General features: G+C 44.5%; 2 protein-coding genes across 3 annotated transcripts; one reads left to right on the forward strand and one right to left on the reverse strand.

The window, feature by feature from the left end:
* Nucleotides 1-2,768: 2,768 nt before the first annotated feature.
* Nucleotides 2,769-9,746, forward strand: NIPSNAP3A (nipsnap homolog 3A). Its single transcript, XM_067316205.1, has 6 exons — nucleotides 2,769-2,917; nucleotides 4,621-4,828; nucleotides 6,407-6,568; nucleotides 8,116-8,265; nucleotides 8,640-8,726; nucleotides 8,830-9,746. Exons 1-6 carry the CDS (start codon nucleotides 2,834-2,836, stop codon nucleotides 8,904-8,906), a joined length of 768 nt encoding a protein of 255 aa, XP_067172306.1. The 5' UTR covers nucleotides 2,769-2,833; the 3' UTR covers nucleotides 8,907-9,746.
* Nucleotides 9,747-11,003: 1,257 nt separating this feature from the next.
* ABCA1 (ATP binding cassette subfamily A member 1) lies at nucleotides 11,004-109,720 on the reverse strand. Of its 2 annotated transcripts, XM_067316549.1 has the most exons (50): nucleotides 109,649-109,720; nucleotides 93,364-93,510; nucleotides 87,922-88,015; nucleotides 84,233-84,374; nucleotides 83,154-83,272; nucleotides 63,016-63,137; nucleotides 59,146-59,337; nucleotides 51,701-51,787; nucleotides 46,907-47,147; nucleotides 46,171-46,310; nucleotides 45,322-45,438; nucleotides 41,706-41,894; nucleotides 40,588-40,793; nucleotides 40,318-40,494; nucleotides 39,467-39,689; nucleotides 38,871-39,092; nucleotides 37,880-38,084; nucleotides 37,214-37,327; nucleotides 36,543-36,714; nucleotides 35,835-35,966; nucleotides 35,175-35,314; nucleotides 34,511-34,648; nucleotides 33,714-33,934; nucleotides 33,182-33,254; nucleotides 32,453-32,655; nucleotides 31,345-31,393; nucleotides 30,290-30,403; nucleotides 29,790-29,941; nucleotides 29,169-29,293; nucleotides 28,663-28,761; nucleotides 27,462-27,651; nucleotides 27,213-27,307; nucleotides 26,772-26,804; nucleotides 25,963-26,068; nucleotides 25,226-25,300; nucleotides 24,598-24,767; nucleotides 23,132-23,309; nucleotides 22,022-22,137; nucleotides 21,793-21,937; nucleotides 20,338-20,461; nucleotides 19,561-19,690; nucleotides 19,322-19,442; nucleotides 19,077-19,139; nucleotides 18,448-18,554; nucleotides 17,899-18,040; nucleotides 16,457-16,591; nucleotides 15,581-15,684; nucleotides 15,361-15,453; nucleotides 14,934-15,177; nucleotides 11,004-14,275 (listed from the first exon to the last, which is right to left on the reverse strand). In XM_067316549.1, exons 2-50 carry the CDS (start codon nucleotides 93,427-93,429, stop codon nucleotides 14,135-14,137), a joined length of 6,786 nt encoding a protein of 2,261 aa, XP_067172650.1. In that variant the 5' UTR covers nucleotides 93,430-93,510; nucleotides 109,649-109,720; the 3' UTR covers nucleotides 11,004-14,134. The 2 variants fall into 2 exon arrangements, with proteins under 2 accessions (XP_067172650.1, XP_067172649.1); XM_067316548.1 differs by lacking the exons at nucleotides 46,907-47,147; nucleotides 51,701-51,787; nucleotides 59,146-59,337; ... (4 more) ...; nucleotides 93,364-93,510; nucleotides 109,649-109,720 and having other exon boundaries at nucleotides 29,790-29,938; nucleotides 46,171-46,307.
* Between the last annotated feature and the right edge of the window lie 34,459 nt (nucleotides 109,721-144,179).

Consider the following 144,179-nt stretch of genomic DNA (forward strand, 5'->3'; position numbering starts at 1 on the left):
TCACTCCTACTTAGAACTAGTGAGAGGAAGGGCAGCACCTAGTGTGAAAGATTTTCAAAAACATAACAATGGAAAACATGTGTATTACGCATAGGTTAAATAGGCACATTGCATACTCTTCTCAAGTACTAGCAAAGGCACTGCACAATGTAACCAGCAATACTTTTAAAGAAGCCCTATGCCCACTGAAAATGAGTGATGCCTCATGCCGCCCTGTGCTTTTGAAAATTTCCTGAGGAAAGAGCTTAAGCAGAATGCTTTGTGGAGAAACACAAGGAAAGCTCCTTACTTTACCTTTTATGCATGAGCAAAGTGAAAGCTGTTATTAACAGATAGGAACAAACCACATAGCAAAGGGGCAGGTATTGCGCTTTCTCAGTTCTCAGTCACTTTTTCTGTATTTAAGCAAACGTCACAGATGAAGTTTAAGCTGCCCCAGGAATCCTTAAGTCCTTTGGTACAGACTGTTGCCTTCCTTTCATATCCAGTGCTTTTCCACATTTACAGGTCATATAGGTACAGATCAGATCAAAAGCATCTCCCTGTTCTTTCCTTTATGGAGGAAAATGCTCCCCCACGGAGGACGTACAACATGTAAAAGCACTAGAGCACACAAATCGCCTTCTTTCATTTTGCTTTCAGGAAGCTTTGACTTCCATCAGTAACAAACATTTTAAATAAATCACTTCCCCTTCGGGACCACTGGTGGTCGCAGCTGCAAAAATATAAAATTTCATTTCATTCATTACTTCAGTACCAAAATTAAAATTTTCAATTGGAAAGTGTATGTAATAAGTATTATCCATTACTGTTTCTTTTACAAGATCAACATTGTCATTCCCAGATGTCAAATCACACCTGTGAGTTGTGAAATTTATGTCTATGCTTCTGCATGAATGGTGAACGGATCTGCAAGTGGCAGGAAAAGTGCAAACAGTAAAAATAAAAACTTTTAAAAAGATAAAGGAATTTCCCAGCACAAGAGGGCTATATTTTTCATAGCCATGAATAATATTACTTCATCCATGTAACAAAATAAACAAAGGAAGACCTTAAATATTTTGGAGAATGTCCAGTTTGCTGAAATACAGTTTGGTCTGAAGTGAAATAAAACCCTGAATGTTGAATTGCTAACAGCTGCACCAGTATCACTTCATATGTGTTTCTGGTATAGAAACTATGAGAACAATTTATGTGATTGTGCAAAAATGCTTTAGCATGTATTATGCTCAGTTCTTTTTGTATAAAAATATGTTACAGATAATACCACTCGCAAATGTACATACAATTTATGCATATAGTTGCATACTCTTAATTCTTTCTACACCAGCTTTTAATGCGTTTGTTAGAACAACTTCTTCTATCTTGTTTTAATTTAGACAATCTTTGTTGCTGGGGCTGGCTTTAACAAAGCTCAAAATTGTCCAGAATCATGGGAAAAAGTATGAATACTCCAGAAATAGCAGCAGAAACTAGACATGAATCCATCATTTCTCTCTTCACCTTAACTCCAAGCAAAGGCCATTAAACTCGATTACACAGAGTGGAGGAAGGAATGTGCTACCCTCTTTAAGAAGAATCATTGTTATCTTAATTTAGGTAGTCTTCTGTAAATCACCCTTCACTATGAGCTACTTTATCTTCCATGGGTAAAACACTGGATGTACTGACACCAATGGAAATTTTACTTTTACCTTTGGTGGACCAATATTTAATTCTGCAAAGGTATACAGTGTCATCATGAAATCCCACCCCTAAGTAATAATGCAACAACAAAAAACCCTATGAAATCAGGCATAATCCTATAATGAGATGAGAGTGCTTAGAACTGTATACCCCTTGCACAAAACTTGTACTTACCTAAAAGAAGATTTCAGACAAAAAGCATGGTACTTTATTCCAAATGAGGACTGAGGATGAATGATTTTTTTAACTGTAGAATTTGAAGTTTGATCCTGCAAAAGCTAGAGGGTGTGGAACTTATTATGTGATTAGCCTCATGGCAATCTGTGGGAGATGACAGTCTCAGGTACCCCTGAACAATCTGGATAATTTTATTGTTTATAGGTACTCAGACAGGGATGTAGGCACCAAGTTTCAGGCACCTATCCATCCATCCATCCCACTCCAACAGAATAAAGCAGGAATTAAAGTACGCTTGAGCTTACCAATGGAAATAGAGGTACACAGACGATCGTGGTAATCTGAACTTTGAAATTTCATCGTGATTGCAGCCAGTATCAGCACATCATAACCACTGCTCCCATGCTGTTTTTAAGCACCTGCTAGAAGTAACTCTTCCCCAAAAGACAACCGCACCAGCAGGGCAGGGCAGTGCCACCGTTGTTTATTCCACCTAACTCAGTCCTGGCGGGCGGCAGCGGCTCCTCCGCCACGCTTCTTCCACCGTCGGGCAGCCGCGGCCGGGCAACATGCCGCTAAACCCGGCAGCGAGGCGGGGGCGGAGGCGGAGGCGGGGTGGGGTGGGGTGGGGGCCGCCCCCAACACGGGGGGTTGGGCTGGGGCGGTGGCCCCACGGCCGCCCAACGGCCCTCCCCTACACGGGGGGTTGGGGCCGCCCGCCCAATGCCCGCCCCCCGCGCGGCGAGGGCGGGGCCGCCTGCCCAACGGCCGCCCAACGGCCGCCCCCTGCACGGGGGGCGGGGCAGCCCGCCCAACGGCCGCTTCCCAGAGGGCGGGGGTGGGGCCGCCCGCCCAACAGCCGCCTGCCGCGGAGGCGCGGCGAGGCGGGTCGGGCGCCTTGCCCTCGCGCGCCCTCCTGCGCAGCCGCCGCCGCCGCCGCCGGGTTTGCCTCCGCCTCGCCCCGCCAGCCATGCTGCTCTTGGGGGCGCTCCGCCGGCCCCTGGCCGCCTCCGCCGCCCGCCTGGCCCGCGAGCGGGCCCGCGCCCGCCCGCAGGTAACAGCCGAGGCGGCGGAGGCGGGGGGGGGGCGCGGCGGCGTCGGCGGCGGCAGGGAGCGGGGCGGGGCGGGGCGGGGGGGGTAGAAGGTGGGGGCGGGGCGGGGCATTGGAGGGGCGGGGCGATACCGCGGAGGGGGGCGTGGCCTGGTGGGGGCGGGGCGGTGGCTCCCTGAGGGGGCGGGGCCTGGGCAGGGAGGCGGGGCGGGCAGTCTGCATGGAGGCACGTGCCCCTGGCTCTTCGCAGGACATGCAAAAAATTCCAAATAGTATTTAATTAGGAAATAAAGCCTTTGGTGTTGGTTGCTTGGTATTTCAGGGAATGTGCTGTCTGGTAGGCACGGTGCTGATGCTTGTGAAATAAGGCAGGTCCAAAATCCATCCAACAGCCACCTCCGTGTAAATACGGGCTAAGGCCAAAGCTTTGGTTTGGCCACAGTTTTTCTAGTTTTCCTTGAGAAGCAAGTAATGCTTCCCAGTTTGTTAAGGGAGTTGTAAAAATAAGCATATTCTGGGACTTCTGGAGGGTTCTTATGTTGCATGAATGGAAATACTGTTCTGGAGCAGCCTTTAGGAAGGTGCCAGTAAGGGCAAAGATGCAGAATTCAGCAGTCTTTTGCTAGAAGAATTCAATCTTTTCTCAAGCAGCTGAAACTTTTCTTTTTATGCCAAAATATGTAAATTGGTAATACTGATTTAAGACTGTAGTTAGCAAACAGATTGCAATAGCTGGTTATAGGTCATGTTTTATAGCATTAGTAAAAATCTTATTTAGTCTGGTGAAGTATTAAATGCCAAAGGAAAGATATTTTTAATATAGAATTGTAAATTAGAAGTATCAAACTGATTATTTGTCACACTGTCTCTTGAGCAGAAATAATAACAGTTTCTGTTTTACTCTATATTAAACTATTAAAAGATATGAAGAAATAGCTTCTTTGTATGCTTTTAAATCAGAGAGTTTAAAAAATTATATATATTTAGTGGAGCAAACACCAGCAAGTTTTGTTTGCTTTTGCATCCAAAAGCAGCTGTGCAAGAGCTTGTTCTGCAGAAAGTAATGAGAATAAATAGATATTCTTGGCAGCCACTTGTCCTACTCCCATTTCTTAGGGTTTGGATTGAATCTTGGAATGTAGTGCTGTTGCACCTTTTCATCCCAGAGACAGATCTCAGAGGCATTCACTGGTGTGAATGGTTACTCCCTCACTGGGGTGGGCAGTTTGAGGGTGGTTCATTGTGGCTCTGTGCAGGATATTCCCAGCAGAGCAGGTGCTTTGGTGGCACCAGCAGTTCTGCCTTTGAATAATGTATTTACTGACTCTTTTATTAATATGACTTTTTGTATCGTATTCCTGGCTTCCAGAGGAAGGGGTATGAAAAAGAAAAATCCTGCTTTGTAATGGGTTAATAACTAAACAATTTAATATGACAAATAACAGGCCCATCAGGTGACTTGCTGTTGCACTGCCAAAAGTAGTTGCAGCACGCAATGCACATGGGGATTCTTTCCAAAGGGAAAAGTGACAAGATATACTCTTGCAATGGAGATCTCTTGGTACTCACCCCTCCCTGCCCCCTGTAAAAAAATCCACCATCAGCTTCTTCCTTTAACAAAAATACTGAAATCTAGCAGTAAGCCAGAAGATGGTTTTCTGGCTTGAAAATTATTTTTAGTTATTTTTCTTAACATTTTCTCTTAGGTATATGCATCCCTTGCTACAGGGCCCAGACAAGATAATGGCATTTTCTACGAAATTCGCACCTATGACATTAAGCCGTCGAAGATGAAGGAGTTTGTGGAGATGATCAATCAGCACATTCACCTTCGCACAGCCCATTCTGAGCTGGTGGGATTCTGGACTGCGGAGCTGGGGGCAATGAATAAGGCTGTCCATATCTGGAAGTATGGTAGGCTCTACGTCCCTTCGCACTGTTCTGCTCTCCTGTGCCCCCTCCACTTGCAGACAGGAGGAGAGTGCTTACCCCAGGCCTGCTTTGAGAAAAACTTGTTGTGCCTAAATGCCTCCCAAAGCTGCGATGTGCAGGGTCGGCAAGCTGCTCCACCGACTCTGATAGTCAGAGTGCACCAGACCTTTTGCTGCTGCTTCAGCCATAGTAGCAACAGGCTTCTTAAGGTATAATCGGCTTTTTATGTTGTTGGAGTCAGTGCCATCCTGGAAGGTGCTGCTAACCAAGAAAAGCTCCAGTTTTGTGACAAAGTAGATGTGCTGGCTTGTGCTCTTTTGGGAGCACTAGGGGACTCAACCCCGGGTTATGGAGAGATGGGAAACCATGCCCAGATCCTTTGTTTTTGTACCTAGTGTAATTTAGGGTATGTTTGTGTACCAAGACAGAAAGAGTTTTGTTCCTGATTTCCTCAATCTATTATTTGAAATTCAGCATTTTCACTGTTACTCACCTCTTTTTCCCTGAAGCAGTGAAGGAACCCACCATCTGTATACCAGAATGTTACGAGTTTCAATGCACCTATGAGTAACACATCCTCCAGCTTCTCAGAAGCTTTTTATCTTCATTCTACTGTTTCTTTCTTTATTTGGTTAATTCTTAAAACCATTTTTGTTAGTCTTTTAGATGGTTTTAAATTGGAAAACTGAGAAAAATCTTACGAATTTTATTTGTTGATTTCCTGATAATGTTTCTATGTTTAAGGTACAACATCCTTTCTCCTTATTTCATCAGAGTCCTGCTTATATCTTTTTAATAGTTTAAAATAACTGGTATTTTTTTTCTCAGTCCCAAAATACTGATACTTCTTAAGCTTCTTCCCATTCTCAGATGCTGGATTTTTTTCCCTAATCCTATTATTGAAAGCTATGTGCATAAACATATTGCACAAGCTCTTGTTACAGCCTAAGCAATTCAAATTCAGTGGCTCTTCATTGAAGGAATTCTATACATTTGTTGTTTTCAATCTAAAAAAATGCAAAAATGTAGTGTCCTGGCATGTAATAGCTTTTTATAGAGAACAAACATTACTTCTACATTTGTCATTTTAATGTCAGTTTACATAAGCAAAAACTAAGCATTTAAAAAAGTTATCTAGGTAGACTACCATACTTTCTTCATTGTAGTTTCCACTTCACTTCTTGCCCACTGCACTTCCTTCAGACCCCCTTATCCTTGGTAACTGTTGCCACATATCCAGTAGTCCCTGCAAATATCACATATAAATTTTTCTTAACAGTAACATCACTTAAAATATTTCAATGCTTTTATAAACTTTTCTTGTAAATTTGGTTTGGCTTGAAACCACTTAATTTGAGAGCTAAGATTTTTTCAGAGTTTAAAGGAAACTTAAAATATTTACTTCAAGCTAATCTGCTTAAAAACAGCAACTTCAAACTTGCTAATGCACAGCTTGCCTCCTTGTAATAAACATTTGGCTTGAGTCTGATGTGACATAACGCATTTTTCAGAACTCAGTGCAGGTATATGAACGTAATTTTTTTTTTTCCTTTCTTGCAGATAATTTTGCCCACAGAACAGCAGTCCGGACTGCAATAGCCAATGACAAAGATTGGCAGGGAAAGTTCATCTCTCCAGCTCTTGCCATTGTAGAAAAACAACATAATGAAATTGCTTATCTGGTACCCTGGTGTCAACTTGGGAAGCCTCCAAAAGAAGGGGGTGAGCTTATCTTCTGTTTTATTGATTTAAGTTACTGATGCTGACTGACTAACACAAAATGGCTTAATGCTTAAACTGAATATTACATCTTTTTATAACCCTTTATGTAACAAGAGCATATACATACTTCCATGTGAAAAAGGTGACATAATGGAGATGAGGTGCAAAGTTTCTAAGAAAGATTTTATACAGAAGCATATGTCAGTAACTGGCCAGAGCCCTGTTTGTTCGGGTTGTAAAGAAATGTGTGAATTGCTTAAGTGAACAGTTAAAAAAAGGCTGTTCTGTAGTAGTATTTTGACCTGTCATTCCTAACTTCCATCCATCAGTGAGAAGGCATTTCCTGGAGATATTAAAAAAAATATGTTCTATTTCACAGAGGTTTTTCTTTCATTAATTTAATTGGTTTGTTGTTATTCCTTCTTCTGTGTGATAGCTTTAAGAAAAACAAAAAAGCCCCAGTTAAACCTACTATTTAAAGATATGTGCAAGTGAAACATACATTGTAAATTGTAGATTAGGTTTAGGTGTGTATTTTCCTGTTCTTATGTATTTTAATTTCTCTGTAGCAGACATATTAACACTTTTGACTATTCACCCATTTATGAAAACACACAGAATCTGTGGTTGCTGTTAAATGGAATCATGTCAGAATTGTCCTGCTTTAGCACTCGGCATGTGCATACATACAATAATCTTTGTTCTTTGTTTCCCTGAGATTCTGATTTTTATCCTGTGTTACAACTGAATTCACTAGCAGTCCAATTTTCTGTTAAAACCGGATGGCTGACTACTCAAATATTTCATTCCTGTTTTTTTTTCTCTAGTCCATCACTGAAGAATGAAACCAGAAGAACTGCCCTATGTCAGTTGTCTTGTTTTTTCTTAAAGTGTCAGTGGTTGTGGTCTGTAGTAACTACCTGAACAGAAATGAGCCGGATAACATCTTGTATTGGGACTAGCATTTTTGGCAAATCATGCGATTTCTTTACAAACCAGGCAGATTGGCAGAGCAGCTATGATAAGCTAGTCCTGGTATACTGATTGTTGCTTCAGGTGTGACTGATACTGCCACTGTGTAAAGGGGTTTATAATGTCATAAATAACTTCAATTACAGAAGCTATCATGAGCCTTAGAAAAACGTCATCTTACCTAGTTCAGCCTTCAGCCATCCAAAACCCACAAAGGTGTATAAGTATTTGTGGTTTCGGCAAAGAAGTCTAATTCTCCCCAGATTTTCAGCAACTGTTTGCCTTTAAGTTGGGCTTCATGCGAAGCCTTTTATCCTCTTGGTAGCTGTATTTTCATTTAACAATGAAATAACTCCAATTAAACAGCAGCTTCCTTTTTTTCTTGTGACACCAGGACCTGTGAGATGCAGTAGACGCTGGGATCAAGCAGCAGTTTCTTGGTCTGCTTATCCCCAAATGGCATGGAATTGCTGTACCAGTTTCAAAATAAATTTCATGACTGTGAAAGACTGTTTGAGAATTGGCATGTTAATTTGTACTTCCTTACTTGAAGTCGTCTTTGCCTTTTTCTCCAGGAGTATATGAATGGGTTACTTTTCAGATGAAACCTGGTGGACCAGCTCTGTGGGGTGAAGCCTTTCGAGCTGCAATAAATGCTCACATCAACACAGGCTACACTAAGCTGATCGGTGTTTTCCACACAGAATATGGATTACTTAATACAGGTACAAGTACTGATCAATTTCTAACACAGACTTTGGCACAGAGGGGCAAACAGTCATCCTGGCTGAGGACTGGCTGGCTTGATAAAATGTTGATGTGGATCCCCAAAGTCCTGTAAACAGTCCTTGAACTCAGCTTTGTGTGGTGGATTATAGGCTTAGGCAGGGTGGTGCTGTGTTAAAAGATTCTCAGACGATATTAAAGAGTCGAACTTTAAAATCTCAGCAAAGGATTGGCTCACAAAATGCTTGCCTGATGAATTGTTTTTGTTAGATGCAAGGCAGCTAACACTTGAAGGCAGACAGACCTGCAATACATATTGTATTGTAACTTAACAGTAATAGCATTCAACTGACTACTATTCCTGTTTTCTCAGTCCATGTGGTCTGGTGGAATGAGAGTCCAGACAACCGGGCAGCAGGAAGGCACAAAGCCCATGAAGATGCCAGAGTGGTAGCAGCTGGTAAGAGAAGGAGACTCTAGAGAACCAAGTTTTGCACGTATGCTATGAAAAATATTATTCCTCTTACTACTTCTGTCTTAATTAAATGTGTATTTAATTTCAGTGCGGGAAAGTGTCAGATTCTTGGAGTCCCAGCAAAATATGCTGCTGGTTCCTCTGCCGTGTTCACCACTGAAGTAGCCTTCTACTAAATGATGTAACCAGTGGCAGAAAAGACAAGACAGAAGTGCCATCAGCAAGTCATACCCTTATGAACTTCATACCCTTATGAACTGAGCCAGTTGTTCTTCAGATTACAATATGTGAATGCAAAACACAGATCTCTGGCAATGCAAATTAGTAAAATGCCAAAGAGAAGAGTTTATTGTGATGACCCTAGATCCACCAATAGGAATTCAAGTCATATCAGTTATGGCATGAAACTCACTCTGCAAATCCTTTATTTTAGCCCCTGGCTTCTTAATTCTGTATAGCAAGATCACTAATCAGAGCTATAACATAGCATGCTCTTTTCCAAGGTTACAACTGTGCAATACTATTTCCTTAATGTATTTTGGTTACTTTTGTAATTGTTACATCTTGGTTGTTACATACTGGCTTAAGAAGGAATGCTCCCACTTGTCATTGTATCCATGGTATTATATGTTGACCATTTCAATGGGATGTTTTGTATCAATTCTTAATAGTTTAAAATTTGATGCAATTGGAGTTATGTCCAAGAAATCATGCAGTAAAACTGGTTAGGCGGTGTTCTGATGAACATTTATCTACTAGCTAATTTTAGGTCATTTCAATTCTTTCATTTTGTATTCAGCAAATGCTTTCTCAAAACTGTAGATTACAAACAATAATTTAGCTATTTTAAAACTTGTTTAATGTGCTAAAAATGATTGGTCCTTTATGTTTAAATATGTATCACAAGCTCAGCTGGTATACACATGCTTACATTTTCTGAAATACTTTTTGCCAGACTGTTAAAAGCCAAATAAATTTGAGTAAAGCACAAATTCTTAGTGTTTACATCTAAGACTCTTACTGTTCTTTAAAATGCAAAATGATAAACCTATTCTCAAAGTGTGGCATCCTGCAGGTTTTATATTTTGGTCACCAACAATCTTGACAATAGCTGCTTCAGAGACAGTAAGCTGTCCCTTGATATGCTAGAGAGAGCAGCAGCAGCAGGGCAGGGGGCACATGGGCTGAGAAGTCAAACTGGCATTTTGTGTGCAGTACTATAACCAGTTGTGTACCAGTTGGTTCAGGACGTGACCTTATGGCAGTCAACTAAAAGATTTTTTTAAACAAGCATGGACAAAATGGCACAGGGTACTAGTAAGATTTTTTTCTTGCACACTAATGCACCAAAGGAATTGCTTATATTAAATTTTTTTACTGAAACAAAGTTTACTAAAAGCATAGAATATAAAAGTTTTTAGTAAAACTAGTATTTTCTGTGTCACTGCTGTTTAAGATGAAGAATACTCAGGGTGTTTTATACCACAGTTGATATGCTTTTTAGCACAAGAGGCTGAAAAATCAAGCACAACCTGAATCATAAGCTGGACACTACACTAAAACTGAAAAATCAGGAAGTTTTAATTAGCTTCTTATCTCAAGATGAATTTTGCTGAAAACCATAACTTTAAGAACTGGTTGATCCTGGAAGCGTGACTGGTTAATAGTAGGACTATAGGCAGGAGGGGGTCAGAATATTAGAATAAGTTCTCCTTTGAGGAATCAGACGGTTGTTCTTTCACTTGTAACCTGCTATTCAAAGTCAGTATAGTAATAATTTGAGGGATTTTCCTTTAATTTGATACTACCTAAGGCTTAGGATATTTCAGTCTTTTTACTCAAACATACGTTTTCCTCTGTCACTGAAAACAGGTATAGAGTACTTTTAGTACATTTGCAGCTTGCTGTGCCTTTGTGATGGAAATATTCAGAGGCAGGTACCTAACTTTGGACTTAAACATCCAATCAGCTGTGTGGTGTTTAGAAACTCTGCAGCTGGATCTGACAGTTACACCAATCACTAGCTTCTTCAGGGTTTGTTGAAGGCCTTTTTATTTAATAACTTCAGAAGATAAAACTCAAGCTTCTGTTTCAAATCTTGCACCATCTCACCCGAAAATAGGATGTAGCCCATGCTAATTTATGAAGATAACGGAACTTGCTTGTATGTTAAGCATGAAAGTTCACATCAAAACAGAGCAAAGACAAAAGGCTTCTAACAGCACTCCTCAGTAGATTATATAAGTGACGCTTTAGAGACCATTGGTGCCATAACAGCTTTATTTTTTGACTTAATACAAGGCAATTAGAGTGCCTTTTAATACTTCACATAAACAGTTATTAGCAAATACAAATATATATTTTTCTGCTTTTAATGAAAATGTCCATTTAAGGATTTAACTCAGAAATTTCAGTTGTGAAATCTCTCTAGATTTGCAAAGTTAATAGATATTCCAGTGCAAAAATAGATCCCATTACAGATAGCATAAAGTGCTTGGAATGAAGGACCAACTATAATTCAAGGGGGGTGGATAAGCACAAAGTGATAGTTTAACCATGGGGAAAAATACAACTCCTTACTGAAATACAAATGTACTACAAAGAGGGATGCAATATTTCAACAGAGGGATGCAATATTTCAACAGGAACAATGTTTAAAATAAGTTAACACCTCAGTGCAGTTTCATTATCAAGAGTGGTTCATAATCATACTGCATGTGACTCAACTGATTTTTCCTGATGCACAACTATAAGGGTAGGGGAATGGTTGTCAGAAATTTTCAGTAACTAATCAGCACGTGAGAACTGGATTATGCTGTGTTCAGTATGGCTAAAAACAAAAGGGACCAGAGAGTCATGAAATAGTTCAGAGTTTGACAATCACAGGGCAACAGGAATTAAGAATCTCTTTTTGGCAGGTTAAAGAAAAAGGCTTATATTGCAATTGTTGGTTTCCTGCTAAATTAATCATTTACACGAGCAGTTACAAAGAGCCCACAGCCCTTTTAGGACCCAATCTGAATCCTCCGATAACTCACTCTCTTTCTACATATGCTAGTTCTGTGCTCTGCAAAACTTAAGCTCTTAATTTCAGTCTCTATGCAGAGATTGTGACTTCATTCTGATTCGTGATCACGATTTTAGCAGTGATAAATCTTCAATACATGCTATTTGTTTCACTGATACTGTAGCAGGCAGCCTATGAAAGAGAAGTCACAGCTGCAGGATTAGCCCAACCGTTTAGTAATGGTTGAAAGTCTGGCATATTCATGACTCATCATCGTGGGTTGAGGATGCCATAAAGGTAGTAACAGAGTATGCTTTAAACGAGGTATACCAATCCCCATTTCTCTCCTTTCTCTCTCCCTTAGCAATATATTCTACAGATAAAAAAAAATAAAAAAAGTATGAAAAAGGCACTTAGTAGAGCTGTAATAAGCTCATACTTTATCCCAAGATAGGATCAGGTGGGGACTGCGGACTTGTGCAAAAATATTTAACTATTTATGTATTAAAAATGCTGAATTGGTCAGTGTTACCAAGTATATCCAGAAATACGTAATTACTCTTCTTCAGGCTCATTCCAGCCCTTCACTGTTTGCTGGGCTGCTGCAGGCATTTAGAGAAGAAAATGGTCAGTGAATCATATTCGTGGTGGATAGTATTAAGAACTAGTGTGGAACTTGAAAAGGCAGAGACATAACGTACTGGGATAACCCAGGAACTGCTGTTGGGTTCAAACCACATTACTGAACGTATTTCTGAATGTAGAAGCAACACGGAGGGGCTCATAAGCAAAAAATGAAAGCATACTCCCCCATGACTGTTGTACAAGATAAACAAGAATTGGTTGTCCTCACCACAGTCTCCCCTCTGATATTCTTCTGGCTTTGTAAAACTTAAAAAAAAATCAACGTAATTATACTACTATTACTTGTAATTGCACTACTACTTTGAACTACCTTGTTCTTCAAAGGAAATTTTACTGAAACAGCTTCTCACATGAACAAGGGTATACTCTCCAGTGAGGGATCACCTGATGACTGAAACTACACTGCACTACAGAAGTAGAAACTTGCACATTAATCTAATGCTATACCAGTTTCCAAGTAGGAAAATTTTGGGTGAACAACTTACAGTAATTCCAGATAGTGGTTGATTGCTGGAGTCTGGAACTTGCACAGATCATGAACGTAGCTATCACTGAATGGAGAGAATGAGAGCATAGCATTGCAGGCATAATGTAAAGAAATACTGTGGCTACAAAGATCAACTGAAAGCACTTTAAATCCCTAATTAAGCTACCTACCTATTTAAAGTCATATAAATAATACTGTTAAAAAAAAAAATCTACATCTTGTTTCTAGTTTTATCTGGCAAAGCCAGAAATGGCAACATACTTGTGCTAAGCAATAACTTCAGATGATGGGTACCTTTCTGGTGCAAAGCAGGGGTTAAAGAGCACACATTACATATCTGAGTGATGTCTCATGGTTTAGCATTTGCTCTTGGCATTAGCAGCTTGTACAACCAGTGAGTTTGCTGCTGTGGTCCAAACCCTAGATCTGCTTGTCACCCACTTCCTTCCACTAGGTGTTCATGCAGCTGCTGCAGTACCTCAAAAGGAGCAGGAGAGTACTTAACTACACAAAAACCTAGTCAGAATAGGTTATTGGTTTTGATGCTGGTGGGACAATCCTGTGCATTTGCAGGGTTCACAGTTCTGCATATCACCACTCACTGAAGTAGATGATAAGAGACAGGCTATCATGTCCATACAACCCATCTGCACAGTACAGCTTTGTGGCCTCAGATTTATCCCCATATGACCTACACCAGTCCAGGAAAAGCAGCTGGTCAGGTCACTTTTCACAAAATAAGGCCACAACACTGTGTTGTTTGGTGACTTTTCTTGCCACTGACTGTTTTGGTGCATTCATTGCCAGCAATGGATATAGCACCAGGTAATCCCCATTCCTGACATGAATGTTTTAAAGAGTAAAACATGCATGTCATTAAAATATCAATAAATAACCACTGGCCATGATTCCTCAATGAACTATTTTTGCAAACCTAGGAAAAATATACTGTATAGGACAAGATACAGTATGGTTGAAAGCCCACAGCATCTGGTGGGTGCTTTACCACAGCTTCACAGAGTTATACTGTAATGAGCTAACTTCAAGTCTTTCACTTGAGAACAGTACAAGACAACGACTCCACGAGGCACGGCCTCTGTAATGGAATTTTGTTTTCATTGCATTGAATTGCGTTGCATTGAATGGTTATCAGTAGAGTGTCCAGTTTCTCTTCCGCTAGTTTCTTCCTTGGGAGTATCATGTCCAGGCAAAATAAGTCTGCATTCTGCTCATCATTTCTTTGCTGAAATTGGCTCACACACAACTTTCTTTCACCTTCTCATCTTGCAGGAAGGAATTAAGGATTGCAATATCTACCACGGTCTGGTTTTTGTGCAATGACAGGTCCTTGGTGTGGTCGTCGTCGCTTTGGTCCTTAGCAAAATTTACAAATACCTACAAGAGAAAAGGCCACGTCACAAATCACTCTGGATTTTGATTAATTCATGGCATTTTATACACTGGGCCTTTCTGGACTAGTACTGGGGTTCAGTACTGCCTCTGAAATTAATAGGGTTTTGGTCCCATAAACAAGTTGCAGTATTATCTAATACTCCAAAGCAACTGCCTACAAATCTTCTAATCATGTGATAAAGGAGGGGAAATTTCTTATCATCATAAAGAAAGTTTCTCAAGTTACCCTAAGTTTTCTGTGGGAAAAGAGCCAGCAGTTAGTGTAAATTAGTTCTCTGTGGTAACTTATCTGTGTTCATATTCTGACAAATTTGCATTGTCTTCACTGGCAGACAAAATGATCAACACAGGGATAAAGGGCGGGCTTGAAGAGCTATTCAATAATAGCCATTCTGGGGGAATAAAGAAACTTAAACAAAATCTAGCCCAGAGTACACAAAGAATTCCCAAAGATGTTGCAGCATACAAGTCTTTAAAAGATTTTGGCTTACCTGCTCATGCCTAAATCATCCCTTTGTTTAGGCATAAAGGTTAGATTCTGGTTTGCTGAAATGCTTTTATAAGATAGGGCCAGTAAGTTGATGGATTTATTCCTATTCTACTGGAAGGAGTTTTGGCACACAGGCTACTAGAAACTTACTTGGTCAAGTGTGGTCTGAGAAACGGAGTAGTCTTCTATGTGGAGTCTCTTTTTGTTCTGGGAGAGGATGCTAAATATTCTGGCCAGGGAAGATGGTGAAGAAGGAAGCTGGTACTGAAGCATATTCCGATGCTTTTCCTTCAGGACACTTCCAGGGAAGGCAAGCCCAAAGAATTCCTCAACTGGCTTCAGGTCTGGGTTTGCCCCTGCAATTCGCACCACTATGGTGTAACCATCTCCAAATCTGCAAACAAGAGGGGCAGCACAGTTTAGGTAAGTGGTTTTGAAAAAGAAGCACAACTTAAAATCCTGCAGCTTTTTCTTTAGCCAAAAAGCAATGGAAATCTGTGTATGAAAATAAGACTGATCTGTTTGTATTGCCCTAAAAATGGAGACAACTTGTGGTGTAAGTGGAAAGAAAAGTTACCTGTTCTTTAGGTGCTGGACACTGCCCAGGCACCTGAACCGCCCATTGACCATTATCGCCATTCGCGTGCACAGGGCTTCGCATTCTTCCATGCTGTAAGCAGAAGTAACCTCATTAGCACCGCAGGCAGCACCCAACAGCAGAGCAGCTGAACCAAATTCAGCATGCAGCCCCAGTAGATGGAACAGCAGGGGTACGACACAACCAGGTTGCTACATGCCTGTGGGATGTGAGCACCACTGATCTCCCCTCCTTGATGACGCTCAGAGCACAGTTCCATAGGAAACGGCGCGCTTTGGGATCCATCCCTGTTGTTGGCTCATCCTGCAAAACAGGCATGAAAAATCAGGTCATGCTGTTACACTCTACTGGTAAATACCCCCATCTCTGACTTGGCCATTCTCATTATGCATACTGGAGAACTTGAACATAAGAAACAAGTTTGAGTACTTCTCTTCTTGTTTTTCCAGAATGGAAAAATAATTTATGCTCCAAATTTTAAATTAGGTAACATCTATTTAAGAACTGAGAAGTACTGCTTATTCTGCAATTACAACATGTTGAAATATCCAGTTCTAAAACAAGTCAAATTCAATTAGCTGAAGTTTAAATAGATGATTAGACTATTTTTCCTATACTATGAACTTTAGTAATCCTTATGTTTTTCCAAAGAATCATAAAACCTCTATTTCCAACCTTCATGGAATTATTAGAAACACTGGGCTGATTCTTGTGGGCAGTAAGATTTGCTTGCATCATAAAAACTAAAAATTCTGGAAAGCTGTACCTTTTTGTAAGTACAGAAATCCTAACAGTGGTGCTCAGTTGCTGAAGATGCTAAAACAGTTGGTAGTTTGGCAATATGTTTGAGCCCCCCACTTCCCCAGCAAATTTGCAGGAATAGAAGCCTGGAGGCATGCTATAGTTTGACCCTACATTTAAACAGGAAATCTTTAGCTGCATATATTCTTTGCTTACATTTAAGTGACTAATGATGTATTTAAATGTTAACTGGCCATCAAGTATCCAGTCTTCACTCAAACCTGATTTCTGCTTTTCAGTGGAAAATGTTAACATGCAAATCTTGCAAACTCACCAGGAATACCACAGGTGGTCCCCCAATGAGGGCAATCGCTGTGGAGAGCTTGCGTCTGTTCCCCCCACTGTAGTTCCCTGCATATTTTTCTCCATATTTCACAAGGCCCAGTTTCCGAATTGCCCATTCGCCAACCTGCAAGAGACAGCACAACACCCCCTGGAACCGAGCACAGCAGCATCTCTGCAGCGTGGTTTTCCTTATAAGCTTTGGCTTTACAAGATTTTGGGGAAGGGCCACTCACCCCGGGTGCTAATTTGGCATGGATCTGGGTTTTGAAATACCTTGTTCACTTTTAGACCAGGATACACAAAATCCTGCCTCTGGGTGCCCAGATGGCTGCAGCTTGATGAGTTACTGCACATCAGCTGAACCATGGTAGCTACCAGCATAGTGCTCCTCGCAGCACATGCGTAACTACAGCTTCTCTCACGCTGGCTTCAGCTAGCTTTCCAGTTGCAGTGGGCTAGCAGGAGGCACACAGTCACTGCCGACACACGGCAGCTCCACTGTGCTCCTGAGCCCTGCGGGCAGGCGAGGAGGATCTGGTTCGTCACTCAGCCGTATTAGTAAATCTGCCAATAGTCAGGCACTGTTGCCCAAGACACTGAAAAGCATTGAACAGAGGCGATTCAGTTACTATCATCACACTTGGCACTAGGGCCCTTTTCACATGGGGCTTGCAGGAATGTAGCACAGAGGAAGATGCCCACGGCCCTCATGGAGCTTGCAGCTTACACCCATCACTAGTTTCATAGAGGGACTCTCACTACCTGGGCATACCACAGGCACCAGGTCTGGCCCCACCAAAGCACTGGGTGCAGATGTCACCTTCCTTTCTACAGCAGTTCATGTTCTGCAGTGCCCAGCATGGAGATGGTGAAAACTGCTGTCAGCTCAAGAAAGCAGCACTGAGCAGGGAGCTATATGATACTGGCAGTGATCATTACTAATGGCCTAAAGACTCTTCAGTGTAACCCCATGCTGGATGTTGAAACAGAAGTATTTTAATGATACAGTGGGATCACTTGGAAAGATACAACAGCCACTGTGAGGCTTCTGTTATGTTCTATTATGCATTTTTTCCCTATTACTTTGGGGAATTAACTCTTGATAGTGAATGAGGCTCAGCATGAATTGCAGCTCCCCAGCCCTTAAACTTCTACAGAAAACAAATTGTTCAGTGGGAAAGTGCATCCAGAGAGAGAATGCATGGCCCAAAATATCTGCCCTTCCATCTAGTACACTTTGCTAGGCAGCACTGAAAAAAAATCAGAGCCACAACTTCAGTTTGCCCTGTAAGAAAAGGGGGCCATATTTCACCAGTTGATACCTTCATCAGCTGCCCAGACCATCACTGCACTGTGTGTGTGCCCAGGGAGGGTGCATGTTAGCAGGAATGACGGGACACGGGGGTGGTCTGCACTCTCCATCTCCTTTACCTTGCAGACTTCTTTCTCTGGAACCCCTCTCAAGAGCGCAAAGAACTCCAGATGTTCTCGCCCAGTCAGCAGTTCATTAACAGCATCAAACTGTGGGCAGTAGCCCATGTTCTGGTGGACTTCTTGGATGTTGGACAAGATACTGTAAGAGAAAAACTACCTTTGTTAGGATTTTACAAAGTGCATGCTGCCATTTTAGGTAATAAAAGGAAGAAGATGAACTGGTGGTTTTGGAATCCCCGGACTAAAATATATACGGGATCCTAAAAGTCAGTATGGGCCAAATTAATTGTTTTAAAATGTGACCTTTAAACATGACGGGTGCAGGTATTCAAAAGTGACTATCAGATTAAATCCATTTTCCAAAGCAACTGAAGTACTTTACCAGACTCCGTAAAGAGCTGAAGCAGATGCCTAGAGTTCAAAAAGGCAAAAGTGTGGCAGAGTTTATACCTGCTGGAAGTGGAAGAAAGGCTGTGAAAGCTGGAGGAGAAAACAGCCGAGGATTTTATCTGACACAAAGCAGAGGAAAGATGCATGGTCTTTCACCTGTTTCCTTTGAGGAAAGCTTCTCCTCCTGTCACATCTGTATCACCAGTTAGCATCTTGAAAGTGGATGACTTGCCAGCACCATTTACTCCCAGGAGCCCGAAGCACTAGGGATGTAGAAGAACACAGTGTGTCTGAGAACAGGATTCAACTGCAGAGTTTCCATCACTGACTGGGATGCACAAGATAGGAGGGAACAAGCTCGACCTCCAGGACAGCTGGAGGGAGTCCAGAGAAGCCTGAATTCCCACAGCTTTCAAAGGTTCCTCTTCAGCACATTTTCAGAATAAACTTCTGACCTCTCATTTCAAGCATAAATGTTTAGACTGGGAGAAGAAACGAACTATGCTGCCACCTTTGTGAGCCCATGCACTGCTGTAGTGCCACCAGAGTGTATCTGTGCCAAACGCTGGAGGGTGCTATTATTTGGCCTCTGGTCCCAGACACTGAGGAATTCAGTATCCTCTTTAAAATAAGAGAGGGACTGACCCAGAAACTGCTTAAACTACCAGGCCATTCTCTTCATTGTAAGCTGATCATCAATTTCTGATCTCGCTCTACTCTGTTCTTTTTGTTTCTCTTAGATACTACAGTAACACCAAGGCAATGAGTCTGACAAATAAGCTTACCTCTCCAGGGGGGATTCCAACACAGATCCTATCAACTGCTGGCTTTCGCTTCATTCTGTAAATCTGAAAGCAGAAAAAAAAATGAGAACAACAGGGGAAAAGAGAACTATGGAACCATACATATTCAACACTCCAAACATGTTCCAGTTTTGATCCCACTAAACTCCTCTGAATGAGGCCCATGGCGAACTGCATGGGTCTGTGCCAGCAAGGCTTGGAGACAAATGCAGAACTTTTGCTGTCACCTTGGTCAGCTCCTTGATTTCCAAGATGTCACTCTGTCCTCCTCCACTAATTATCCTCTGTCTCTCTCTGGTTACATCCTCATCTTCGTCATTCACAGGAGGCAGCTTGGCATAGACAGGCCTGCAGAGGGCAACATGATGAAGCATTAACAGAAGAAGACAGAGCCTCCGTAGTTCATGGCAGACACTAAGGAAAACTTCCTCTGCCTGCAGTGGTAAAGTGGAGCAGAACAACCCACCTGGGTTTGATGAAGAACCTGTACTGGATGAGCACGGTGATGACAAAGAAGACTACGCCCTCCACTGCCATGGCAAAGAGGTTCCTCCCCACAAGGTCCCACGACAGAGGAGACACAAAACGATTCTCTCCTGCCAAGGTGAGACAAAGAGCACGGTCACCTTTTCAGAGCCATGGGCTCGCACTTCTTCCTGCAGAGATCACCACACTGGGCACTGAGAAAACTGCAGAGCGGCGCATGGGAGGAAAGTGTAATGGGCCACACATGGGCCCAGTTGTGGCTGGATGCATATTTCTTACTGTAGTGAAGTTGGGACTGGGACTGACTCTTAGGAAGAGGTGACTCAGGCCAAGAGAATTTGCAGTCTGCCAAAGAAAAGCTGGCCTACCTTCTGTAGAGGGTAGTGAAACACAGAAGACTGACTTATGCCTGGCACCAGCCATAAAGCCCAGAAAAAAATCCAGCTCTCCAGAATCTCAGTCACTTCTTCTGCTCGGCCTAATAATCTCATCCATGTAATTTACTTAATATATTTTTAATTAATGCCTCTAATAACTCAAAATTCTGGGGATCTAACTGCCAGACTCTCTTCAGTCCTCATAATAACCTCAATGGGACAGATGTGAAGACCTGCCAGTTTTGATCAAATCTCTGCTGCGAACTGAGCACCTTCAGTTACTTCTAATTCAGAGGAGCAAGTGGTGCTCGCCTGGGGCAGACTTGGCCTTTCTCTGTTCTGTTCAGTTCATTGTGTATGTCCTACACAACTTTGCTTACCAAACCTCTCCAGAGCATCAGCCATAGCCTGGTTTTTCACCATGTCAATGAGTCCCCGCCCCAGGCAGAAGTGGGGGAAGATGAGGAAGACCGACTTCAGGATGTCATTGATGTTGTTCAGCTTCTGTTAAGACAAAACCAAGTGTCAGTCAGTGAGCCATCTCAACAGGGAGCAGCCAGCATCTGCCTAGTGTGACCTAGGCTGTGAATGACCACTCCAACACTGCAATCCAGCAAAAACTCAAGGATTAAAAATGCTCTCCCAAGAGCCAGTGCAAGGGCTCCTCTGGACAGTCAGTGCTGTTCTTGCTCCGCTCAGGATGCTATGAATACAAACAAACCACACCAAAGGAGAGATCCCTCCAAATGCTCACAGTCTAAAAGGCACACTCTACAAATGAAGAACATGTGCAGAAAAGCCACAGGTTGAGGAGAAGGAAAAAAGCTGTGCTTGCACAGACTGGCCATCTCAGTGGCTGTGGGTAGTCCCTTTCCTAGCTAATGTCAAGTCAATATTTGATGCCCTAACCCTCCTCCTTCGTTTTCTTCCAATTTTTGTCTCCCATTTCCAAGCAAACGTGTGTTGGCTTTGTTAACTACTCATCCCACAGATCAGACCAAGAGCAGCCTGAAGAAGGGCTCCTGTTCTTATAGGCCACTTATCTTCAAGCATGCCGATGTTTTTACTGAGCTAAGACAAGCCTTGGCACAGAAGGGACCATTGCCAGGTACTACTTCCTCACCCTCACACCCAGTGGTGCAACAGACAGGTTAGTCCCACAGGGTCCCTCACCCCATCTCCACACAGAGCACTCCCCACCAATATGTGCCAAATGAGTCCTGATAAGCATGTTGCATACAGGGATGAGGGGAATTTGCACCATCCTCATTAGGCATCTGGCCTTGGAAAAAAATCAAGTGAGCTGCCTATGTTCCCAACACAGTCAACGGAGAGGTATCCACCTCTGAAGGCACAACTGAGGGCAGCTAAATCAAATGCTTGAAATGGCCTGCAGTAGACAGAGACTGTCCCTCATGAAGAACATACAGGAAATCCCTTTTAAACATAAGAAAAAAAAACTTTTTTACTCTAGGGGTGATTGAACCCTGGAACAGGCTGCCCAGAAAGTAGGCTGCAAAGTCTCTGTCTTTGGAGATACTCAAAACCTGACTGAACAAGGTCCTGGGCAACCATCTTTAGCTGACCCTGCTTTGAGCAGCGAGGCTGGACTAGACAATCTCTAGAGGTGTCTCCAACCTCAAACATTCTGTGAACATTGCTGAAGTGGACTTTAACCCATTTCCACCAGAACCTAGTTTAAACCCCTACGTTAATTTGTGTGTACAAGCTGGGGACTAGCTTTGCTGAGGAACTGGCTGCTAAGGGCAACATGGCACCAACATGGAACTAGCTGTTGGTGACACAGGCAGTGACAAGCTTATGGTGAAACATACGTTATTAGTGAAGAGCTCCAGGACAAAGGTGGCCACGCTACCGTTGATGCCAATGAAGAGATTCACACTGGTCAGTACAACATATGCTGTGCTGGGGATTTTGAACACGAAGGAGGCTGGGTACATGAGAGGGGTGATAGACCACCTGACAAAAGGAAAGGCAGCAACATCAGACAAGCACTTTCCAAGTCTAAGTGCCTCCCCATCAGGCTTGTGAGAAGTCCCTTACCCATAGAGAAGCAAAAGAAGAGCCAGCACAGGCAGGTTGGAGGAGGACACATAGGACTTCTGCTGGAAGCAGATGAAGATGATGATAACTAGTGTCGCTGGAACAATGTAGTTGCACTGGAAGGTGAAAGATAATAGCTTCACATTTGATTCCAGAAGACAAAATCAAAAGTATCTTTCTTCCCCGAATCAGTGGTTTTCAACATTCTTCAGTGTTTTCAGAACTGCTTCCAATGGGAGACTCTCTTAGGAGTGTCATGCATGTAAACTGCAGTGTACTATACTATACGTGCATTTGCATTTTTTGGTCCCTCTAGTGGTAGTCAGTAGATTCACAGAGGTTTTGGACACCAGATTGCAAAACCCTGCTTTGAATAGAACAGAACAAGTGGCTATAGAAGCAAATATTATTTGGGAGGATCATTATTTTAAAGCTTACAGTCACCCCATCCTCTGACTCACGTTCCTTGTCCCACTGAGGTGAACCACTGCCTTAAGAAAGTACATGCAGAAGGCATAAGCACAGCTGTTACCCTCTGCACTAATGTAGTGCCCACTAGCTCCAACTGCACTTTGCACCTTAGTGCAGTGGACATCCTGCAAACAGAGTGGAGGACAGTCCCTGTCCTGACAGCCTTACTGGAAATGAAAACACAAGTGCTTCAGGGAAAACTGACAGATGCAGAGAAGAAAAGCCTACCTTGAGATCTCCCAGCAGTTCGGGAGCGTAACTGGTACTCAGATTGACATCTCAGTTCCTTCACTAGCCTCCACCAATTGTACTGTCATACCATGCATTCCTCACCATGATATTTACATTGAAGGAGAAAATGCTTGCTTTTCAGTACCCCTATAAATAGTATGCATGCTTAAATGCCCACAGAACACTGGACACAGCTGTAGTAGCTGTCCTGGCTTACGCCAAAGCCGAGCAGTTGCACAGAGAAAGAAACGCTCCATCTCCTTAACCATCCTGAAGCGAACCACGTTCCTCCTCAGACCTAACTGTTCTCAGAGGAAGATACAGCGCCCTTCGTGAAACGGCCTCTCCTGTCCAGCCCTCAGATCAGTTATCCTCTCTCCTAGTCACACAGTGTAGTCCAGCCCTTACCATATCCCAGACAAAGTTGGCCAGCCAGTAGATCACTGGCTTCACACCGCTGATGAACTGCAGGTGTTTGGCCTTGCTGACACGTTCCTGGATGAGGAAGATCACAAAGCTGGCAGGAACAAAGGACATGGCAAAGATCACACAGATGGAGACGAGGACATCCACGGACGTGGTCATCCTGCACAAAAGAGAACAGAAGCAAAGTGCTCATATGCTGGTGCTGTCTTCCTTGAGATGAGGCAAGGCAGCTCATGCAGGGCAGGGCAGAAAGTGGATCCACTTCTGCTACCCCTATTTTTCAAGGTGAAGGATGATGGCACCAGACCATGTTAACTGCAGAGTTGTTCTCTGGTTGTATAACAACAGGAACATGCACAGCCTGTTGGCGTTTCAAGGACTATGCCACAACCTGGAGATCTTCAGTTGGTGACTTGAGCATGACACTCCACTTCCTGTCTTTCTTATCACCACCCTCTGTTACTTTATTTCCCCCAATGTGTATTTTTTTCAGTTTAAAGGTATCTCTGCCTCTCATCTGCCACTGCTCTGCTAGAAGATTTGAAGGATGTACCTACATACATACATAGCTTATGAGCCCTGAGCCAGGTTGTGACAGTAGTGGATTAGTCAATGCCTCAGTGGCATGGAGTAAGCCCTGTGCATTACTGCATGCCTCCTAGGGTAGGACAGTGGACAAAACTGAACAGGACCCATCAATGGCTTTTAGTCAAGTTGTGACACCTTGGGACAAGAGATGACCGTTTCCCTGGTGAGTCCAGGTTCCTCCAGCCTTTCTGGATATGGCTGAGAGAGAAAGGAGGGGTTACACAGCTGAAATTCCTCAAGGAGAACATCAGGGGTTTACGCTGGTTCTTAAAAATTACAGAGAGCTTAGAGGGGCTCAGCGGCAGCAGAAAGCTTGCACAGCGGTAAGAAACAGGGAGCCACGTTTACACAGCAAACAGGTTCCCTTTAGCTCTGTGACCACTGAGGAAGGAACTGGCTACAAACATCTCTGACTTGTCTACAAGCATCTCTGACTCCTTGGAGGAAAACTACTGAAGACCAGAGAATGCAGAGGTTGTAAAGCAATGGGACAGGCTGTTTGACAAAGCTGATTGTATTTGCACCAACTACCAGAAACCGTGAGTGATTTCTAGAGCCCTGGCAAAGCCAGTGGTGTCTCTGTGCTTTGGTTTGTCAGCTCCCTTGAGAGATCAGGGATAAACTAGAGTTCCCAGTGATGGGAATACCTAAATATTAGAGTTTAACAGCAGTGTTGTTCAATAGCAAAAGCTCAATAGCATGTGCTGCAGCCTGCCCAAACCACAGCAAATAAGGCCAGTATGGTAGAGCCTAAATAACACATGCCGCCAAATGTCCACCAATGGGTCTGTAATGGGACTATGGCATTCTCCATGTCACCTGATGAGCCCCAACCCACCCGTGCTCACATCAGGACTTACAGGGCCACTTCAGAGAGCTGCTGCTTGGTGAGGTTGAGGGGGTGGTTGAAGGCAGTGATCCCATAAGCACTGGGGTTCTTGCCCTGCTGTAGGTTGGCCCGAAGGATGGCGTTGTTTATCACATTCAGGAAGGAGGCGATGGCATGCCAGCCCTTGTTGTTGAACCACACCTGCAAACCATCATATCAGCATCAGAAAGGCACCAGGCAGAGCAGCTACCCAACAGGCTCCCAAACCCTGCAGAACATCCCTTCCTCTACTGAAGATATATCATTTTCTTCCACTTCCTTCTAGCTACAGTTTGCTTAGGGTCAGGACATACAGTCTGACCAATGACCAGAAGAGGTTGCTGGAGGAAAGAGGACGCCCCGGCGTCCTGATCGAGCACAGAAATCCCTTTGGCTGCTGGGACTTAAGGCTGGACTCCAAAGGAGAAATGGCTCCAGGGGGACTCCATGCAAGAACACAAGTTGCGTTTGCTCCTCTAGCAAGCAAACAACTTAAACGCAAACAGCTCTGGCCTGCACAGTTGCCCAAGACAAACTCCTGGGACACTGCTAACTAAAAATAACTCCAGGCTACCAGAGCTTCAAATAGCAGGCACAGCAGTGGGGGTAGAGTGGTTTACCTTTACATTGTTCTTTGTATCCAGCCCTTTCATGAAACTTGCCAAGCTGTTGAGAAACCGATCTCCAGAACTTCCCTGCAAACAACACCAAAAGAGACAGTTAATTCCTCTCTGAGAGCACCTTTGCTGCAGGTCCTGGAGTCTGGGGTCACGCGATGTTTTACATGACTCTGACACAGGTTTCTTTCCATTCTGCAGCCTGGATTCTCCAAGCCAGAGGGAGCAACATGGCTAAGAAGCCGCAGCTTCTCTCTGCAGTCCCAGTGGTAAGAGAGGTTTACTTCTTCTCCCCTGGCAGCAATTGTTAAGGAGGGCAACCTCCAGAGACATTACAGCCTGGAGGCAGATTCAGGAGAAAGAAGTGGCCCAAATTCTCTTCTGAGCCCAGATAAATTCAGCACAGAAGGGCCGAACTGAGGTTTCAGTGGAGCTGGCAATAGATCCCGAGACAGCAAGCTGCCCTGTCCTGGGGCTGTAATCTCCATTGACTTGCAACTGGTGTTGGGCAAAATCCACATCAGCAATGTGGGTTGTGCAAGTCTCAGCTGAGCAGGTCCCCAAGCCTTCTGCTGATCCCAAACACCAGCCTGGGAGCCCCAGCTCAAAAAGGCTGAAGGGAAGCCTTTGCACTGCTAACACACACACTCTTCTCATTTTTACAGTTTCCAAGCCATCTCCCAAGTAACAGGATTTTGCCACCTTAGTGCAATCTGGGCTTATGAGGGATAGCTGCTCACCTGTGCTAGCTCCAAGATTTTCTTCACTTGTTTAATGGCATCAGTGACTTCGTGGCTTGGAGGAAGCATGAGGGAACTGCTGGCTCCCAGGGAAAAGCCACCATACCTGATGGTAGAGACAGAGGGTGAAGCACAGATATGAATACACTCTGACCTCCAGAAAAGGCCACTTCTCCTCCCTCCTCAGATCTGTCATCTTCCTGCACTATATCCAAGGTCAGTGGCCCACTCTTACAAAAATGGCTAGCTTCCCTTTCCCACACTGCCTCTTAGCCCTGCTGTCTCCTACTCCTTATATTGCTGGGGTTAAGCACCCAGTTTAGGCAAGAGATTACATTGTGTGGTGCCTGTAACAGCACAGATCGCACTCAATGAATGTGGCTGTCCTGTGTTCCCTGTGTGGACAGAGCAGGAAATCTCCCTGCTTGCTCTTGCTTGGCGAAAAGCACCTCCCATGACAGCATACCTGCAAGCTGGTCCTGCAAGCCTGCTCTGCTCTCTGTGCAAGGCAGGCAGGCTCTGCAGTGATGGGCCCTGGGTTTGTCCCAGTTTATTCTCAGAAGTGCTCCCCAAACACTCAACAATTGGGAGCCATCAATTATTCTAGTGCTTATTTTCTCCAGACTTTGTGAGAAATTCATCGTGATTTTGAAATTTCTGTACAGGCTTCAGGTCTCATCAAAAGAAGCTATTTACAACCAGCTATGCTGGTGTGGGCGGGTGGGTGGTGTTTGACCTGAGCATCCTGCGGAATGCAATGCTCAAGGGCTAGCAGATACATATGGGCTGAAGAAAAGGAAGTAACTCACCTGAACTCATTCACCCAGATCTTATTCTTTAAGCTGTGGAGACAGAAAAGAAAGCAGATGTATTATATGTGGAGCAAGAGGACAGGCAGACCCACCAGCACTGCAGGGACACTCCCAGGAAAAAAAAAAATCAATAGCACCTCACACCAGGCATATATCCCACCACTCCTCTCTGATGTAATCCCTCGGCTTTGCTTCCAGACTTTCCCCTCACTCTGCCTACAAGCCCCAGGACATCCCTTAAGAGCTGCCACTGCATCAGCACAAAGCAGAAACATGCCTGAGCTGTGGATCAGCACAGTCCTAGGAGCCAAGAAGGTCTGAAGCATTGCTGAAGACTTTGGGTTGCCCAGGGTTTTTTTGCCTGAGCGGTGCAGCATCCCATTGATAGCAAGTAGCATTTGGTGGGCAGGGAAGGGAGAAGGTGTGTTCAACAGGTACCTTTTCCCAATGATCTGCGCATAGGTCTTCACTAGATAGTCTGATATATTGCGGCCTGTCAGATTCTGGAGGATGTCAGCAGTGTCTTGCTCTCGCTGGTGTCACCAGAGAAACATAGAAAAATGTCAATCAGAAAATGCAGACGCTGAGTCAGATGAACTGTGCTCAGTGCTACACACACAATCATCGCCAGCCTCTTGGCTCTGCAGGGATGACCCTCCCTGCAGGACCATCTGAGCTCTCTCCTACCTGTGGAGGAGGCAGCCCGCCTGCACCAGGGGGACATACAGGCAGCATCTTCTTGATCTTCTCATTGCTGCACTCGCATGATGGGGAAGGGTTCTCCATGCTCCAGTTGCCTTTCAGGAAGATGTCCAGGACGGACTCTGGGACCGACGTTGTGGTCCATTCCCTCTGCCCAACAGTGCAAGGAGTATCTCTGTGTCGGGACAGAGTCAAGGCAAATGCACGTTTTTAAAACAACTATGACAACCTTTGCTTGTAAGTAATTTAATCACAGAAACCATGTTCCCTGTGAGGAGAGGAAGGCTGCTATATGCAGTTGGCTTTCAAAGGAGCCTGAGCCCATGGAAACAAACAGCTCAGAATAACAGACTGAGCCCTGCAGCTTCTAACAGAAGTTTCCACTGGGTTCAGAGAGACCGACTTTGGCCAGCACCGGGTAGTGCTGGATGTCCCCTTCCTCTCATGCCTCCCAGGGCATGCCGAGTGCTTCATTTCAGCCAGTCCCAGCACACACAGCATCCAGACTTGGGAGAAACCCATAGCAGACAGCCATTTCTTGGATGACACCTCTGCAATACCAGGGTGCTGCATTTCCCTCAGGTAGCGTTAGCAGGCAGATAATCTGCAGCCTCCTACCAGTGCCCGTGGGTGGAAGGACCCAGCTCCTGTGCTCATTTGGCAGGACACAGCTTACTTCCCCTCCACAGGCCAGTGACAGGGCAGGGGGCTCCCACCCTCACCCCCTTTCCCATCTTTGCCCAAGACCGTGCAGCAAGCCAGCGGCAGAGCGAAGAAACGATATCCATGCCCCCAGGCTCCCCACCCCATCTGCTGGAGTTTGTGGGGGCTGCTAACCAGGGTTTCTAGTGCAGGTGGAAACAGAAGATTGTGGAGTGCAAATAGCTGCAGAGAAAAACACAGAGTAACATGACTAGCCCCTTCTTCCACGTTCTGGACTACACCAGTAACTCAAGGAAGAGACTTCTATCTCCTTTCCACCTCTCTCAGTCAAGGCTTGCACTCAGACCCTGCTTGGTGCTGGCAACTTTCTAGAAGGTCTCGAGCAGAAAAAAAAAAAAAATTGCAACCCTTTTGGCTTAAAGCCTTCCCTGGCTATGCATGAGTAGCATCCCCTGAAGCTGGTTATGTCTACAGGGTCATTAGAAGCTGGGGCTGGTCCTTCCCAGGCTGTAGTTTTACTTACGGGATGCCGCGTCCCTGCATACAGCGTGTCCCGAAGCCAGGCTTATTGAGAAGTGCATCCAAAAGCTTCTGAGTGCCTGCATCATCCGGAGCGTCATTGCTACGGGTACAGCAGAGAAATGCCATCAGGTCATTGAGTAATGGGCACACAGCAAAAACAGGAGGAGGGCAAGACTCAACATGGAGAAAAAATTCAGGAAAGGGGAAATGGGTGGAGATTTTCCTCTGCAGAACTCTTGGCCTGGGCACACAAACACACTCCTGGTCATCATTTATCTTTGTGCAAAGTATTACTAGAGTCCTAGCACCATTCAGAAATGGGTATGGCTAGTGGTCAGAGCTGGCATTTAAAGGTCTAAAAACATAATAAAAGGATTCTGTCAAACTGTGCTTTGGAGCTAGGCACAAAAACAAATTTAAATAATCTGCTAAAGATCTTAGTAAAGGTTAGCATAAAAGAACAGAATTGTAGGATTTAGCACCATATCCTGGCTACAAAAAATGTACCTGATAAAAGTGTACTGCTCATCATACATCCAGGGCTGCAATTCCAAGCTGGGATACTTCCCGAAGGGAGGAACAATCAGGCTGAACATGAGAGCGATACACACAAACACAGCTGGCAGCACGATCTGAAATTGCAAGGGGAGAGCAAACCCTCTTTAAAGTGAATATTCCCAGAAACATCAGCAGCTTCAGGTGAGTCATTTCATGGGTCAAGGCTTTTTCAATCACAATTTTCCCAGAAAGTCTTTTATGATTTACCAAGGCATCTCTAGACACCAAGACAGACTTATCCTGGCATGCAATCAGGAAATTCATTTGGATGCAGAGGATTTAGCCTCCAATTGCTGCTCTCAAAAGGCAGAGTTTGGATTTGATCCTTCCTGTGAGTGCTCTAACAACCTGGTTATCATCTAACTCCTTTCTCTCTCACTGCTTCACAACAACAACAAAAGCAAAGATAAAACAACTTGCACAGGCCTCCTTTTGCTGACATGGGTAATGAAGACCAGTTTTAGGGCCTTGGATTGTCTTGAGGTTTGCTGCCCACCTTCAACCCTGAACTCAACACAGGGCCCAACGCCATCCCAGCCATGGGGCCCTGCACACGCTGGACGCTCTCACCTGAGCAAAGAAGCCCTTCCGGCTTCGCTTGGCGATGAGCAGCCTCTTCCACAGGAGAGCCACGAACTGCTGCTGGGTGAGCTTCCAGCCCTTCATCTGGTAGGAGCCCTTCCCATCCATCCCACTGAGAAGGTCAGTCTCCCTGGACTCTGCTGGCAATGAGCAAAAAAACGACCCTCATTCATACGCTCACAAGGATGTTTCCTGGCCACTTTTTTGCTGGAGGCATGGGGCAATGGTGGGACCAGCTACTCTCACTTGTCCAAGAAGGAGATAGTGAGGGGAGAGAACAACAGAGACACTCTCACATGTATGTATTTCACCATTCTCTCTCCAAGCCTTGATGTGAGGAGGGAGCAGGCTGTAGATATCACACTGCCCACTATTTCTAAACGCAAAAAGGCCACCACCCCTTCGGCAGTCTCAGCCTTGCGATCAGCACTATTTATAATGTGAAAGAGTGTCCACAAGAAGAAAGCAGGCTTGAGTCCCAGCAATACCTGGATCTATGTCTGAATCATTAGGATCAAATGCATCATCCTCTGTAAATGGACGAAGGCAGCTCTGTCTGTCTCCAAACACACGCCTGTTCCTTCTGGCTGGCAGGGTCCCATCTGAAGATGGTAATGCAGTTATGGTTAGCTCAACTGCTTCAGTTAATCAGGATAATGAACCTCTTCAGGCTTCAATTAGCCCCAGAGAAAGCAAAGCAATATAATTTTCATTCTGTATGACTCCCATTTGCAAACTGAGGAGCTGGGCTGGAGTGATTCCAGTGCAAGAAAAATTAAAACCATCACTGCCATTCTGCAAAGGATCACGTGTCTTATGCACCATTTTTTTGCTGTTGTCCTAGAAGCTTCTTCCAGTACACTGGACATATTCTGTTTTTTCTATTTAGCCATGCAGGCAGGCTGCTCTCACAGTAAGAAAATGCTCACTTCAGATGCATGTGAAAACAAGCGCAAGTTGCTGGTATTAGTTTATTGGGAAATGTTGGTATGAGCACTCAGGACAACGAGCCACTCTCAGAGCAAAGAGAAAAAGTCAGTGGGTCCCTACTCTGGTCTGACCCTGTCAGAGTTTTTCTTTTCGTCAGAGCACACAATAGTGTCACGATACACTCAGAAACTAGAAACTCTCCACTCTTATAAAATAAACATGTTACCACTGAGTCAATAGAAGATAACAGTAATACCAGCACACTTTAAGTGTACTAATAACAAATATTTTGAGTTCTCAAAAATGTTACCACAGGAGTGCTCCAGTTCAAATTTAAATAGGACCTACCACATCTGGGCATGTGTCACTTTACAACTGGTCACACTACCATACACAGAGGTCACCCACCTGCACAAAGCTACCGACAGAAAACAGGAACACTCCTCATTTGATATAACCTTTTTCTCTCCAAGGAGCTATGCTCTGCGCTGAGATTTTACTTCTGAAACACCTAGGCCTTGTCAGCTATGTGCTTAAACAACACAAATCCCATGCCATGAGGCAACTGCTCCCTGACGTCCCCTTCAATGGTGTAGGAGACGACCATGCTCACCTGAGGTTTCTGCATCCACGCCGCTATCATCAGCCACTTTGAGGAAGATCTGAAAGGCAATGATAAGCGTCAGTGAAAATCAGAACTGGAGCAGTATTATGGGGACTGCTTCAGGCAATGCCATGACAGAGCCCAAGACTGACAGTTGCAGCATGAGAACAGAGGACATGGGATTTGTCCCCTAGGTGATGGGGTATGGATTTTGTGGCTCCTCTCCAACCTCTAGGAGTATAGCCGATAACCACATATCAGCCTTTTCCCCCTTTCCAATGTCAGTTCTCAGTAAATCTCAAACAAAAGCTATTTCCTATGCCTCAGAGAGAAACCTTGGTACTAAATTCATGGATCTCCACCTTCCTTCTAGTTAAAAAACACTGATGCGCCTACTCATGTTGGAGTACACATCTTTGTGGATCTTGTCGCCTGTGTGTCCTAAATCAGAAAGACCTGATTTTCAAACTGCAGATAACAGCAGTGAGGCCTGTGCAGCTACAGAAAGACTACACCCAGGGCCTTCTAAACAAGGGACAACAATAATCAGCTGAGCTTTCTTCATTACTGTTAAGAAATGCAATGCCATTTCAGATAATCTGGGATAAAGTGCTTGATACTTGTGTGATAAGTGAAAGCGACACTTATAAGGTGTAATAAAGTCACAAGGAACAATCCTAAAAATGTCCCTGATGAGGGGATATGGCTTAAGGGTTCCTACAAAAAGCAAGTCTCCAGTATTGAAACGGACCTTTTCAGTTAAGTGCAAAAAGAAGCATTCCTAAAAAAATACCTCAAAGACACACAGTCATCAGACTTGCACACAGTCATCAGGAGCCAGTTTGTGGCCTTTCATCACATGGCACCTCACTGAAGTCCAGCTGACTAGAGAGGACCTGTGCCTGCCTATACTACATCTCGGGTTTTAATGCTTTTCTGAGAGCACACATAGAAACAGGGTCAAAGAGAATCACCTGGAGAGGAACACAGAGCTGCCTGTCCCATGATGAATTGGCAGATGCTTACAGGAAGAAGAAACAGGACTGGTCTTGCTCTTATTTCTGCAATCGTTTATTTTACCTAGTCTAAGTCAAAAGAAAAGCTTCAGCTCGCTCACCTCCTCCAGAGTGGTTTCAGAAATGCCATAGCTGGAAATGCCAAGATCTGAGAGACGGTCATCAATTTCATGGAAGAGCTCCACAAAAGCCCCCTCTTTAGCAGCTTTGTATGGCAAGACATAGGTTAACTCATGGCCAATGTCCTCCACCAGCCTAGCCTCAGGAACGTGTTTTGTAATCAGATTTGAGATTGCAGAGACATCTAGAAAAATCAAAGGAAAAGATGACATTCACCTCACTCTGTGGAGAAAAGAGCTCAGGGTCTGAAAAACTTTGCAGAAGGAAAGGAGGGAAAATGGGACATCTCTGGAAACCAGCACATCTCCATGGAAAAACTGGCTTCTGTTCCATACCTAGGATAAGCTTGGACCTGAACTTAGCTCTTCTGTTTGTTTGCAGAATTTGGGAGAACTTTTAAATGCCAATGGCAGCCTTGCAAATCATGGATTTAAAGTTCAACAGCAAACTTCACATATTGCCAACAGGCTTAGCAAGCACATCATCTTTGATGGCTATTAAATTTCAGGTCAACATGAACCCAAAATGGCTCCTAAGAAAAATATATGAATATCTGTGGATTTAAAAATACTAGTTCTATGAATTTCACAATCCATCCAAGATTGTAGCTAAACAGGGCCACAACAAGGTTAAGGCAATTGTCCAAGGTCAAAGAAAGAGAAATGTTAGCATTGAGACTGAATCTCACACATTCTTTTTCCAGGCCTCACCTATTGTCAAGGTGTCACTTTCATGGTCACTGCCAAGGCCAGCATCAGAGCTGCTCTGGGAGACGCTATCATCCTGGTCATAAAAAAAAAAGGCAATCATTATTTTTGCTGTTTAATTAAAAACGGGACCCGCCTAGATGCTACACTCTCTTTGTAACTCCAATCAGATGGTGCAGCACGCTGGCTACTCCATAGAGGACTTAGAATGTAAAGGTGACATACCATTGCAAAGAGTTTAAATACAAGTAAGAAGTCACAGTAATAGAAATAAATGTTACAAAAGGGTGTATTTACTCTGTTCTATATCTTTCCAATCAACCTTGGAAGCAATGGCATTAAGAGAAACTATAATGGAAGTGTTCTTCCCATGCAAAGGTTTAATTAGATGTGATCTGAGGTAGTACATACAAAAGCAAATCACTGTTTTTAAAGAATAAGTGATTTCTCTTCAACACATTATACCCTGCTGCTTCCCATAAGCCTAAGATTTCAAGCAAGAAGGACAAACATGAGCAGAAGTGGATAGCTGTACCTTTTTCAGATAAGACACAGTGCTGCTGCTGTTTCGGCAGGAGCTCAGAGAGGAATCCACGTCCTTCTTCACCAGGGTCAAATAATAGCCTGTTCCCAGTTGGTTCTTCAGGAACAGAGAAGAGCCAACACAGCACAGCTTGCCATGAGAAATGATGGCAATCCGGTCCCCCAAAATGTCTGCCTCATCCATGTGGTGTGTGGAGAGAATGATTGTCCGTCCTGGAAACAGGCAAAAGAAGACACTGCCATTAAGTTAACCGCATCCATGTCTCTAAGCTAGGAAAGGCCACAGTCATCTGGCTCTTGCCATAAAGTTGGGTGGGAGATTTATCCCACAAGTCCAGGCTCCTTTGAATGAGGTCAGCAGTAAGGAAATGGCCCACAGGGATGTCACAATTGGATTCTCCCCACTCTCCACAGGCCCTTCTCATGCTCAGCTGAAGCAAGTTGGTCTCATGTCAGCAAGTAAGGCTGCACAGAGCAAGAGGGACTCTGCAGCACACTGAGGGAGGATTTCTGATCTTAGCTACTCTCATAGCCCAGTGAGGAACCTGGCTTGTTCATGAGCACTCTGACATGAACAGGATGAGAAAAAAGGGCGGGTGAGTGAGGGATCAGAGTACACGTGTCCTTCATGATCTTTGTTCCTACCTTCAACGCAGGCAACAACAGATTTGCAAAGACACATTGCTATCTTGAGAACCCACTAGCTCCCCAAACAGTCATAAATCATAGACTGATTTCCTTTTGCTTTCAGTACCACATTCACTGGGAGCAAGGAATAAGAACACCCACCTTGCCGATACTTCAGCAGCAATTCCCATATCCCTCTGCGAGAGTAAGGGTCCACCCCAGCTGTGGGTTCATCCAAAATGACAACCTTGGAGCCACCAACAAAGGCTAAGGCAACTGACAGCTTCCTCTGCATGCCACCTGACAGGCACAAGAAAGAGGTGTTCAGGCCTACACAGTGAGCAGGGGAGCAGCACCTGTTGCATCAAGGTGAAAATTGAGCTCTCCCAGAGAAAGCAGAATTGCACACTGATAAGATCAAGTGCTGCTGCTGTTTCAGGCCCGGCAGGGTCTCATCACCTGCAGGGCAGGGAATAAATCAGCTGGACAGTTTTTCCCCAGTGGAGTCCACTTCTTCTCGTACTGCAGCAAACCCTGTCATGCAAACCCTTCCATAAATGGATCACACGGCATCTTAAAACCAGCAGTAACAAGTCCCCAGCTCAGGGACCTAACCATTTTTGAGGATCTGGAGCACAGGTATCTACAGCTGGAGCTGCAGGAATAGGTCCTGAAGAGACTCCCCTCCAGTGGAAGCGAATCAGAGGCAGCAGTGATGAGCTATGTCAGGGTTTTCAATACGGAAGCCAACCTCTGTCAAGCCCTCCTGAGAGGGTTCTCTGGAGCCTGGGGAGCAGTTGAGAAATGTAGAAGCAGCTGAACCTACCAGAGAGTTTGCTTGTTCTAGCTTTGAGTTTGTGAGGCAAACCAACATCCATTGCCATCTGCTCCATTTCCTCTTTCACCTTCTTTTCCGGCAGCCCTTTGAGACGAGCATAGAACCAGATGTGCTCTTCCACAGTCAGCCTAGGGAACAAGGGCAGACTCAGAGCACAGCTGAAATAATCATGCTGGGATTCATCCCTTGCATTAAGGCAGGTATGTTTGTTTGCCTGGGAAAACATCTCTCAAGACTGAGGTTTCAGGAAGTAACTAGGGATCAGGTGTGCTCAGCTTGGGCCCGATTTCAGTGTGGCTGTTCAGCACCAATATAAATGGTGCTCCTTTCAAGGTTCTTGACAGGGTACCCAAAACGTCCCCAATCACTAGGCAGGTGAAAACATTCGGCCTAGCTAAGCTGAGTGGAGCATATTTCTTCAAAGAGAGGAGAAAGATGAAAGTGCAGGATCTTGTTGCTAATTCACAGGCACATTTGAACCCACTTATAAACAGAATGTCCCTGTACCATCTGACACCAACCTGCTGCCTCACACCAAATACACAGCTAAAAATAGCACTGTCCTAATTGAAAGTACACTAGCGTCTCCTAAAGAACTTAAATGTCTGCTGGGTATCACTGGCCCTGCATCGCATGGATGCTACTCACAAGTCAAACAGGACGTTGTGTTGTGGACAGACACCCAGATTCTGCCTGATGGTGCTGAGCTCAGAGCGGATATCTTTGCCCAGGATGAAGGCTGTACCCGAGGTTGGAGGAAACAAGCCAGTCAAGATGGACCTGAACGACAAAGACAACAGATAAGCAGGTTCTGCCACTAGGAAGTGGTTGTTGTACATATCAGCATGAATGAATGACAAATGGGTGGAAACCCTGAGGAACTCCCACATCAGGAAACCAGCCTGAGAAACATCTCACTAATGGATAGAATCCAGCTCCAATGGCTTTAACGCTGTGATCAAAGCACACCCACATGACTCTACTCAAAGGAAATGTCTTTTCCTCTCCTTAAAAGCTTCCCATGCTTTCAGGCCCTATTCATTTCCTTATGCTGATAAAGCAGAATCACAAATGGGATTACTGCAAAATGCTGCCAGCAGATGCATTCAGGCACAACCTCAATCTGAACCTGAGGTACCTCCAGTTCAGAGCATTTCAGTCCCTGGTATCTGTGTACCTTCCAAGACAGCCACGCAGGTAGATCAACTCAGCAGAACTCCACTGGAATCATCAGAGCACCCTAGTTTACACCAGCTCTGTGCACTGCATCTGTATGGCTACCTGCACCATACTGATGAGGATAGTAGGATTGAGAGCCACTTTCCCCATCACCTTAAAGCATTATGTTGCTCTTACATGGTAGTGGTTTTCCCTGCTCCATTATGTCCCAGAAAGGAGGTGATTTGCCCTTCATAGAAGTTCAGCGTGAGACCATCTACAGCAACTTTCTTGCCATCACGATAAACTTTGACCAGGTTCTGGATGGAAACCCCAAGGCTCAGATGCATGGGCTCTTCCTCCTTGCACACTGCAAACAAAACAGAGCAAACTGGAGTGTGAGATGGATTTTCCAGTGCCATGTAATTGTGTCACATTCCCCAGTCTGTTGAGATCCATGGAGTAATGAGCTATATGAAGAACTTCCCACATTTCTTCCTCTGGGACAGGAACCTCCCATAGATATTGCCCTTTAGCTCTTTTCATTTCACTGGCTTCATTTGGACATTTGCACTGTACGGGGATCAGATCTCAGGTGCCACCAAGGTCAGCAAAAATGGGAGGCCTACTGAACTCCACAAGGCTGGAATACCCACCTACCCTCCCTTCCTGCACTCAAGTTGGCCAGGTGCCCCCCCAGGTTTATCTGGTTACACCCACCTAGTTGGTGCGCCTAAAATGCGATAACAGACACAGGTACAACCAATTTCACCTTAGCCATGCTGGTCTTGCTGGTTCTCAGACTCTGCTTTCAAACAGAGAGACCCCACCACTTCACCGCAAAAAGGCTCTTTGCATCCAGAACTTACCTTCTGAAGGCCCCTTTTGGTCAGGATGAGGATGCTGCCTGTCCTGTGGTTCCTCACCAAACCAATAGGACTTTGTGAAAGGAAAGTACCAGGGTCTGGGAATCCCATACTGGCCTAAATAGGGAAGAGTATTACATGAGCTCAGTTACAGCAGTCCCTTTTCTCAGGTCAACTTTTAGGACAGGTAGGGAAATATTCCACCCCCAGCAGGCATTCAGGTTAGACAGGACTAAGGAAATCTGCCTTGATGAAGATACTACCAGTATTTCATATAAGTGCAATCTTTTCTCAAACTTCACTTTAGGTTTAGGGGACCTGTACTAGAAGGGTTGCTAAGCACCCATGTGTGGTGCTGATGCTCTCAACTCTTCTTCTTCAGCCCTGTTTGCAGAAGTATCAGTTCAGAGAAGGGACCAGCTGAAACAGAGCAAAGCTTCTGTGCTAGCCCAGCCATCACTACAATGGGACATGGTCCCTGTGCTGGGAAACAGTCACAGCAATTAGGAGCAATAGCCTTGCAGTGTTGCTGGTGTGGGATTTTCCTCCATGACCTTTCTGCAGCTCTGTCTAAAAATAGGCCCAATATAGCATCCTGAGAAAGGAGTAGAAACAGAGGATCTATGTAAAAATATGATGGCATAGCGCTCCCCCAGAAGCAAACCTCACCTGGGAAGACAGACTCAATGTACCAGGTCATGACCCCATATAGGAAGGTGTCAAACAACATCATGACAGCTGATGTGGTGATGCTAAAGCCATCTTCTTCCAATGGGCTCTCGAAGAAGTTGTCCCACTGTACACCAACTCCTTGCTCCTCAAACAGTGCAAAGTACTCACAACCGAAGCCAAAAGCTACTGGAGACAGCAGGCTCTGCAAATGGGAAGCATGAACATGCATTAAGCTTTCCACAGGTACTGAACTATCAAGTACTCTGGGCTATGGGACATGGCCCAGAGCCTCACAGGAAAAGTCAAAGGTCTCAGTAGTGTGACCAGGTTTGCAGAGAAGGAGTGGTTGACTAAGTTTTAGTTCCATGTTTTGCAAGCAGGGAGAGTCTGAAGCTGGACTAACACTCAGAATTCAGTTTGTTTCCATATTCCTTCTCTTGCTCCTTGGATTTTTATGTGAAGGAAGACATCATCAACAGCCACCTTCTCTAGACAGTTAAGAAATATTATGGAGAAGAAAGAAGCCAGCTTGTTCCTTCTGAAAAAAGGATAGCAAATCGTGCTGCATCAGAAATCAAGAAGTTTAACTACTATAAACTTCAGAAGGGCAAGATACAACTGCAGCACTCTGCCTCTAAAATCCTGTCACTGATTGCAGCCTCTGCTGGCCTCTGTTGACCATACCAAAAACTTCTTCTCCACAATGGCTTGCATGTCTAGTAGTTCAGCATCATCACGGTACACAGAGATTTAGGGAGCCTAACGTGGCTGAATTATTTCTCCTGATGAAGCCAACAAAACCCTCCCAGGTAGGTTCTATCAGCTCAATAGGTTCTATCAGCTTTTTCACCAGGCCCAGCCTTGGTAGGCTCTTATACAGAAAAATCATCTTCCTGTTGCCCCCTCAAATATCACTGTTGGACTAGAGAGCTGCTGGGTGCCATAGCAGCAGAGGACCAGTGCCCAGGACAGCATCCTCAAGACTCACCGCAAAGATCTTGAGCGAGAAGCTGACATAGTCCTGCCAGGCAACACACAGCACGTAGGGCAGGTACAGCGTGAAGTAGACAATGCCCCCACAGGCAGCTGCCAGGTTGGCCCTGGAGAACAAGGTGCTGATGAGGAAGCACTGGAGTATGGTCACAACGGCAAAGATGGAGAGGAAAACAAACACCACGCTAGGGTCGCTGTACGGCAGCAGATTCCCCATCTGGCAGGAGAACAAGATGTGCGTCAGGCTTTGAAAGGACTCTCCAATATAGGCAGTCTGTAGAGGTGCAGCTCAGGGGAAGCTGGGGTCACTACAATTTGCACAGTACAGCAGCCTTCCCAGAAGCGGGGCAGGAACAGAGGCACATTTTGAAGAGCATTGAGAGAATATGTTATAGAGCCTCTTGTCATTTTCAACAGCTCAGCCCTGGTCCCAAAAACCTGCTCCCAAAGGGTTGCTGGCCAATCCACACCCACTACCCCCTCCACAGTGCCAGTACAGATCTGTGGTTAGTGGGCTAGGGGCCAGTAAGGGTCTAAATGCTGTTTGCCAAGGAATGGAGGGCAAGAGAGAGACCGCCCCAGTGACCTCACCTTGAGGATCAGAACCAGCAGGCCAGCGCTCATCAGGAGAGGGATGAGGCTGCTAATGAACCAGCTTAGCCACAGGATGCCATTGTCTAGGCCCATAATCCTCATTGTCTCCTTCAGTCGGGCTTCCTTCTCGTACACGATACCCTTGATTATCACAGCCACTGAGTAGATCCAGGCCAGAGTCATGAAGAGGGGCATGGAGCGGCTCATGACACGCAGAAATCTGAGAGTGGGAAGGAAAGGGGCCAGGAGAGCAGGGAGTGAGAAGTGTCAATGCAGCTGCAGATACAATACAAGGTCTAGCAGGGCATGGAGACGGCTAAGGCTTCACTGTACAGAGCAGCCCTTGTGCAGAGCATGACATAGGATCAGTGCCTCACCATGAGGCCACACTGGTGGGTCTAGGGCACATTGCCAGCCCAGAGCAGGAGCTGGAGTTGCAATTCCATCTTAGGGAAACAGCAGGTGCAAAGAGCTGCCTTGCCTGGGGACTGCTCTCAACTGTCCTTTTTCCACTCTGTCTCTGCTTTTTCCCCAGTGTGCTACCCTTGACTGTATCAGGACTGGGGATATGGGAACATCTCTGGAACACATTGCTGTTGTTATCCTTCCACCCTGTACCTAAGTCCTGCACAGAGCTTTCTGGGGAAGGGCTCCACAAGTCATTACATATCCCTAAGTCCTCAGTGCTATGTGCAGAAGCACTAATTCGAGGCATTAGGGGGGCTAAGGAGATCTGCTCCCACACTGATTATGAGGGACATGCTAAGCCACCTCTGAGGAGCAACAGAAGCCCATGCCTCCAAAGCTGCCATGCTCCTGGGAGCTTTCAACAAAGCCTGCATACGTACATGTCATCCACGTAACACGGATAGGGCATCTGCTGCACATAAACTCCTGTCGTCTTCTCCGTGCCTGTCTGCACTCTGATGATGGCCTGTTCCACCACATCCTGCAGGTAGGCAAAGCCTCCCCAAACATAGCGCATGTCCTCAAAGGGGTCAGCCCGGGGACCAGGATCCCAGTACCTGAGCCGAGAGTACAAGACCCTTCAATTAGAAACCCTTAACCAGCTCAGCCCCCATGAGAGACTGCTCCTACAGCAGTCAATCAGGACTCACCCATCCTTTATCTTGTTGGTCCTTTCCACGTTGTCAATGTCCATGCGTATCTTGTATTTGACATGATGAGGGAGCTCTACGCTGTTAGGAGCTATTTCAGTGAAGACGATGCCAGCCCAGAACCTCCTTTCATCCAGCAGCTCCAAGGACTTATTTATAAGCCGGACTTCTGTTGCCACAGGCTCCAGTTTATCCAAGTTGACACACTACAGAGGGACAGATTTGGAAGCCCAGGGAGTTATGGTTACACTACAGACAGGGTGCATATTTATGGGATCAGGTTATCAAACCAGAATATGCTTTGTTTAAGTTTGGGAGGGAGAAAAAAGGAGAACTCTGCAATGCTAATGCCATGCCCAAGAAAAGGCTGCAATGCTGGATTATTTTGCAAGGGCTCATGGTAGCCCAATGCGTTGCTAGAGCCATCAATCCTTCCTGCTCGATGGTCATCTGCCAGTCAAACAGGTAGCACTGAGAAAGACCCCAGCAATGGTATTTTCTAGACAAGAGATTAGGTAGCATTGTAGCGTGCCTATAGGATCCCATCCAAGCATCAATTTCCATAGATGGGGGCTTATTTTCTCTGTTACCACTATACAAGGTTTGGTCCAAAGCATCTAAAAATCTGTGGAGAGACTCCCAAAGACTTTGGACCAGGCCCCTGACAGTCTGAGGCCTGTCCCTGTGCATTCAGCTGCTGAGATGACTGAGTAACAGTTAGAACAAATTCCACTACTTGCTGTGTCCTCCTCAATTTAAAGCAACTGCTAGCTTCACCTGCAGTCCCCAGCCAAAACGCCATACAGAAACGTGAGCTGCTGAGGTGAGTAGCTGCTTGCAGTCACCCGTTAACAACTGGGTGGGAAACCACATGCACTGGCCAAAGTGAGAGCTTCAAGAACAAGGCCTAAAGTTAGGTTCCCCACATCTATATTTAAACACTTAAATGAATGGTATTTTCTAAAATACTCAGCACTCATCCCTGCTAAAGCCTGGCCGTTTACTGAGCAGAGAAGGAGGAGCACAAACCTTCCCTTCCCTGGAGCCACCCCACTGCGTGTGCGGAGCCCAAGCTGCTGTCCCACCCCAGCTCCTCGTCCATGATAGCACGGCCTCACCTCCATGAAGCGGGAGATGGTCTGAACAGCCCTGTCGGTCTCATTGAAGGCATCCACCCAGGTGTACACCGAGCCATTTGCCGTCTCAAACTCTTCTGGGTGCTTTGACAGGAAGCGGGCAATGTCTTCCACGGTCCAGTTTGAAGCAGGCAACCGCAGGTCCCAGAGATCTTTGCCTTTCAGTAGTGTCTGCGGGTATTTTTCCAAAGGGGAGATAGTTCTGTTGAGAATTCATGTTGGACCTCCCCCTCCATCATGAAAATCAGCATTACCAGGAGAAAATGCCTTCTTAAAAAGGTGTAGGAATATTAAATCAAGACTCCCCTCAGGAGCTGCAACCATCTGCCCACAAGGCAACTGCAGAATGCCCCATTTCGGGTGAGACCAAGCAGGTGCTCTCTGTAAACGCTAACCTCCAGCACAGGCCATGCACCGGCACCAAGGGCCAGCCGCCTCCAAAGCCAGCTGGGAGTCACAGGCCAAATCTTGGCCTAGGAGTCAGGACATCTCATTTCCGCCACCGGCTACTGACAGCTGAGCAAATTACTTTGTCTCCCGTTTCCTGCACCGCCGGCCTACTCCATCTGATTGAGTTATACTTTCCCAAAGGACAGGCCCTCTTCCATATTGAGAACAGCATGCCGCGGTCCTGACAGCTCCTGGCGCCTCGCTTTACCGCTCCCCTCCTCTAGCTGGTCTGCAGGCTGGCTTGCTGCCTTCGCGTCCTGCCACATCTTTCCCAAGGAGAGGGCAGCAGAGAGCCACGCACAGCCCTGAGGCCTGGGAAAACACAGCAAGCAACTCCCGGCCCCAGCGCTGCGGCTGCCACAGCTGTGCCCAGGGCTCCTCTGCAGGCAGGGAGCTGCAGAAGGGAGCAACCCTATCTCTTCCGCAATCCAGGGACAGACCTTGTACCCGCACGCAGACACAGGGACAGACCTTCTACCTGCAAAGCACAAAAGGGAGCAAGAAATGCGTTCAGCCAGTCAGAGGTTGCTGAGTTCTACCGACCTCCTCCAGAAAAATCTCTGCTCCCAGCTGAGATGGAGGGGGGCTCAGGCACAGCTGGAGACTGAATTCCTGACGTGCTAAACACCAATACCAACACCAAGGTCCAGGGCTTTCTGATATCTTTTTCTACTGTAACATTCAGATATAGCCATGGCAAGTCCTGATGTCTTGCCTCTGTTCTCTCATCTGTGACAGTGCCTTTTTCATCTGCTCTAACTGCTAACTTTCTAATGAAGGGTTGTTTCCCCATTACATGTATGTGCAACACAGCTATGGTCCACATAGGAGCACCTGGCAGTACAGTAGACCCCAGGCCTGTAGGGCAGACGACATAAGGATTACAGGGAGGAAGGGAGCATTAATTGTAAAGGATACTGCTAAACCAAAGGAGGGGAGGGAAAAAAGTCAGTGGGAGAGAGGAAATGATAGCAATCCTAACCAATAAAAACAGGAAATGGGATCTCTGCTAGAACGAAGAACGAAACACTGGACAGAGGTGAGGAGCTTCCCCATGCGCAGCTGTTTCCAACAAACCAGAAAGCACAGGGTCACAAGGTTACAAAAATAATCTCACAAACTAGGAAAACAGAGCAGAACAGGCCAAGCTGACAAAGAAGAGCACATGAAAGGGAAATCAGGATGAAAGGGGATCGGTTGCGCTGTGCTCTCTTCACATTCGGTCCCCCAAGGTCAGCTCACCCTACCTTCCCTTGCGGGAAAGGCATCACACCGGCAGGGAAGGGACTCAGCCTCATCACATTCAGCAGAGACATTATCAGCTCAGAGGGACACTTCTCAACCTCCTTGAAGTCAGCAGGTGCATTAGCATCAAGGTGGAAATGTCAGAGATGAGTGAGGAAAGCATTTTCATCTCCTTCAGCAGGAAGCAATGTGCCAAACAGATACTACAACCCAGAAAGCTGGGAGATGATAACCTAGGACCTGATAGCATGTTAACTTCAGTGTCTTACCAACAGCAAAGGACTGATCTCCCCCTTGACAGAAGCCCCAAGCAGGCAGCTGTATGTTTTAGCTTATTTGTATATAAGTGACCTGTGCTCCATCTCTATGGAGAGCAGGATGCAGCCTGGGAGCTGCCCAGGCATTTGCAATGAAGTACTCCTGCCTGTGTGGACTGTGGCAGGTGACAAAGGGACTTGTGCTACTGTGCCAACACAGATGAAGAGCCTGAACCACTGGGAAGATCCAGAAGTACCTACCAGAGCCAGCAGAATTAACAAGAAGCATAAAATGCAAGCCCAGGAAAGCCTGGGGCTCGTTTAAAAATGCAGCAACATTCACTTTTCAGAGAACACATGATTGCAAACCAATATCCAAACCCTGACTTTCTGCCAGAGCTCTCTGTCACTAATGGTTCAATTTACAATTGCTGGGCCTGACTCTCATCTCTCTGATGCCTGCATCCGCACTAATAACTTCCATCAAGCCACAGGCACAGGAGTGATAACAAAGATGCCTCTGTCCTCTCTAACACGCTGTGTTCATGGAGAAGTGCCACATGACAAGTCATAAACTATTCTGCATGTCATTACATTGGGGGAAAAGAGGGAATGAACCTCAAGGCTTAACAGATCTGGGGAGATCTCCTCTGTACAGCAGCTGCATTAGGACATTCACCCAGCTGCCTTGTAGAGACGGCAGTATAAGCTACTCTGAACTGCCTCCCTGACTCTTGGTTTTGCTAATCCAGTTTTACATCATTGTGATTCCAAAAAAAAAAAAACAGTACAGAAGTGCAGAGACTCACTCATCAGAATTACACCTGGGGGAAGGAACAGCAAGCTAAGCCACTTGTCTTTTTAATCCGCAGATAATGCCCTAGTAATGCAGGTCTAACATCCGGCCCAGCGCTCCAGAGAACCTACAGGCTGGTGGGGAAGCGTGTCCGATCAGAACAAGACTGATCTTGTAGAAGGATCTAGCCCCTTCTTCATGGTCTAGCATGCACAGCACATTATGAAGGGATTGGCCACAGAGTGACGTATGCTCCTCCCCTTGCAAGCACCTAAGTTATTACTAATATTAGTGTACCGTGCAATTCCAAATGAGTTTTTTACAGCTTGTGCTCAGTTACTGCCAGGTGTCTAGGTTCAGCTCCAGCACAACACGCATTCAATTCCTGCTATACTCAATCGACCTGAGGGCACCTGGCACCTTCCAGGATCTGATTTCGGCATTTCATGGCTGACTTTGCTGCCTTCATGAAAGCAGCTGCTCGAGAGAGCAGGGCATGCACAGGCAGCTGAACATGTCACCAACCCTGCTGCTCTCTGTTTTACAAAAACGCTACAAGTCAGATATTTATACTGCATCAGGGCAGCAGGGTGGAAGAAACAGCCCATTTCCCTGCTGAGGCAGATGAAAAACAGCAAGTAAACATGCTCTGCTCCGGCTCACAGCAGGGTGTTACATGATCGAAGGAATGCCCAGCATCACACAAGAACATAAGGTCAGAATTGGTCTCAGAAAAGGGGTCACATCCATATCTTTTATCTACCCATCTCAGCACTGAAGTACTGCCTAAAATAAATATTTTGTCACTCTTTGCAGAAGGAGATGGTGATAGCAAGGACAGCATACTGACCCGAATCAGGTCCATTTCCTGGCTACTTTCCATGAATGTCCAAATCTTCGGGCTTATCTCCTCCCACATCCCCCCGAGGTCACGAAACACACCCAGCTCCTGGAATGTCCTGTTCACCTGTTGGCAGAGAGGAGGGGAAGGTTATTCCCAAAAGTTGGCACAGATCCACCACGGGCCAAGTGAGTGCATTGACCTGTAAAGTGAAGTACTGAGCATAGCTTGTGTTCAAATAGCACCTCAGCTTCTGCAAGAAAAGGAGCAGGGGAACTAATATGCATACAGAAGGAAAAATACAGCAGGGAGTGAAGGCCTGTGGCTGACCAGGGTCTACTCAGAGCATGGCCTTTCAAGGCTACTTTTTAAGAGCTGGGTGGAAAATGAGTCTGGCTTGGCAATGAAGGGCTCACAGTGGCAGCCCTTCCCCGCATGCTAGAAGACTCCTCTGAAGGAGCTGGGGGGACTAGAGAGTACATTAAGTGAACCACAATCAGAAATGATTAAGGATCAGCTGACCAGCCTGCAGTGGAGGAGAGGAAGGACCCCTGAAGGCTTATTAAAGTCCTTCCCAGTCCCATATCAGAGGTGCAAAGAATGCAGGTAATCAAAAACCACCCACCAGGAAAGCTTCCAGTGAGGTCTACAAAAAGGAGTTCAGCCTGGCCTTTTCTCCTTCAGCAACAAGTGTATGGGAAGTGGGAGTGTAGGGAGGCTCTGTGCTTTTTATGCAATCCTTTCTAGACCTGCATTCAGGCCCAACTCAACGCAGAGCGGCTGAGCTGTACGGCCAGAGCACATACCACAGAGCAGTACACCTCATGTTCTACATAAAGCAGGGAGGGCTAGAGTTACCTCAGACATGACCTTCTTTATAGCTGGTGTGTCTGGAGTATACAAGACCTTCCCAATCAGCAAAGGTTTCAAAGCCCTCCAAATGATTCTGGAGAGTGGGCTGGACTCCAGGCTCTTCATCAGGTCATTGCAGTAGGGTGCTGAGGAGGGAAGGGCAGGGGTGAGCAGCTGAATAGCACCGTGACAGCTGCTGAAGGCAAATGCCCCACTTGTGTGTGCTTTAAGAATGGTCACAGCTGAAAGCAGAGAGCTTATTACAAAAGAAAAGCCCTTTACTGCAAAGCTCCACATGAAGCCCTTTTCAAAACATACCTTATGTCAGCAGTCTGCTCAGCAAGCCTGGAGCAGCTGCCCAGGCTCTACCATTAAGAGCCACACTGCTAGCTCTGCACAGCTCACACAACCCAGCGAACGGCACAGGCAAAACCTGCACTGACCAGGCCAGATTTCCAAAGGCTGCAGGCCGCTGGGCTCCCTTTCCCCTTGAAGGAGGATCACAGCGCGGCCCACAGTGGACTCTACACAAGGTGCCTGGGAGCTCCTTGCATGTTGATGTCCCTGCTGGCCTTAAAGGCGGATGCAGGAGGCAGCCTTTGGCTGTTGAGACAGCATGCGTGTACCCTCCTGAAATAGCACAAGGTACGCTGCCTCTCAAGACCACTTGCTTTCATCAGGGAAAGTTTGATGACAACCATGAGGTAGATGGGACCTGAGACCATGGTGAGGTTACACTTACTTGTGGAGTTATCGTAGAAATTAGTTACATCATCTTCAGTGCTGTTCCCTCCAAACAGTGCTTTGTAATTATTGTCCTCATACCAGTTAAGGGATTTGATTTTGAGCCCTCCGCCTTCAGGATGGCCACATACAATGCGTGAAACAGCCTGGTAAATCTGCGTAGAGGAGCTGGAGGCGTTCACACTGGTCAGGAACATCACCTCTTGCCTCATGTCACTCCAGCTCTTCATGGTCTGCAACTGGAGAGGGAGATCGCAATGGAGACAGGGATAGGAACAGGGCTGGCGAAGGAAAAATATCTTGCCATTCTCCTTTGAATCACACATCTATTGTTGAATAGCTAAAGATCCCACTTGATGCAACACTAACTCAAGAGGCTAGGTAAAGCACATTTCCCCCACAACAGGGGGGAATTGTAGAAGAATGCATCTGTTGTGCATGCATAAAGACTATCCCCATCTCAAGCTCTTTATTCTGACTTTTCTCCTTCAACATCTTGGACGGTTCCTGCCCTCCCTGCCTCCTCTCCATTCCCTCTCACGTGGAAGGAAGCCACTTCTTGTTCTTGTTGCACAACAGTTCACATTCCAGCCTGCAGAATCCCCTTCATCCGGGGTGGAGCAAGGCAGAGGAGAGTAAGGAAATAATAAAGAATGAGAGAAGCTAATCAGATGCAGCTTTGCAGCTCTTAAAGGGGCAGCCTTTCAGAGCTGCAGGCCCCAGTGCACTGGTGGTGTAAACTGACACAACTCCACAAGGGTCAGCAAACCTCCACTGATTCACACCAGGCAGAAAATTCGACCATCTAGACCAGTATCACTGTCCCTGCCCCAGTATCAACAGCATTCCCAGAAAATCCTTGAAAACAAGCCCAGCTGCAGCTGAGGGCCTGATCACAGCATGAACCTTTCTACTCCACAGTAGGCACAAAGATGCAACACTGGAACCTGGCTGGGACGATCTGTACCTCCCTCCAGATTCATCATCTGACATAACCATCTACCTGCAACACGTCATGGACAAAAGCGCCAGGTGGCCAGCCTGAGACATTGCACCAACATCTCTACTCACAGACAGGGCCCAGCTCCCCACATGGGAAAAACAATACATTTTGGGTATTGGTTTACGCTGCCCATTATTCTCGGACTCCCTGGTTGGGTATAAGAACATCAGAAGGTCCATACTGGATCAGACCAAAAGTCTGTTTAGCTCAGTAACCTCTCTCTGATGGGGACAGTAAGTGGATGCTATGAAACAATAAGGCAAGGGCAAAAATGCAGGATACTTCCCCCAAGTAATCATCCAGCTTCCAAGTATTTTCAGCTCAGGAAACTTCTGTCTATCTACTAACACTCAAGAAACTTCTTACATGGTAAACTTCTAGTGTTTAGAACAACTGCAAATACTTAGCATCCACCACATCTCTGGAAAGAACCTCTCCTCCCTCTCCTCCTAAACCTGACTACAGCTAGCTTCGTTTGATGCCATAATTTTTGCATTGGAGGAGACAGTGAACAGTCAGCCTCTATCTCTCTTCTCCGGCCCACTCATATATCTATAAAACTCTCTCATATCTCCAACTTATCTCTTTCACAGGCTGACAAGTCCCAGTCTGCTCATTTGTTCCCTGTGTGGAAGCTATTCCAGATTTCTGGATGTCCTCACTGTCCTTCTCTGAACTTACTCCAGTTCTACTACCCCTTTTGAAGACAAAGGGACCAGATCTGTAATCCATATCAAACAGGAGGGCAAACCATTGATTCATATAGTGTCCCAGTAAAATCTTCCATTTGGTTCTCTATTCCTTTCTTAATGTTTTCTAGAATTTGATCTGATTTCTTGACTGCTATTGATCACTGAAATGTCAAGCAACATGAACTGGGATGTTCTTGCCGTGCTGCCCAGAACATCAACATGCACTAATAAGGGCAAGCCAAGCTGCTGAAATACCCAATTGTAATTGCTCATCAGAAGTATTTCAGAAACAACTTCAGATGCTATGGCCCAGCTGCCTCGTTTTCAGAGACGATAACAAAGAGTCAGTCGAAGCCCAGCTCTCAGTTTTGCTCTTGGTTTTGTCACCTTTGTTTAAATAAAATGCAGGCAATCAAAGTCTAGGAGAGTTGGCAAAGCCAGCCACCGACAACCTAGAAAGTGACAGTGTCCTGGAACATTTCAATCAAAAATCACCCAAGGTAAGCACACCCAGAGTCACTGGCCTTACACTAGGGACAAGCCTGACCCTTTGTGTTTACTTGCAGTACTGTGCATGCTTTAGATGTGCCAACATCTGGACAAAAATTCCAGCGATGCTAAACAAGAGCTACTCTGTGTCACATATGCAAGGAGCCTCTATTTTTAGCTGCCTAAAAACACATGACATACTGATATGATCGAAGACAGTTGTGAGAACAGCTAAAACCTGGGTATTCAGGACTTACGTGTCCAGAGTTACCGCTTTAAGTATATTTTCATTTCCTGACTACTCACTGCTGCCTTTGTCTGCAACATGGTGCCACTCAATCTGGTTCCACATGTTCAGTGCGACTGTTGGGACACTGACAGCATGGGACATGAAAAGGAAAGAAATGTATGGCAACGGCTTTTCTTGGTTACAACATAGCTCATTTGAATTTTGGGCTTGATGATTTCTAAAACAAAAGGCCAGTGCTGTGTTTGAAGAGTGACAGTTTATTACAGTGCCCAATCCAAAGGCCTTTTCCTTAGCAGAAAGTCAGCTGTGTTACCTGAAGTACCATAAACTCTATAAGATGGCAAAATTACACCAATAGAAAGGACAGCTAATTCCCACAAACATAAGAAGTGTTAACTATCTTGCAGAGGGCTTGCATTAGCATACATCCATTGTTTACATACAATTTTAAAACACGTTTTGAGCAAGTGGCATTGCTTCACCTTTGACAGCAGCAAATTTACAAGCAATATACGTGCAGAGCTGCTCCTGACAGCTCACGCACCTTTGAAGGGTTACAGGACTGTTTCTTCTCCCAGAAGTCAGACCTGACTCTGAGGGTTTCCTAATAGCTGCCCTCACTCTCAGAGTTTAATTTACCCTCTGAGGCTCATTTAAAGAGCCCAAGGACACAGATCTGATCAATCCCATACTCAAGAGACAAATATTTTGCTCAGGCCCTTCTCTAATTAAAATTCCTTGCTAGAAAGGCTTCTAGACGTGGCACAAACAATAGCTCTCTCCACCCCTCCAGCTGCTACCCTGCGAACAAGGGAGCGAGTCCCTCCTTTTCGCACAGAAATCAGCCTGCCAGACAATAAGAAGTAACTTTCGGTCAAAGCCATCTGGAGCGGCTCACGCTGTACGCAGAGGAAAAAGCTGCCTTTGTTTGCGCAGTAACAGGGCAGAAGAAAAGGTACTCCTACTCAAAACAGTTGCCAAGCAAAAGGCACGTTACCCAGGGACGTTTTCGGCCACATCAGCAAACTGAACATCACATGGTTTCAATTATTTTTATCCCAGAGAAAAAAAAAGAAAGAAAGAAAGAAAAAAAAAAAACAAGCCAAGTGACGTAAGGGGAAACAGCTGTAACCAAGCTCCTCAGGGCAGCTTCGCTGCTAACAGCAAGAGCTCCGCCGCGATCTTAACTGAAGCCGATCTCGAAATGCTCTCAATTTCCCCGCAAGCGGGACGTGGCGGCAGGTTGCGGGAGGCGGCGCGGGACGGGCGCCAGGAGCTGCAGGCTGGCACGGCGCTGGCTGCCGCCTGCCGCCCGCCGCCCCTGCGCGGGAGCGGAGCGTGCGCTAACCTGAAGTGACCCTCCTCGCCGCCTGCTCGCCGGGTTACTGCCGTTCACGGCTCGCGGCGCTCCGGCGCATACACGGAGGACGAGCGAGCGAGGGGAGGAGGAGGAGGAGGAGGAGGAGGAGGAGGAGGTATTGTTTAGTTTAGATGGTTGTGATTCCTGCTAGAGGGAGAGAATGTTTTTGCCTAGTAGCAGCACTTCAAAGTCAGAGCCAGCCAAGAAACGAGGAAGATAAGTTTCTGGCTCAAACAAAAAAAAGTAGATCTGGGCTTCTGACTCACGCTAGGCATGTGGGGCTTGTTTTTTTTATTCATCATTTCACCTGCAGAAACAGATATTCACAGGTTTTATAATGTCACGTTGCCTGCACAAATTGCTATTTATGTTCTGCCAAAGCCCTTCTCAGCCAGTGTTATGATGCCATTGCATTGGGTGCCACCCAAAGCCTGAAGAACGATCTCTGCCCCAAAAGGCTGGTTATCCGAAGACAAAGAGCAAGCAGTAGCCTGTAGCTACTGTTTTACAACATCTCTTCCACATGCAAGTCCTCACCATACTCACAGACCAATAGCTACAACCACATACCACCCTGGCCACGGTTGGGAACTAAGTGCAAAAATTACAAAGGAGGCAAACCTCCAGATGCAGTCTGCTGGATACTGCTGGTCAGCAGATACATTGCCAAGGCAACTGTTATGCCACCACTGAGAAAGGGAACCCCACAGAACAAAGCTTCTTAATTTTCACTCCACCCACAAGGACCCAATCTCTAGCCACCCATCTCAAAAACTCCTCTGGTGTTTGTAATCCAGCGCTCTAGGCACCAAGGGCCTGCAAAGTGGGTGCTGTCTCTACCAACACAGGGAGAACGGTTGCAGGAGAGGGGGGAGTTTCAAGACCAGCCCTGGACTTGACTTTGAGTTGTGCCAAGTAGACTTGTGCTCCTTGTACTCGACAACAGGCTCAGACAGCAACTGCACAGTGCGTTCCTCTGAGAGGAAGGAGCAGCTTACCTCTTTAACAAGCTTCCCAAAGCTCTGTGTCAGAGCCTCCATGGCTTCTGACAGATCCCACAAGGAGGAATTGAAAGAGATCCGTCTCTGCAAGAAAAGAGAAAAGGAAACTGAAAGTCACTGCAAGGCACAAACCAGGAAATGAAACTCTTGGAAACATTCTTGTAAAGTCCTCTTGTAGGAAGAACTGCCCACAAGACAGAGTCCTCGATGGGGAAGCCCGAGAACTGGATTTCAGTGCAGTCTTGAGCTTGAACAGCCTTGGGCTTAAGGGCCCCACAGTGCAATGGAGACACTTCTTTCCTTCCCCACAGGTTAGGTACACCGATGTTATAGTAACCAGAGCCATCCTAATAAAAGCAGATAAAGGCATGCGCTTACACTTCCAGTGCAAAGAATGGTTTTCATTCCAGGTCCCAAAACAAGGACAGCCTACAGGGCAACATGTTGGCAGACCTGAAATCCTGCAAGCCAACACTAGGCAGCGGAAGCCAAACTATTCAAGGGAGGAAAGGACCGCATGGTAGACACAAGCTTTCAGTAGGACTCCATAGATGTCAACCCAGAAACCCTGTATCTCCTGCTCCACTGTACATCTCATTTCCTTCCTCATCACCAGAGTCTTCCATCAGACCTTGATGTTTTCAAACTAAACCAAGCACATATTTTAAAATAGCCAGCTTCTGCAAAACAGTTGATGCACCCATCACACAAGAGGGAAACAGTGACAGCTTTCCGAAAGCACAGCTCTCAGGGAGCTATATTTGCTTTAGCAGTTCCTTGCCCAGACAATTGCATTGAAGACAATTCTTTGTTTCCAGTTAGTCTCCATGTAACTGGTGGGTCTGGTTTTTGTGGGATTTTGTTTGTTTGTTTTTCTTCTGTTCTTATTTCTGGGATGTAGCAAAGCATTATCTTGTACTGGAAACATTTCATGAAAAAGAAGCATCTAGACTCTTTAACCTAATAATTTGGACACAATCCCTCTTTCAGAGGAATCAGAATTAAAACCATTTCCTAAGACTTCAGATTAGTAGTTACATTTTACAGCATTTGAAAGCACATTAAAGTCACAGTATTGTAACACACAGAGGTATGGCCAAACCCCTTTTTTTAGCACACTTCTTTTGGATTGAAACTTCTCATTTTCATATCTTTTCTGGGGCAATTTTTGGAAGCTGCTTGAACGTCTGGAGGCTTTCACATGCTCTAGCTGATTTGCTGGAGGGAGGTTACAGCTGGTCAGAGTGTCAGCTGGTCTAAGTGGGCACTGCTCCACTGATCTGCTGGGCTGTTTGTACCCAGCTAATTTTTCTGAGTGCTCAGTTAGTGCCTGCACTAAAGCCAGCTGCGAAGTCATGGCGGGTCTCAGTCAAAACTCACTATTTGGGCTAAAAGAAAAGCAAATCAAATTCCCCATAGGCTAAGTCCTTCTCAAGACATTTTTGAAGAAACACAGTTAATAAATATCAAAGTTACACAGCTGCACTACCACTTTAGCAACAAGATGAGATAAAAAGCCCTAGGTTCATGCATGCAATGGACATGCTTTGCTCAACTCCATTTACCTCAAGATCCACAGGGATCTGTGCGGCTCAACATACTCAGAATGATTCAGGGACAAGGTGGGAGATAGGAGAACAAAGTTTTCTGATGATACTACTTGGTTGAGAATAGTGAAAGTCAAAAGCCAGTTGCAAAGGATTAGTGAAGGACCTCATGCTGACACACTGGGTGGTAAAGTGCCAGACAAAATTCAGTGCTGCAAAGTACATAGTACATAGGGAGAAGACAGTTCTTCTACCCTTACATACCCTCTGATGGCTCTGAACTAGCTACTGCCACTCAAGAGAGATCTTAACTTTATAATGGTAGGACAGATCAACGACAATATGAATCCACAGTGCATTCCCCTCTCTGAAGTACTATGTACAGTTTTGGATTCTCCATCTCAGAAAGAACACAAGTACAGAAAAAGGCTACAAGTATGATTTAAGATACAAATGACTTCCGAAGGGAGAACAATAGACCACTGTTATTCCAGTGGGACCCATAATGATGAACAGAGGATATGACAGAGGTTTGTAGAATTACAAAGGGGATGGAGAATGTGAACAGGGGATGATGGTTCACTGTGCCTCATAATACAAGAAGTAGAGAGCTTCCAGTGCAAAAATCAGTTTAAAATAAACCAAAGGAGTTACTTCAAACACAGCTCAATTGTCAAAGTGCAGAACTCATCTACAACATGTAGGTACCAAATGTTAAAGTAGGTTTGAAAAAAGGATTAGACAAATTCATGAAAGGGAAAAAAAATCTGTCAAGATCTATTAAACATCAAGATCCCAGTAGTATTTGGGGAAGTTTGTGAGTTGCAAGCTACTGAAGACCAGGAGAGTATTTTGAGGAAATATTGCTGTTGCCTCATTCCTACATTCTTTCATGTGTCCATTATAGGCCATTGTTAGAGTGGCACCCAAGGGGCACTGAGCTGAACAGGTTTTTGGTCTGACTCAGTATGGAAATCTTACAAAACTCAAGGAGACTGCAAACCTGCCCAGAAGTGGGAGCAAAACGCAGCATCCCTCCCCACTAGACCCTTCTTCCCTTACAAATTCACGGACCTCCCATGTCCATTTCTTAACAGAGTGTACAATGAAGCCACACTATGGAGAGAATTTTGCTTTAGTTAACATCCTCCTTTGTACCCTAAAAACTCACTCAGAGAGCTGATTACAAGTCACATCTCCTGAGACAAGGAGAAAGTGAGAATTACAAGAGGTCAGTCTTCCTCATACAGACAAGCACGTCACAGATTTCCCTGGAAAATAACTCTTTGCAATGGCACCAACATTCATTACATTAAAAAGAGCCCTCTAAATTCAGCGTAGCTCAAGTAAGACTGATCCCATTGTGAGAGCATATGTGGTAGGCGTCTGCACTGGAGTAAGGGGAGCAATGATTTTTTTCCCAGTGAAATGCTGGAAAACATTGCCTGTCCTTTCTAGGCGGATAGGGAAAGGCCTTAAAGTTCTAGCAGTATTTGAACAGAGCTGCCCTGTCCAATCATAGTCTTAGTGGCTGATTAAGTCACGCCCTCACCTACGCTCATCTTTCAGGGTAGCCAACTTTGTAATACTCCCTTGAGTGATGTGTTTTACCATGTGCAGTCTGTGTGCTTGTGCGTGCATGCTACAAGGCTCAAAATAGAGACAAATACTTGAGCTAACCAGTCAACTGCACAGTCAAGACAAACCCTGACTAAGTCCACCTGTCAGCTCCCACTAGAAAGGATGACCAACTTACAAATTTAACATGCAGTAGGATGCATCTGTGTTTGAGGTGTTGGGAGGTCATGACAAAATTCAGCCACTATCTGCAACATAACAGCTAATTGCTTCTGCTAAACGAGACCACTTAGTCAAGTTTTCTTTGAAATACTTACAACTTTAAACTGATCTTAGTAGAAACTTTACACGTAGCAAAACTATTATTTCACTTAGCAGAAAAATTATGTGCTTTAATTTTTTTCCTTTTCTTTCCTAAGAGCGGAAATCCCAAAGTACAGCTGTAAATACCATTGTGCTTGACCTGAAACACTCAAAAGAGCAAAGAAAGCCACAAGTTCAATTGCAGCTTGTATTTACATTAAAAGACCTTTTCTAAAGCCATTTGTCAACTGGAATGTATTTATTAGTCAATGCTTAGTTCATGATAACCATATGACAAAATACCACCCATACAATGAAGGGACAAAAACAATTACATTTTCATGTGCTCACCCACACTCCTTCAAGGACCACTGTAGCACACAAACCACAACATATTTATGGCTTATTACAGACCCACACCACTGGAAAGAACAATGGAAAGCCCTTCTTAGGCAGCACTGTAGAGATGCAATCCCACATGATCAATTTAAGTTATCTCTTGTCAGTTACCCCTGTCGACTTGATTTCAAAACTAGGGAGATCTGCAGAAAGAAAGGTCATCCCACAGCCAGGTAATTTTATGATGTATGACAGTCCCCACCCATGACAGCACCAGCCAGGTGGGACATCTCTGACTTACTGCCATTGCTCTCACTAACCAGGGGTGCCTGTAACCTTCCCCAAACTGCATGGTTCTTCCACGGGAGAACAGCTCTCCTGGCACTGGGAGAAAGCTGAAAAGGAAATTAGTGTATTTAGGGTTAGAAGGTTTTGTTCCTCTCTCTGCTCTTCTCAAATCAGCTCCTCCTGGCCCACCTTAATCTCACTGAATGCCCCTGGTGCAAAGTAAGCCTCATGAGGGACAGCTGTGCCCTCAGGTGACTTGCACAGGGTGTCCTGCACCGCACAGGGCAGTCCTTATTGTTGACCAAAAAGGCTCTATAAGATGGATGAAGATTAAGACGTGTGGGTCCTGGAAAGGAGAACTTGACTTTTAGGAATGTTAGCTGCTTCTAGTGATGCGAACGCTCAGTCAAAAAGGAAGGTTGATCCTCTGCCTCGGCTCCCTGTGATTACTCCCAGATACTCCGCTGGGTTTCCATATAAATGCCTCTCCCTGAATAGGCTCTTGCATGATAAAGAATAAGGAAAGGCACTCAAATCTCCTCACCATGCCTCTGTGAGCATGGCTCTATCTGTTCTCTCACTCTACAGAGCAGGAACTGAGACGTTAAATGAAAGAATCATACAATAGATTGGGGTACAGCAAGAAATCCTGTTGTAATATTTTAATTAGAAGACCTTCTGTCTTTACTGTACTATTTCTGTTTGGACAATCTTTGGGCTATTCTTCATAGAACAAAGGAATAGATGCGCAAAAATAAGCGTTTATTTGCTTTTTTTCACCTCCCTTAACAGTACTGTGATGTTCACAGCCGATACACTTCACTGTGCACCCTTGATAATTCTCTTTCTAAAACTGTGCTCTGTCCATAATTTGCTAATAATCACCATTTTGTTGTTAGCTGCCTAAAACGCTTCTTGTTCTCCTCAGGCTGCAAAGGCACAAACAATTTAAGCGCGCGTAAACAGGTGTTGACATGAAAGGCAGGGGTCTCAACCCACACGCACATACTCACACACCCTGACCACTTCTCAATCTTGCACCCTCCCCTGCTTTTTTCAGCACAAATGTTTGTGCAACCACACAATCAGGTCAGTCAGTTTTAATCCGGATCAGCTCCCTGATGCAATTCACACATGGTCTTGCAGAGGGAACAACAAACAGGAATGCACAGGGGCCGGAAAAAGAAGCTGGGTGCTGGGCTGAGTCTTCTGGATGTGTCTTGCAGTGCTCATCAAACTACAGCCACTCGACTACCCAGATAAGTGCCAGAAAAAACAGTTTAAGTGCTGAATTTATACAATTCTTGCATGCTGCTGCAAGCCCTTTTACCCTAATTGCATTCACTGAATCATATTAATATTTTTTTCTCTGCCTCTCCAAAAATTATTGCTGTCAGTGGAGCCAAAGTCTACTTACACGATATCAGAATCTGCTTCCAAATTTCTGTTGCACACCTCTATTTGAATTGGCCGCATTTTTTACTTACTGACATGCCATGCTGTGAAGTTCATCTAGGGGATTAAGTAAAAAATTAAAAATAAATCTCTGGGCCTATCAACTTGTTGGCATTGGTTTACAGGCTGTGTAGTAGATAAAGTGCATGCCAGCTTCACTGTGCATGTCCAAGGTTTGACCCGCAGTGCCTTTAACGATAAGCTGTTAGTCCAAAGCCTTCTTTGTTTAAGAACAGAACGTTCCCGCTTTGTCCAAAGATGTTACTGCAGGTCAAGGCACTTTTTAGCCTTTAAAGCCACTAAGTTTCAAACATGTTGATCATGATCCTAGGGTAATTTATTCATTTTGCATGGCCACATCAAAGCCAGTGTTTTTTAGTTCACTCACTGAGGCATTACAGAAGCCTCAACGAGAGGGAATCCTTTGACATTTTTCTGAAGAAAACTGTGGACTTTTGCAAGACGGTGTACAATACCCAGCAGGTTTAGTAGTGCTGACTTCAGGACTTAAGAGCTTTTTTTCTCTGAAGCCAAGATCATGAGCCAACTTCTCAGAAGTCCCCAAAATTGCACATAATGTCTTAATCTACTTTGCTGTTGCCAAGTGGCACAATCAGAGTGGCTTAGGACTTCTTTCTTTCACCAGTAAACAACACAGATGTAGATACACTCAGTATCTGCTTCTGTCAGCTAAATGGTAGAGCCTTTCTTAAATGAGAAAAACAGTACTGACTCCCTGCAGGGCTCAGCAGACCAGTGCTGAATTGCACTAGCCAGCCACTTTCACCACATTCAGTCCAAAATTCCAGCATCTCCCAATCATTTAAAGTAAATGCATGCATGTATGTTTAACCAAAACACAAGGAACAGCTTAGGGTCATTCGTTTTCAGAACGGCTCATTTTTTTATGGGGATTATTTTAGTGCTATCACCTCTTTACACTTATGACTAGCTTGCTCTCCCAGCAGGAAAGAAAACATCCACATGGAGGACGCACAGAAAACAGAAAATGAGCTACAGAGAGAAGTAACTGGCCACTATCTACTGAGCTGAAGAGTAACAAGATTCCAGCATTTGATAATCACCCTCTTTGACTGTGGACACGCCACGCAAGTGGTACATGACTTTCTGTCCTGAAAGGCACATCAAATATGGAAACTCACACAGCAGAAGTGTTTATTTCTTCCACAGCAGACAATAGAGTGTTTGTTTTACTGGAAAACAAAGTGGGTTCTGTGGTCCCATCTTCTCTCTACTGATACTTCCAGTACTAACTTCCTCAAAACTTTTGTATTTGATCCAGATATTGTGAAAGCATCACTGGGGTTTCCTAGATAAACAGCTAAGTCTGCTCCAGTCTCCAAGCACCCCCTAAATAGTGTATTTGCACGAAGTTCAGTTATTTAGCTCTTGCTCCAAAGTCTATTCAGTTGGACAATCTTTCAAACAGGGCCTTAAAATTAGACTCTTCTTTGCATGTATTAAACCTACTCAAAGGTTATGGCCAGCCACTGGCCATAAGCTTCTACACTCAATGGGCCCCACAGTAAAGGCAGATGGTGATGCTTCTAGCATGCATGTGTCTGCCTAACTTCTGGGTTTGTTCCTGCTGAGATACAACATCTGACCAAAATACAGGGACAATCAATAGTCTGCTTGTTACCACGCAGCATAAATATTTCCCTCTTGACAAATTAAATTGCAGACCACACACATTTACAGGCTACTCTGCATGTAACACACTGCAGCAGAAAGGATGACAGGAAGAAGCCTGGTTTTTCAGGTTTCAGTGATCGAGACCGTCTTTCTTCTTTCTTATTGCTAATGAACAATTCACTCTGAAAACAGAGGGATGAATCCCTAGACTGAAACCCTGAAGAAATGCCACAGTTCTCAGTGGTGGCATCCCACAGCTGTGACTTGCGCACTCACCTGAAGAGGTCTGAAAGGGTTCAGGTTAGCATGGAAGGTTTGTTCGGCTGCACGGAGTTTTTCCTTTGGTAAGCTGCAAACGAAGGTTTCAAAGTCCATAGCCACTGTCTGGTTTTGGATTGTAAGAAATTCAGACAATGTTGAGGCATTGCAGAGATCTTGCAGTCGCATTCGGTAGCCAGACACAATGACCTGGAAAAGCATATGAATCTCCCTTGGTAAAACATTCACAGCATAAAGTCAGTTATCACCTAGACAGAACCAGCCATTCATAACCTTTCAAGATACTGGGAAGAGGGCATTTTTCTCTACAAATTACATGGTCCTGACCCATGTGCAACTCCGAATTCCAAAAAAGCATGTTTCCCTGCCGAGTACCAGAGGGAAGAGTTCTGGGGGAGGCAGGTCTCTCTCCACTTCTACACACACATGTCCGAGCAGCAGTAACCCTGCCCTCCACAGCAGTCATTTGCTCAAACCAAGGCTACACGTGTTGCCCAATCTTCAGTCTTCTTGGAACTGAGCCATGGAGACAAAGTAAGGCTTGTGATCAGACTCAAGTCTGGCAAATATATGTGAAGGGCAAAAGACCTATGTCCCAAACTCCTGAGAGATATTATCTGCCAGGCACATACTCTATGCTGTTCTGAATCAGGATCTTCTCCCTTAGCTCTGACATATCCCTTCAGTAAGAGCTGAGAGAACCATTTTGCAGTGTTTTGGGGTAGATAATGTACCAGCAAAAGAAAGAATTAATTTACTGACTGCAACAAACAAGAAACCAGATCTTAGAGTCTTCTTCCACAAGCATATTTTGCTGGAGGTGATAGCTTGCATGTGGATAAGGTTTACTCATCCACAGTTAACCACGTTACTGGTGAAGGAAATGCATAAAATTGCTCTGAATGATCACAGGTCCCTTGCAAACCTGATGGCCAAATTTCTTCAATAGCGTCAGTAGTGGATTTGGATCTGCTAAACAAAGAATGGCAAACACTTCATACAGGTGATAAACACAGGAAAAATCTGGGATTTGGGGAGAAGGGGGTTTGTTGATGCTAGACAGAGGCAGAGTGAACAGTTTGAATACAAACTCATAGCAAACAGCTTTTATGCTTCCTGTCTGCTTTCTGTCCTCTTGTAATACCCAACGTATATTACTCAACCTCCAGCAACAAGTAAAGAAGATCAATTTACACCCCAAAAGAATTAACATTTCCTGAATCATAGTGATAAGCAAGACTGAGGAAATGTTCTTGTCTTTCAAAACCAAAAGGGTATCAACAATCCAGAGGGAGAAAAATATGCACTATGCTCAGAAAAGAAGCAGATGATATGAGGGGCAAGAGATTTATAATGCAACACTTCAGCAAACCTTTAACTTTAGTCTGCATCCATATGCCAAAAATAAGATGTTGCTGGGCTGCACACTCAGCTGAACAAATGGAATAGCTCTTGCATCAAAAAGGCTGGCCTGTTAGAAATGTTCTGCCAGCAGTGATATTACCACCACCATAGCAATGCTGAAGAAAGGATATTCCTGTGGCTGGCGGCACTAGAATAACATTGAAGAGACTTGGATTCAGTCTGCAACAGCTTCTTTTGCGGGGGCATATAGAAAAACAATGTCTCAAAGTGCCTCAGGTCCTCACACAAAAAAAATGCGAACGAGCAACGCTTCCACCATCCCTTGTGGCCATCCATCCTTTTCACTCAGGTTTTAAGCTCTTTCAGAAAGAAGCCACTTTTCCAAATGCAGGAGTTCTGCAGTACATGACCCTGAAACAAAGGCCCTGAGACCCTCACCAAAATTAAACCACCCAGTCACACCAAGTCAGGTCTCTGCAACAGTTCCAAGTCACCTGAAGCCATGGCGTTTTCAATAGGAGAATACATGATAAATGACAGATTAAATCCCCTAAGGACTGTCAAAATGTCAGGCTAATTTCTGAGACATTCATGGAAGTGTTTGAGAAAGCAGATGCAGGTGGCTTGACTTTGTGCTCTCTGACCACATTGTTGTCACCTGGGACTAGCCCTGCTGCACACAAGCAGGGAGACCTGTTCCTGGCAGCACGCACCCTGGCTGCAATCATGTACCCCTCAGTGTCCTCCAGAACGGGTTGCTGATTAGCACCGCAGCCCTCGCCCAGGTCTGCACCGCTTCCCCGCTGCTTTTCGCCGGGACAGGACCTGCCCCACGGTCCAAGCCACGTTATAGCTGTCTGGAGGCACCTGCACAAGGGCAGCAGCGAAGGCTTGACCAAACAGCCTTGACTTGGTCAGCCTGCAGGAGGAGCTTGCTCTGCCTTTCAGATATGAACTGTACTAGGAGAGTGCTTAAGGCAAGATCTGGTGGCCTGCTGCTCTCCTCTGCTGCTTGCTGCCACATTGCATAGGTTTACTCTTGCCACCCCATAGCACAAACTGCCACAAGACTACACGTCACTCCCAGCGTACGGCAGGATCTGCACAAGACTGTTCTACTAACAAGGACAAAGCTAAAATCCTTCATGCAAAATCTAGCTCACTGGTTACCCCTTTACTGAGATACGTCACAAAGATAAAAGTTAGACTTTTCTCACTTTCTGCTGGCTCTCCTATTGCTAGCATGGATGACTTAATATGGTAGTCACACGACAAAAGATCAGGGCTAGCTCCTTTGCCTATATAGAAATCTTTCTGCCTTTCCATCACTTAGGGAAAATGAGTATGCTGTGGCTGTAGCCTTCTGGTTATCCCTGTAGACCAATCTGTAACAGGGTCCTGCTTTATTCTAGCATGAATTTCAGGCAAATTTGTTTCAAGACAAATAAAACTTGTGTCTTAAAACAGATAAGATATTTTCCTTTTTTTTTTTTTTTTTAAAAGCACAACATATCTTTAACTTGTAGGAGTAATTACCAAAGGACATTGAAACATACGGCTTCATAAATTTCACTAAAGAATGAGACAATTTGTGTGAAGGGGGCCAGTAAATGTAACTGCATGGAGACAAAGTCTGAAAGGACCATTAATCACTACGCTTCAGAGCAAAAGATCTGATCTGGATTTGGGAAGCGGAAGGGATTTCCTTCTCCTTTTGCACAGTCACACTGCACTGAGAGGAACGTAGGTCCTCCTCTGAAGCCTGAAGCCACCAGTCCTGACTTCTGCAGTAGAAAGGGTGCTGGCAGAAGCGGACGAATTCACCTAGCCCGACAAGAACGATGTTCTGATCCTGACGATGACAGACAGCCATCGAAAGCCATCGGTCAGCCCACTGTCACGGCTGCCTATGTTTAGGAAGACAATTACGGCAGCACGCAGGGGTTTCCCTTGAGATCAGGACCCTTTTGTACTACATAATGTTCAAGCTCGCTGCCTCTGTTGAAGAGCCAGCCGTAAACCCAAAAGCATGCCTCCTTCCCCTGCCCGGGTGTCCACGGCACCCAGCGTCACGCAGCGTGCCCACACACCTGGGACAGACACCTTGTCCTTGAGCACACACTGAGCCACCTAACAACAAAAACACTCTTTCTTCTACTTGATGTAGAACAGTTCAAACAGCACTGGCAGACAAATTAATGTTTTACTTCGGGGGGGAAAAAAAACAAAAAACACAGGAAAGAAGAAATTCTCTTTAGCTTGCAGAGTTCTAGGCTATTTTTCACGCAAATCAAACATTTATATGTGGATCTCAGAGTGCTTCTATAGCTTACAGCTAAGGCAGGCAGTAAATGTGAGGGCAAGGGAGAGAAGTAGCAATTACATTTTATTCTGTGTTTGTACAACACCCAGCGCAGAAGGGTCCTATACTACGGATCTTGGCACTATGGTAAAACAAACAATAAACTAACTATTATTGTAACAGCCAAAAGTGCTCTTTACCTGCCGGAGGTTGACCTCAGCATTCAGCAGCTCATCTACCGTGAACGGTGGCATGGACACATTACGATGGAGGAAGTCTGAGAACGTCTCATTGTCCACCAGGAAATCCCGGAGTTTCAAGTCTGGAAGGTGACAAAACAAGCAACGTTTCGGTCAGGGCAAAGCCAAAGGAAACTAATTTGAGAGCTTTGAACAGGAAAGGCAAAAGCTGACAAATGGGGGAAAGGGAATTACATGAACTGTAGCACAAAAGAAAAAGAGGAGCTGTGGGCAAAATGCTCTGAAACATGGCAGCTTTCAGAGATGTGGCCAAACCGTGATGTCTTAACCTCAAAAACAGAATCTTTAAAACCAGTTTCCCTTGAACACCTTTACTTAAGCTCAGCTTGCACATACCATCTGCTGTCAGACACGGAAAAGACAGAGCAGGCCAAGCTGTTCCCCCTGTGGGTGAAACCTGCTCCAACGTTAGCCTTGCACAAAGAATAGGCTTCACTTAATCCCTGCGCTATTAGTGAAAGCAGGACTGAACTGGTGCATAGGCTGCTGAGAGATTTACTAGATTGTGTGTTTAATTATGCTAATAATTGCTGCTAGTAGTACTCTACCAAAAAATATTTCAAAGTCTGACATATGCAGGCATACAGTTATCAGATGATACAGAAATCACAGGCAGACCTAGAAAGCAGCCTTGCCTGCACTGGCAAAAAATATAATTTTGCAAATGCTTTGTTATTACATTTTCTTCTCTTAAAGCTTCACCTTCTGAAGCCATTAGTATTTCAGCTCTTGGCTTTAAAATAGAGTTGCTTCTCTCCCTCAGCAGAGGGGAATCATCTGGAAATTATAATCCACGTACAGAATTGAAGTGAGAAAACTGGAGGTTAAGCAGCTGGCTCTCACGGTGTTTCTTTGTTTTAAAGTTTTGTTTTTGTTTTTTTTTAAAGACCGATTCTCTCCTTATTATGCTTAAATAAGCGATGATCGGGACCGCGGCTATGGCAGGGGAGCTGTGGGAAGAGGGTTCACGGGACGGGGCGGGGGCGAAGGCTCGCCGGCGAAGCCAAGTCACCCGGCTAGGCATCGCGCTGGTTCTTCCGCTCGGGCCGGCCACGGCAGCCGCGAGCACGGGCGGCCGCGGGAAAGGAAGCGGCGCGCGCTGCTCGGGCGGCACGAAGCACGCCGGGGTTACCGACGGTCATTGCTCTCTAGTCCACATATCCAGTTACCAATTCCCCTTCGCTTTTTTGTTCTGCGTGCGCGAAAAGTAATCACCACCCCGGGCTGAGGCAACGCGGAGGAGGTTACTTCAGGATGAAAGTCTCTCCCTCGGCTCTGCCCAGCAAGAAAGCTTAGCCATATACTCATTCTGACCGCGCTGTGGAAACACTTAAACGCACCTTGCCAACAAAAATCAACCAGGGCTCCCTTCTCCTAGCCCAGATTAAAAAAAACAACAAGAAAAGAGCCGGCTCCTCCAACAATATAAATCGGCCTTTTCCCCCCAGCACACGCTAATGCACCCGCCTTGGTGGCAACCGGAGCAAAAATTCCCCCCCACCCTGATTCCTTTGCTATTTCCTAAACGCACTGAACTCCCTAAACACTTCTGCAGCTTGTTTATTTTTTAGTGAGAAAATCAACGGTTCGGAAACTCAGACGGACAAAGGGGTAGCTGGCTGAAGGGGGTAGCTGGCACACTGGCATGCAAAGATCAGATGTTTGCAAGCTTTTTCATTTAGCCTGTCTCTATTTAGAGTATTTTTTCAAATTCCTCTTAAAGGGCCACACACCTTATTAAAAAAAAAAAATCTAACTGCCCAATAAATCTCCTACTTTCCTCTGTTTCCTCATTGTTGTTTGGGTTTCTTGAGTGTTTTTTTTTCTACCACGTGAAAGCAGGATTTTCTTGGCCGGGAACATATTCTATAGGTAACTGCAGGAAAGCAACTTGAACTACATCTGGATTCCTGCTGACCTGCCTGTAATCACAACGGGGAGTAACAAAGAAGCTACCTCCTTCCAAAACTGTAATTAACCAGTCAGGTGTTAGCAGAATGTTTCTTCCCTCCCTTTTTATCATGCCCAGTATTTTCGTATTTTCTCAGGACCGGAATTTGCTGAAAATCAAAACTGCCTTCCAAGAAAACTTTTGCAAACATCTGAAGGGGTTTTCATTACGATTTGGAACAAAACATAAAGCTACCGAAACTCATCGTGGAACAACGCCTAGCTTCCAGTTGACTCGACGTGGACCTGTGCTTGCTGAGCCTGACCCTCGTCTGCCTGAGACCATAAGTGAAAGCTCTGCGAGACCAATGTCATGGTCCGGCTGCGCTACCCTAGACAAAAAGCTAGCCTTTTTCGCTGTGCATTTTCTCCCTCCATCTGGCCCTGTTTCTAGCATTTGTGGCACAGTGTCTCCAAGCTCAAAATTCCTCACATACCCCCCCAAATCACGGAGGCTTACATAACGACTTGCACGTGAAACCACGGAAAGGCGCCGCACAGTGCAATCAGTCTAAATTCCTGCCCTGAATACTTGAAAAAGATGAGAGTTAACAGAGGTTTCCTCTTGAAAACAGCCATTCTTCTCTCCAAGATTACTTGCCCACTAGGGCCTAAGGAAATACGAGAGCATTAGTTAAAAGAACTGCTCCAAAAATAGAAAACAAAAGAAACAGACAAGTCTTTTGAAAACTAATGCCAAACTTACCTAATAATGCAAACATTTGGAGTAGAAGAACACATTTCAGAACCCGAGGCTAACTACTGCAATATTTTCCTGCCATAAAAGTTCAGACACACTATCAAGTTACTTAAGAAACGTGAGGTAAAAACGTGTCAGCTCAAACTTGAGGATTTAACTTGCCCGTTTTCTCTCACGCTTGAGGTTGACCATCAGCGTTCCTACGGCCAGCCACCGCAGTTCGGCCGACACAGGGTAACTCCAGCTGCAGCATCCTGATTGCACATCTCACCCCAGGGACAAATTCCTCCGCGCACTCTTCTGCTCACGTGGAAGGGCAGCCCCTTCTGCCCTTCGTTTCCAAGAGAAAAGCAGGAGAACCACAGGCCTGCAGGCTCCCTCACCACCAGCGCTGCAGCCTGCGGCCTCCTGGTTGAGACCTCAGGTCCCAGAAGCTAAGATGAGCCCTAAAGCACAGACGCGGATATGAATTTGAGGCCAGGCCGAGCCATAACACACAGGTCAAATCGGACGTGAACCGCCACAGAGGTTCAGTGGCTAGATACGTGTCTGCAGTTTGCTCTCTCAGCAGCAGAAGAAATACTGAGGCAGATGGTCCTTATGGAAGATCATTTTTATAATTCCAACCCCAAGTCCCAAAAGGAACAACAGCAGAACAGCAGAGAACTTAAACACGTGCTTAGCTTACATGCCATGTAAATAGCCCCCACAATGCGTAGGTCCACGTTAGGCACTGCCTAGAGACACGCTGGGACCTGTGCAGCGACAAAGCAGGAGGCCATCCCTATCCATAAGAAGCAGGAGGGAAGAAGTCCATTTTGCACATGGGGAACTGGAGCAGAGGGAAGCCAGGGACCTCCCCGCCGTCGCCTAACGAAGTCTGTAGCACAACCAAGAGCTCCCGGAGCTGGCGGTCTTGTGCCTGAACCACAAAACCACCCTTCCTTTCTAAAATCACAAGTCAGGATTAGACAACCACATGTGGCAACGTTTCACAGATACTGACTTCATGAAGGAGATCGCTGCCTTCGCCTTCCGCTCAGTTCAAACCCATATTTGGGGCAGAGTTCTGTGCACGGAAAACAGAAATTCAGGATTTTCAGATTGCAGAGCAACTCCTTCAGCACTGACATATGTCATCTGCTTAAGATGCACAATTTCCTGGCAGCCCAACCTTTTCCAGCACCTTCATCCCTGAGCACAGAGCTAGGCTGATCATTTCTGGAATGAGCATCAGTTGTTGTGACAACAACAGAAAAATCTGCTCAAGGGGATGAAGAGATCTATATGAATCAGCAATGAAAAACAGAACCTTTACAACTGATACATTTGTTGGTTAAACTGCAGTGCAGAACAATAAATATTTACTATAAATAATAGCAAGACACTGCTATCCAGGGTTATGAGAAGCAGCGTGAAAAAATTAAGCTTCCTTTCTGTGCAGAACAGAAGTGAAGCACTGCTTGTAGGATGAAGAAAGTCTCTGTAGCCTATACAGACTCCACTGTCACTCAGAGGTTTATGCTCTCATTTTCTGGAAACACATTCCCAGCTCCTCTCACAAGCTCTAAAGGTAGCTAAATGCATGAAAGAGCAGAAGAACCTACACCCTGGAATCAGTTTTAATTTGCTGCTCTTACTAGTAGTATGACCACCACTGGTTCCACAGCAAGAAACGATTATTTCCAGCAATACTGAGAAGCTTCATAGACAGGTGGGATTAAAAAAATCCCTTGCAGACAGGTTACAGAATAGGACTGCTCTCCTCTGGACATACTTCTCTCCCTTTTACTTTGGTTCACTTGGAAGCACAAAGGGCTCATACCTTCCTTCAGAATTTAATGATGCACAGTCACTAAAAAATGAGCAATAGAGTAGAAATAACAAAGCCCCATGAAAAGTGTGGCTAGGGTTTCCACACACTGAAAACTGCTTCCTAAAAATAAAAAGCATGTAAATTGTATTCCAACATATCTTAATCCACTACAGATGATCAAGCTTACCAGGTGTGACGACTTTAGTTTGAGGTTTGTGCCCATAATCTAAATAAACCAGATTTTTCAGCTAGTGTGAAACTACCTTAGGGTGACTGAAAAGAGTGTGACAGGCGTATCTACTGTTTACTTCCCAGCTTCATGTGGCCTAAGTTCCTACAAGAAATCTGGTGAAGGCAGGGAGATTCATGTTATAAGTTAATTTAGAAGCTAACAGGAAAACAGGGCAATGTGTCTAGCCTATAAGCATGACTATTTATCTTCAGGGACTTCAGGGTCCATTGATGGAACACTCAAGGCAGAAAACAGTTATGTGATTTTCTATATGTCCATTGTGTTTGGTGGATTTTTCTAGCCTTTGGCTAAGCCTGCATTCCTCATAGCCAAGCACCAAGGTAACAGTTAAATTATGGAGTTAAATTATGACCTTTAACTTCTTATCGCAGAGACCATTAATATGAAAACAATGGGGCTGCCCGACGAGCAGCATTAAGGCATCGCTGTGAGATGAAGCAGTGGAACAGGATGGGGTACAAGAAGCTTTAGGTTCATTCCTTCAAGTCAGCAGGTTTCTGTAAGTGCCTGAAGGAGATACCTGAGAGTGGTAAGTGCATTCCCAGCACAGCACAAGTGAAGGCACCTGTCTCTACCAGCTAACAGAAGGAGCAGTACAAGGAAGAGAGTGGCATGTGAGCAGCTAGTGCATGCTTCTCTTCCTACAGCAGGAGTGATAAACAGCTGCAAGGCACAAAGGTTTCAGACTCATGGTGCCTATTCAGGCAAAATTCCACTTCTACAGAAAACGAGGCAGGCATGGGGCACCTTCACGGTGCTTTCAAGTGAGAGCAATATTTCACATACCCCCCTGCTAATTCAATTGCACACTGTGCTGTCAAGGCTGTGCAAGACAGCTCCATGATGTCTGGGCATGGCCAGTGGACAAGGCTGCAAGGCTCCCCCATCATGGAAGAGGGTGCTTTCGCCCACAGGCATTGCTTTGCCCAAGGAAAAGCTTGTTCGGTCATGCGCCCCCAGAAGCAAGACCTGTTGCAAGATGCAAGTGTACCAAGAGGCTATTGGAGGACTCAGAGCTGGTCTCAGCTCCAGCAGTTGCAATATACAGGTAGTGCCTGTGACCCTGAAGAGGACTCTGATTAGAGATCTGCTCTAATGTTTAGCAAATGCTCACCAGTCAAAGGACCAGAGCAGCACACAACTCAAGTGCTGTCGCAGAATGAACTCTTACACTGGAATTCCCTATTAATTTTTCAGTGCAGAAGCATCTGGGAGGTACTTCTCAAAAATTCAGGCAGATGCACACTTATAAGCCAGGTTTACCATCAGCTGATTTTCACACCCATTGTTCTTCATTGTGATTTACAGTCAAAAGGCTTCTGAGGCTATTTCCTATAAAAATAAAAACGAGTTTTCAAATAAGTAACAGCAGTAGAGTTGAGGGCTGAAGGACCCTAAGCAATTGTTGCTCATCCAGAAGAAACAGCAATCTCCTATTGTTGAGTTTGTTACAGTGTCGTGCCCTACCGAGCCAATGACCCAGACCATGAAAAGCAAACCTTTCCGATCAGCCAGTGCTAGGCTTGGCACAGAGGCAAATTTTCATCTCTCTTCATTATATTCTCTTGACTAACTTCCCTAACTAACTTGGCAACACATCCAGAAGGCATGACAGAGCGATACACGATTTTCTTTTTAAAACAATTACTTTGCTTTAATATTTCTTTTTTCTATAAGGCATTCTTCCCCCTGTGTGGTGGGAATAGCTCTCAGAGCCTGCTGATCCTGACAGGAGCTAAAACTGTCCTCCAAGCATGTTACACAGCCTTACCCTGATTTGCTGACAAGGAATCAAGCAGCTCAGCAGGCCTGTTGTGCAAGGTCTGCTCATGTAAAAACACAAGGCTAATTTGCCCGCAAAGTGCTGCCCCTTCTGCAGCCATAGCTTGATCTGTTTTTTATGGTAAGTTGTAGGTCTGTCTGCTCTCTGGCAATCAGACACGTAATTGTGTTGTCCATGGAGATATTTAGATGAGACCCAAGTAAGCGTCACCTATAACCTTCGCTTATTTGCCATTTCAGACTTCCCTGGAAGTGTGGATAGGGAGGAGGCAGCCTCCCGGCTTCTCTGCTTCCGCACCTCCAGCAGCTAGGATATCTCCTGAGAGAAAGGGCAAACGCTGTGTGACAGGCCCCCATCGCTGTAGAAAGCGCACTTCTCCCATCCTTCCTGCTGGTTGTGGTGGGAATCCTAAGTTAACAGGCAACTCTGGGGTACGTGGAGGTGCTAACACAGCCGCAGCGGACAGGCACCTCGGAGAGTCCTTCCTCTCCGTAGGGCCAGCTTTTTGAGCAGTGACACCCATTTTAATCACTGGGATTCTCAGATGCTACACAAATTTATCCGGTCCTCACTTACACTGTCAAAAACTACTGTGACTGGCACAGAACATGAGAAGAAGGTACCTGTCAGCATTTTTAACTTTTCCTAAGCAAATCACTATTTGGGGATGGAAGAGGGGAAGGGGAGACAGAGGGACATTTGTTGTAAGGTGTCAATAACAGACTGTGCTTGCAACATACATCTTAGCACAGGAAATGTTTGGATTATGCTTCTCAGCCCTTCTGCCACCAGGTACCTGTAAGGGGGTCAGCTAAACTCCAGTGAGAAGGCAGAGGTCCATGGGAAGCAAACCTCTCGGATGCTTTGTATAGGTGAGAGATGCCTAGGATTTTGCAGTTCCAGCCTTGCCAGGGGTCACTCAGTCAGCCACCCTCTTCTGCTGTCATAACAACGCTCTCGAGAGACAAGTGGGAGTCAAAAGCCCAAATGCTCCAGCACCGACAAAGAACAAGCATCTTTATCTCTGGCACATCAAAGTGACTTTAAACAGCTGTATACTGCGGTAGAACAGCTGCAGCAATTAAAACAGGAAAAGCAGGAGGAACAGTGATCAAATGAACAGCTTCTAAAGAGGTGGAAAATATGGGTGAAAATGATTTTCCAGGAATTCCCCAAATGTCATTCCTTCGAGCACAGTCGCATGGCCACTTTGCTTGCCATGACCCAACAAGGGTAAGCACTGGACAGAAACACTGCAGCACATCTTGAGAGAAGCAATAGCAGGTGAACCTGCAACTTGGGCTCGCAGACCCTGGAACCACTTCCTTTCCTCCCCAAGTCAGCATTTTTTGCAAGAGGAGCTTTAAAAATAGCCGCCAGCACAATCGTGCTAGCAAAAAAGCAAGGTGGACTTCTGGAACGGCACACACACGAGAGCCCAGCCCTCAGCTAGCCTTTGGGGGCGGTGGTCTGATGACTTCAAGGGAGCAGAGCAAATTCTGGCTAGTTGAGATCCCAGATCCAACCTGCATGGAAAGTCAGCCGCAAAAACAAGGCTCATACTTCTGTGTGCACAGTACCTGAAAGCCCAAATATCCTCCGGGCCCTCCTGTATGTTTGTTCACACATACCAACAGAACGCCTCTGCCCCAAAAGGCAGGCGAAGACACGAGACACAGAGAAGTGAAAACCACACAGCGGTCGCTAGCAGTTCTGGAAACAGAAGCGCAGCCCACAGAGCTTCAGTCTATAAAGGGACCCACCCAACCACCTCTCCAGGTCCTCTGTAACACTGCAGAAAAGATATTCTTGCCTTTTCCTCTGCTGCAGGCCAAATTCTGTTATCAGCACAGACAGCTGTGAAACACAGCTTGCCAGTAAAAAATTTTAAAAAATGTATTTGGGTTTCTGAAACAGTGCAACTAATGAAGCAGACTTAAAAGAAAACTCCTTATACAAATATCTCCACTGTATTGTTTTAAAACAGCAAATCCCTGTCCAAACAGAGCTCCAAATCACATGATAGTTATAACTGATTGAAAATTCTCCTGCTAATTTTCACAAAATAAGGACAAACTGCAAATCTCTTAACCTCGTCAGTCACTAAGATGACAGACCTCAGATCTGACCAGATGTGGTACTTCAATACTACAATCCAAATGATTTTCAGGCATATGGGTGGTATGTAGGATAGGTTTAGGGCAGGTCAGTATAGGCTATAAAAGCTCTAATCAATAGTTCAGTCCAGCTTAGAAAAATACATCATTGGCAATACTGGAGAACTACTTTTATAGGTAAAGGTTGGTTGCTGAAAATAAAGATTTACAACACTATGCCCTAGATAATACACAGATTTTAGATGCTCCAAAACATCAGCTCTGAGATATAGTAAAATATACTAAAAAACAAATAACACAGACTGGAAAACAAAGGATGTGGTCACATTCAGAAACATACCACTATTCCAATGGCAAATACTGGCAGGAGAATACAAGGGATGACACTATGCTATTAAGAAGCATGGAGCTAAGCGGAAGTCGAAAGCTGTGACCAAGGAGGGCCTCATCCAGACTTCCTTGTAATTGGGCAAATGACCTTAAATTCAGTGGAAATTCAAGTCACGGGAAAAAGAAGAATTGGACATTTTAGTCAAATGACCATTACTAATAGCAGAAGGGTTTTGATGAGCTGGGTATGTGAGCAAGCATCTAGGAGACTGCTGGTGCAAGTCAAAACCTACATCAGAACTACCCAACTAGATGTCCAACTTCAAAGGCTTCCCCCACAAAACCAGTGGTGTTAGTAATGTACCTTAAGCAGAAAGGCAGGCAGAGCTACCCAGGACCAAAGCACCTTCACAGTCCTGTATTTATATTGTTTAGCTCTGCACAGAAAGAGAGGTGAAAAGAGAAGAAGCAAAGCCACCCCTCTGCTGACCTCACACCACACCAGCTCCCTTCCTCTCTCTCCTGACAGACCGGGGGAACTTGACTCACATCTCAGTTGCTTCTGAAGCTTAACATGGCACAAAGTCTACAGTCAGCAGAAGACCATAGTGAATCTTGATTCCCCTGGTGTCGGGAGAAAGTGTCACTTCTGGATTTAGCGCTAAGTCCTGATTTCCCTCACCTAGCACGAACAGCAAAAGTCAGCTCCAGAACAAAGAACTTCCCAGGGTCAAATCAAAAAAAACGCTGAAGATTTAGCCAATCATTAAAATACAGTTAGTTCAAGCAGCAATGCCACCTGTTTGCTTTGAACACATATCTGTATCTAAATGATTTCAAACCCCCATGATTGTTCCCTATGTTTCCATTTAGTTGGACATTGGAAAGTTACCCATAATGTTCTTCAGTGTTGCTGTTGAGCTTCAAGTCCAAAGGAAGCACAAGGGCCAGCACTGAACCAAGAGAAGATGTTTTCTCTGAACGGTTTAGGGAGAGCTTTGCATCCATTCGGCCACTTTACAAGTGTAAATCAACAGACTGTTGAGCAACACCACTTCAAAATAGCTAAAGGGTCTTCTCAAGCTTTGGGAGACCAGATGATTAGCGGCCGCGTGTTGGCCACATTCACCCAATAGACAAGGAGCAAAGGCTAGGCTAGGGATCATGTCTCTTGTGTCTCAAGTGCTATACAATGCTGCTGTTCACACCAGGATGCTCTCAGCAGACCCTGCCTTGCAATCAGAGGAGCCCATCCTAGAGTCTGGCAATATACTAGCTTTTGCCTCTCTTTAGTCCTGGTGTAATACTCTGGCTTAAATACTCTTTGGAGTACTTGCAGCAACATCAGTTTCTACGGCCTGTTTTATGCAGAGAACAGAAACATTACTGGTATACACAGGAAAGAGCAAAGCCTCTTCTAGCTTTAGGAGCACCATGCTGTGTACTTTCAAGTCCCAAATTAGTGTACTTGAAGTGAAGAAAACAATGTGTGTACACTGCCAGAGGACCCTGGTTCATGGTTTACACCAATCCCCTGGTGAAATTCTTCTTTGGACTGTCCTGATGCAGCACTAGGAGCTAACACGAAAAAGAAGGAAATGGACCCAGCTGTGAAAGACAGCTGTGGGCATGAAGAACTGCTCCATTGTCCTGATTCATGTTCTGTGGCTTTACAGCACCACGGTTACAGTTTTCACCATTTGCTGGGCAGTGGGTGAGGATGTGAACAGAGCAGGGTAATAGCACAGGTGAGCAGGGATAACTGATGGCTCCTGACCATGGTGTCACAGCGGTGTCTTTACTAAGAGAAAACTTGCTGGGACAGTGCATTTTCTTGTCCCCACCTTGATGCATGTGACTAAATGCTTTTTTTTTTTTTCCTTAACCATTCTCAAGTATGATTACATTGGACATAGCTGGTTGCTTTCCTAAGCAGTCGATTGGCACAAGTCAGAACAAGCACTCAGGCTTACAATACTGTTCAGCTAAACTCACACAAGCTATCTTTGCCGTACCAGTGAATCCTCTTCTGGCATATGGGGGTCCAGTCACCCTCAGACAAAGCCCAACTAGGTTTCAGTTGTGCTTGCTTGAACAGATGGAGAACTGTTAAGAAAGGACCTCCAGAGATGCAAGACGTGATCTTTATAAATTCTGGCTGCCTGGACTCACAGAAACCTTCCACTAGTGTCAACAGAAAATGGATCTGAGAACTTTCTTACAAATAGTACTTGCTTCTAAACAGGTGCCTTTAGAAGAATAGTAAGGCTCTGAAACAAAGCAGGAAAGGGTCTTTTATTGCATCATTCTCAAAATTAGAATTAAATAGAAGGGGGAGGGAAAAAACACTACTTGGAACCTTTGGCTCTTTGTAGAGGATCTGTGTCACAGATCAGCCCATCTCCTTCATGCATCCCTCAGAGCTGACAGGTCAGCATAAAAAAATCCATTAAAAAAGCCAGGGCAAAATCTTCAGCTAAAAGATGGGTTATATTCCACTGACTTCTCAGAGCTACACCATTTTTTCACCAGCTAAAGATCTCATCCTACCCAGGCATCAGTAATATGCAGTCTGTTAACGTGTAATACTTTCGCATTCTGTAGCTTCGTGGTTTCTCAAAGGATTCTTCAGAACATTATGCAACATACAATACAAGTAGGAAACACGTAATCTGAACCAAAAATGTATCTCTGTCTGGAACAAGACACAACCACTACTTGATACAGAAGTGGACAGGGCTTTTTTTCCCAACTGTGGCAATTTCACAAGAGTCACCCTCACAAGAGCACAGCCCCAAATACTGGAAATCCTCTGAAAACAGATGCATTTTTCACCAGATGACAGCAGTACAAATTTCCCAAGAGAGTATTATCACCAAGTCCAATGTGAAAACAGTCTCTAAACCCCTCTTTCATCCAATCTCAGCCTGCTTAGTTTTAATAAACCAAATGCAATCTTCAACGCATAAGGCAATTAATTGAGATTCTGAGATCAGAAGCCACTGAGAACAAATTCGGAAATTGCGTGAGGATGAAGAACAGGGAGAAAATACATGCAAATTAAAGTTAACACTGGCATATGTTTTTGGCAACATAATGCCAGTATTAGCAGGCTTTGCTGATAAGGCTGCATACAAAGAGGGAGATAATGGGAGAGAGTGAAAGGCGTAATTGTTTAACACTCACTGTTTTATTTGATAGCTTAGGATAAAAGTCAGTATTGACAGAGCAGGCCAAAGAGTTTTAGGAGATTAAAGAAAAGCATCCAGAACTTTCCAATGGAGTCCTGTTCCTGAAGTACATGCTGACATTACTCACATTGCAGCAAGCGCAGTAAGCAGACGTTATCGTTTTCTTCATCATTATGTCTGTATCTAGACAAATTAATGGCTAGATAAAACCAGTACCTTTAGGGTAGTGATTTGGTACCTACTAGAATAATGGTGTTGCAACTTGTAAATACAGACGCTATTGGGTTTCCCTGCATCCAGCTACCATCAGTGTAGCTGGTCTTTAATCAAATTGCCAGTGCACGCCTTCACCAGTGCTGGCACACTTGTGATACACCTCACATCTTTTTAACGTGGTATATACGCAGTTTCTGTGACGGGATTCTCAGAAATGCTTTGTTCAAGCTCCTGTCGCTTAGTACAGTGCAAATAGTACAGCAACGCCAGAATTGACACAATACTGAATGGGTTTTGAATTCCACTTTTGAAGGTATTTCAGTCTCTCCCTACTACATCCTCACATCCAAAAGCATCTCAGCAGAAGGGAGGTTCGGACTGAGAACTGGCAGCAGAGCCCAGATCTGCTAGAATCACAAGAGAGCGATGCACATTATGCCGTGTCTGTTTACCCATCCCAGCCTCCGGACAAAGTTATATAATAGCGATGCTGTTACAAAAAAAAGAAAGTTCTGAAAGTTCATGGGAATGAAGTATGACTATCCTCAAAAGACATTTAACACTGCATCAGATCTTTGTATCTAAATTTCTATCTGCATAATTTCATTACTTTAATCTCATCTTTTGATTCAAAGTATGAAGAAGGAAAGCACCGGCAAATTCCACTGAAAGCGATAATTGTGCAAATGCGTAATTCAACAAATACCATACCTTCTTACTGATAAAAAGCTGCATAGCTAACTGCCTCACACATCATACTTGACCAATACTGCCATAGGAAGTCTTCTCAACCTTTGCACCTCTCTTTACCGCCAGCCTACCTGTTTCATTTTAGGAAAGAAAAATAAAGGACCCCAGTGGATTCACACAGACTACCTCCACCGCCCACGGTAAGGGACTTAAGAAAAAAAAAACAAAAAAAACCTGCCCATCCAAATGTATTGTGGGAAGTTTATCTAGCAGATCTGTGGTTGCCCACACAACTCCCATTCACTTAAGGGTGAAATATGTTAGGACATCCAGATATGACCCTGCTCAGAGCCCCAGTGATTTCAAGAAAAAGCTACTGAGGCAAGTTTGGGAAAGCCTGCCACGTGTACCTGAATTCTCCTAACTGCCTGATCAATATGGCACACACCAAAGCAAAATGCCTTCTGCAGTCTGAGTACCCATTACTGGCTTCTTTTTCCATTTCCTTCATCCTGACAGCTATCCAAAGTAGAAATTACTCACGCTCCCACGTGGTCCTGGGCTTCCCTCAAGGGTCTGGACGCTTCAAGCATCTAGGAGGCAGAAGTAGGCTAATAATTGCCAGGGGCCTCCTGGGCTGTTCTCTTAAGGGCTAATTGGAATGGTAACGCATATCGAAGACACATTAAAGGTAAGGCACGCTCAGCAACTGGCCTCCTCTAGTTGTCCTTAAGAGCCAAGGTCCCTCTACCAATACCACAGGTCAGTGCTTTCAGTGGTATTTTCCCTGAACTAAGGAAAGACAAGGACTTGTGTTTCACTCCAAAGCTTGATACCAGGGAAGCCAACCATGTATTTACACACTACTGTGCAATGGCAGGAATGCCACATTGCAGCAACCGGTGTCTGCCCATATTTTGGGTGGAGGGGAAGGTCACCTGGGCACACAGCTCCTGTCTCCGGCCTGGCATTTTTTGCTAGGATCTTTCCCAAGAGAAGAGAGGGAGGAAACCAGCCTAATTACGGAGATGCAGGCAGGTATAAGAGCTAATTCAAGTGTTTAGTTGGAGGGGGTGGAGTCGCTGGTACCAAGGAGAAGGGCTTGAGGAGGGAGTTAGCTGTCACCATAACATCATCTAGCAGATAATGTACAACATCCTGCTTCCTGCAGCACAGTGGTAATCACAAGCAGGACACATACCACAAGACAGCCTCTCCCAGGGCTCTTGTTCAGCCCTCTCTCTTTTTTTTTTTAAAATCAGTTGAAGTAAGGGTAACACTGTTTTGGCTGGTTAGGGTGCAAACTCCTGTCTCTGCAGCACCTAGGACTATCCAGGCCCCACATCCACAGAGGATGCCACTCAGCTGATGCTCCTCTGCACCACCAGCAATACCAGTCCAGCAAAGAAGTGGGAAAGGAAGGACATGTATGTAGAATAATGGCTTGGGATCTGACGCAATTTCATGGGTGATGTTTGTTTCCCTCTGCCTATTTCACTACTCCATTTTTGTTTATTTGGGTTGGTTTCAAGGAAAACAGAAACATGCCCTTTGGGATCACTGAAAAATAAGAGATACGAAGCAAATACCAGCCAGACTGGCTTATCTGTGCAACTGTTAGCAACAACCACAAAGGGTGGCTTTAATTTTACCCATTGATTTTTATTATTCCATGGTACTGCAGAGCAAAACATTTGGGAGAAGAGGTAAAGAAAACAAGCCTCAGAGTCAACAGTAAGCTGTATCTCCACCCACCAAAACAGAATGAAAGCTCACTGCCTGTAAACACTTTATCTTCCACTAAAATGCTGCTGAGGCTGGGTGCAAAGTAGTGCCTGCAAGCAGTCAGCCAAACCCAGAGTGGCTGGCAATCCCAGCAGCCATGTCATGCTTTTGGAAGTGCTACCACCAAGGTCTTTGACTCGCTCTTCTCAGCGTTATCACGTTAGTGTTGAAGACCTTGTTACTTCTCTGTCCAGAGAAGTAACAAGTGACAGAAAGGAGAGGGCACCTGGCACCTGCATGCAAAATTGATTGCGTTAGGGTATTTGTGCGTGCATGCACGTACATTTCTCCACTCAAGGCTTCCTGAAGACGGCTGTAAACAACAGCACCCACACAGCATGACAGCTGCCTGGGCTCAGCTCCCTCTCACTACCAGTTGGTACTTTGTCCTGGCTAAAAGAAAATAAGTAAAAAAAGGTGCTACATGAAACAGAAGTGGGCTCTCCCCTACTGATCGTGCCCTCCCTCTCCCAGCTGGGGAGCTCTTTGGAGTTAGGAGCAGCAGGGAAGAGCAACAGCTTCTCTGATTCCTGAAAGAACAGCCCAGTTACAAGGAATTACTTCCCACCTTATCAAGAAGTGACTCATACAAAGCTTATTGTAAGGAGTGTGCAACAACACCTCGCACAAAATCTTAGGCTCCAAGCCAGTGTCTTTAACAGCGACACTTGACTTGCAGGCACCTGTAAAAGTGCCTGGACATTTTAAGCAAGTCTCCCTTCCTCATGGTTTAGCATGTGCTCTTCTTCCAGCACACAAGCATGTCACTATATTTAATCATACCACTAAAAATTGGTTAGGACTGTGTGAGACTATCAGCCCTGTATTCCTGTCCTCACGGAGCAGGAATTTTTTGGAAGTCAGAGGAAGAGCTAGTTTTTAGTGTTCTGGTGCCAGGCCTTATGGACAGCAACGTTTGTGGGCAGGGCAGGAAGGAGGGGAGGAAGGGAAAAATAACAGTCACCTATGTTAGCAGCATCTACTGCCAGGGAGAAACAAAGACAGGAACACAGTTTCAGAGCAGACACCACTAGCAGTGTCACCTTGGGCATTAGTTAAAAGTCTGAAGTCGAATGACTTTGGCAAATGCTTTGTAAACTGATACAAATGCCTGGAGTCAAGCATAGACATGCATGTCCTGCAAAACAAGCATTGGGGGAGGAGGGGGAAAAAAATAATAATACACCATAGCTCCCACAAGAGAAGTGCGAGCTGCAAAGCCGCATCTGTCTGCACCAGAGGGCTTCAGGCCCAGGCCAGACCCAGAACAGAGAAGGCTTCACAGAGCTTTTCAGTTATTACCTCATCAGGTAATCAGCCCTGCTATTAAGTGTGGGAAATACTTGTATAAAGGCAGGCAAAGGAGCCTTCTTCCTGAAGACTAGTGGGCATGTATTTACTCAGGACATCCTTTCAGGTTTGGATGTGTGCTTGTATCTGACATTTACTGCTACTGCCTGCTTGGACACCCCAGAGTCCTCCAGAGCCACTGGGGGAAACACTCCCGTGAGGAGGGGATCCAAGCACTTCTCACACCTCACCGACAGCAGCGCCTGAAGGGATGGTTTGTGGTTCCCCTCCTTCCATAGGGAAGTATTGCTAAGGATAAACACAGCTGCTGTGTTTCTAAGGAAACAAATCTTGGTGCCAATTAGTGCATGGGAGTGTGTGCAGTCACCAGGCCTGCTAGGAGCTCCTACTAAGGAAGAATTTCATCTCCAAAGGCCCCTCTGCAATTCCCAGAAGCTAGTGGCTAGACTCCCATTGGTTTTGATAGCTATATTTATGTGAGAAGGAACATAGCTTTTGACAGTTAGCAGACAAGCTGGGTGCCACCTGCACCCTCCACACAAGCTTTCCCAGCAAGGACCTAGTGGCTCATCTTACACAATCACAGCTTTTGATGCCTTGCAACCAAGCCTCAGTTCACTCCCCTGTGTGCGCATCCCCTCCTTAAGGCAAGTTCAACAGCTGCTGTTGAAAATGCAACTATAGCTCGTCTAGATAAGCAAAGCACCCAAGTCCGCAGGCACAGGGGATCTTCTGGATAACTCCAGCACATTGCAGGGGTTGGATGTGAAGTCACCCTGAGTGCCACCTCTAGATTATCTATCTTCTTGGCTAGCATGGATAGTCTTGTTGGAAATAGATGGCCTCACAGGGAAGCACTGCACATTGCTCTGGTATGGAGGTGCCCCTGCCAGACAAGGACTGATAGGGAATAGCTAGCCTTTGCTTTACAGAATCTGAGTCATGATCAGGCCATGGGTGTGAGGGTCTGCCTTCCTGGGCGAGGTGCACCCCGAGTGCTGTGGAGGGGGTACTAGAGACAAGTCACTAACTTCCTGATGCCTCAGTTTCCTCTTCCACGCAGTGGTACCCAAACATTTTCTTCTTTTAAGGAACAGCTTATCTAACAAAAATGATAAAATACAGTCAAAGCAGGACTGGTTTACCACTAAAAAAAAAAAAAAAACAGATTTCTGGAACATAGGACAGCTCACTAGATCTCTCATCTTCCTCTTTGTTCTAGGAATAGTTGTAAGACTAGAGGATGCAGTTTCACACATGCTGTCAGAGAATGAATCAGGCAGCCAGGGAGTGGACAGAAGGGACACCCAAGTTGGACACTCTGAAAACGAGCATATCATGAGAAGGACAAACAGGCTTTGTTCCCTGCAAGTCATACCAACAATGGGCAGACTGTCATTCTAGAGACACAGAGACTTGATTTCTTCTTACTACACATTTGAAACGCTTTATTATGGAAATATGATCTTTGATGTGCTTGTCTGAGGCTTATTTTTGCAATCAATCTGCTAGTCTTTATACTATAGAGAAACATGAGCCAGCTGACTTCTGACTAGTACAATACTCCCTATGCGAAAAACTTCTTGGAATCACTCCTCCCCCTCAAACCTTCCCAGCAATGAGAGCTTCAGCTTATGACTTTGACATGAATTCCTGTAAATGTCCATGTCTGATGTTCACTGCATGTGTCAATACAAAACACCAATATCTGCTCTTACAGTTAGCTTGCAGATACTACTTTCCTATTTATGGGATAGACCAACTGTGCATCTATGGATGGGAAGAAAGCTTTTTTCTGTGCTTTCATGGAAGAATACAAGGACTGAAAACCAAGGCCAAGATTTTCCAGAAGATGTGCACAATTTGAGAATCCCTAACTTGAACCATCTTAAGGGAAATGCAGAGAAGTGTTTAACCACCTTTCCTTCTCCCTCAAGTCCAATTCCTTCATGGGGCCTCAAGACAGGCTTGAGAAATCCTGTGACAGTTATCACCAGTCGCTTGAAAAAAAACATATCAGAACCATGAGAAAACAGCCCCATCTTTGGTGGTAGGGACATGGAGACTGATTAGTCACACCATAAATGGCATTAGTCAGCCTTTCAAAAGCAGCTGTTTTGCAGACAGTAGGGCATGAAATGTTGCACTTGGTAACAGGAGAGCCCACTGTTCACACACGGAGGACTTGCCCCCAACAAGACCACCTAGTTAAGCCAAGAGTTTGAAGAGCCCTGTTTAAAGTGCCTTAAATCTCTCCTTGAGCAATAAGGTCATCTTGGCTCATTCTGGCTGTTTTCATCATCTATCTCTGTGCAAAGGACTCCGTGCATTTCTCTCCACCTTAAAACCATGGGAGACTTCGGCAAGATGATGACAATACCACTTACCAGTCTCAGAGTAAAGAGAGGGGTGAATCTATATATAGCCCCACTGAAAAGGATGTTGAGTCCACCCAGCAAGGAAGGGTGTCCTTTTATGTGACAAAATTGGCACCTAATGCTGAAAACGGGCACTAGACAGCACTAATACCTGCAGATCCAATCACATCTGGAGTCTGCATAGCCCTGAAGGTGGAGAAGAGGGTTACATATCCAAGAAAAACCCACTGCACAGTTCTTTTGTACGTATGCACCCAGCATGCACCTGCCAACCTGTCAGCAGCAATATTTATTATTTCAGAGTGACCTCCGATGCACCGAGCAACACTGGGAAGGCAGTAAAGATACTGTCTCTGCTATTAAGAGTGCACAGTCCACATCAAACCAGGTCAAATATTTTCTTTACTGGAGCCTACCTGAGTAATCAGGTACCTATCTGATCAAATGAAGAGGGCTGGGAGCACTGCAGCTGTAAAATTAGGGGTTTACTGATTAAGACAACTTTCACAAAGTGCTAAAATACCATCCACAATCAAGGGCTCCACTCGTCTAGAGTGGATAGAGGCTGTAGGCGTAGACATTTGATGGCTCTGCTCCCTGCTCTGCAAGTATTACTTTTTAAACCATTAGCCTGCTATCACCTCCAACAGAAACAGGCAGCACCAACACAGCTGCCAAGAGAAATAATCCTTCAGAGAAGAATACCTCAAAAAAAAAAAAAAAAAAAAAAAACCTTACAAGCTGCCATGACAGAGACAGATTTTGCAATAACGAGAGACCATATAACCTGTGACTGGGTACAGCTGTTTCAAGGCCCAGCTCTGCTGCAAGTTTCCTGTGTGATATCACACAAGTGCCTTCCTGCCCTGTGTAGATGAAGTGACATCAGACCTTCCCTGCACGAGCTAAAAATGGAAGGATTGTCAGTTATTGCAGCAAAAGGGGCTGTGCAAGCCCTCAAGACACAGAACATTTTCTTTTCGAACCTGCCATTCAAACTCCTGCCAGACAACAGCAGAGAATATAGTATCCTAAACAAAACAGTTAGAGGGAAACCGAGAACCGAGAAGGGAAATGAAGACTTCATCGTCAGATAATAATCAGCTTTGAGTTTGTACACTTTAGGCTAATATCAACTCTTCTGCATCCACAGTCTTTGAGCATACATCTTCTTGGAGCTTGAGCCGTAGCGGGAGGTGAATTCTAGCCACACTGGGTACATCATTTGTTCCTCTGACAAGTTAGCAGAATAACTAGTGTTTTCCACAAACACGCTCTACTTAGACTCCTTTGAGAAACTGTCAGCATTGTACCTCATGGCAGCAGGCTGAGGATTGTAATTTCCAATCCAAAACAGCTGCTATTCTTGGCATTACCAGACCCTCCCCTTTCTCTTACACCCAAGAAGCTAAAGAGAGCATAAAGCTCAGACCCTGCAGAGGCTGACATCATTTCTGCAGGACTGGAAGGGGGCTGATGAGCTGCAGATGATAGCTGTGCACTTTCCCATTGTCATACATTTTGGAAAATTACATGCACACATGCACCATTCCTTTACCTGAGCCAGACTTTCCCAACTTCTGCAGCTTGCCCAGGACCTTCTGGACATCCTTTATGCTTGTGTCCTGTTGGCTGTACAAGAGTAACCTCTTGGCATCCGAGAACAGGCGGGAAACACTGGGGGAGTAGATGGGAAAAAACAACAAAAACAACCAGCAGTCATCAGCCCTGTAAGCCAGTATCCACTGATACAGTTTTACATCCTGATTCCAAACCTCAGTTCCCTTCAGTGATGCCACTGCCCTCTCCAGTACAGTCGGTCCTTTGTTCAGTGACCACCCCGGGGCAATCTAAGGAGCCTAATAAAAGACTGCTTCTAATAGAAGGTCAAACAAAGTTGTACTGGGAACCTCCAAGTATTTGAAAGCAGTCATTTAAGACTGGAATGGAGACTGCCTCCTGCTGCTTGTAAACAGCCTCCTCTTAGAAACGCAGTGATTTAAATATGTCCTTGCTCCTTCAAAATGCTTTTCCAGGTTGCAGACACCTTTCATTTTGCTTTAAGCCTAATTGAGACCAGACTGCATGAATGCAGCAAGCAGGGCAGGGTATATGGAAAATGGTCATAAACGGAGCTTACCGCAACATATTAGCCAGTGATAAATCACAGGAATGTCACAGCAAAATCCCCAGACCTAGCTCCTAGGCCATCTCCCACTATGTACTGTACATCTCAGTGGCTTATTAGGGAAACAGGGCTTAAATTTCTCCCTGGGGAACACAGCTGAAGCTTCTCCTTTTTGTGGGCCAGATGCTAAACACTCAGTGAAAGAATGGATGGCCCTCACCCAGATAAAGCTCTTCCATTACCAAGAACTTCACCTGCTTGAACTCAGGGACGCCCCATACGGTTTGCTCAATCGTTTGCTCAACAAAAGATTCTGCTGCTGACCACAGCTACCTGCTCCCTGCCAGCCCCTCTGAATTTGGTAGCAGGAGAACTTGGGATTTCAGAGGCAATGGAAACAGCAAAACCCTCAGTAATGTGGGTTTTAACAACTAAGAGGTGACTTCTAAATATCCCTTTGCCATCTGTTCCCCCAAGAGCAGCGATGAAGAAAGAGCAGGCAGACTCACATGGAGGCATTGAAGTTTCCAACGACACCAGGGGACTCCCCAGGAGTTGGGTAGCGGAAGCAGGGGTTGTTGGCATTGCAGATGATCCCCTGTATCCAAGGCAATGTTCCTGCCGAAGGCATGGCTTTGTTTGGGAAGTGACCTGAAACAAAAACATAAGAACAACATAGAAAACACAGAAACAAGACATAAGTCAGGGTCTGGGTTCTGAAGACCCATAATATTTTTATCGAGTCCTTTCAGTTTTCGAAGCACTCTCAACTCAGTCATATGCAGCGTAACCACCAGCTAAAGGGACAGTGATTGTGGGGTGCCTACACTGGGCTACCTGAGGTAGGGATGTCATTACTCTCCCCTAATGATTGGTTTACAGGCAATCCTAAGCTTTCAAGAGCTCCTAAAAAACATTCAAGCTCCCACCTGCCAATTTCAAGTCCTTTTATTAGAATCCAAGCTTTGCTATTAAAGGTCTACTTAAGTTTCACCTCCGAGTCCATACCCTGTCTTCTAAAATTTGCTGAAGTGCTAACACAGTAACATCAACTACTCACAACAACTTTGTACCAGCACTTCTCTAAGATATTTTTGAATCCCCTGCACTCCAAAGATAAGGGCAGAATGACTTCCTTCATATCACCCTATAATGTAAAGATAAGCTGCCACTCCACTTTCTGTGCACGAATTCACTTTCTCACTCACCTCTACCTTAGGAGAAAAAACAACCTCTCTTCAATATCACTTACATAAAGCAACTACTCAATGATTTGATTATGAGGCTACCTCCATGGTAGTCACAGAGGTACCAAATCCACTGGAGGAAGAGAGTTTACAAAACTGCTGAATTTCCACAACAGTTGTTAAAATAAGTGGGTGAGGAAAGGATAGGGAGCTTATTAGTCCTCCCAGGAGAAAGTCAAGAACTCTATCCAGGAAAAAGGTGCAGGAAATGAGGGTTCATTGTTTCCAGTACCCAGGGGACTAGCTGTTCCTAGGGTTTTGTTTGTTTGTTTGTTTTAAGAACAGAAAAGTTCTTTAACTGACCTCTCTGGTTTTTTGTTTCACTTTTGCTTTTTTGGTGTTTGGGGGGTGGAGGAAGAGAGTAAATCCTGTCTATGACATTCCGATTCCTTTCCTAAAATTTCTCAGTCAAAGAGAGAAAGCTTCTTCTCTCCTCCATACCTTTTATTTTACATGAATAAGAAATCAAAGAAACAACAGTTAAAGACAATATGAAAAGACAAAGAGCACACATCAGAATTCATGGTAACATTCTACATACAGTGAAATGCTTAATGGTAGTTTCTCATAGAGGAAAGCAGGAATCATCCCTCTAAGACAGCTGAGTTACACAGAAAACACTGTATATCAGCACACCCTTTTCAGTGACATTGCTGCAAACATCTAGCTCTTCAGCGGAATCTGAAGTAACTTTCTGTTGGATTGTTCTTTTTTCAAAACAAAGTGCATTTTTATACCTTAAAGGTCACCACAATGGCAAAAAGTCAAGCTCTACAGTATACAAGGCAGCAATCTTGCTCAACAGCTCTGAGATGTCTTCTCTGGCTGGGTCTGGTGAAAGCCATGTAACTGTCACTCAGGAGTTAGCAAGATTTTCCCCTAGTGTTTTCAGAAAAAGGTTCAAACTAGGCCAAGCTGTTACAAACGAAAATCCTGAGTGGAAAGTCTGATCCCAAGAAACAGCCCAAATCTTGTTTAGGTGGTTCTTTTCCTCAGACAGAAAGATGCAACTCAAACTTTTATCTGGGTATTTTAAAGATTATACCGATAAAATAGTGAGGCTTTCTGGAGGTTATAAAGCACTCACATGCCTGCAAGCTGCTCAGTTATTCCTAATAATCAGGCACCACCTGCAAGTCATTTCATAACAGCATATAGCACTGCTACTACAGATAACAATCCTGTTTCCCTAAAGGCATCCATAGGATTGCTACAGAAATCACCATGAACTCAAGGTTTCTTTCCAGTATCCCCACTTATATATGTGTTAAATCTGAATTGTATGTCATTGATCTATATCTGACAGCAAACGAGTAAGTATTCAACAAACCAATCCAGATTTAAATGAAGGAATTTAGTTACCTGTTCTCAGAAGCTATTACATAAATGGAAAAAGAATTGACCATAAAAAAACAAATTAAAAAGTTACCAGATGCTACTCTACATCTCTTGGTGCTGACACAGGGAGAAGACAGACAAAATATTAGTGAATGTAAACAGGAAGGACAGAGAGCTGCAGGTGAAAGACAACTCAATTAAAACCCTGCTTATGACACCAGAGCGCCAGAGCAAAGGATTTATGAGGAAGCTAATAGCTAACATGGCTTGTTTAAACAGCTCTGAGACAAGGCAGCTTTTGCTGGTTTTGAGTTTATAGGAGCACTGCCACAGCTGGGGAGGATTACCATTGAGGTTCTACACATTTATGCCAGCTGAGCAGATGGCTTAATACTCCTTTTGCTTCCCTCCAGTTTCATGTCCTTATTGCAGGTATTTCTCCTAACACCACTGTAAGGTTGAGTCAGGAAAGACAATTCAGATGTCACGCAGCAAAGTATCAGATTTAACTTAGGGAAACTTCCATTGCCTGCCAAGCACTATAGAAAGCAAGTTAAGCACAAAATGGGACCAGGAGCGTCTGTAGCAAAATTTAATGGGAAACTGCAAACATTAACACTCGAGCTCTGCAAAGATCATTGTCAGCTGGAAGGTCTAGAAAGCAGCATGTAGTGCCCCAGCCACTACAAAGAACTGCAGGGTCAGTGCTGTGGAGCTAATTCTTCACCCATTTTAAGAATGAAACACCTCAGAGTGCCCTCCAGGATCATGCTGTGCTGACCCTTAACCCTTACATGCAATAATCAGGTAGAGGAAAGATAAACAAAGAGCTCTTCCAGAGTCAGTTATTTGCAGTATGAGGCTGCCACCAATCACCATAAGACATTGGATATTGCTAATAAACAAGCCATGCTTGCTACAGGAAATGGCAAGCAATGTAGAGGCTTGAAGATAGTCCTTTGCAGCATAAAGAATAATCTTCCTTTGAAAGAAAACCAGAAGTGTATCCATTTATGATGTAAAGAGAAAAGTAAACTGAATGACTGATGAATCTACTGAATACAGGAGTTGACAGTCTATAGTCAGAAAGAATTGAATTGCTCTTGTATTCTCTAGTGTGTGCAATACATTAGCCCACGTCACTACTGCATAGAAATGAGATTCCTTCCTTACTGATCTGAACACTGCTTTCTTTTTATGCTAAGTCATATGCAGATCAAGAACGAGAAACAAGGCTTAGGTTCTGTTGTGGGTTCTGCAGACTTGCCACACTTCCACAGCAAATTCTTGGCTAATACATTATAAATGTATTTTATGTGCATAATATTATATATTATTTTTTATTACATTATTGATGTACATTATAAATGTATTATAGAAGTATAAACTGAATGCAACAGAAACAGCAATGTACAGTGCTGGAGCAACATGAACCTCAGAACATGCTGCAGTCCCCAAGGTGGAAGAAAAAGAGCCACTAAAACTTCCCTGAAGATTTTTGACAGAGGTATGGAACCATTAGCCCTGCTATTTATTTCTTGCCAGTTGCAGTATTACCATTTAACCATGACAAAATGACCATACAGGGGGTAGCTGCTGTGTTTGGTACTTACATTCATGCTGTTCGTAAGGCGGATATGAAAGTCTTACAGAGATCAGGATGAAGAAGATAAAAAGAGGCCAAGCAACTTCGATCAGCAGCTGAAACTGGAAACAATAAAGACAAAGTATTAAGATGTCATAACTAAAACACAGGACAAAATAGAGATTCCAGTACAATCCACTTGTAAGCAAGGAGGGATTTTGTGAGCACTGGCTCACATCTCTTTGCCCATGCACTCCACGATCAAGAAGTCTGGACAAGTTCACAGGATACTCTAAGAACTACAGGGTGCTTCTTGTTGATATGTGCAAATTTTAGGACCAAACTGGATGTACTTGAGAAAGGTTATTTGGAGGTTCATTTCAGCCTGTCGTCTGGTTGGGGGGGGGGGGCCTTCTAATGTATCTTCCCAGCGATTTGGTGAATTTTTGGCCTCATTTTAGATGTAGCTGTGAAGTACTTGCACCTCATCATCCTCGTGTTAAACCACTGAACTTCTACGCTAGTGTCAAAGATGAAAATTGTGCCAGTGCATAGCTATGCTAAATTTTTTTTATTTCACTGCTGTGGAAGTATCTTGGCATGAGGAGAGCAGAGCTATTAAGGTTAAGCTTACACCTAATTATTGCTTTGCACTAACGTATATATTTTCCCAAAGGCAGGCACCCACTGGTCTGGATACTTAAAGACCTGGATAGTGAGTGTCAGGTAATGAAATAAAGAATTCTGTTACCTAGAGGGACTAGAGAAAGATACAAGAAAGGACTATTATTAAATGCAGAGTGTTATTTATACAGGGAACTGAAGCAGAGGGGAATTCACTGAAATGCCCTAAATCCCACAGAAGCCTGTGGACGAAGCAGTGCTTCAGCCTGGAGCTTCAGGGTCTCAAGCTGAGCCCTTGAGCTTTGCCAGCTATCCCCTCTCTTCCCTTCCTCCAGAAAGGTTGCCTAAACATGTTTATGCCTAAACATAAGACAAGAAAAAAGAAAATGGGAAGGAAACCTGAGTGTTTTCTTGGTCAACTTAAGACATAATCTATTTTTTTTCCCCTTTATTCCTAGAAAATCCTGTCTTTTCTAATAGGATGCCTATGTCATTCTTCTAAGCCAGTGGGATAGAACCTGCACCCTGCTGGAGGATATAATCCCCCCACAATAATATGTATTCATGCGTTACACCAGTAGCAACTAAAACAAGGCTCTTGACGTTCAACACAGGGTCCTCCATACAAACTTGGAGCAGAAACTTCTAGGTGACTCAGGATAATCTCACACTGTAAAAATGGTATGTTGAAACAAATCCCACTTGATCCAGCAAAGGAAACCATCTAGGATGCATCCTTACAGATACTACTGAAGGCTGACATCCAATTGAACAGTAACTGGATCCAAAAGAAGTGACAACCGAGCATCACGGCTTCACAGGCACTTCTGATAACAGCACTGGACTCTACAGGATGAGTTTGGGGTACTGTTTCCCACCTGCTACTTTCATGAACATGTTTTACCATGACTGGATAAGAAATCATGGAGATGCCTCAGTAATATCTAACCTCTGTTTTTACAATAAGCAGTCCAACACATGGGGCCCCTAACTGTGATGACCTGCTTCATTCAGATCCCAGAGCTCAGCACTGACAGTTGTCTACACCTTCCCTTTCCAGGACTCCTGAGATGCAAGAATGGAGTAGCAGCATGGTTCTTCCTCCTGAGGAAGAGGAGGGCAGCTGTGAAAGAGGATGAGCCATTCCCACTGCCAGTATCAGTGCAATGATGGGGCACACATAGCTGGCGCTGGTGCCAAAGTAGTGCTGGCTGGGTCCATGCAGGCTTCCCAGGGCGAGCAAGGTGTCCAGGCAGCTTCTCTGTCACTCCTGCAGCTCTGGTTGCAACAGCCACGGAGTCAGAGGGGAAATACTGTCCTCTTAGCCCTGTCTTTGCTTGCTCAGAGAAACATCTGCTCTGGGCATGGCCTGAGCTCACTTAGCAGGTATACAGTAATGTCTAAATAGCCCTGTTGGCGAAAAGGGAACCTGGCCATCTGCACACCTAGCTCCTCTATTGCACACCCAATTACAGTAATTGCACGATGAAGCAGGTAGCCACGTGTGGGCTGTGTGCATGGTGTTCCTGGGTGCATACCTACGCACAAGTGCCAAATGTCTAATTTTGCAGAGTGACAGGCTAGGGGAGGACAGGCAAAGGCAGGACTTAGTTTGGAGTGGCCAAGTTGCAAGTCTACAGCTGAAACTGCTGCATTATGGCTGCAACTGATCACTACTCAGCGAGATACAGCCTGCCTGTTGCTGAAACAGGGGCTTGCATAGGGTCAAACTTAATGCGTCAGTGAAATTTCAATAGAGAGTTTGGACTCCCCAGCCAACTCCTTGTTCTGTTTAACCAGAAATGAATCCTCTTCCTTTCCTAAAGTTCAGTAAGTTCCTTCCCCTACTGTTTCCTGACCTTTGTGTGACAGTAATTACACCAGGGCTTTTCAACTGTTGTAGCCTTTGCAGAGGACACAGAGATACAGCAAGTAGATGGATGTGCCTCACCCAGGTTCATACTAACTAGATACTGGAAACCAGGTCTCCTCATCCACTGCTTTGCGCTGTAAATACTAGATCAGCCTGGTAAACAGTGATACGAAACTTCAGAACTTGGACCCCTCTGTTGTCCCCATCAGGAATTCAATGAGGAACCTGCCATTTGCATACAGTGGCACTTGGCTCTTAATAAACTGCTCATAATTTTGCTGAGGCTAGTCCCAGAAGCATGCCCAATTTATACCAGCTGGCTGATGATACAGAATACCATTAAATGTTGAGATCCACACTGTGTCAACAGGAAATCTGTTGAGCAAGAACTAACCAATCTACCCCCCCACCATCTCACTGCCAAACACCCTCCCCAGCTTTACTGTCCGGATGTAATGCAGGGAGCCACCAGCAGGCCCTGCCTGATTTGTCCCCCCACGCGAGATGGCTCCCCATTTGCCGAATCACAGGGAGATGCACTGAATGAGAGGAGCTAAACCAGAACAGAGCGTTTTTTACACAACTCTGACCCATGAACATGATTTTTCTTCCCCACTCTCCCCCCTTACTCTCCTTCCCCCCACTCCAGAGAGTGGCTAAATACATTTGTGCTGTTGGAAGTTATCCAGTACAAAGTTACGGCCTAATTGCACACGTCAGGCTGAGCTTTGAACCCAGTTTTCGCAATGCAGCTCAAACTCACAGCAGCTGAGGAGAGGGTTCAGTGGGAAGCAAAGGCTAGCCCACAGCTCTCATGAGAAAAAGAACAAGGATCAAGCAATTTCTGGACTACTTCTTTAGTAGGGGCAAACGGGAGAGAACCACCTCCAGTGCACCTAGCTGAAGGACGCTGGTCTCCAAACAGCAAGGCAAATTAATGAATGACTGTGCAGCCATGATAACAGCATGGCAAGAAGAGATATTCCACTATTTCCCCACCATTTTTTGTTAAATGGCCTTCCCCTCCTGACATTCCAGGTAAAGCCCAAATTGGAACCACTAATAAGAAAAATCCTGAAGACACCCCCCCCCCCAAAAAAAAAAAAAGACTGTCTTGAGGCCTTCATTGTGAACTGACTAATAGTTTTGGTGTGGAATGGATTATTAGCACTTTCCTTTACACCTTATGGCTACTTCATGGGATCATGGGAAACTTATACAGAAGCTGACAGAAGGTACCAAGGAAAAGCTAAGCAGATCCAAGAACATGACAAAATACAAGCTGGAAAGTGTTTTGCACTGACAGACGCACTCTGCCTACTGCATTTGTTTGGCTTTGCCAAATGATCCGAATGCACCTCTGTTACCCAGCCAGCTAGCCTACAGTTACCTTCACAAGACACGCCATGCTAGACCTGTACTTCTTCAACTAGCCTCCAGACTTGATGCATTAATTCGAGAAGGCCCAGCCACAGAAGTTGTCTCCTACTCTTTATAGAATGTAAAACTTCACAATTCCTCTGACATCCCCTGTTTGAACCACTTTAAGCACTGGCCCAGTGGCTCCACCCATGTCCTCTTATCTACTGAAGTCAGTTTGGAAGAGGACCAGAGTAAGATCCCTAGCAGTAAGGGCAGAAGAGACTTCCTTCAGCTTTAAGAATTTAGGTTATTTAGCTGAGAACAGCCTGTCCTTTTAGGAGCTGTAGCCAGTTTTGGGATTGCTCCCCAGCTCCACTGTAAGAATGGGCTAAATTGAGCTCTGGATTCACTGGACACAAGTCCCATGAGCCCCAGACATTTGAGCAAAGACTTTAAAGACTCAGTTTCCATCTCCATGGGTGAACATGATAGCCACCTCTACCTCGTGACTGAGTTTCTAAAACGACCCAGGCCCAGCCTGCTGGCAAACACCCTGACATTTGCAGGGTTCAGAAAGCTTATCAGACAGAGAGCTTTCCACTCACCACCTCAGTAACTCATGTTCCCTTCACATTCCCTCCTCATACCTCCTCAAGGTCAGATCTAACAGGACAGCTCCTCTGCACAGGCCTGCTCTATGGAGCGCTCCCTCATCCAACACAGTCATCCCCTAAGATCCTGGAAGGGAATGGCACATTCTCTGGCTTTTAGTCGTCTGCTGGAGCTACAGTATCCTGAAAGGTCTCTTTAATGCAAAGACAAATGAATCCCCTGATATCTTAAGAAAAGTGCGCTGGCCTCATGCTCCTGTTCCTTTGTCACCACACAGATGCACGTTGCGTACTGTCTGTCCTAGCTGAGTATTTTCCCATATTGGCAATGGATGGTGAGGCTAGCACTGAAACTAATCAGAACATACCCTGGCAGCAAAACATCAGTTACATGGATTTGCCTCCTTGCTATGCTAGAACATGTCAGTCATTTAAACTATACCTCCTGTTATAAAGTTACACAACAGGCTTGGTTTTCTCTCCCCGATTAAAGAGATTTAAAATGCTTGCTCTAACAGATGTCCCAACACTGCTGGCATTAGGAAATGGCAAAGTTTCATTACTGCTGTTGCAGCTTAGAGCAGTTAAGATCTTTTGGACCCAAGCTCACATCCCTGCAGTCTGGTAATGCCCCACATGAGGGGCACAGCAGGTCACAGCACAGGTTCCCTCACTGCACACAGTGGTCACACATCCTCCCTGCCTGGTCTGACAGAGCTGGCACTTCCAGCACAGGAGAGTTTCAGGGCTCTGATGTTCTCTCACGCTGGGAGTCCGGACAGAAGTCCTGAGCACCTCTGAGCCATCTGCCTTTCAGCCCACCCACAGCTCTGCGGGACTTGCATCAGGTCCTTCCAAAGGCTAAAGGAGACCAGCTGTTCTCCCAGGGACCACTAGATGCAAGACATCAAGATACAGGGCCTTTTCTCCATTTTTCTTGAAGAGTAAGTTACAAGGCTACAACTTGGACAAAACTCAAAAAACATCGGCTAATACTTACAGTCTGTCTTCTTCTGTAAGTGAAGTTTTTCCACAGCAGCAGTCCCAGCTGTGTCCAGAAAGCCATCTTTCTTCACTAAAGCCTAGCAGCTCCCTTCGGGCAGCAGCAGTGGCAGCACACAGCAGGGACACTGTGGCTGGGCATTAACTAGAAGACAAAAGTTGAAAGGGAGAAGGCTGTATTAGTCAGAAAAGAAAAGGCAACAAGCCATGGAAGGACAGAGGCAGAGCCTGCCCTCTGCGACCTCATGTAACCTCACAGTATCCCATGGTGTTCCCCAGCTCTGCTTTCTTACACCACGCACCCCAAGTCCCAAGGGTCCAAGCAAGCCCAGACTTACACTCACCAACTATTACCTCAGAGCTCTGAGACAGAAAAGCATGAAACACCCACAGCACAACAATTTCCCGCCTTCCTTCCCAAAAAATCCAAGAGCAAAAACAACCCAGAAGGAAAAGAGAAAAACATAGGTTTTGAAAGCTGATTAAGAGACCCTCTGAATGAGGTTGAACCACACAATTCATCCCGAGCTTTTTTTTTTTTTTTTTCCCCCAAAGCTTCTTTCCATATTTACTTTTACAATGGTGAAAAACCTGCTGCCAGATCAGGAATGCCTTCATTTTGAAGTCCAGTCAGCACCACTGCTTGTAGGAGAAAATACTGTGCACTTAAAGGAGAGAGAAATGCCCATCTCCTTGAAGGCAGGTGACTAAGTATTACCCTGCAGCCATTCAAATTTGGACAAAGTGAATGGAAAATCGCTGTAGAGTCAGTGTCAGGTCTTGGAGTCACTTGGTCTCCAAAGTTGTGACCAGGGTGCATTCAGTATGCACCTTGCAAGAGTATGAGAAAGCATAAAGGGTTGAAAAACACATTTGTCTCCTTGGCGGTTATTAATACCCTCGTATAGGCTTGGGTACGCATACACTTCCAGGAAGGTTCACTCCAGTAAAAAGATGTGAATTCAGAGTAGATTAGTTAAACTTCATTAAATCCCATTTTTCCACAATTAACTTGGCATAGCTTGATTTGCTTTTGAGTTTAAGCTACTTCAGATTAAGAGTATTTTTGTTCTGAACAGAAGTGTCCACCCAGGAATTTAACTAATCCATGACAAATTAATTCTGATTTATGTTCCTAATACCCTCTGTTGACAGGTTCAGTGTTAATAGGACAGCTAGCTGGTCCAAAGACATGAAGAGATAACCAGTCCCTTTAACATCTGTTAAACTGGGAACACACATGCTTTTGATTCTAATGTCCCACATACCAGTATCCCAGTCCTGTGATTCAGAATTGCATGCCTGATTGCAGGCTGCATTGAAAGCATTCCCAAAATTCATAAACACGCTAGGAACATAAGATTTATTCAGGAAATGCTCTGACCAGACTTACAATGGAGTAAGACTAGATGATTATAAAGGGCAATTCTGGATGTAAGCTTTGAGTTAACAAACGTTCACAGCCAAAACCTTTAAGTCTTTTCCACAACAAAATTCCATTATTACAATGTCTTACAGATTAAAAAACTTGTCTAATAATATAGGCCTCATTTACAAAAAAATTTCCCTAACATGACTAACAAACACAATTAAAGCCTTTATGCTGAGTTCCACAGATAATTATACTGTAGTATCACAACAGGACAACAGTGCTTCTTAATGTCAGTACAGAGAGGCAAAGAACAATAGCAGACGCCTACAAAACCCTACAAGCCAAGCCCCGTGTCGGTACACAGGCAGCTGAGCAAACAGTCAGCACGGGCTTATTTACTGCTGCTAGGCACTGCTAGGCTTCAGCGGAGTGATCTCTGCCTGCAGATGCTCCTCTTCAGAGATGGATACCCAGCTGATCTCACAGGAGTGCCCTCCTCACCCTGCCCCAAGTTTTCCCCAGGCTGGAGCACCCCGACGCTAATGCGTTCCAGCTGCAAGCACATCTGGCACATAGCAAATCCCCAGACATCCTGAAAGCGAGGCACTTGACAGGCTAGCAGCACATCCACAGGGATAAGAACTTGTCTTTTGCGGACAACATCAAAGGACAAACTCCACTTCTGAGGACTGTGCATGCACACTTACAGACCTGACACGCACTTACTCTTGCTGGGTTACGGGGGTTGCAGTGTCTCCTCTGCATACCAGTATCAAATTTTTAAAGCCATTATCAACATGTAACCCAGAGAAGAAATTAAGCAGAGAATGTTACCACCCGCTCTTAGGCCCCCTCCACCCATTCACATCTGCTTCAGGGTACCCAACAACATCTCTTTATAAGCCCCACAAAGTAGTTTGCATCATTACTCACTGTACTTTAGTGCAAGAGACACAGATGCTCTGTAACCACTAACTTGGTGAAAAAATCCTTCATAACACCAGGTGAATTGCTCATTTCAAGTATTTTCCACAAGGATACTAGCTTGTGGGTCACAGACCTGAATCTGCTTTGCTCTGCTCACCAGCATACCCCAAAAAGAGCGTAAGCCTTTCTCCCAGAGTCCATTCCTGCAGCTGCAAGAGAAGTTCAGCAAACAGGAGTGAAGGACTGGAAGGGACCATCAACCCTCCGCAATCGTAGGTAGTTGTGGAGTGGATACTAACTTCAGAAGGGTGCTCAGGGCACTCATTCCATACCCCACCACCACCCCAATACTGCCCAAAACTCTGCAACAAGATACCTCCCAATCCTTTCCAACATTTACAGCAAAAGACCCAAAACCATAAGTGTAAAGTGCCACAGGAAGAGAGCAGGAGGGATTTTGGGGAGCAAGACACCTTAGGCATTCTCAATGGAAATATACCCAACTCTGTTGCTTTAATACCCTGCACAGAGGCAGAATAAATTTTGGAACAGTCTGCAGGATGTTTGAGATAGTCACAGGGCAGCTGGTTCAATCCACTTCAGTGAAAAACCTAGATTTTGGTCCCTCAGTTGCAGGCAGTCGCCAGGATCCAAAATACAGAAATACTGTCTTACAGAGGTTGTAGGGTTCATACTGCACTAGTACTTTGTAGTGCTAGTATCTGATCACTTATCACCCCTCAGCTGATGAGTGGAAACCTGTGGAACCAGGAAGACTTGGTTGTGATTATTTGCCTGGATTCCAGCTCCCCAGAGTTCACCTAAACCTCACAGGGAACAAAGCAAATGAGCTGGCCTTCAGATAATATCAGCTGGTCTGGACACAAGTTCCAAACAATGCGAAGACACCAATTTGCAAGGAGTGTGCCTGAAGATTGTAAAATTTGGCCCAGAGTGTTCACATGTTGACACTACTAGCTAAGTACCTGCATTAAGCTAAAGGACAGGTCCTATTGCTGTATGGACAGGTCAAAAGAAGTAAAAACTTGAATCTGAAGGGTGCCCAGTTGCACTTCTCACAGCCATGCTGGGGTGATAGCTTCAGAGACTTATCCTGCCTTACTGTTTCTCAGACTGCGTAACACAGGTATTGTTGATGCCTAGAGCTGGCTCCAATTTTGACCGACATGAGGTTGACTTATTTGGTGCACTGCTGCTACAAGTTTAGTATGTCCACTTGAATCGTTTTTAAGGCACCAGAAAGTGCTCTGCAGAATCTCAGCGCAAAATGGATTAGCACCCTTTCAGATGCTCTTCTAGCCGTCAAAAGGCAAGATTTACAAACCAGAGCCACAGAAAACTGCTCGATAAACCCAACACTCTTTGCTCTATCAGTGTTGAAGTCTATCTATGTTACCACCTTAGCCCGGGCTGAGAAGTTCAACCCAGTTTGAAATCCAACTTGCCATTTAGCACTGCAGGGCCAAAACCCACAAAGATCAGCTAGTTTCTAATGCAAGCTTTTGCATGTCATCTAAGTAAAATTTTGTGAGCCAATGGTATATAACAGTGATCACTCCTGACACTTACCCAAAACCATCTAAAGCATCAACACTGTCTACGCCTAGAACAAAATAAGCTGCATGAATTTGCCACTGTAGGACAAATTTTCTGTTATGTAAAATACCGCAGTTCTGCAGAAGAGAATGGATATTTATACCAGACCTGTCCTTTTACAGTGTAATGTCTTGCTTTTATAGAACACTTATTCCATGAAAGCAGGAACAATTCCCTCTGCTGTAGCAAATGGTGAAGGCTAGTTGTGGGAAGGTCTTTGCTGTACACAATCTTTTTCACTGTGTGAACACTACAAGTCTTCCAGTAGAGGTAGAGGTCTACATACAGCAATTTTAGGCCTACAGGCAACAGCCTTACTTCTCTTAGTGACCCAGAAATCTAATTCTGTCCAGTTCTGCTTCAGCGTTTCTCCACCTCTTTACCAACCTGTGCAACACAGCTGCATACTTAGACCACAAGGAACATGCTTGGGGGAGTCTCAAATTGCCTATATCTTAGGAATAACACCTGGCAGCTGTCTAGCATACCATCTCTAACTGCCACCTTAACACAGATAATAAACAGGAACCATCAGAAAAGGCTGACTGGTAACCGAAACAAGTAATGGATGCTTGGAGTTATGTCCTGAATCCAGGCAAATCTCATGCAACATGTAGATACTGCACTGGATTTGAGAGCAGTAAGCATTCAGCTAACCAGACAGCCCAGGAAAAGTAAGGATAAAGGGGCCATTTCACATTTAGCAGTCTACTACATGGTGGAGATCCAGTATGCCAAGGTCCCTGCATGCTCTACCAACATGCCACTTAGACTTGTGTACACTTAGCATGCTGTTTCCTAACATTGTTCCAAGTTTTCTCAATCTCTGACAAAAAAAGTCCACCGGTGGGATCAAATAAGAATGCCCAAATACTTCCCCAGATCTTTCTTAGAGCCTCCCCCCATCTCTTACTGGGGACAGGCTTGCCCTTACAATTACAGAGGATGTTCAGCCTGCAGAATCAATGGACATCAAAGGGTATGCAGAAGATGCAGAGCAGGCTGCATGTCTTCTGATCTGGCTCAGGGGTACCTGCTTTCCTCTTAAAAAAAAATTTAATAGCAGGTCAAGACCTTCTTTACTGGCTTAAACCAGCAGCCACAGTGTCCTTCGGCACAATCAAAGCACAGGGTCCACACGGAAGGAACACACACTGGTCCCACAGACTGTCTTTGCAGAAGCTTCCCTGCATTTGACATTTCTCCCTGTTGCAGAAATCCCACATGGGATCCAGAGCTATACAGCTGTGAGTCCATCTGAAAGCAATTCAGAAAGTCATTCTTAAGAGATAATCAGAATATAGGACAAGCGCCACAAATGCTCACAGTGAAACATACATTTTGACTAACCCTTTCTTAATAGATCAGTGCTCTACCACTACATGGAAGTAAAATGGTTGCTGAAGGTCCAGTAGCCAATATGCCAGGAGTGTCCAGACCCAACTCATCTTAAATACAAAACTATGTATTATTACAGCTGTAAAATTTAAGAGAAAATTGCTGGAGTGGCATAGGATCAATTCCCCACCCCCATTCCTGGTGTCTGTACTAAGCAAACACACAACAGCCTTCAAAAGCAGCTTTCTGCAAACAATGCAGCTGTTTGCTTTCTTTTGGGGGCAAAAAAACCTTTTCCCTAGAGAAGAAATCACTATTTAGACAGGGAACAAAGTAAACTTATCAAACCTATGAGACTGGAACCTATCAGTATCCCAGCAATAGGTTATAGAGCCTTAATATCTCTAGCACCAACTTAAGTCCAGCCCTGGTCAGCAGAGCCAAAAGCTGTTAGTAGCTGATGGAGCTTCAGTGGACTCCATGAAATCTGCTTAGTGGCCTCTGTCCAGTTCTCTTGGACAGATTTCCACATCACTAGAGCCTCTATCACTGGCAGCTGTCCACACACCAAGCAGCCACAGAGAATATCAATCTAACATCCAGGGATGGTGCTCTTATGAGGACAGAAATGTTGTTTTCAGGGCATGGCATGGGTCTGCAATACTAGAGCCAGTGCTGTTCCTGTACTAAGAGCAGACATGGACTAGGGCAGTAGATATTCAACCTCAGATGAAAAGCTGTACATCTGCCTGTCTCCAGTAGCCTCTGGATAAGCATATATCAAATCAAACAAGAGCCTTTCCCTGAAAGAAAAGGGACAACTGAAGCAAGAACACTGGGTTTGAGCGGAAATGCAGTCCTTTTCGGAAATGCTGAGGAATATCTTATCATTTCATTTCCTCTGGACAGTATCAGGCTGCACTTTATGCAGCAAACAGTATCATGAACCATGTCAACTCTGCAAAGCCCAGGTCCAAGGACAAAGTCCCCCAGCACTCAGCATGCCGTCAGCTGAGCCAGCCCCCTTAAGAACTGTGAACAGTGAGGGCAGGAGACAGTCCCTGCCTCAAGAATTGACAATGACTCACACAAAACCAGCCATCAGCAAATTATTAGCCTGGCTGAGCATCTGGGGAACAGAGGTGCAGATAACTAAGTCAAGAGTTGCAGATCCCTCATATCAGGGTCTAGTGTCTTGGCCACTTCTCTGCAGAACACCCAAACCTCAGCTTCTGGCTTCCTCCAGCATAGTACCTGCAACAAAGACTTACTCCTGCACAACTACATCCTCTCTGTGCAATACCTGATGGGAGGACACATCAAGAAGTTCTTAAGGCACGAGTGGGAGGAGGAAAGCTTCACCACAATACCCTGAAAGGGAAAAGGCCTGTGTATCTACACAACTTCAGTGAGACTAAGGGAGGTGGAAAAACAGCTTTAGTCCCAATTCTGTTGAGATTAGGCTAGATAAAGAGCAGCTGAGGACAAACACAAACCATTATTTATCCTGCTTGCAAGAGATCTAACTAGAGCAGAAAAGCCAGTGCATAAAAAAACCAAGAGTAAGTGGCCATTCCATGGTCAAAACAACTCATGCAAAGCCTGCTAAACTACCGGGAGCAAACTTTGAACATTCACATCTCTAACAAGCTTTCAAGAAGCCAAAGAACTCATGACATCTACTTGAGCTCTAGAAAAGAGGGAAAACCACCACCCAAAAATGATACTTCTCTAGGAATAAAAATAACATTGCTCTTTAAAAATCACCTTTTTAACCTCAAGATCCTTAAGTAAGCTACAAAAAGATGCCATGAAAAGCATTAGCAGCACACAGAGCTGAAGCAACTCACCTGAGGCCACAAGCAAAGCAAAAGTGGAGATGAGAATATAACAAAGAGATCCCAAACGTGTCTGTCTCCTGGTTTAAGCACTGTTAGACTCTGTGGCAATCACAGGTAGAGCAATGCATGATCAGCAGTGGAAGGCTGAGCTTTGAACCCACAGTCTGATGCCTGGGACACACAATCGTTATCAGCTGAGCCACACAGACACTAAAATGAAGTCTTTCGTAACCCCCTCATGGCTTCCGTTTCTCTCAGATTTGCCAAATAAATGTATCAGACACCAAGTTTTCTATTACATATGAAGATGCAATCAGCAAGAAGTGCTTCTCTCTTCAAAAATCACCCAGATCAAGTCACATGGTTTACTCTGACTCCTTTTTGTTAAGGGAGAGCTGCTGGGTCAGCAGGCAAGAATTTAATTAGGACCACAAATATTTGGGTGACAATATTTGGCAACATTCTCTATTACTTTACATCACCATATACACACTGACTACCATGCTTTAGGTTTGGTAATGAACAAGTCCTGGCCTTGTTCTCTGGTGCTCACTAATAAAAAGCAACATGGTCATCTGTCTGCCTTCTAAATAACAATGCTGTATATGACAGAAGCACTTTTTAAGTGGCTATAGACCATCTTAGAAGAAAGATCTAGCTTCATGCTAATACACAACCAGTTTGACTCACAGTTTCCCTCCTTGAGGAGCGTGTCAAGTTTTGTAAGAGTTCTCAGTGCGTAGTGGCAAAATATCAGGAAGCCGATTAAATGTTCCCATGGAATTCCGCTAGTGATCTGCAATCTCCGATCTAAACAAAACCGAGACACATTGCATCTCACTCATTCACAGGGTCCTCCAGGATGTACATAGCTACGGAACATTGTATAAATGACTTCTTTGTTCTCTAAGGAGGCACAAACTCACAGAAGATCAGAGACAATTGGTGGAAAAGAACTGCTCCTTTCAGCAAAGGGTGACAAGAAAACACCTATTTTACCTACTGCTAATAAAATTGTTAGTCTTGAAACAGAGCCCAATATCAGGCTCCGCCTGCCACACTAGGTACTACGCAAAGCCAGAGCAAGGTCCAGGCTCCAGTCTCAAGCGTTGGAACTCATCCAATGTCACGTTAGGGGCAGAAATCTGGCATCCCAACTATTGTCAAAATTGTAAGAGGCTTCCAAAGGTATCTAACTTGGGCACTAAGAATAAGCAGCTGGATTTTTCAAAAGTCAGTATATTGCACACAGAGTATTTCTGAAAGACCAGCTATGAATAGCCCAGCAGGGGAATGATCATTTTGAAAGACCTGGCTCAGAATTAGCATCATGAGCACCTGAATCCCTGGCCCTAAGTTCTTCAGAAACACTCTGGCTTGCCTCCCTCATCAAAAATGAACTCCAAGATGTGTGCTTGGGGCATTGCTAGGCCTGTATTTACCACTCAGAAATAAGCCATAAGGGATAGTTTCCCAAAGACTTCAGTGCTGGGTTAGAGTACTCCATAGCATAAATGGGATTAAGATTTCCAAAGTACTCAGTGTCTACTCAGGTATTTATACAAAGTCACGTCTTCAGAAACTGTTGGTGTTCAGCAGCTTACCTTGTGACACAGCATGACAAGCCATTTGAAAACCTGTCCCAGCTCACACAGGAGAAACATCTGCTTACCAGAACGACCACAAGAACTGGTTCTCATTACTTCCGGCTCTCTCAGAAGGTTCATTAGTGAAAACAAGCACAGCTCAACTGCAAAAACAGAAGTTACGTTTGCCTGCACCATCGCTGAATTGACCCCAAGAATGGCACATGCGAGAGGCATTCACTTCAGCCAGATGAGCTGCTTAAATGTCAAGTATAACATTCAAGATGAAATGCAGTCATCTATTTTACAAAAGACCCTACCTTCCACTGAAAGCTGTGAAACAGATTAAACACTTCAACTGTCTTAGTACACTCAATGTCCCTGTTTCTCAAAAGAAAAAGGTGAAAAATCTAGTTGATTCTTGGGGACAAACAAATAGAAAAAAAGTAAGGTTCCAGTTATCCTAGAAGACTAACTGAATAACTGATTTGCTTTATCATAATCAATGTCCAAATATCCAGAGTCCATATTAGCTGGTTTTTTTTTTTTTTTTTTTTTGCTTTCAAAGAATGAGCTCCTCTCTATAGTGGAATTTAGGAATAATACAACATTCCTACTGAAATAATAATTGCAACATTTAAGCTCAATTCATGCCATTAGGCTTTGATCTGAGAGCAACTGTAGTATAGTCAGTATACAGTCTGCAAAAAGCAGTATTATGCAGCCTCAGCTGCTTTTTCCAGCTGATGGCACATCCTGTTTAAGGACATATCTTTGCAAGTGGGAAAAGGCGTGAAGCATTTGACATTGGTAAAGGTACTTTTCTACTTGGCAACAGCCTCCAGGAAAAGGAAGACAACAGGGGCGTTCAAGAAAGTCATCAGCCTCATCAACTTTCGGCAAAAGAAATCCACGGGCTCAGAGGGAGTTAGACAAGCCAGCTGTACTCTTGAACGTCACCCCCAGCAGAGCACACCCTGGTCACTTAACCACTGTATCTTTGCAAAGCAACCGAAGATCTGGCTTAAAACAGGTACACTGGCCGGTGCTCTGTGTTCTTACCGCAGAGTGGCTGGAGCATCAGCCAGCATGACCCTAATACCCTATACGTGAAAATCTCCGGACTGTGATGAAGGGCTTCCCCTAATCTTTGAAAAACAATCAGCATGTGAGATGCTGTTATCATCAGTGAGATGACTGCAATTACAAAGGATTGGGGTGGGGGGGGAGAAGGTTTCAAGACAAGTCAGACGTGGAGGTTACCTTCCACATTTATATGAGTGTCCTGCAGGGAAGCCACAGTTATCTGGAAAGCAGCACATTAGTCTTTCATACCTTGGACTTTTGACACTGGGGTATTTGTGTCTTCTCTTGAGTGAGGCTATCATGCCTTGCAGCTTCATAATCACCTTTTTTTTTTTTTTTTTTTTTGAGGAAATGTCCTCTCCTACATCATCTCATTTTTTGTAGCTTGCTTTTGATTTTGAGAGAAGACAATGATACAAACTGTGGCTGGCACAAGATTAAACTGCAGTATAAGATATATGGCTACCCTGTAACATCTAGGGAAACTTTACTGTTTTTTCCCCTTGATTTTTGCCATCTGGGACCAACATGCCATGAACCAGCATGTGTCCATCAAAAAAAGCAGAAAACCACCACATAGCTTTATAGGACAGAAAACACCCCAATGGTGCTTTTGGGATTCACTGGCATAAGGAATAAGCTGTTTGTTAAGGTTGATGCCAACACAACTGCACTGACATTAATGCTGTGGCATAGGTATAGATAAGAGCAGATGAAACCAAAAAATGTCTAAACTATGCAGAAAACCATACGTCAAGAAACAGCCTCTAACACAATGCAAGGAAATGGCATTGGCAGTATTTTCGAGTGGTTGTCAGAGAGCAAGGTTTGATCTTGGAAAGACTGCAGCAGACAGACCAACAAGTCTTCTGTTCCCACACTGCTACCTTCTAGCTATATGGATGAGAAAACTAGAAATCCTCTAAAGCTATAGACAGATGTCTAAGTACCTTTGAAAGCAGAGAGTGTCAACTATGAAAAGGAATGAATTTCTGACCAATCTTGGGATGTGATACAGAGTTCAATAAGCCCTTATCTTTAAAGTTATTCAGGGAAGAATATGAAAATAATTGGCATACGTGATAAGAAGCAAGTCAGAGCACCTGCCGCAGCACATGTGCCACTGGACAGCTAGCAGGCTGTGCTGGCAGAAAGTGTGCAAAAGCTTCTCCTTTCTGCCTGATCCACAGAGGAACAGTTGCTCCACACACTTTATATTCTTCAGCTGCAGCTGTGCAACTCACATGCCTAGTGCTGAAGCTTCAGTCCTTAGTGTCAACAAGGATGATGACAGACAGGCAAAGTAGGCAAATATATGCATTTAATGTCATTCATGGATTGACCTAAAAGAGACAAGAATGACAAAACCCTGTTCATATTCTAAGCCACACCTCATGATGCAGAAGGATTCAGGACAGAGCTCTGTTAATTTCAAGTGATCAAGCACAGAGGTGAAGAGCTGTGGTCTACTTAATTTTGACCAAATGACTTGGAAGGGAAAACACTTCAGGTAGGTGCAAAAGAGGCATGAAGTGCCAAATGGAAGGCCAATAAGCTTCCAAGATAGAAACGTAAAGAGAAGAGATTTGCCAGTTGTTAAGTAATATAGAATCCAAACCATGTATTTACTGTTGAGCTCAGTATATCCTTAATGGTGCTCACTGAAACTGTTCCACTGGACTCCAAGCATGCTCCCACAATCTAGCTGATTGCAATTATGTCTGGTGTTGTACAAGAATACAACTGGAGAGAAAGCTGCAGCAATCTGGAAGATTAAGAGGATGTCACAAGAATGGAGTTCAAAGCGTTGGAAAATGTGGCAATGAAGAGAACAAAAAAAAAAGCCAAGTAAAAATTAAGATCTGAAGAATACTGAAAACAATCAGTATACATGAGATGGTGTCAGTCTGCTAGTAGGAAGCAGATACAGGTTTCTCCAGTGACACTAGAGAAACTCCTATTGTTTTCATTAGGAAAAATCTTTCAATGTAGGTTTGTGAGAGAGTTTGATTATTTGTTTCTTTTGAAGGCATAGCATTTCACCCGCAAAAGCAGAAGCCACATCTGAAAGCCTGGGCCTCAAAACCAGGCTGCTGACTCTAGCAACAGAGTCAAGGATCTTCAAAAAGATACGTTACAGTGCTGCAGTTGAGAAAAACTGCACTTTCAGTTTTACCTTGCAGAGTGTAAACTTTCATGATCTCACCATTATGATGATGGCAAAAGCAGATAAGAGGAAATAGGCATGATGTCACCAAGGCAGATGAGTGCAGGTGCTGGAAACAGGGTTTTGTTGGTTCTTAGACCTGCACTTGCCACCTAGACCACTGCTACTCTCCGCCTTTCCAAATGGCAGAATTTTGGCTTTTATTTAGCTAACAATCAAGATCATTAATGGATGTTAATTGCATGGTTTTGTTCCCTCCTCCTGGGAACAATCTTTCAGGGGGAAATGGGGTAGTAAAGCTCCAGGTTTTTTCAAAGAAACACACGAGCAAGGCGGTAACAGGTTTTGGCAACTTCTGCATCTTCTGCACAATGTTGCTCGCCTGCTGTCCACAAAAAGAGAAGCCAGACCTCTGGAGCGATCTCTGAACTGTGTGGTCAGAGGCTCCGGCTTTGTTTGTTCTTTCCCAAAGAACGACCTTCTTATCTAGCCCAAACCAGAACAATCTTGGAAATGCTCCTCTGCTCTCTTTATTTTTCTTCCTGTGTAATGCCAATCATTCCCTAATAAAGTTAACATAACGCAAACCAATCCCTTATTGGATTAAGCAGAACCCTGCTAAGCAACACTCCTACAGAAAATAACAGAAAGAAAAAAAGATCTGCTTACATATCGATATTCACGCTATTCAAACTGATGTATATTCTTGTTCTGATCTGTGATCAAGCTTTTATTCTAATAACACAAACAAAGTTCTGAATGCTCCTGTTTTTCCCCACAGTGTCAGTCTGTCATGTCAGGAAAGCTGCAGCAACAGTTTTCCATCCTACTCCATCTCGCTCTCAGCACTCGGGGGCAAGCTCACGTGTTTTTGTCCAGCAACAAATGATAAAAACAACAGGTTTAGCTTCACCCTCACCTTTTGTAGAGAAACTGTCTTAATGGGGGAGGGGGGCAGCTATTTTAAGCACTCTAGTCAGTAGCTTGAATCATGGTAATTCCTTTGAGTTACTCTATATGACTTTTTGTGCAACACAAGTCTAGGATATACAGCTACAGAATTTGTGATATTTTAATCCCTTATGTTTTGTGGTGACCTTCTCCTGTGCAACATTGCAAGTAGAGCCCAGCAATGATATTTCTAATATATTACTGTTAATATCACTAACTGCAAACGTGCAGGGTAAGTACACAGAAAACTTAAGAGTTCAGAATTCGAATCCTCAGCTGGCAAAAATATGCAACACTCTTCAAAAGAATGAATTTATATGACATTAGACCTGGAGAAAGTGCGCAGTCCCTTGCTGCCTCTGATGAGCTAGGAAAAATATGTCACACAACAAAACAGTGGGTTCTGGTCCTAGTCTCTCCCACAGCAGGAGTCATCAAGAACGATCACCCTAAAAGAGAACAGAGAAGCACTGGTGCTGGGTCAGTTGTGCCCTCTGGACTTATTTCGGGATTTGGTGTGTCGCCCAGCTCATGAGACCTACACAAACACCAAGGGTGCTTGCTCCAAGGTTACTTAAAACAGAAAGTGGTAGTCTTGTTCCCATCATCTTTACATTGGTACCAGTGTTCGCTAAGCTGTACGGAGACTCTGACCAGAGAACCATTAAAAAAATAAATAAATAAGTCACTCACCAAGAAGAGAGTTATTTTCAACTGCTTGCTCTGGATCAGAGAGCTCCAACGCTAGCACCCAGGATGGAGCAGGTGCGGGGAGAAAGAAGAGTGGGCAGTTGGGGAGAAAAATGAGGCAGGTCCATTACTTCAGCGATGGCCTTCAATTATGTCGGATTAAAGTTAGGAAGAAACCACACCCCAAGAAACATTGAGCCATTGTGTGGCGAAACACATGTGATAAACAGCGGCAGAGCGGATCACACTCAGCCACAGAGGGATGAGCTCAGGACCCATCTTCCCCCTGTTCTAGTTTGGTGGGTCTAACTGTCAGGTGAACTCAACTGGTGAGACAACAGTCTTGCAGGGGTGAAGGCACAGGAAGACACTATATGCAGTTCAAAACGTGGTATTTGATTAACGCATGAGGCATTACGTGCTCCAGCCCAGAATCTATGTGGAAGGTCCAGAGCTGCTTTCCTCATGTCACTGGAGTTTATTCCTGAATTACAGTGGGCTGTTTTATCCTCACACAGCTGGGGCAAAGTTCAGTCATTGGAATATTGGAGAAAAGACTATTTCTAGAACAAAGTCCAAATTTCAATTTTATTTAAGTACTTTTACCACTCATGGCATTTCCTTTTTTTTGTAGTTTAACAGTCCACAGGAGCGACTACTACCTACACAAGCTGTTATCATATTTGGTGCCGGACCAAATCTCTGCCCATGTCAATAGCAACGAGCGACAAAAGTTTTTTGAAAACAAATTTGGCATTACAAACAAGGTTTGCCAGCAGTTCTCTGTGCCAAACATATTTATAAGAAAGCCTCAATTTCTCTGGGTGAAAGACCATTAAGCAACTTTCAACAGATCTGCCTGCATTGCTATGCAGCTGTATTTGGACAAAACTTGGAACAGATATCCAAAAGATTGCCATGACTTCTGTAAATGCAAAAGTCTTACACATAGCTGCACTTGAGGTGTTTCTCCCCACACACACAAGTATCATATGGGTAAGTGAACTTCAGCAGAAATTTATTAAGGGAAAGCTATTGCGAATGTTGGGGCTAGGCTGCTTGGGCTGATTATTACATACCAATACTGGAAGAGAGCCATTATGACCTCCTGCAATCCTGAGGTCAGCAAATGTCTCCCAAAAATGCCTGCAGCGACCATAAAAGGAGCAATTTATTAACTTTTAAAGTTGAGAATACATCTCTCTAAAAGTTCAATTTAAATTCTATCACACATCTCTTGTTTTCCAGGTTACAATACTTTTAGCCACAACTTGGAAAGAGCTGCTTTTTAATTTTCATCACATTCAGTCCTACTGAAGTAGGATTATAGGGCAAACAAGGTGCTCCGTGTCATTAGTGGAGGCACCAGATTCTTGCCCTTAGCTGTCCCAAGCACACCAGATACAGACTGTGTAGCACCACATTTACATATCTTAAAATTCCAGTTAACACAGTGATTTCTAATGAGCCACCAACAGCATTAATATCTGTTACATCTGTAACATGGTGAACAGTCACAAGCAGTACCCGTTCAGCTTAATAGCCTGCAGGGGCATCACAGAATCACACAAAGATCTGTATGTTTTGGGGAGGTCTCATCATAAGCACTCATTTCCACTTGTTCAAAAACAAAGATGCGCCACAAGGGCTAAATGCAGAAAGCATTGCATTGAATGTCTATTATCATAACTTCCTTTCAAAATTCAGTAAGGTTGCTCAATTATAAAAGCCTTAAGACATCAAGCTTGACCATCTGCTGTTAATGGATCATCACCAAGACAGGGCTGCTCTCCGTTTTACAAACACTGACACATTTTTCAAAGGCCACCTCTTCACTGAATTTTAATATATCAATCCATATCGATACTCAAGTTCACCCCCTCTTTTGGACCCGATTTAGCTATGGATGTAAGCACATGCTTGAATCTCTCTGGCTTCAGTAAGGGCTAGTCCAACACACTGAAAATTAACTTTGATCACCCGAGAAAGTTTATTTATACAGCCTTGAAGTCTAAAAGAAGAAAACAACCCCAACACCGGGGGGGCGGGGGGAGGGAGGGCAGGCCAGGGGTTAATGTTTTAAGTTAGACATAAAAATACTGTTTTAATTCAGAGCCGCAGTCTCCTTCCTTCGATACACTCAAAGCGCTTGGGGCAGCCGCGCACCTCCAAAACGAAACGGCAGGATGCTGCAAGAGGCTGGCGAGAGGTTACGACGCAGCAGCGCGGCCGGCAGCAGCCACGGCCGGCAGCAGCCACGGCCGCCCCTCGCGGGAGCCGCCGCGGCCCCCGGCGCCCGCGCAAGTCCCGCGCCGCGCGGAACCGTCCCGTCCCGTCCCGTTATCTGCCGGCAGCGCGCAGCAGCCGGCGCCGGCGAGAGACACCCTGCGCCGGCGCCGCCGAGCCAAACAACTTGCTCCGCTCGAGATAAGGCGAAATAGAATAAAATATATATATATATATATTTAAAAAAAATGAGAAAGCGCACGCCAGCACCACCCTGCTGCTGAGGCGCTGGGCGCAGCGAGCCGCGCCGCAGAAACTTGTTGTTTTTACTGTTGGGCTTTTTGTTTTTTTTTTTTTTCGCCTTCCCTCCCGCCCCAGTTTTTGCTCGCTTTTTCCCCCGGCGGAGGATGAGCAGAGCGGGACGGCGGCGAGCGGACCCCGGCGCCGGCCGCCCCCCAGCCGCCGCCGCCGCCGCCGCCTACCTCCGCGCCGGGCGCCGCCGCCGCCGCTGCACTCCGCGCCACGGGGAGCCGCCCGCGCTGCGCTGCGCTGCCGCCGCTCTGCTGCGCCCCGCACCGCGCTGCGCGCTCCGCTGCCGGCCCCGGCGCCGGCCCCGCTGCGGCCGCCCGCGCCCGCAGCGCCTCTTATAGGGCGTCGCGGGGCGGCGGCGCCCGCCCCTTCCCGGCCGCGCCGCCCCGCGCCCCCGGCCGCTCGCTAACTTTTTCTTTCTTTCTCTTTCTTTTTTTTTTTTTTTTTAGAAATCGCAACTTATTTTCAAAGGTTCACAGTGCCCCGCTGGGTTTGCTCCACGTGCAAGATATAATGCACCCGCTGGCATTGTTTTCTCTGCCTGAGAAATGGCTTGTGTTATTGAGCTTGGCAGTTATTAAATCCTCTCAGACGGGTCAAGGGTGTCGCAGTCCGTTGTCACCCCGCACGGGCTGCTCCCCTAGGAAGGCATCACCCTTCACATATCCCCTTTCGGAAACCTTTGCTTCGTGCATGGCAACTGCAGTGCAATCTGTGAAAGCATAGCAGTGCATTTGCAACGCATAAAATGCTGTATGAACCAAAACGTGTAATGTACAAATACCAGGCAACTCTTAAGTTACATTTCCCACCACAGATATAATGCACCACCATTGCTCATCTGCAGTAAAGTCCGTGATGTTACTGTGCATGCTATTAGTGCTTTGCCTTAATATGAGCAATCTGGATGATAAATGATTACCGAGGGAATTATACCTTTGAGTTTCCCGACTTCTATTTCAATTCTCAGCCCATCACCATTGTATTTCCTTGGGAAGCAAAGAAATACAAATACCTGAAAGCAAACTCCAAAGAGCTCAGAGTGATTGCAATTTGAAATAAAATTATCCACTGGTGTCTCAGAGACAGCAGCAAATATCCAGATTAGAAATGCACACCCTTCTGCACTGAATAACAGCTGAAACATTTATTTCAGCAGCGACCCAAGCTCCTTCCCCTGTCACCACCTCCTGGAGGGGCTCAGGGCTAGACGAAACACAAAGATCCAGGTTCCAGTCTCAGTTTCCCCAGTGCAGCCACTGCTTAACTCCATTCTCTTAAATGGACTCATTTGGGTTGTACATTCATCTGTTCGTAAATCTGAAATGGAAGTTGGGTCTGTAATGTATAAATGCAGCTGGGTTTGTTTTCACCATATACCATAACTTCCAGTCTTTACACATTTTCAAACATTTATCGGATCATAATTCTCAACTGTAAAATAAATAATTTCAGCATAGATGTAGTGGCCTGACATCAATGACAACAACTGCTAAGTGAATACCAAAGAGCAGACACTGCTAACAGTGTCTTCTTAAACCGGATTCCTCTGTCTAAGGAAAGTGGTTTTTTAAACAATATCAGCGGAAGGATTTTTTTTTTAATTCTGGAAATGAGTATCTGTGTCAACTGTTAAAGCATTTGAATATCATCTTCCAAAAAAGTAATCAATATACAGCTGTTCATAAGAAACAAATAGAGTATTTAATTCAGTTTGTGCTGCTAAAATACCCGTAAGATGGTGAGACCCATTCTTGTGCATCAGTGGATGACATTTTTCAGCTTTTCCATTTTTTTGGTTGCTTGACAGTGGCATCAGGTCACTGACAGACAAGCCCTGGCAAATGGACGCGACATGAAAAGGATGACAAGAGAAGGGGCCACGGCAAGGTCCGGTGACTAGTCTGTACACACAGCAAGTGTATAGCCAAGCCAGGAATAGACTCAAGTATCGGAGTCTCCTACACTGACCGTATTTATATTTGGGCGGTTGAGCTTTCAGAGTGGATGAGCACATGCAGCTCCTAGGGATTTCTCAGAGAAATCTGCACTTCCCAGGTCTTAACTGCACAGCGAGCATTATGTTGGACTTTTACATGCTGTGGAGTAAGGAAGGTTTGCCAGGTTTGTCATGAGCAAAACAGCCCTGACTTGGGGATTTTTTTTTTTAATTAAATTTATCACTAATTAACACAAATTTTTAATTACTGGTTCGAGTACTGAGAAGAAAAAGAAAAACAATTAAACAAAGATTTAGGGAAACAGCTTTCCTCCCCTTTCCCCAGGCTCAGCTTGCATCAAACACTTCTCTTCCCCCCTTCCTGGTCTCAGCTTCCCTTGCTTTGGATGTGTGCTACGCCCGGTCTGTCCCAGTCCCTTCGGTGAGGCGACAGGTGGTGCAGGACATTGCGGTCAGCGCATGATGATTTCTTTCTTGCTTCTCACCCGTTTTCCTCCTCTGGTCCTTCCTTCTTACCGCTCCTGTGCCCCAGCATGGGTCCCCAAGGCCGTGGCCCCTCGGTGGTGTCCCTGCCCTGGCGTGGGAACCCCATGGGCTGCAGCTCCTTCAGGATTGTCCCTCCTCTGGTGTGGAGCCCCCCTCCTGGCCAGAGCGCGTCCCCATCCATGTTCCCCACAGCGGCCCCTTCCATGTCACTTCCTCCTCCATTCTCCCCTCTCATGTCTTTTGACACATGTCCCCTCCTGCACCTCCTGCCCCAGGCAGCTACTGCCCCTTCTCACATACGTTTGGGCAGGGGCGCCACGCACTCCTCTGACGGGTTGAAGTTTTGGTGAGCAAGGGGTTGTTTCCATTCGTTTCAGCGCCGCGTGGAACCGGCTGTGACGGGCACAGGGCAGTTCATGGCCTCCCACGCCTGGCACCCCTGCAGCCCCCTGCTACCACAGCCCTGCCGTTTACGCCCCGTACACAGGTCCCATCACATGCACTGTCGCTTCAGACCTGATCTGTCCTTCTTCTCCAAGGGCCTGTCCTCTCTCTCATCCCATGGCCTCACCACATCTTCCTTTTTGCAAGTACAGAACATGCAACCCACGTTGGGTTCACTGTGTGCAAGGAAGGAGCTACAGAGTTGCAAAGGGAATATAACTGCTCCGGAGGGTTATACTGTGAAGTCAGAGAAAATGCAAATTCCTCATGGAAAAGACGCTGTTTACTGGCATGAAGGGGTGGGGCTGAAAACTGGAAAGCAGACTGTGATCCTGTGGAGGAGGAGGTGATTTCTTCAGGCTGAAACTTCCAGAAGGCAAAACATACCATTGCTGAGCCTGCAGGACCGATGGCTCGTAACATCAGGATACAGGAGAAGACTGTGGGGGTAGCCAGTCACATCAGAGATGCCTTGCTATAAAAGGAGGAGCTCTAAGACAGTTAGATTTCAGCAGTAAATAAAACAACAGTTTAACACACCTTTTGCAGTCATCTGTTGAGATAAGATATTTCATTGGAAATCCAAACTCTTTTTAACCCTAGGTGACCTAGTTTGGACTCAGTTTGGGAAGCCAAGAAGATATCAGATTAGTAAAACTTTTATTCGGGAAATTGCTTTTCGAACAGCTTTGATCACCTCTTTTCTATTTCTTGACAGTTCTGCAGCACAGCCACAGCTTCAAGGTTCCTCACTACTGTGTTTTGGGGGATACACTGAAGGTTAACCAGCACTGCAAGCATCTGCTCTGCTGTTTTTTCGCTCTCTCCCTTGATTTGCAATATCTGAGTCAGCTGATGGTGACAGCTTTCACAAGGTGTTCCTTGAAGGAGCTTCTCAACTTTTAATAAGAAATAATTGCATTGTTATTATTTTATAGCAACATAAACTCTCACTTAGGATTTTATCTTCAATTCGTATTTCCTAACATGGGAGTTAGTCACATCAGCCTGGTTTACAACCCAGCAAGTGCAAATCACTGCATTATGTTGTTTACTGCAGCCTGCCAGACTCTTTTTTTTTTTTTATCCTTCTATTTACAGAAAAAAAGATACAGTTAGTTGCTCCTTAAAAGACAGTGTTCCACTTGGAAAGGAACAGAAGCGCTGGCTTTGGTTTCGTGACCCATGCGTTGTCCATTGCTCCCTTTGGCAGGCAAGCTTTGAAGTGCTTACCTGCGGAAGCGAGCTTGATATCTGTGAGATAATAGCAAGTCACAATTTGAGCAGTATGGGTAATGTTTCTTAGTATAACATACCTCATGTTTTCAGAAGTGTGATTTAAGAGCCGTCTCTTGTGAGGGTTAGTCGACAAATGACTGCCCTTATCATTACTGTAAGAAGAGATGCTATCGCCACAAGCATAGCTTTGCCATTTCTCATGAATACTTAAACATTAAATGTAACCACATACAAAATTCAATCTACAATTATCTATATACAGTAAGGTGCTGTGATGCTCACTGTTAACAAAATTACTACGTTTCAGAAGTAAAATATATATGCAGTCAAATCTTTAGCTGGTAAAAATTCTTTGACTTTGCCAGAAGCAAGCTTATTTTCCCCACCACGGATGTAACCTATAGTTTGAAAAGTAAAGAAAATATGTAGAGTTGCCAACTAAAATACTGGAAGTTTATGTAAGGTAGCAATTCTAAATTTTATAGTAAGGTTCTTCCTTTCTCAGGCTCTCCAGAGGTATATTTTGTAATGGAATGCAGCATGTATATATTTTTGTGTTAAAGTTTCAGCCTGCCTCTGTGCAATCAATTGTCCACCTTTTAAAAGTTAGCCTAGACCAGGACTTCTTCATAAACATTTTAACATGCACTATATATACATTGCCAGACGACTTTTATAGCTATAGACTGGCCTGCACAAGCCAGGATTTCTATGCAATCAATGTGATTGAATGAGTAGCTATGGAGAATGTAAAAGTTCAATGTGAACAAAACTCATGCTTTAAAAAGAAGTCCTGCACTTCATCTCTAATGAAAAGTATTTCTACTAATAACATCCCTAGTGCATGAAACAAGGAAGCAAAACTTCAGCACAAAACAGAAGTGTAGTAGACACAGAACTTGATCAAAGAAAGGCACATAAAAGGATGCAATGTGGTTTTATCTAAACCCCGTTTAGGCATTGATGGCCAAATCTTCTCTCGTGTAAAACGGAGTAAACTGGATATAAACTCCACCAACATAGCCCTTGAGATGTAAGTTATAATGGTCGGTTCCCAGCATTTCCTTGTGGCCAGGCAAATGCCATTTCGTATCTGTTGCAGCACTCTGGTGTCTTGAACAACGGTTTAAGAGAGATCAAACCTCGGCTGTGTAAAATTCTTATTCAACCAGCGGTCATCAAAGTCAGTGTGATTTTTACCAGAGTAAGGACTCCTAATTTGGACCCGTTATCATGAAAGCTTCTGCTTTTTACAGAGGAAGTGTATATTTGAGTAGCTCCATTCAGTCAGCAGAGATACGTGCTTGGGAATTAGGCTGCGTAAGCTGGCAGTGCCCTGCTAACCTTAACTCTACACAAGACAGTCCCTGAAGACCTGTAGCCTCCAGCATTCAGTGCAGATCTTAGTGGCAAGACAGCTAGTTTTAGGAGGCGGTGTCTTTCCTTCACTAGATAATGACACTCAAGTAGGGAAGGAAAAGCGTTGTCAAGTGGTTGAAACCAGCTCATGAACCAGAAGGAAAGGGAGGAGAGGACTATACCGTAACCATGTGGCCTGGTTCAGTGCCAGTGCCAGTGGTCAGGGGCCACCGAGCAGAGCATGCTGTTCCTCACCTTAGATCTTAACAAAGAGTTGCACTCAGGACACACCATCCTCAGGCCAGGGAAACAAGGAAGTTTTATTTATTTAGTCTCACTGCAGCATACAGGCCAGCAAACCCTTTGGCCTCCACCCCAGCAAAGCTGTGCCTTTGGGCTCTTCAGCCTCGCAGCAGCTTCTCCCAGCTCACTCCGTGCCCATTCAAACCTCCATCATGGAGCTGGAAGAGTGCCACAGTCCTTCAGATGGCATCTCGGCCTCTACGAGAGGGAACAAGGTACCGTGCCCTTAAAGAAAGAATAGCCTAATTTTTTCTCAGAACCATTTCCTCCTCTTTTCCCACCCCCACAGTCCTGAGCTTGTGACTGTCTGTTCCATCCTGCAAGGACTCACTTTTCAGGAGGCAAGGCACACCTCTTCTATACGTCCTTTTCCAGGAGTGACTGTTTTCAAAGACAGGACTGGAGCTGGGTTTTGCTTTTGTTCTTTTCATCCAGGCACAGAGGTACCTTCTGCTCCTCTGGCAGAAGTCTCTCAGCTCCTGGGCAATCACATTTTTAACACTGGGAAGTGGCCAGGACTATACAACCTCTATACCTGCAGTCATTTGGGCCTTGGTTTTTTTTCATCTCTGCAATGCTAGTTGCATATGCTGTACATCAGAGATGTCCCATCTCCCTGCCACTTCCAAAACGGTCAACATACCTGCAGTCAAGCTTTAGGGCTATTTCTTCCAATCTCAGGCTTCCCTGTATATCCAGACAAACTCACACTGCAGAACGAAGAATCTCTGTTCAAATTCAAATTCTTTTCAGAGTTGCTCAGAATTGCCAGCCCACTTCCACACTTGCTTATAGACAATGCGGTCTGGTCTGTAATCTGTCTTGTCTTCCTCACATGAGGCTGAGTGCATGTTCAGTTTGGGGGTTGCTTTGCGCTGTGCTTCTACATAAAAAATGGCAGCTTTTAAGTTTCACCCACTGCTGTATTATCCCCCTTCTGAAATAGCTTCACTCTCTGAAAGTTTCCAGGTCTTTTATCAGGGGCAGCAGGTCTGACCTTTACATTCTCTAGCTACTTGCAGCCATCTGGGGCTGGATCTGGGGCTTAGCCAACTTGCTCTGTAGACACAGTCCCCAACTTGGCTCTGAGATGGGCCAGTTCCTGCTTGTCCTAATCCGAAAAACAGGTATCTCCCTGCGCCTGTTGACTCCTCTGCATCTGCAGTAGGAGGAGACAGTTAAATTTAATTGACTCTCGTGTGCCCCCACAGCTCCCATCCGTTACTGTGTGCTCTCACAAGGCACCTGGAAGACTAATGCCATTGCTGCAAATCCTTTTACTTGCCTTCAGTGTTGGTGCCAGAGGCTGTGCAGTAACTGGTCAAGATACCAGCAATCTTCCTGTAGATTCAACGGACTCACAGTCTATTACATTTCCACAGAAGCTTCGGTACTTAAGCCGTGTCCTTTCTTACCGTTGCTAGACAGTTTTCTTTCTTATTCCCATGTGGTATGCCCAAGTGTGAAATGCTGTTCCTTTATCACCCAGCCCCCAAACTCACTCGCCTCAGTGTCCAGATCATTCCTCTCCTTCCAGAGAGGTTCTCTTGACTCTCTCTCCCTTTAGCTTAAATGATCTCTTTCCCACTTCAGTGTTTCTGCTTCAGCAAATTCCCACCTACTCCAGTAGCAAGAGGAATTCAACATTTTCGGGGCACTCTACTCTTGGAGAACAAGAGAGTCAACCTCCTCTCTGTCCCTGAGTCTTTACACACTCATTCATCTAGTAGGGAAGACCAACAAACAGCAATCCTTCTTCTGATGAAGTCATATCTCTTACGATTAAGGTTGCAGAAAGTATGTTGCTTCTCGGTTTGAGGACATAATTTACCCTTCTTCACCTGGCTTCTGGTCATGCCAGCCAGACTTTCCATGAAAACTATAAATGCCAGGGCTTCTTCCTTCTTGCATTAGCTGTCTCCTCCGTTCCTCAGACCTCACAGTATCCCACATGATTGTACAGGAATTAGCTAGCTTTACAGACTCCACTATTTTAAAAGGAACAAAAAACTCCCGTCATTTTTCCCAAGTCAGGATCCCCTGAATTAGACCCTTCATTGGCAACCAATAAAATAGTTGTATTTCCTGAGAAAAGCAATATTTTCAGCATTACCCCAACAGAATTACAGAGTAATAAGATATTTGACTGTGTTGTTTTTCTTGATAGCTGTAAAACCTTGTCCACTTTCTTATTGAGCATTGAGGAAAGAATCTTATTAGGATTCCTGATTCTGATGATCTCTGTCAAAGCTTCTTCTCTAAGTTGCTCATGAATGTTGTCTTTCATATGTTTCTAAAGGAAGATCTAATTCAGGGCAATGTTTTTTGACCAAGGCTTCCAGGACTCCTTTTCACTGACTTGTGGTCTAGTGCATTATTGTAGCCTACCAGAAGGAAATCTGTAATGCAACTGATTCCCAGCAGTCAGCATAAAACTCCTAATAGTTGCCAAAAGAGCTGTATTAGAAAGCACAGGAAAACTGATGTGTTGAAAACTAAAAGAAGGAGGGGAAATACCATAAATATGGAAGTCAAGTTTAATTCATATGCTATCACTTAAAACTTTCCCAAAGTCAGCCACAAAATCAACAGGCATTTTAGGTTCTGGTAGGTTGTATTTTCTTCATTAAAATCAATGAAATGTAACCGTGCCATATGCTCGCGATCTGGGTGCCAGAAACAGTGTTACCTCATACGAAGCTATGATCAGGAAAACTATATATGAAACCTGTCTAATCTCATTTCTGTAAAAAACATGTTTTTCTATTAGAACTTGTAGTGGTTCAGACACCACATGTGTTTATCTCCGATGCACAGAGATTCTGTGCAATCCACTTGCATGTTCTGCAATCCCTTTATTGTATCAAGGTAAAGCTGTTCACTGAATTTGGAAAGCAAACTAAGGTTGAACTCTAAAAGCTGCCTGACTATTTTAGTGCCCAGTGAAAGCGGAAGTGGTTGTCCCAGTTTCTGAAGCAACTTAAAAGAATCCACTCAAAGCGATAGGTGCAGAATTTCACTCTTAGTCTCCAAGATTGTTTTTGAGATACTTGGACTTGGCATGTACAGTTAGTTTTCCTAGGTTGTTTTCATTTTTAGCGAATGATTGAGTCAAACTCTCACAGACGAGTGCCTTCAAAGCTGCCAACAACCTCCAGAATTTCTCTGGGACACAGTGGAGCAACAGCTCTGGAGCCACAGTGTCTTACATGTTTTCATCTTCTACTTCTAAACGCTGCGCACAATGATTAGGGCGCTGTTCAAAGGCAATATTAATGGTCTGTTTATACATATCCCAGTGTTCATGACAAATACACCTCTGATGGCAGAAGGCTTATGCAAAACTCCTCCCTATGCGATTACAGTTTAGACATATGATCAGTGAGAAGAGTCCCAAGATATATGCAAGTAACATTGCGTAAAGAAAGTAATAGGGTGCCCTGGATGGATTCCTGCACCTGAGATCTTCTTAGCAATATTAGTGAGGTAGCTGGACGGTATTATACCTGGCAAATCCCAGACTCCATAGATGGAACCAAGGCTGTAGAGCTTACTGGGAAATTCATTGCAGATTTTCTCTTCTCAGAATTGGCCTTTAAAAATGAGAGACAGGCTTCCTATCAAAATAAGATGAAAATTATCTAAAGTTTACAAAATAAAACTCAAACTTAAAAGGTCCCACCTTCTTTGTTCCTCCTTTCTCTTGTCCTTGTTGCCACCTTTTCAATGAAAATAAAAAGAAAGCAGAAGAAAAGCTAGAAGAAAAACTAGAAAAGAAGGATAAGAGAGCAAGCAAACAAGAAATACTTCTGGTAGTCTTTTCAGTTTTGTACCACCCAGAAATCTGAGTTTTCAGGCAATAATTATCAATGTTTTGATCAGTTCTGTCTGACTGAAAGCTTGTTGCATATGAACAAATAAAAACAGCAGAGATCTGTGGATCCACCCTGATCCTACCTACACAAAACCAAACTCCTTTCAGAGAAAAAGAAATGTTCTTTCTCTCTCTCTTTTTTTTTTTTTTTTGGGGGGGGGATCATTCTCCAAGGATAAATGAGCATCCTCTAAGCATTAAGAAGCTTAGTTGCTCTTCCCCCAGAGCAGGTGTGTCCCTGAAGGCTACAGCTGGAATATGAACATAACCTCTTATGTACTATCCACTCTGAAAAAAAATGACTGTAACTTGTCAGTGAATAGTAGCAAAAAGTAGGAATCCACCTTGCTCTGCGCTGTATCTTTACATTGATGTATCTTCAATTCCCTCACTGTCTTAACGCACGGCAGTTTTTAACAAAGCACTCTGGGAAAATTTGATCAACTATTCTGTTAGGAGAAGTTTAAGTTTAGCTAATCCTACTTTGGAATAACAGGGTGGAAAAAATGACATCTTGAGAGATCTTCCCACCCAATTTTTTCATGTTGCTGTCCCTACAAATAAATGGAGAATAGCTAGAAAATACACCTGCACACAGCTGCATCACAAGCACGCTCATCAGCACGTAGTGCAATGTTCTGCCATGGGGGAAGCTTTAGGAAGTGTCAAACCAATTACAGAACCACAGGAAGCCCCATTCTCACAGCAAGATGTATGGTAAAAATTCCCATTACGCTGTACCACTTAGCGGAAGACCGGCAATGAGGAATTTGGGGTCACCGCCTCACCGCCTCCTTTTGTATAGTATTAGCTACCTTGGAAATGTCAATGTAGATTTACTGCCAGTACTTTTACCACTACCAGAGTTTTATATAAGTCTCTGCATTTCAGCTTTCAAAACCTTCCAGCAGTATAGGAGTTATTGGCTCCCCTAACAACTGCAGCAGACTCTGGAGACTTAAATGACTCACTGCTGTTCAGAGATGTTCGACAGCCGATGCTCTTTCTGTTTGACAGCTTACCTGCCACAGACAAAAAATGTTTGAAGTATGGGATTTATATGCTTGGTATTAGCAATTAATAGTGGTTGAACAGTTGCTGTTAACAACCCCCCCTCCCCCCCTCCGAAATTGTGTTTTACATGGTTGCTTACATTGTGTTTATAAAACAGATCTTCATCACTGACAAATTTCCCTGCATGTATCTAAGGTTTGAGAATGTGTGGGCCAGCACACCTAAACCATTTGCTGAGAAAAACTCTGGTGAAGATCACTAAAGAAAAAGCAAGGGTGAATTTATGAAAAACAGCAGCAAAACTCCAGTTTTGGTCTATTTCTTCAAACAGCAACAGTAATATATTTTGCACTTAACTACACGTTCCCTTACACACAGTTACCATAGCTGTGCATGCAAATCTTGCATGCACTTAGTTTACCCATACATTTCTGAGAATATCAAAATCCTGCTTCTTCTAGCTTTTTGTTCCTGGGATTGATTTGCAGACAGTCAGTTTTTGTGTTTGCATCTTTTCACTTGCACTCCCTGGCGTTTCTTAGACGGAGGCTGCCAGCGGCTCAGCTTTGTCTTGCTGTTAGTATTCTGCGGAGCTGTGGCAGCAGCAGTACAGAGCAGATGGCAGGCCTTTTCCCTTTCTTTAAGCAGTATAAACAGACTTAAAGCTGTGTGTCACCATGAAGTAGAGTCTGCATGCAACAGTACATCCAAATAATGGTATAGGAGAGTAGGACTGTGAAGCAATACATAGTATGACCCCACTTCTGACATATTCACAAATCACTGTCACTCACCTTTGATTCAAGTTCCTCCCTACTGCTCTTGACCAGACAAGTGATTATGCTATCGCAGTGCAGAGCAACTGCAGTCTAAACCTTCTTGTCAAAACCTCCGTGTAACACATATATTATATATAAATATATATATGTATGTAGAATATATAAAAACACATATATTATATTATAAAATAACAGAGAGTCCCCAGTCATGGACAGGGCTAAATCAGTCCTCACCTTTTCCAGGAAGTCAGTTCAATAAATAGGTGTTGGTAAAGTGTTGTTGTTTGATTTCAAACCTCTCATATAATCATAGATCAGGATAACAGCATTTTCTGCTAGTTGGAAATTCCAGTTTGATTAGCTTTAATAACAATACTGATTTATATGAAGTAATATGAGAGAACTGGGGCTCCAAATGCATAAATTAGAGGAAAAGCTTTTTCAAACTCTTTTTGAGCCAATCAATATGAAAAGTTTCCTTCTACCACATGCAAATAATATCCAAATCCTGTACACCTCAAGCTAAGCTGCAAGTCAACATTAAAGATACAATAGTATAATTCTCTTTCTCTTCATAATTCTCAGTATAATTCTCTTTCTCTGGGTCTTAGTCAGGCTGAAACCAATGGCAAAGGACTTCATTATACAATTAACTAAACAAATCCATAGTTAAAAAAGAATCTCTCATAGCAAAGTTTATGCTTTTCAAACTCTCACAAGATTGATCAATTACTCACAAATTTAATGAGCTTTAAACAAACAGATGAATTCTCATCTGTTGGTGTTAATGCATCTACACAAATTCTACAAGGGTAAAAATCATCAAACAGGCAATCATCCCTCATTTTTAAACAACAACTTATGGAGTCAGATTCTCTGATAGAATAAACCAGGGTACGTTGAATGCACTTGGTTAAGCTACACCGGTGCAGACCAGCATGAAAGCCTGGCTCGTGCATACTGGGATTTTGCCTTTCCAAGTCAGAAAAACTGGTGAATTGCTAGGACATGCTGTAAATATGCCTAATTACTGGAAGGCATCCATCTTCATAGACCATCACATCATCAGGTTAAACACGACATGACTTAGAGCTTGTCTACACATGGAAGTTGATTCTTTGTAAGGAAGAAAGGGAATTTACAGCTGAGCACCACACTTCTCATGTGGATGTATGCAGTGTGCATGAAGTTAACTCCTCTTCAGTCAAGTTTTGAGCGAATATCTGCACAGGAATAATTCAGAGATGGAATAGCTGGTGCAATGCAGGTCAGTCTTACGAGAACTGGTAAAGAGATATACGCTTAATCACAATCTTTTTTTTCTTTTCAGAGATGTTAAATCTTTGTTTACAAAAAGTACAGCTGACAAAAACAGCTAGAAGAAAACCACAACACTCCTGCAAAGTTATGGTTATTATCCATAGTAATCCATTCTGGATAGTTCTTTGTAGCTTGGCAAACAGATAACCTTAACAGCTAGAAGTTTTAACTACTAAACAAGCTGGGCAAAGGCCCTGACTATCATATTACACACGCACGCACACGCACACACAAAGCTACATGGGAAAACTGTGATGGGGGAAAACTCAAGCACTCGAAACACGAGAACTGAAGCTGTCTTCATTCATACGTATGTGCTGTGATGCCCTTTTGCTACAGTCTCATGTATTTTTTTCCCACGTTCAATGCATAGGAAGGACAATACTTGCCCAGGATAGCCATTTTTTTGTTTCTTGTGTGAGCCTGAGCCACTTCTATTAAACAGCATTTAAGCCTTTTTTGAGGAGGGAAATAGGGGTTTCTATGTCATCATGAATAGTTCTCAGAAACATGTTAATTTCTCTTCAGAAGCATCCCAGAAAGAGAGCTGAGGCAGATAGCAAATTAAAATCTAAAATGTCATTATTTTACAATTTGCACATTTTAAAGTTCTTTCATATTCAAAGACCCCTGAAGTAACTGTGACTCAGTTACATCTGAGAGCAGTCAGAATTTGTGCAAGTCTTGTCTTGCCCAGCTGAGTACTTTTCATAGAAACATTCCCAAAAACTCAAGCTGAGGTCAATGCCATTTGCAGGAAATTTCAGCCCAGGCTACTAAGTCATGGGAAAGTTACAGGACTTAAGATGATGGCCTCACCTTGGAAAGTATTAGATTATCTGAGATACAGATGGGGCTACCTGTGATTTTTGGCAACACCAAACTACTTAATCCAGTAAGTAAGCCTCCTGTTCAAGTAAAAACCCTGTAAACAACAGATAAGTTTACTAGATAATTCTGTAGGCAGCATTGTTAGTTATCAGTAGAAGCCTTGCTTTTAGCCCAAACACTGAAATAGCTTCTGAGGTCTGCAGGCACTTGTGTTTCACACCTTACCTGGAGAGAACATTTCTCCAAGCTTATCTCAGCCCTAACACTGTAGCAACATTTTTCTCTCCTATTATAATTATTCATTCCTGTAAAAGGGCTCTTCACTGTTACGAACAACTTACGCACAGGAAGGGGGCTAAGCTCTAAGGCTGTTTAGGTGAGGAATATAGCTTTGGCTCTATCTCCCCAGCAGCCTAAGCCACTGCAGGGTGCAGTGGTCCTGCCTCTCCGTGTCCCTTCTGCCAGCCTTTGCACCCCTTGTGGAGCCGCATCACTGTGTTAAGCCAGCAGCAACCTCGCGGTAGGTAGTGGTAGTGGTGGTGGTCTAGCTTCCCAGATGTCTGGAGTAGGCGCTGGTAAGCACCAGGACCAAAGCAAGAAAGGGAGTGGAAATACCCCGTTAGGAGACAAGGAGCGAGGGCCTCGGATGGCTGCAACGCTTCTCGTGGGGCAGGCGGTGGGGCAGAGCAACAAGGCCGAGGGACGGAAATCACAGCACGCTGAGTGCAGGGAAGGCACCATGCCGCGGGGATACACGTCAGACCTAAGTCAATCCGAACAGCCACTGCCTCAAGTTTGCACCGGTCTGACTAAACTGCTATAGAAATTATTACACCTCTAGGTGCGTTGATAAATTTTCATCTGTAGATCAAGTCTTTGGACTCTTGACTGCGATTGCCAGCAGAGACACTGTTTCTAACCGTAATTAAAAATGATTAAGAATTTTTGCCAGGCAGGGTCTTCTCAGCCGCTGGGGATTTACTCTTCATTTCCTGTTACTCAGACAGCTGTTAACAGAATGATCACATTTTCAAAGGGAAAATGAAATTTTATTCATGTTTCCTTTTTCCTTTTTTCCTTTCCCTTTCTGTACTCTGCTGCAAAATCCCCTACTATTCTGTCCTTCTGTTCCATAAAACTCCCTGATCTCAGGAATTCTTTGCGTTTCTCAACCAATCTCTTCTTACTGGTCTGGTCCTTCTCCTTTTATTTTCAGCTGTGATATTCTCCCTCTCAGCTCTTCTCTTCCCTGTCCAATTCGACATACTGTTCTGTCTTCTTTACTTCTCGTCTCATCCTTAATGACTTGAGACTGACTAAGCAAGACAGTTAAACCTTCCTCAAATAAGGCTACAGAGCAAGACCTGTTCTCAATGGGAAGGTGCCTGTTTGGAGACATGGCAGTGTCGTCTGAGGATGTCTCACTTTCAGTTGTAGAAAAGTTCAGTTACCAAGAAACCATAGAAACATGTAAGCTATGAGGCCACGGGTATTTTAAATTAGCATAACCTTTGGCTTCACTCATTTGGTCATTGCGTTCCCATCACAAGTCAGGGGTCTAGCCTAGACTCCCATTGCTAGCTAAACTGCTGAAACAAACAGCTTGAAATAGTTAAAAAGCACTTCTAATTACATCAATCCTGAAAGAGTTAAAAAGCACTTCTAGTTACACCAGTCCTATTTTTAGGTATAAACAGGCCTCAATTATTACTTTTTTTAAATAGAAATTTGGAATCATAAGGACAATTGCCTGACAGCTTCAAAGTATGGGGAGCTGTGCAATTTTAAAAAAGAAAATTTTATAGTCAGACTACACATAGGGTTCCCTTCCTAAGCGATCAGTAAGCAATGAAAGATACAGCTTCAGGTTTAATTGCCAGCCCTATGCTGTGATTTATACAAATTCTTAGAGCCCCAGTTCCTGAGTTCCTGTGATCCTGGGATTTTCATGTGCGTATAGATGCAAGAAGGCTGTCTGAAGAAACTGTCTGGTATAAACTACCATATACAGAACATCTGATTTCTCCTGCCAGGAAAGCCATGCACCTGCTAAGCTCCACGCACAGCGCAGGTCCCTTAACACTGCGTAAAAGGATAGGCTTACAGCCTTTACAGAGACCCTCATGTCCTCCTTCCTCCAGGAAAAAAAAAAGCTCTTCACACGGGCTAAACAAAGGAAAATTAGAAGTAATATGTGAGGAGAGGCTCTTAGATAACTTACAGGAAGCGACGAAGAAATGAAAGGAGCACGTCCCTTCTATTTAATCTGTAATTGCCCAGTTAAGCCTCAGGCAAGGCCACTGTGTTTGCAGGTGGAGGAGACGAGCGCTGGGAGCTGCAGGTCCTCGGCCCTTTCTTGCAGGCACTTCATGCGCTGATACACTACGATCCCCAGAGCACAGCAGAGGCTCCGCTGTCCCAGGCAAAGCCACAGATGTTTTGGACACTCTGTGTTTGGGTGGGTTTTGTTTTGTTTTGTTTTCTTTCTTTAGTAGGCTTTTCTGCTGTAGTTCTGACAGTGCCTGAGCAGAAACGAGCTGAATGCTTGCTAGGACCCGCAGAGATCTGTGAAGCAAGGCAAGCAAGGCAACTTAGCTCGGTGTACCTACGGACCGAATCCATTGAGCCGTAAAACGCAAAACGTAATTGCCACTGAAGGTTTGGGAATCACTTAAATCGAGATGCCTATCTGGCCTAAAACTGGGCAGTGCTTCTCTTTTAAACTGTGAATAGGTACTATTCTTACAGAAATAAAACCCCACTGAACTTTTGGCAGGGAAACATCACCCTGATAGACACTCTTTGTAACCTTATTATCCATAGCCCTGGCCACAAGTCTATGTCCTAATAAGCAGGAATCACAGATGAAGCACCTGACTGCTCCTTCAGACGTGTCCAGGTGAGACAAGTTTTAGCTGGCACCAAGAGACCTCCACAAAATCCTTCCCTTTTTCACTCTCCATGAAACAGATTTGCCTTGCGTTGCCTTGCGTTCTCCAAGAAGCCAAAAATTACTTTCGATTAGAGCATCTCTACATATAAGAGATTGCTCCGATTATTTTTGTTCATTACTTGAGGTCACAAATGTGTACAATCCATCAGCCAAACCCAGACTCCTTGCACCAATTTGCAACGGGGTTCATATCTTAGTATCATGCCTAGAAAAACGTATGTACTGCATCCTTCTTTGACTGGCACTGACATTAACACACAAAAAAGTCTGCCCAGCCTTGCCCTGCCTCTTGCATCTGGACTGCATGGAGCACCACACTCAGGATTTCTGTGTCGTATAACAAGATAACATAAAGACAGGAATGCTGTGTATTCTCTTCTATGCCAATTAAGTAAAAAAAAGAAAAAGGAGGAAGGTACATTAAGCCCACAAATCTTAAAAATTCAAATGGTGTTTCTGTGGTATGGGCGTTTTGCCTCCTTTACAACTATCCAATATCTCCTCGTAGAACAGCTGAAGTAATACCATCTCCTAGTAGGACACGGAAAGTTGTGATAAGTTTGCAGCAGTGCCACAATGACTGAAATCAGGCCAGCAAAGGGAAAGCTTGAGACTCCTTGCTGCTGCCTGTACCAGACTGCAGGCTCTGGGATGAATTCAAAGAATAGGGGCTCTGAGTCTGATGGACAACTCCAGGGAAGGTTATGGGAAGATGACTTTTTAATATCTGTGCTTCTGTCTTACTTGTTTACTCATTTATGAACATCCAACCATAGGCTGTAAAGTTTTCTTCAGCTTTACACTAAAGTGTCAGATTTGCAATTTGAAAAATCTGAAGAATTGTCATAAAAATTATTACTCCTATAGGGAAAAAAATCCTCAGTCATTTTCAAAACGTTTGTAACTCCTAGATAGCTGCACTTATTGTTTGTATATTAATTAGTCTCCTCAAGCAGCTAGCCACAATAGGTGGGGTTGTAAAGCCAGGCCTCAGGCCCAAGAAGGCGGCTTTAAGTTATTGCTAACAGGTAATTACATATATAAAAAGAGAACTGTGCTTCTTTTAAACAGAAGGAATTGTTATTTACATGGTGCCCAGAGCATGTTACAAGCTCTGAAGGAAAAATGAAATAAGCATGTGATGTAAAACAATAATCCTGCTCTTACTGTAGTAAAAAATTACCTTGCTTACTTCCCCAGGTGCAGGGCTGGGCTCCACGTTTGTTTCACTGCTGAACTATGTGTTTTTAAACTGCCATGCTGTGGGGATTTTTTTGTTTGTTTTCTTTCACTCATAAACCTCCGAGTTCCTCAGCCATAGAACAGGAAGAGATTGGTGAGTTCAGCACAGCTCTTGAAGTCCACGAGAGCTACTTCTCCAGTAGGAGGGCTTTTGTTCGGAGTACAAGAGCGTTCAGACACGGTGCAGGTCTGTAAACTGCAAGGAATAGCTAGTGCCAGCGAATTCAGCGTGTTCATTGTGCTCATCAATGCGTGTTACAGCTGGAAAAAAAAAGCACAATAGCAAAAGCAGAATGAAATATTAAAAGGTAAGTTATTACACTTTTATAGCCAAGCTGCTGCAGTTCATTGCTGTTTCAGACCTGTTTAGTGCTGTGCTGACAAACTTAAAACAGTAACTGGGCAGAACCACAAGAGATTGCGTGAAAACCCCGCTCCTGCAATCAAATGCATGTGGATGGCATGCTTGCGAGTTTCTGAGCTGGCAACACTTGTGGGTACACTGAGGGACACAGCCTGAGGATTTAAAGAGAATTTAAAGGGAGTTCAGTCGAGAAAAACAGCCAGATTTCTCACACATAGACAGAAATATTCACCCTTTACTTTAATCGTAAGTTGAACATGCATTTGAAAACAAAGAAACTGAGAAATCACTGAAGTTTTCTGGGAGAGGAACACTCACAGTACAACACCACAACTAAGTTTTGCTTGTCCTACTTTTTGAATTTGCATTCTTCATGATACTTCACTACATGATTTTATTTCCAGCCTGATGGAAAAAAACCCATTATCATTATTATTTCTTATGATAATCCTTACAACACATTATACTGTTCGCACTGCAGTAGTGCTTAAGACCTCCAGTCAGTAACCAGACAAACATTCTGCTAAGTACTGTGTAAACACCAAGTATGAAGACAGCTCTTGCAGCATATAAATATTTTTCACATAGTTGGAGCATTGTATTTGCAGACTGTGAACATCTTATTAAAAATTAACTGTCTTTCATTCCATACATGGCCTCATTTATTACACAAATGATTTCATTAAATCATTTCAGAAATCCTTATATGATATTCCAGTTAAATGACTGACGTCTTAACCTTAACCTAGGCCTAAGAAGGAAAACAATATTCCTGTTAATGAGAAAAAAAATCTGTCGAGAAAGCCCCCTCATCTGAGATTAAAGTGTCATTATAAGTCCTAATACATGGTTTTTTTTTAACTAAAAGGCAAGCTGTAAATGAACATTTAGGTCCTAACTGCTCTTTTCACTGAAGAGGACTTTTGAGGAGGGCCCAACACAAGGTTTAACTGGAGTTCTTTCCTTTGTAGACCAGGTAATGAATATTCCGTGAAAGCAAGGCTCCAATTACACCTTCAAGGAAACTCAACTAGAAATCCACACTATTTTTAAGGCAATCCAGTTTACAGACAAATTCTAGCTCAAATAGCTCGGTTTCCAAGCTTGGGAGACGTGCCCTGTCTTGTCAGAATCACTGTTGTAGCATGAGCTATTTACCTGGGGTAGAAAATACCCTTTCTAAAAAACAGCTCTTTTATGGTTTAAGCTGCCCAGGTTAGAAAGAAAAGCCATCATCAGGCTCTGCAGCAGGACAGGAACTCCGCTTGAAAGTGTTTGAAAATGCCATGTTTGAATCTATTTGCTTTTCAAATCCAGTCACCAGGAGACAGACGAAGAGAGATGCCGCTGCCCAGAGCACAGCGCTCCTCGGTACCGCAGTCTGAGGTTTCTGCGGCCGCTCAGTCTTCCCGCTGCAACTCTGAGTCACTGTTAAGGTCTCACGAGGAGGGACCAAGGTCTGTAGAGCAAGGACGGACAACAAGGAAGAAGGAAAAGGAAGCACAAAACGTGCCGGCGCTCGTCAGAGCAGATCGCCTGGGAAGCCAGGGCTTTGGGAAGGGACTGTGACATTAGCTCTGGTTTGCAGCTCTTTGAAAGAGTTTTATTTGGACTCATTTAGCTCATAATTCTGTCCTCCTAAGCATGCTGACATTGCTTTGATCTTGAAAGTCTAAAAAGTGTCTCTTCACTGGTAGGTACAGAAGTCCACAGCTACTACAAAATTCAAGAGACAATAACAGTGTAAATAAGATATTCTCATGAGAAACAAAAAAATGGTGGTTTTGGTAAAGCTTTTTTTCTTTAAAGAGTTTAGATGTGAAAAAGAAGTCTTAGAATGAGCTTAGAAAACCTAATTCTGGCCTTGAGCTTTATTTTCCTTGGATTCCTCTTGGTTTCTACCCATAAACACAACCTGATGCAACAAGCACTTGGCTTCCACCAAGAGTTTCTAGTGGAAATAATAAAATGCATTTGTAAAGCTTTTTACTGTTTGGTCTTTAACCCTATTATTTTCAACACACTTCATCTCAGGCCTCCCATTGCTCCTAGGTAAGTGTTCATGAGGAAGTCAGAAAACTCACTGTTATGTGTAATGGGCCCCTAGATAGTTCAGTACTTAGTAAACAGCAATTGTGCCGTTTCCCTTAAATATCCCTGAAGAGAAAGATAACAAATGCAGGTGGAAAATCAACACCAACAGGTGTGGGGAATGTCACGGAAAAATAACTTCAAAAGTTGTAAAACTGACAAACGGTTTGCTTCCTAATCCTCTCATTTCCCATAGCAAGTCTAAATATTTCCCATTAGTTTATTTCTGCTTTTACACAGCTTAGTGATGGCTAGTAAACAACTTTACTCAGCAATCTGGAAGCAATGGAATCCTGAGAGAGCAAAATCATAGCTTTTTCAGAAACAGAAGAAAGTTTGCAACAGGAGAACGGGTGGGATTCCAGTGAAAAACACAACACAAGGGGGGGGAGAAAAAACAGCGAAAGCATTTAATTCTATAGCAAATCTCTAGGTATTGTGGGGGGAGGAAGGCAGCTGCTTCTAAAAGCAAAGAAACTTTCTTCTAAACTCTTTACTGCTTAATTTTACTTTGCTGTGCAGTATCGTGTAATTTATGTGAGTGTATGCTATAGTTTAAAGAGCTGAATTCAAACAATGTGAAGTTCTTGAAAGGAGGAAAAAGTTGCTTTCATCTCTTTTGTAGCTATTTAATGATAGTTAAGCTAGGTCTGATCTGTACTAAAGTTGCTTTTATGGTGTGGTATAAAGAAAAAGGAAGCACATGTCATATTACAAATATTTGCAGGATTAAGCTCAAGGTTCTGTTCAGTTTTGGCCCCTTCCAGACCAACGGAGGACAGCCGAGTTGTGCTCTCAGGGCCTACACGCTCTGCTCTTAAAAGGAAACGGCGATTACGGTATCAGGAGGATCTACAAACATTCCTAAAGCAGAGCTGAAAAAAGAGAGGGATAGTCCAAGTCTTCAGTTGACGGGCCACTTGGGGCCGTCCATACCGTCGTAGGCAGCAGCGTCCTTGAGACGCAGGAACGGCGCCGCTGTAGCCGCATCGCAGAGGGACGGGCTCCGTGCTTAATGTGCCTGGTGGGTGACCACAGGGTAGATTCATGGAACGAACAGGACCGGCCAAATCAAGACCCTGCAAAGTGCGTTTAGCCCCTCCGAGCACAAAATCCAACCCCGCTGCCAGGCTGGCGTGCCCGCAGCCGCCACGTGCTTATTTTAGCTCTTTTGAACCTCGCGACGCCCACCTCAGCGCCACGTTTTAAACGCGGTGGGGACACCCAGCTCCTCCGAAGTCAGGCGAAGAAGTGCCGACTCGCTACTGGCAAACCGAGAACTCATTTTCATCGTCTTTTTTTCTTCCCCCCCCCCCCCCCCCACCACCACCACCACCAGCACGCGTTGCCAGCTCAGGAGCAGCGCTCCGGCGCCGCCGACCCCCCTCCCCTCCCCTCCCCTCCCCTGCGCGGCGTGTGCACGGCAGTAACCGGCAGTGACCGGCAGTAACCCCGCCGCCGCCGCCGCCGCCGCCGCGCCAGTGTTTAACACGAGCAAGCGCCGGGGCGGCCCTGCGAGCCCGCAGCCTTTGGGGGGCAAGGCGGGCGGCCACCAAAACGACAGACGGAGCATGCAGTGGCTTTAGCCCCCGGCAAGCGACGCGGCCGCCCGCACCTCCCCCCCCCCCGCGGAGCCCCCTCTCCGCCCGCTCCCCCTGCGGCGGGGGGGGGGGGGGAGGGGAGGGCGCGCAGCGCCGCGCAGGCGCACTGGGCGCCCGCGCTTGACCGCGAGTTACCCCGCCGGGACGCGCCGCCGCGAAGTAGGTGAAGGGTAACTCGGTGTCAGCGCCCTCGGGAAGCGCCGCGCCGCGCCGCGCATGCGCGGGGAGCCCTCCCCTCCCCCTCCCCCCTTCTCCCCCCCCCCCCCGCTGTGCCGGGGGGGGGTCGGGGCGGTGCAGCCGCGGGGCGCCGTGGGGGAGGGAGGGGGGACACGAAAAAGGGGGGCAGGAAAGAAGCGTTTGCCCTGTGCGCCTGTGCTCACGCATTTTAGAAACGGCAGAACAGCAGAAACTAGAGTTCATCATAATTTATCTCAGAGCGCCGGAGAACGGGCTCCGCGGCCGCGCTCGCCCGTGCTTGCGCGGATCGCTGAGCCGCCGCGCGCCGGCCTCCCCCCTTGCGTCCCTCTGCCCGCCTTCTCGGCAGGGTTCCTGCGGAGGAAAATGCTCCAAACTGCAGGAGAGCTGTGCAAAACGGAGTGCCCGGGCCACATGGTAACAAAAGCCTCATCCCTGACGCATCCTCAGTATTTCTGTAGGCTTTTCTGCAAAAAAAAAATACCACCTGGGAGCTCTCCTGCTGATGCACACCACAGTGTTAAGTGTTGCCACATACTTCACAGTCATAAATCATGCTTAAATTGCATTTGTTACTCCCCACAGAGAGAAAAAAAAAGCCTGCCAGGTCAGCAAGCTCTGAAGCTGGCACAAGATTTTTCTTACATTTATTTATGACTTATTTTTGTGCATTTTTATTACTAGTGGTAAAGTCGTACATAGTGAGTTTAAATACATTGGTGCTTAACAGATATGTCATCTCTAAGGAGATGGAGACAAGAGGGCAAAAGACTCCATCTTATACTGAATTGCTTTTTATTTTTTATGATGTCATTTAAGGAGTCTGGGTAATTCATGCTGGTAATGAGCCGCAGAGGCTCTGACCTTCATATTACTGTTTCCAGCACATGAAGAAGAGTCATCAGCTCTTGTATAATGAGCACCTCAGGTGACAGGAGTTCACAGGCCTAGCTAAATTCCTGGTGGACGGCGGTTAAGGACTCAGAACCGCTCTTAAGAGAACCGTGCAGATGGGCAGCCTCTGGGAAGACGTCGGCGGCAGCCAGCAGAGAAGTGGCTGATTTCGCCATGCTGCTCTACGCAGCAGTTGGAGCAGTCTCGTTGAGGCACCGCATACGCTAGAAAGAATTGTGTAAGGAACCCGGAGTCCCAAGGGGATGCCAAAAAATCTACAGCTTTTCTTCTTGTGCAGCTTTGTAGGGGGCCTTTGTTTTGTAAAACAGGAAGAGGGTAGTTAGCGTCGAGAGTGGCATGGCAGAGATGCTTTAATAGAGGGAGGCTTGCAGCATCTCGGAGTCTGTGTTCGTCTCCTCTCCTCTGGAATTTCATTCCTATAAACTGTGAATAATTTATTGCCGCTCTTGCAAGCTTCAAAATGTACTACAGTTTACAGAACACAAAAGAACACTCATGCTTAATAATATTTTTTGAGCTCTGAGTATATCCAGAGATAAAGGATGGTGATTATTATAACCAAACACAATTCTAGTGCCAAGAACTTTGCTGGTGTTTTGCAGTTGTACATAAAGTTGCATTAGTGAAAACTTGAAGAGATTATTCTGTATCACCCCTTCTGCCTTTTGCAAACACAAGATATAAGAGATCACCAGGCAGATTTCATCTCAAAAAAACCCATTTCACTGAACTTAGGCCATCACCTGATATAACTAATCTGTTAAAAACTGTGGTAAGTGGGATGACAGCGATAACATGAAGCACTTGGCATTTTTGGAAAATATGATGCCATTGTTCAATAGAGTAGGTTTCTAAAGCTGTGTTTCAGTTAGATATACCTGAATTCCTTCCATTTGCTATTCTAGATGTAAAGAGACTATCTACATTCTTCCAAAACGAACACCCCTTGTTTCTTCTTTAGTGAAAACTCCCCATACACTTGACTTTTCATGTGCCTAGATCTACTAGTCTTCTGTGCAAGTACATTTCCCACAAAACAATTGGTCTAGAGACAAATGGACTTACGTGTCTCATTGCTAAGCAAGATAGATTTATTTAACCTCAGAACACACTGCTCTCCCACAACCTGAACATGCTGAAACAGACTACTGCTCCCCCAGAGGACAGCACAGAGAAGTTGCAACTGTATTCTAATAGAAAGGGAAAGATAAGTTTGGTATGAACCTTCAAAGTGTTTAATACAGAGTGTGCAGGGAAGAATGTATTATTTCAAGATCCTTCATGTTTGTCCAGGCAGTAGGACAATAGCATTCCTGAAAGCATGCCATTTATGTTTCACAGCACCTTCAGAAATGCTGGACACCTCACAGAACAATTCGAAAATAAGTTCCAGATCAACAAGTTTGCAGTCCATTTTCCTAACACTGGGGCAGCTGAGGTTAAATTCAGCCTGAAGTGGTAAATGGCAGGCAGGGCACCAATTCTGTGCTTGGGCTGTTACTATTGTGCCTAATGAACAAAAGCTGGGCAGGCTCACCTCCAAGTTATTGGAGGTTAAACCTTCACCAAAAGCAGCAAGAGAGGCTGATCTGCCCCCGGTTACTGCTGAAAATCTCAGCTTTTGGAACTCAGCCTGGATTTTATGACATTTGCCAGCTGGACAGTTAACTTTTGCACCCCAACTTTACTGTTTAGAACCCGTTAGCCTGTTACATAGCAAAAGCCTGGTCTGGCCTATCCCGTTAAGAGGACATCCCACCAAAGTCGGTTTAGTTCAAAATGAGCTATGTTTCCATGGCCTGAAAAGGGATCATGTCTCATTGCCATACTTACGTAAGTGGCGCGCTGCCGGTTTTGCCTGCAGACAAACTTCTTCCTGCTGTGACATCTCCCAGTGTTGCAGGCTAGTTGCTTTGCACAAGTATTGAGACAGGGACAGGATGGAGCTGGCACACCCCTTCCTCACTGCCGTGTCTTAAAGGGTTTATAGCAGCTGAGTACCTCTGGGATGCAGGTACCTGCCTCCATTTCTATACTCATTTGTATCTGTTGGAGCTGATACAAGCAATAAACTTGGAGAAATTACCTCAGTTTGGGGGGTTACTCCTTGCCCTTTTTTCTGGCTGAAACAACACAACAGAGCAATATCTGCACTCTGCCAGCTGAATCCTTTCAAAACTACCTTTCCTTCTGAGTGGTGTTTGTGGTGGGCAGGGACCAGGTCTACTCTGGTACTCTGCTAGTGAAAAAATGTTGGGGAGAACAAAGTGGTTGAAGTGTGTTTGTCTTTGTTTCACGTCGGCCAGAAGATGAGGCCGAAACAGAACAGGCATTTAGTTGCTTTCCAAATTCATTCTTACTCTCAACTCTCCCCTTCTTAGCAGATTTCTGAGCAAATAGAGAAAAAAAAAATCAGTGTTGGATAGTCCCTTTGTCACAAGTCAAGTTGGAGAAATGTTCAGGGAAGAACAGAACTGTGACTGTGCAAGTGCTTCCTAAGGACTAAAGCTGGTATGTCATGTTTTTGGCCTTCTGCACACATCCCTAGCTGACCTATCCAGTCCCGAATCCACCCTTAAGAAGAAGGCCTTTTTTTTGTAGACATATCAACTGGGCCTTTTTGATTATGACTCCAAAGTGAGACAGATACAAGATCGTCTGCAGACATTTTGAGCTTCAGTGTCTCCCTCCTTCTGGAGAGAAGTCTTGCTCTGTAAGTTAGAGTCCAAGCTTGCTCACTTTGGTACCTGAGGGTAACCCTTGAAAACACTGGATTCACTGAGCATTATTTTAAGCGCTTTTACTAGGCCTGTCATGGGCTGCCCACAGTTATTGCAAGGCCATGTGCCTTGTAGGCTGCTATTTTCTACTGCTTTCTAGCCACACAGGCAAAAGTTAATCTGCTCGTTCTGACACATCAACCTTATAAGTCAGTTTTCCTTACCAGGTCCTAATCCTGCCTCGTGCCTCTTCATAGGCTCTCACTGCCTTCAATCCAGAGCTGTGCATCTGAGCCTCAAAATCCTAGAAATCTTCCACTGCTGCTCAGGAAACAGCCCTTCTTGCCTCTTCCCTCCCAACAGTCTGACTCTCTTCCTGCCAGCTGCAAGTTGCCTTTTGTAGCATCAGGCTAATGAGGCCTCCTGAGTACTGGGGACTGTGGACTGCCTGAGCAGCCCTTAGTGCTTTCCTTCCGCTCCAAACCCTTTGCCCTTTGACAGTGCTTGCAAGTCTGTTATACTACAAGATCTTATTTGCCCAAAGGCTCTTTCCATGTTTTGATGCTTGGAAGGCCCTTGGAATATAAGAATGACCTACACCCATATAAGCAGCCTTCACGTTGACAAGTGAGCCAGGCAATCACGAGAGTACTTAGTGTAGGTGAAATTCAGGTCTCAGTTCTGTAACAGGTTAGAAATGCTAGATTTAAGAAAGAAGGCCTCTATCTTCGTAACCTGTTGAGGTCTGCTCACTGCATCGTGAGAAGAGGGGGAAGCTGAGGAGTGGGTGTTGTGCTTCTGTTATCCCCCCAGCCTTCCACCTGCCTATTGCTCAGTGGGAATTGAGCCGCATGGGGAAATCTGGCAACTTCATTTCTCTGGAGCTTTTTAGTGCTGAGCTGTTAAACAAATTTGTCCTACATAATGTAAATGTATACCCCAACACAGCACATTGTTCTTGATGAAGTCATACGGATACTAGGCTCGAAATTTGCTTGTAATTTACCCTGCTCACACAGCCTGTTTTCAAACATGAGGTGAATGACTTACTGTAACCCCAGATTGGTTTCAACACCAAGTGATTAAGCCATGACATCTAGACAAAGTAAATTAAGGAAGTGGTTTCACAGAGCAGGCTGACACAAGACAGGCACAGAACTAATTCTGTAGCAAAAAGTCAGTGAGTCATGCATCTGCCACATGTGCTTAGGATAAGTTCTTGTAGATCAGTATCTCTTTTACATGTAGCAGCCATGAGGAAGGGGATATAATCTCACACCATGCATGCGCACAAGAATACCGCTATAGTGGCATCTCCTTTCGGTCATTTCTCCTCCTTAGCCTACAAGATGAAACTGAAAATCACTCTTACTTTAGAGAAACTACACCCTTCCCTCCCACTACTGCTCCTTTCTCCCTGGTATCCCTTTTATTTAAGTAGCTGCATCTCCAAGGTCATGCCAAGTTTGCAGTGGCTCAGCAAGCCAACACTTTTCTTTAATGGTCATATGTCACATTCCAGAACTTATAGGGATTCTCTGTCTTTTATGGTTTCAAAAAAAAAGTGAACCAGATTTCAAAACCACCTCCATTGAGCACAGCAGGGTGGGCTCACCATCACTGGTTTTCAGTTTTAACATACATCCGTACTGAACTGCTGATGAAAGAAGGAAGACAGTGCTATTGTGGAGAGCTGCGAAACTGCCGTCTGGTTGTTGTGTTATGAATAGCTGGAGCCTGATTGATGGGTGGAGTCTGGAGGGCCCTCACACTTCTTTTCCTCTAGTCTGCCCTGAGTCCATGCTGCAGTACTTGCCGAGACAATCATTCAGCCTCAAAAAAGTTCAGTGTAGAGGGGCTCGTGATGCCCATGAGTTATAAACCTCTCAGAGGCATCTGCTTTTTTCAGTGTTCCCAATCTTACAGCTGCACGGATATCTCTCATAGTTCTTGATAGTGAGCAGGCTGGAGTGCAGGTGACCAGACTACATGGATGGCAGTGAAGATGGAAAGAACAATGCCTCTGTTGCCCCGATTTTGCTTCTCCCAGATGCCTGTTCACTTTAGCATTAGGAGTCTCAGGTAAAGGAAGCAGGTCTCTACTTCCTCCCTGAAGCATTTGTACCATAGTTATAGCTTCTCTGTTAGATTATCTTCAGCTTTTACCACAAGGCCGTCTAAGACAGTCACAAAATGTGTCGTGTTAAGGATCACTGCATCCTGGGAACTTATCAGTCCCCTGATGTTTGCCCACCAGCTGCTTTGGAAGCACCTGTGCTTCCATTCTTCTCTGTGTTGATCTTCTAACATGTAGTTATACAGAGAGTCCCCGACACAGCCCTCTGCTCTTCCGGAACTGCTCCTTGCACTTTAACATCTTTGATCGTTCCAGGTTTTTCCTAGAAGCCTGGGAGCTCTGTTTTGCATTGCTTTGCTTGTTCTTATGGAACTGGCTTAGTCTTTCCTGATCCTTCCTTGATGAAGCCTCCAAATGCCAGCTGCTTTCAAAGAAGTTGCCACTGAGTCACTATTGATCCTGACCTTTGCCTCTGTTGGCAAACTGCTGTGCAAGGTATAAGCCACCATCACACTAGACTATTTCTCTCTTTTAACTCAGATAATAATTTAATAACTTAATAATTTTTTATTCTCAGGTATTGTCTTATGCTCTGCTGTTAAGAGATTTCCTCCATTTCAATGGCTGCATTTTGCTCAGGCATAAAGCAGCACACAGTGTATTTGGGAAAGGACTCTGAATTGAAGTAACCCAGGTGGAGAACTCTGTCATTATTACAAACGGTGGATGAGGCCATACAGCAGGACCAGATCTTCATAGCTTGAGTCACAGAAACACGGAAATGCAAAACTCTTCCTTCAGAATTAGACATCAAAAAAATGCATCTTGTTTGCAAGGTAATATATGCTAGAGCAAGCAAGAGGCAGCTGGGTTCTGGAAAGTCCTGGTATTGTTTTGGAACTAGGACCTAGCTGTCAGATGCAAACATAAGAAATGTTCCAAGGAAGGAAGGGACAAATTTTAAAGCTATTTCAGTGTTAAAGAAAATCTCACCAAGAGCTTATTGACCTCTTCAGTCTTCAAAACACCCTCTTTGCTTTTGCCCCAGGGCACATCTGTGGCTGTCCAGCCTGGGGATGGACATACTCTGGAGACTGTATTCCTGTAGTTCTTCTCCCAAGTGTATTAGCTGTATCATCTCATGATGCCCATCTTGTGAGTGTTCCCAGCTCATGGTGGTGGGACCATTCGAGGAGTTTTGCAGTGGGTGAACCAGCAGAACATTGCTGACACAACTGCTAGTATGTTGTGCTCTGACCATCAGCCTCTGAAAGTTATCAGTAACTTAAAGGCTTTCCTCTATAATGAGATCCAAAACTAGAGTAGTAACAGAACTTTTAAAGTACTTCCTTTGCAGCAACATTATCACTCAACTTGTAGCAATGCCCCAGGCCTCATGGAAACAGAAGGGCTTCTATATCACTGTTGTTGCTAAATCCAGATATCAGGCAACATTTTGGCCCTAATTTTACTGTTGAAATATTTTAATAGCAACCCTGATGCAGTCAGAGATCTACCAAATCATGGTAACAGTCTCTTCCTCTATTGTTTTTCCACCGTGTGATTCTCCACACTAACCAGTAGACAGCCTTTTGAAATCCAAATAAGCTTTCCTCTGATGGCTGAGGAGCTCACTTGCTTTGCCTGCTAGCACCGTCCAAAGACTGAGGCCAGCTCTCAGGGACCCCTGTAGCCAGCTGCCTGATCCTTGTACAATTGCTAAAAGCACTTTTTTCCTGGAAATTCAGGAGTGCCACAGTTATGAGCATTGTCCCCTAAATATTTTGAGGCTGGGACTAAGCTTTAGTTCAAAGACTCTGAACTCAGGATGGAAAGATGAGATGAATGCAGACCGCTGAGGCACACTGCTGCTGGGAAAGGATGAAATTGGTTATACCTGCTTTATTCATACACGGCATCCCACAGTCATTTGACCTATATCCTTGCCTTCACCTCAGCCAAACAGACTCTTCTTCATGGATCCAAACCTCCATTGCTTATGATGGCATCATCAAACCCACACTACACAGAAAAGACCGAGCACATGGGATATTTCTGTCTGGCCTCCAGCCTTTTCCCTAGAGAAGACAAAAATAATCTTCAGTTATTGTCCCAACAGCTGAATGCTTCCTCCAGTGCCTTCACAGAGCTGGTGACTTGTGGATGACAGAATCCTAAATCGGTGCATGTCAAGGCAGGAGCACCCAGATGAGGGTATGGTGATGGTACACTGTGTGACCTGGCTAGGAAGCATTCCCCCGTGCCCTTCAGCTTGTGAGTGCTGTTGTATTGATCATCAGACACCACTTTTGCTGCCCTGATGCTGAGATGAGTAATCAGCCTCTTTTTTTCTTATTTTTTTATGAAAAGAAAAACTCACAAAACTGCTCGAAAAGATAATGGGACGGATTTGGTCCTTGCTGCAGCCCCTTAATACTCTTCTATTTCATGTATAGGCACTCTGGGAGTACCTGCATGCTCTCTAACCTTCTCCTCTGCAGCATAATCCTTTACAGCTGCTAGCACAGAAACATGCCAGGACAGGGCCAGAGCCTCTGGAGGCATAACAAAGTGGGCGGGAAAGAGTCACTTGCACCAGAAACTGCAGAGTTCCCAAGAGCAACAAGATAAAGTTCAGAGCTCCCAAGAGCAACAAGATAAAGTTCCCATGAATATGTGTTTTTCTTTTCTTCTGCTCCATCATGCTTGGCTTATTTTACAAGTCTCATAGCATGTAAATAGGTTTGTCATAGACACAGGTAAGTCTTGGAATGACCATAGATACTAAATAAAAAAAGAGATTATGATCATTTCCTTCTCCTGAATAAATATCAAGTCAATTCCCTGGAGCAAATTCCTGTCACTCTTCATGTCCAGTTGCATTTAGCTAGATGCAGTCCTTTTTGCAGCACTTACCACAAGCATACCATTATTCAGGGAGTTCTGTTAAAGAAAATCTCCATCTGGCAGTCAGATTCACTGACCTGATGTATGTCTATCACGACTCATTAATCATACCCTAAGGATGTGTGGGTGCGGTCAAGTTTAGTCTTGGCACAACTGCTGCTCAAAGGGTTTTGAACATCACCTTCCATTTGGGATCATGTAAGAAGCTTTTATCTCTCAGGGAGAGTATCATCTTAAGCTTTTCAGGAGTTTTTATTATCTTCCACATTTTGCCCTTCACTTTTTCTAGGCTTCAGTCATTCTCCCTCTTCTAGGCAAGAAATGTTGTTTCTCCTTGAGCCACAGTTCCTTGTATCAACCAAAGGGAGCACTAGAGAACAACTCATGATGGTTGTTTGCAGTCTAATAGTGTTCCTTTTGCAACAAATGCTAGGCTTATGAACTCAGTTTCGGCACATTTTCTGTCTTGAGCCCTCAGAGGTCATTTTCGTATGTCAAGGTTTTATTCACAAGTCTCCTGAATTGTCCAGGTGGCAAGAGCTGCCAAGGATTCATCTGAGCAATACTCATTCTATATTTTTGTGGTTACAAGAGCCACATGTTATTTTTGTTCTCTGTTGGAGAACTTTTGTAACCAAGCAGCAAGAACATGATTCTTAAATTTTACATGTGAGTCTAAAATATGATTTTAGCTAACACAGATTTGTAGTTTATGGTATTATATCAGGGCCTAATTCTGCATACATACAGAGCATCAAAGTAAGTTTGTCCATGCCTACGAGGAGTGAGCAGGCCCACTAATGTACTGCGAGAACTGTCTGAACTACTTGTGGGATAAACTTTTAATTTCCTTTGGTGGAAAATAAATAATAAATGAATCATAGCTTTTGCAAGTATTCACACTATGAAAATCCAACTGTGAGAACATTTCTGGGGCGTGATGAAAAAAGGATCTGAATGTGTTGGAAATTAATTTTCCTTTGAATCTGAAGATGCACTCCTGGATTTCTCCTTTCCCTTGCTATTCATTTAATATATCAGGAGAAAAAAAATATGGATGTGGGGGCCCTCTGAGGTAAGTCAATGGGCAGAGCACAGAACTGTAAGTCAAGAGAACCTGAAAACTCTGAGGATATCACTTCAGTACCTTATGTTTCCCAGCACATCTCTCTTATCCAACTAATCTCCTCTTAGCAGGACTAGGACTATCTTACTATTCTATACGGCAGCTAGCACAGTGAGGACTTAATATAATGGGCCTCTAGGTGCTTCAGTAATATAAATAATTGTCCAGATCGTTATTTCCAAAGGAATGTAGAAATGGCTTTATTATTGTTTTTTATCAGCTTCACATTAGAAATAACATGAAGACCAATGTTTTTGGATGTTCCACAGAAACAAATGCCGATAAGATAGACCAAAAGTATTAAAAGCCTCTGTATGTTACTGGTAAGTCTGTGTATAAATATAAGGCAACTCTACAAGACTTTTCCTTGTCACATAGTTGAAGTTACCAATAGGTAACTCCATGGAAGTGGTAAGTTCTGTTGAGCACCTATGCCTAAATCTTGTAATGAGAAAAAAGGAAATACACCCTGTATGTAAAGATAAGGATTTTTTAACAGTATAAATGAAATCTTAATCAAAGAATTATTATTAGTCCAGCTCTAATTATTACAGAAAAAGAAAGAAAAAGAAAATGAAGAATATTACTGTAGAGAAGAAAGTTTCAATAATAGTACAGTTAAAGGTCTTATGCATAGAATTCCTGTTCTACCCCCTTTCCTGGTGTTATTCTCACCCTTTCACTGTTCCTCTAGGTCCTAATGTTGATGGCTTCCACTTGGTTGGCAGCGAGGTGTGCAGCAAATCACCAGCATCTCATTGCCTTTGCCAGGAAGAATATAATGTTGATGATGATGGTTCCTTCTTCCTACTCCCCTTCCCTCTTTTTCTTTTAGTTTTTGGGTTTATTTTTGTTTTTTCACATGTATATTTTCTAATGCACTTTTACACCTTGCTTTTTCTTCACTGGTCTGCAACTCCTCATTACATCTGAATTTACCATATGTGGTGTGTTTTATCTCTGATAGATTCTTGATCTTTCTTCTCTTTATTACTTCTAAAAAGAGTTATCCCATTCCTGTACTCCTCCATACCGCATCTGGGTCCCCTCTTCTCAAAGCCTTTGATATCATACTAGGCCTGTGTTTCTCTACACCAAGTCATTATATTAGAGTCATAAATATCTCACTCTCTACAGAGTAATTACTTGTTACTGATATCCATATAAAAACTATGGCTGTACCACACACAGATAAGCAAAAGTAAAACAAATTAGACATAGCCACCTGGTCATTAGAAAAACTGCTGTTACAGTTAAACCTACTAAAAACAGAACTCCAGTGAGGTCAAGAGAAGTTCAGACAAAGCGAGCCTGACGAGCCTCAGTCCTGAGGCCTTGCAAACTCTGCACAGAGCCTGTGACTTGTTACTAGCAAAGGCAATACTGTTTTGCTGGGCTACAGGGCTACAGAAGCCATCCCAGTTATGAGGCTCACTCGTGAGACTGCTCTATTCATTCAGGGTGCATTAGGAGAGGCATTCCCTGTTGCCCTATGAAAAATAGAAGCAAGTATCTAGCACAGCAAAGTAATCTGCCCTCACTGATTATATTTCAAAGAGGGAACAGTCCCCATTAAAGGGAGAGTTAGAGGCATTTCAGCCCTGTCCCCAAAGCAAGCAGGACGCTTGCAGTGTGTCCCAAGCACCGGACCCAGGTCAGCTGCAGAAGCACCATGTGTCAGATGTACACCGGAGTAACACTCAGACCTCTAAAAACTTGCAGAACTCCGCAGAGGGATGTGACGCCTGCTCCAGCCTCTGAAAACCAGGGACTTTTAAGAGATTTCATATTGGTTGCCCGGAAATGGAAAACTGCAGAGTGACAGTACACAGTGTCTGAATATTCTTAAAGCAAATGGCTAGAGATCCGTAGTGACACCATAAATACTAAAGAAGGACAACATCAATTTGGTGCAGGATTAAGTGTCCATGGCTGAAAACGGATCGGTATATAGTCAATGCCAAACTTTAGATTTGTAAGCACTCGACATGTGGATACTTTGGCATATTGATCTGCAAAATGTCAAAAGCAACAAACCAAGTTCATGCAACTTTTGCAGCCGCTTTAGGAAAAAGAGCAAACAAACAAAAAATCACAACCATCACAAAATTCAATATCTTTTGTGTAGGCAGGTTAGTGATAATGTTTCTACAAGAACTATTATGCATGAAGTATTGTCTGAAGTTCTGAATCGGAGGTGTTTTTTTGATTTAGAAAATGGAGGCATATGAAGAAAACATTCTAGAAAATGGAGACAAAGCTTAGCTAGGAACATTTTTTCTTTTAAGTTTTGTTTTTTGGCTATTAGTCATTAATATTTCCATAATGAATTTAATTCTTTAGTGTATTATCTAAGTAGATGTTGGTCTGTTTTTAAAAATCAAATACACACTCTGAACAACTGCCAGAAACGATTAGGTGTCTTTTATTTTACATAGATCAATAAAAACACTGCCTGATCCTTACTTCACATTTAATTCTGCTTATCAGCTATCTCACTTGTTCAGTTTGAGAAGTGCTGCACATTCAACCGGCTTTAATATCTCTAAATGAAAGACTGGTCATGAATACAGCCACAGGAAATAGTATACTCACAGCTTTATAAAAGTAATAAAGCATATTAGCGGAGAGAATAAAGAATGTATCTACAAATAACTGGAGATTTTTAATAACTAAATACAGTGCAGGAGTTGACATGTTCTGACAGGAATTTTTGTTTTTGAAAAAGTGCATTTTTTTCACCACAGAGTTTTCCACTGCGTTATTCGATCAACAGTATTAAGAGACAATCACATAGTTACAGAAACATGCAATTAGCTTTAATCACTTGATTTGTCCATTTTACTGAGATCAATAATAAGATCATCTCAATACTCTGTGTGTGCCCATCATAGACAAATGATC

The sequence above is a fragment of the Apteryx mantelli genome, chromosome Z, assembly GCF_036417845.1.
Source record: "Apteryx mantelli isolate bAptMan1 chromosome Z, bAptMan1.hap1, whole genome shotgun sequence".
NCBI lineage: Eukaryota > Metazoa > Chordata > Aves > Apterygiformes > Apterygidae > Apteryx > Apteryx mantelli.

Coding starts and splice junctions, on each gene's coding strand:
- NIPSNAP3A (XM_067316205.1), top strand. CDS start 2,834: ATGCTGCTCTTGGGGGCGCTCCGCCGGCCCCTGGCCGCCTCCGCCGCC. Junction 8,266..8,639: donor ATATGGATTACTTAATACAG/GTACAAGTACTG, acceptor CTGTTTTCTCAG/TCCATGTGGTCTGGTGGAAT. Junction 8,727..8,829: donor TGCCAGAGTGGTAGCAGCTG/GTAAGAGAAGGA, acceptor ATTTAATTTCAG/TGCGGGAAAGTGTCAGATTC.
- ABCA1 (XM_067316549.1), bottom strand. CDS start 93,429: ATGGCTTTCTGGACACAGCTGGGACTGCTGCTGTGGAAAAACTTCACT. Junction 33,935..34,510: donor GCTGCTGAAGTATCGGCAAG/GTGGGTGTTCTT, acceptor GCCTGTTTCCAG/GACGGACAATCATTCTCTCC. Junction 16,592..17,898: donor CAGAGAAAGAAGTCTGCAAG/GTAAAGGAGATG, acceptor TGTCTCTTGCAG/GTTGGCGAATGGGCAATTCG.